The 144,179-nt window shown below is 30.9% G+C and overlaps 8 protein-coding genes across 8 annotated transcripts; 5 read left to right on the top strand and 3 right to left on the bottom strand.

Annotated features, from left to right (window-relative positions):
* The first annotated feature begins 8,896 nt into the window (after positions 1–8,896).
* Positions 8,897–13,365, top strand: LOC132943290 (uncharacterized). Its single transcript, XM_061012222.1, has 3 exons — positions 8,897–9,053; positions 10,364–10,517; positions 12,580–13,365. The coding sequence occupies exons 1-3, from the start codon at positions 8,897–8,899 to the stop codon at positions 13,220–13,222; spliced, it is 954 nt and encodes a 317-aa protein (XP_060868205.1). The 3' UTR covers positions 13,223–13,365.
* Positions 9,047–14,197, bottom strand: LOC132943289 (uncharacterized). The gene is made up of 2 exons (XM_061012221.1): positions 13,753–14,197; positions 9,047–10,329 (listed from the first exon to the last, which is right to left on the bottom strand). Exons 1-2 carry the CDS (start codon positions 14,055–14,057, stop codon positions 9,411–9,413), a joined length of 1,224 nt encoding a protein of 407 aa, XP_060868204.1. The 5' UTR covers positions 14,058–14,197; the 3' UTR covers positions 9,047–9,410.
* Positions 14,198–14,656: 459 nt separating this feature from the next.
* LOC132943292 (uncharacterized) lies at positions 14,657–19,125 on the top strand. Its single transcript, XM_061012225.1, has 3 exons — positions 14,657–14,813; positions 16,124–16,277; positions 18,340–19,125. The coding sequence occupies exons 1-3, from the start codon at positions 14,657–14,659 to the stop codon at positions 18,980–18,982; spliced, it is 954 nt and encodes a 317-aa protein (XP_060868208.1). The 3' UTR covers positions 18,983–19,125.
* Positions 19,126–20,416: 1,291 nt separating this feature from the next.
* Positions 20,417–24,885, top strand: LOC132943291 (uncharacterized). The gene is made up of 3 exons (XM_061012224.1): positions 20,417–20,573; positions 21,884–22,037; positions 24,100–24,885. The coding sequence occupies exons 1-3, from the start codon at positions 20,417–20,419 to the stop codon at positions 24,740–24,742; spliced, it is 954 nt and encodes a 317-aa protein (XP_060868207.1). The 3' UTR covers positions 24,743–24,885.
* Positions 20,567–25,843, bottom strand: LOC132943288 (uncharacterized). Its single transcript, XM_061012220.1, has 2 exons — positions 25,273–25,843; positions 20,567–21,849 (listed from the first exon to the last, which is right to left on the bottom strand). The coding sequence occupies exons 1-2, from the start codon at positions 25,575–25,577 to the stop codon at positions 20,931–20,933; spliced, it is 1,224 nt and encodes a 407-aa protein (XP_060868203.1). The 5' UTR covers positions 25,578–25,843; the 3' UTR covers positions 20,567–20,930.
* A 1,055-nt stretch (positions 25,844–26,898) lies between these two features.
* LOC132942270 (protein YIPF6) lies at positions 26,899–34,357 on the top strand. Its single transcript, XM_061010541.1, has 8 exons — positions 26,899–27,202; positions 28,475–28,537; positions 31,654–31,773; positions 31,842–31,920; positions 31,984–32,026; positions 32,082–32,210; positions 33,983–34,140; positions 34,209–34,357. The coding sequence occupies exons 1-8, from the start codon at positions 27,197–27,199 to the stop codon at positions 34,322–34,324; spliced, it is 714 nt and encodes a 237-aa protein (XP_060866524.1). The 5' UTR covers positions 26,899–27,196; the 3' UTR covers positions 34,325–34,357.
* A 2,508-nt stretch (positions 34,358–36,865) lies between these two features.
* On the bottom strand, positions 36,866–79,192 carry LOC132942269 (POU domain protein 2-like). Its single transcript, XM_061010540.1, has 8 exons — positions 78,081–79,192; positions 66,372–66,422; positions 48,193–48,249; positions 46,702–46,820; positions 40,775–40,906; positions 40,528–40,710; positions 40,136–40,448; positions 36,866–40,062 (listed from the first exon to the last, which is right to left on the bottom strand). The coding sequence occupies exons 1-8, from the start codon at positions 78,505–78,507 to the stop codon at positions 39,473–39,475; spliced, it is 1,872 nt and encodes a 623-aa protein (XP_060866523.1). The 5' UTR covers positions 78,508–79,192; the 3' UTR covers positions 36,866–39,472.
* A 16,788-nt stretch (positions 79,193–95,980) lies between these two features.
* Positions 95,981–98,114, top strand: LOC132942809 (uncharacterized). The gene is made up of 4 exons (XM_061011460.1): positions 95,981–96,100; positions 96,196–96,352; positions 96,628–97,614; positions 98,104–98,114. Exons 1-4 carry the CDS (start codon positions 96,059–96,061, stop codon positions 98,112–98,114), a joined length of 1,197 nt encoding a protein of 398 aa, XP_060867443.1. The 5' UTR covers positions 95,981–96,058.
* Positions 98,115–144,179: the final 46,065 nt, after the last annotated feature.

The raw sequence follows: 144,179 nt of genomic DNA on the forward strand, positions 1-144,179 counted from the left end.
AAAAATTAAGGAAAAACGGGAATTTCTACGCAAAATCTGTTTTCGAGAAAATCGATTTTGGTTTAACTCTAAAACAAATTACCGTAGAGACATGAAATTTGGACTGAATGTTTATATTAGCATTTTCTATACACCATACAATTTCGAAAATATTTTGGACTCTTTTTGAGCTGCCTACGGACATTGTCAGTTTTCAATTTTTCTATAAATATCAATAAAATTTTATCTGTGGAGTATAAAAGCTTGAAAATTTAATAGAAAGCGCCTAGGTTATTTTTTCAAAGGCAGATGAAAAAAATTAAAAATCCTTAGTCACATGCATATTTAAAAAATAAATGTATAAATGTTAAAGGTTGATACGATGGTTGGGTTAGTTAAATTATATAATAATATCCTAGCTCGAGTCGACGATGGATGTGACGGAAACGTTCGAATACTTCAACGCAGAGTGTATTACAATATATTATTATTAATCGATTGGTCGATATGACTATACTACGGGTAGGTATATTTTGTATGCTACACTAAATTTTTGTTTACCAAATTTGACTCACCTAAAAACTGTAATATATTATTTACCTTTTAGTCGTTAAATTCAGATAGCTTCACGTCATCAGGTGCATTACTTTGAATTATATGCCAAGCGTTGTCAATTTTATCAATAGGAAGGTAAGCCATTGCTCCACACTTCCTAACATGCATTCGAATATCTTCATTTTGTTTATATACGGATGCTAAAAGCTGGAAAAGGGTGATTGAAAGTTACTAAAAGGTGATGAACTGGAAAAAGAGTGATGTAAACTGTGATAAATCTGGGAAAAGATGATGGAAAATAGGTGATGAACTGGAAAAAAGGTTGGAACAACCACTTCATTTCCCCTTTGGAGGCAGATTTTTTTATATCACATCGAATAACATTAAAATTAAAATAAAATCATTGTATTTTAAAATTGATACCGAATTAATTTCGTAGGTACCTATCACAACCTTTTTTCCAGTTCATCACCTTTTCCAGTTTCCATCACCTTATTCCAGATTTATCCCGGTTTACATCAACCTTTTGCCAGTTCATCACCTTTTTTCCAGTTCATAACCTTTTTTCCATCACCCTTTTTTCCAGTTCATCACCTTTTTCCAGATTTATCACGGTTTCCTTCACCTTTTTTCCAGTTCATCACCTTTTCCGGTTCCAATCACCCTTTTTCCAGTTCATCACCTTTTTCCAGTTCACCTTTTTTTGTAATTTTCAATCACCTTTTTTCCAGTTCATCACCTTTTCCGGTTCCAATCACCTTTTTTCCATCACCTTTTTCCAGTTCATCACCTTTTTCCAGTTTTATCACGGTTTCCTTCACCCTTTTTCCAGTTCATCACCTTTTTTTTAATTTTCAATCACCTTTTTTCCAGTTCATCACCTTTTCCGGTTCCAATCACCCTTTTTCCAGTTCATCACCTTTTTTCCATCACCCTTTTTTCCGGTTTCCATCACCTTTTTCCAGATTTATCACGGTATCCTTTACCTTTTTTCCAGTTCATCACCTTTTTTTTGTATTTTCAATCACCTTTTTTCCAGTTTCCATCACCCTTTTTCCAGTTCATCACCTTTCCCCAGTTTTATCACCTGCTCCATCACCTTTTTTCCAGTTCATCACCTATTTTCCATCACCTTTTCCCAGATTTATCACAGTTTACATCACTCTTTTTCCAGTTCATCACCTTTTTTGTAATTTTCAATCACCTTTTTCCAGTTTTATCACTTTTTTTCCAGTTTCCATCACCTTTTTTCCAGTTAATCACCTTTTAGTAACTTTCAATCACCCTTTTTCCAGTTCATCACTTTTTTCCACTTTTTTCAGCCGTTTTTCAATCACCTTTCCCCATCTTTTTCACCCTTTTCCACTTTCCGTCACCATTTCAACCACCTTTTTAATTGCCCTATTAATGAATTCTTCACCATTAATAACTTCTCTATGAATCAAATTATAACAACAATAAATAACATGTCCTTATAAATTCATATTAAAAAATAATATTTTTTACGAAAAGTGCTCTTAAATATATAAACTTGTTAACAATTTCGTTAAGCTATAAATATCAGCTATTGCGTACATGCAAATTCAATTTTTTGGGCACAGTTGTGACTGTAAAAAATGACAACACACCTCTTTTATTTCTTTTAATTGCAAAAGATTTGCAGCTGGTAACAAAACCTTGAGAAATAAACGTTATAAAATATAAATATTTTTTTTTGTATATAACTAATTTTAACTATTACTTATTACTTGAACATTATCTTCAGTGACCAGGATTTTTCCCGAATAAATAAAGTTTACCAACAGCTGTAAAGTGGAGGAAATCGTTTTCGTATAGTCGACGAAGTCGGATTGCATACCCGCACCACTGAGGTGACTGACCTGCTAGACACCCTAAAAAGACAGTGGCTATATGATTTGCATAAAAGCCCGAAATGTTTTGAATTTTTTTTCATGTAATTTATAACTTAATTTTGCGTTTTCGGCGACAGTAATGAACGCTGTCCGCGATTCGTCGCAGTCGGATTGCATACCTGACGAAGTGACACGTGACCCGGCCGTCGCACATTGTCCGCTAGACAGTGGCTATATGATTTTAATGGACGCCCGAAATGATTTACATTTTTTTTTCACGTAATTTATTACTTAATTTGCGGTTTCTACAGCAGTAATGAACACCGAGACATATAAGTCCAACGTCGAGGTAGGTGACTGGCCGGCTAGACCCCAAATGGCCCAAATAAATCGAGGTGGCTATATGATTAGTTGGGCAGTCCGAAATATTTGAATTTCATTACTTGATTTGGCGTTTTTGACTGCAGTAAAAAACTTACAGCTGTCCGGTTAACTAATTTACCATCCTTATCACATATCCATCATTCTCATCATTAATCCAACATCCTTATCAGTAATCCACTTTTCTTATCAAAATCCAAAATCCTTTTTACTAATTTTTTTCACAGATCCCTATCACTAGACCTATCTGTATCACCCATACACCGCGTCGGCTTGAGTTGACGACCAGACCACAAGATCACTGCGGCTTCCGACATCGACAACACTCCTCACCAACCCCGGGGGGTTTGGGGTTCTCCCCCAGCGACTCTCGGACAGCTAGTCTAATACTATAAAATCGCAAGAAAATCAGCTGATCTAAAGGGAATTCATGGAGGATCTCATGGTGGAAAAAATTGAACACCGCTCCGTTTCCCCAGTCCGCCGGACCAATCCCGTCGATTCCCTATAGCGCGACCAATCGCGTACCTTCGCCGCGGCGGCGGCGGTCGGTTTTTAAACGTTTTCGAAAAACGTTACGCTTTTTACGCTGTTTTTCGACTTTTAGACATTTTCACATATAGTTCGTTTCTTTTAAAAGCCGCGTGGTTTGTACGCGATATTGGTCCATAGCCATCGCAATCGACGCCAGCGTTGGTCGTTATTATCGCTTTTCGTTTCGTCTTTTCAATTGCCGTTTGTGCTCTATTTGTTAAGTTTATTTCTTTTGAACCCCGTGAATATGCGGTTTGTACGCTTAAAAATTCGCGTTCACGAAATGTCAGTCGGTCTTCGTTCCAACGCACAAGTGCACAATTAATATATACTGTTTTTTTTGTTTTGTTTTTGATTCAATAAATATTGCATTATATGTGATTGTAGACGTATTGTTTGGTCCTTAATAACGTAGCTGGTATATTCTTTAACGTAAACACAATTAAATGTATTATTCAAGCATACATAATAACGGTCAGATAAGTGAATAAAATACAATTAAAGTTTAAACAGCGTGTAGAATTATGATACATAGAATTACATACGATTACATCGATGTATATCGAATATATTGGTTTACGTCGCTCCGTACACACAGCTTAATTGTTGAAGTTTTGACCGTGATTTGCATCACAAACTGTGGATCGATAGGTTAGGCGTAGGTTCCCCAAACATAGGTTGTTAGGTAGGTCTGGGTTCGAAACCGTCGTAGCTCTCTTCGGGCGGCTACCGATTGTACCGTATATTTGAACGCACGGCCGCACATAAATCGACCTTTTTTGCATTTTTTTTCACGTTATATTTCATAAATAATATAATAATATACATGTTAATTTTACATTATATGACTGTATATTATATATTATGTACCTATATGTTATTTAAATCATTAGGAATTTAACACATATTATTTTCTTTAAATTGTCATTGTTATTATATCATACTAATTTGTTTTATTTTTCCTAAGTTATTTCGAATGTTGTGTGATTGGGTTTTTGGAAAATACTATTTTTCTCTTCACTTATAGCAACTTGACGCGATACGCAGCGGCCACCAGTACAAAGTACAGGTACCGCAGCGACCAGTCTACACTTTTCGTTAACCACCACTACGGGCTACAGCGCGACAACGCCAACTCCCCCACCACGCCACAAAGGCACGTGGGACGGGAAGGCGAGTCGCGTAGAACGAGTACCGGCCGTCGTAAACTAGCCAGTTGAAAAAACACCCGTTTTTTGATAGCCTTCCACGCACCGTGCGCACGTACCACGACCACCGATTTATAGTATATATATTTTATATAGACCGTCCGTCCGTTGTTTCTTTTTTTTTATATTTTTTTTTTGTTATATACATATACATATACGTGTATCCCGCACGGGGAAAAAAAAAACAATAAACGCAAACCTAAATCACCTAAATTGTGTTTGTTATAAGTTATAACCAACCAACCAACGACCGGATCACCCGTTACCACCGTCGTAGCCGCGTCAAACTATACATACTAGACTTATTTTCTGCAGCACATTGTTCGCTATCCGACTAAGTCGGATAGCCTACCTAGCTGACGAACTTTAAAGTTAATAGATTTTGACTTGATATGACTGACTTTCTAGACACTCCAACACGGTTTTCGACTTTACACTTTTTACATAAGAAAAAAGTACCGGACATGCGACGGCACATACCTACCATTCAATCCACCGTAGACGGATTGCTCATTTTGGTTTCGTCTTAGACGGTGCTGACTGACTTGCTTAACACTTAAACATGCAGGTTTTTGCATTTTTTTTTTTGATATAATTATATAATATATATACATTACAGGTACATGTTTATATGTATTGTATTGGTTAATATAATATTATGTATCTATATGTTATTTTTTTTATGAATTATAATAAATAGGTACAATATATTATATTAGTTTGTATTTTTCGTAAATTATTTCGTAAGTTGTGTGATAGGGTTTTCACTTATAGCCGCCCAACGTCGGGTCTGCAATCCACCGCAGGTGGATTGCCTACTTGATATGCTGTAGCACATTGTCCGCGATCCGACGAATTCGGATTGCCTACCTAGGTGGCTAATTTGATGTTAATCGATTTTGACTTGAGATGACTGACTTGCTAGACAATCCAACTCGGGTTTTGACTTTACACTTTTTACATAAGAAAGAGCACCGGACATGCGACGGCACATACCACTCTATCCGCCACAGGTGGATTGCTTATTTTTGTTTTGTCTTAGATGGGTAATGACTGATTTGCTGGACACTCTAACATGCAGGTTTTCGAATTAACATTTTCTTACACGTACAAAAAAAGCACCGGACATACGCTGGGGGATAGTATCATCATTGAATTGCCGGTTTTCATGGGACATGGGAGATTTCTAGACACTGAATCTCGACTTTCAAACGTTCCCACCTTCGAAACGAGACCGCCAAAGAGCCAGGCCATATCAGAAATTCTTATCACCTTCTATATGTATAAGTGCTACATTTATAATTCGAATGTGTCTCCAAAATCGGTACTCACTTACAACTAACACGGTCAAGGGGTACAACTATTTTTTCGATTATTCACCTATCTACGCCACTAACGCCACCGCAGGTGGATTGCATACCTGGTGACACACGCTTCGCATATAGTCCGCGATCCGACGCAGTCGGATCGCCTACCTATGTGATTTTATGACTGATAGCTAGACAATCAAATAAACCTATCGACTCTACACTTTTTAACAATTTTAACAACCAAAATCAGCGGAGAAACGAGAGATTATCCAGGAGATCGTATATAGACTATCCATTTACAACGTTCGTGACGGATTGTTAGACGCTCGAACTTTTAAATATTCCCGCCAAAGCGCCAAGCCTCATCTCCAATCCATATCACTAATCCTTATCACAAATCCTAAACTTTCGTCCTACAGCCGTTGTGACTTTTATAATTCCAACGACATTGTCTCCAAAATTGGTACCCACTCTCAGCGAGTCCAACTCTCCCAGAGTTTCACTTAGAGCTAGTATATATATAAATTGATAGTTTGGGCGGTGGGCCGTTAATAATAGCCATCAACTGATCATACGAAAACTTATCTACATATTATTATTACTTTTATTATATTTATAGGTATTACCATAGGTTATAATTTATATACATTTTATAAATTATTATTAATAAAGATAACCTAAATATTAAAATATTTTAGGGAGGACTTGAGATGGCTCAGGGTGGGCTAAGCCCTCCTAAGCCCCCCTCTATTTACGTCCATGCCTAACTCATAAGTTGTTTGTAATTATTTATGTGCTGTGAGTTTTGATGGTATTGTTAGATATAGGTAATGTTTTCTATAATATTTAATACTGAAAAGTTTTTTATAAGCTCATAATATGTTGATTTTGATAGCGTGAATTTTTTTTTTATGTCGCCCAGTGATAATTTCTTAAAATATCCACTGTGTGAAGGAGCCCGCATAAGGAACTGTATACATTTTACTACTTTATTTCATTTCTCTCTCACCATATATATATATATATATTTATTTATTTAAGGTATATGTATCTTAAATCGTGTCGCTCACTCTATATCGTACCCCTGACTTCTCTCTCTAAGCGCTGTCCATTAGTTTATGTTTATAGGTCTACGTTACTATGCATCCAGATCACGATTAAAAATATAACGGTTGCCCGACGGGCCATGTCATAAGCGATATCACATGAAAATTGATATTACTCTCAGAATCAGTTGAGAAACTAACAGAGTGCGCTCTCTATCCGTAAAAATAATGTTATATTTTATTAAGGGGCCTGCTCGTGTGTCTTCTTAATAAGGCGCGATATTTAGGCAATATGCAATTTCGTTGCCGCCGCCCATGGCATTTGTGTTAGTCGTCAATGATGATTACTGATTAGTGTGACTATGTGAGTATGATTGTATTTATTCTGTGATCGTATGCGGGTCCAGGCTGTCTACAGCACCGCCGACCAAAAATAAAATGCGTGACTTTTTACCCAAAACGCGCTTTACAGGAAAAACTCTCACACATTGTAGTGGTGTGATTTGATTTCCTACAGCATTTTCGTTGCTTAAAATAAACATAATAAAAATAACGAAATCTTGTGTAACTTGGTCATATTCAAAATCGTATTAAATGGCTTAGAAATATAGTTTCGAAAATCCAAGTCCAATACGCCCAGTGTTGGGTAAGTTACTTTTGAAAAGTAATTAAGTTACTTTACTCGTTACTAAAATAAAATTGTAACGAAATTACTTTACTTTTCAAATAGAAAAGAAACTCATTACTTTCTCGTTTCAGAAAAAAAAAATTTAATTTCTTGGCAATTATCTTCTGCAGCCAAATTGAACATACAAATTCTTTATAAAACCGGAATAGTTTATAGGATCGTATAAAACTTAGTCTTCCACACAAGCTATTCATAAGAAACCTATTTAAAGGAATCAAATTAAATAATAAATGTAATAAACTGTTTCGTGATTTAGGTGCAATTCGACATGTCAAATGTCAAAACCATCGAAAACTGAAATGTGGCGATTTAAAATTAAATGTATATAAATATTAGATTGGTAGACATAATATTATAATACCCGCATTATAGACAACGATTTTTTTTTTGAATTCGCAATAGGCAGGTGTAGGTACTTAATAATTCGAAACTGTAACGCGTTATTCTATAGATATTACTTTTCAAAAATAATTTCCATTACACTTTCGTTACTTGGGAATAATTCTAATTTCTAATGAAATTACATAACGTGTTACTAGCAAAGTAACGCCGTTACGATAACGCGTTCCGTTACTACCCAACACTGAATACGTCCTATTTTGAGGACGACAATAATTCAATGCTCGTTAGGCAACCATAATATTTTTAATCGTGATCCAATCATGATAGATGAGAATCACAATTTAAGATATACAGGTTGAACATCGGCCTATGATATTATGCATTTTTCAAGACCGTCAAACTGAGTCTCCAAATCAGCCGTGGAACTACCGACTGACGCCATCTAGCTACATTTATGTGGAAACTCAACAATCCAAACCGTACTGTACTATGGCAACGGTCGTATACTCGTATAAAGCCGTGGTTTCCTACAACCACGCATCCGTGAAGCCGTGGTTTCCTACAACCACGCATCCGTGATTGCGTGGTGCGCGATGCGTGATGCGTGATCGCGCAAAAGTTGAAACCATGAAAAACCATATTTGTGTTTATCAATAATTCACGCACGTGAATATTCACGCGCGCGATTGTCGATTCACGCACGTCAATCGCGCAACAGTCGCTAGTAGAGCAACATTTGCGTGTCACGCAGCGGAGGACGAAAATATTTTATACCCTTCTATAATATTATAATATATTTATTATTATTTATTATATAATATAAATTGTATTTAAATATTTATTGCTTATAATAACTGCATATATTACTCAAATTATAAATTAGTAGGTAAGTATCAATTCCATACATTTCATTTAAAAACATGCTTATTCATTGACAAAGTGCAAATCATTGCCAAATTCAATAAATATTTTAGATCATTCATTAGTTTTCAAAAAAAGTATGGAGTCAAAATCATTTAACTCCATAGACGACGAAAAGCTTATTGAATGTGTCCGAAATTATCCTGTTTTGTACAAATTAAGCGACAAAAATTACAAGGATAATTCAGTCAAAGAGAACGCCTGGAAAGAAATTTCACACTTCGTAGGAAAAAATGGTATGTATTATTGGATAAAGATTATTAAAATAATTAATAGCCAATATAATTAAACTCTTTAAATATTTATTATTATGATTGTATCAAATTTAGATTCGGAATTTCATATTATTTATATTATATGGCGACTCTTGGGTTTTTAGTGAGGCGTAGTGCACAATCAAATAATGCATTTTTAAATAATATAAGGAAAATATGGAGTTTATTTTTAAATTAAATAATATTATAAGAGAATACAAGAAAAAATAAATATTTATTCTACTTTATTCTAAAATTACCAAATAAAATAAAACAAAACAAAATTGAAATTATAGAAAATACTTTTAAAAATAGCCCAATGTATACAATAATATTATTTCAATTAGTTCGTGTGACGTGTTTTTGCTGCCAGCTCACTGATCCTATCCTGCTATTAAAATAATCTTTAAAAGTTTCCCTGACTCGAAAAGCTTCATGTGTTGCATTTCCCCCTATTGCACTTAATTGTATCATGTTCGTTTGTACGTCCGTTATGGGATCTTTTTCTGTTGAATCTGTAGGACACACCATTCGTTCATCTCGTAATAGATTATGGATAATACACGATGCCATTATTAAGTTGTCTACTGTCTCAGGAAGAATATTAATTGGAGTAAAAAATACTCGAAAATTTTGACACATAATTCCAAACGTATTTTCCGTTGTTCTTCGCGCTCGACTTAAACGATAATTAAAAATGGCTTTCGTTTGATCTGTTTTCGATTGATTTCGAGGATAGGGCCTCATCATTGTTTCCGTTAATTTAAACGCTTCATCACCAACAAATACATGAGGCACGACTATATCAGTATTTGGTAAGCACTCTGGGTCTGGAAATTTAAATTTTCCGGTTGAAATCAATTTTCCCAAATTTGATTTAGGGAAAATTCCTGCATCTCCTTCTTTTCCATATGACCCTATGTCGACCACTAGAAACTTGTTATTCGCATCACATAAAGCCAATAGAACAACGGAAAAAAATGATTTAAAATTAAAATACAGTGATCCAGAGCTATCAGGGCAAACGATCCTTATGTGTTTCCCGTCAATAGCGCCGCAGCAATTCGGAAAATTCCACATTTCATAGAAATCATTGGATACTTTTTTTAAACTATGTTCGGTAGGTTCTGGCATTGTTATATTTTTCAATCGGTTACAAATAGCTACAAGTACTTCCTTTATAATGGTACTTATCCAGCTGTGCGATATTCTGAACTGAAATGAAAGAGATCTGTAACTCTCTCCGGTTGCTAAAAATCTGTAAAATGTAAATACATTTAAATTATTTTTAGTAAACGACTGCAAAACACGTTGGCGTACAGTAAGAGATTCGTACAAAAAAAATATGAAAAAACGTAAATTAGGTACTGGTTCAGCAGCTCCGACAAAATCAAAGTATAACGATGATGCATTAAGTTTCTTAAACAACATTGAAGATGAAAGAAGGTAAAAACCATTATTATTATTAAGCTACTTTATACGTATATGTATATATATTATAAATGTATTTAAATTTTTAATCAACATTTCATAAAATTCGGAGATAACATTTTATTTTGAGATTAATTGTTGTAGTATAAAAATATTTTATTTTTTTAACTAAATAGTAAATACTACAACGAGTAGTAAAGTCTATTAATTTTTACCTTTTATCCATATTTTTGTATCTTTTTTATTTTTATTAATATTTAAACAAATACATAAAATGGTATTACTTTAAAATAATTCAGAATTACCACAAGAATATTTCAATAATTTCTGAATTCGATTATTTTTTATTAAATAACACAAATTAATTTTAGAACTTACATAATATTAATGATGAAAATTATGAGTTTAAAATTTAAATATATACTAGTAAGTGTATATCGAGATTTGAAAAAAAAACACACACCATTGTAGATCCAATAACTTCTTCGTTTCACTGAGAATCTTAAACATCCACCCAAAATGCAAAAATGCTACCACCCCGACCAGTTTTAGATTCTGAGCGAAGCGATGAATGTATTGATTTTACAATGATGTGTGTTTTAGATTCTGAGCGAAGCAATGAATGTATTGATTCTACAATGATGTGTGTTTTTTTTTTTATTTTTTTATTTTTGTGTCTGTCATCACCTTTTAGGACAGTAAAAGTGCTTGGATTTTCTTCAATAGTAACTTTTCTGATAGGAAAGTGAATCTAGTTGGTACTTTGGGGGGTCAAAAGTAAAAATTTCCCAGTAGTTTTCACAAGCGACGTCAAAAACAAAAGAAAAATTAAGGAAAAACGGGAATTTTTACGCAAAATCTGTTTTCGAGAAAATCGATTTTGGTTTTTGGTGTAACTCTAAAACAAATGACCGTAGGGACATGAAATTTTGACTAAATGTTTATATTAGCATTTTCTATACACCATAAAATTTACAAAATATTTTGACTCTTTTTGAGCTGTTTACGGCCATTGTCAGTTTTCAATTTTTTTAGTTTTTTTTTCTATAAATATCAATAAAAATTTATCTGTTGAGTAAAAAAGCTTGAAAATTTAATAGAAGGCTCCTAGGTTATTGTTTCAAAGGCAGATGAAAAAAATTGAAAATCCTTAGTCACAGTTTTTATTTATAAGCATTTAAAGTTCAAATTTTGACAAAATACGGAAAAATCACGAAAAATAGCAAATTATTTTGAGTTGAGAATTCATAAAAATTTTTCTTTTTAAATATAAGATTTGAAAATGTAATATATGAACAAAAAATGTCTACAAGAAACTTAAATTAAATTTTTATGAGCGTCTGAAATTTATATTTTTACAACATTTGATATTTACTCGATTTCTCATGTAACAATTTTCTTATTTTATTGTAATTAAAAAACGAATGACTGTAGATACTTGAAAATTTCACTGAATGTTTATATTAGCATTTTCTATACACCATAAAATTTTGAAAATATTTTGACTCTTTTTGAGCTGTTTACGGACATTGTCAGTTTTCAATTTTTTTAGTTTTTTTTTCTATAAATATCAATAAATTTTTATTTGTTGGGTAAAAAAGCGTGAAAATTGAATATAAGGCTCCTGATATATCGTTCTAATAGCATTTGAAAAATATTAAAAATACATAGGCACAATTTTTTTTTATAAGCATTTAAAGTTCAAATGTTGACAACATTTATGAAATTTATAATTTATTAATTATTTTGTGGTTAAAAATTTATAAATTTTTAACTTTTATGGCTAAGGATTGAAAATTTAAAACAAGGCTCCACGTAAATAGGTTATAATTAAATTACTTTATTCACAATAATATCATCAAATATACTTGGGAAAATCATAGGCTGACTGACCGTTTTCGCTCAGAATCGTTTTTCTTATACAATGATATTATATCATTGAATTCAAATTTAACACCATCCATTACAGTGACCCACTTGTAACCTACTGTACAGCAGAGCGACATCCACTTATCCACCTTTTTTTATATTACTGCTTAAAATTCAAACATCTTATGATTTATAAAATTATTTCTAGAACTAAGTCGAACATTGCCTACAATGAAAACTTAAACTATTCAGAGGTTATGGAAAATGAAAGTTTTAATCAAACTGCGGAGTCAGAAGAAAATTGTTTTTCTAATAATTCTGGTCAAGTTTCATTAGAAACAGATAATTCGATAGTCGATCAACCACTGGAAAATGAAATACGTGATAGTTTGACAGACAGATTTCGAAAACCGTATGAAAAACCAAAAAAAATTGGAACAAAGGATAAGATAATTGAGGAAATTAAGAAAGGGCGAGAGGAGCGTTTGGCGGCGTTAAAAGAGATGAGACTAGGCGAATTATGTAATGATCCAATTCAAATTTTTTTTAAAAGCATGGCTTCGACAGTGGCAACATTTCCCCCAGAATTGGCCGTAGAAGCAAAAACTAGGGTTTTTAATATTATTTCCGAATTGGAATTACGCGCAATAAAGGAAAAGGCTTCGAATACAACTTCCGTAGAACCAATTGTACCGGTATCGCCTATTCCATCAAAACAAATAGTTCCGACAATATTTGTCGAAGAAGATTCTTCGAGTTCTGCAACTTCTGCAACAAGCAGTGTTTCATGCCCTACCACAGCTGCAAACTCCAGTTATGCTTTTTTACAATATTATAATAATGATTATTAATTTTTTTTTACATATTTTGTTAAAACTAGGTGTTATTATTTTTATATTTTGTTTTATTTTCATTTTAAAAGGGTTGTTATGTTTTTATTTTATTTTAAGAAATATTTGTATTCTTTATTTTTTTTTTGTATTTAATGTAAAACGTGTAGTTTGTTTATAACAAAATATCTACAATTTCAGATATATGGATGGCAATTTTTTGTAACATTTTAGTAAATGTTACTATACTTAAATAATTAAAATGTATGTATACATCTTGTTAAATGTTAATCTTGTTTTTAATTAAAATGAAATACCGGTGTTATAATATGATGTACCTATATTTCAACATGTTATTATATTGTTATTTAAACCATTTTTAGTATTTATGTAATATGTCTCCTGCAACAATAACTTTTTTTCAAATCATAATAATATTTAAATAAATTAAATTATGTACTTGTTTGTTAAAAACTAACATGATATATTCTATTTTTTTTTAAATCTCAATTACTGAATATTCAATAATTATAATATCATAATTAACTTACCTTAGAGTGAGAGCGAGTTTTTCCTCCGGTGATATTGGTCTTTTAACTCTGTTACTTGGACGTCTTTTTATATCATCTTTAATATAATCTAATATATAATTGAATAGTTCAAGTGATACCCTAAAATATGCACGAAATCTAATTTCGTTATCTATAAGGCGTCTTTCAACTAAAATATTATAACATCCTTCTCTACTTCGTTCAATAAACATTTCGTCCTCTTCATCCCTGAAATAATTTGCAAGTAGCAACAGTTCTTCGTCAGCTTCGTCTTCTAAAATATTATAAAGCGTCAACACGTCCATTTTGGCGAAGAACTGGACACCAACTGACAAATATTTTCATCACGCACTCATAATCACGCACTGTGTAGCAAAACATCATCACGCAACACGCATCACGCATCACGCAAGTTTGATCGCGCAATAGCGCATCGCGCACCACGCAATCACGGATGCGTGGTTGTAGGAAACCACGGCTTGATTGCGTGGTGCGCGATGCGTGATGCGTGATCGCGCAAAAGTTGAAACCATGAAAAACCATATTTGTGTTTATCAATAATTCACGCACGTGAATATTCACGCGCGCGATTGTCGATTCACGCACGTCAATCGCGCAACAGTCGCTAGTAGAGCAACATTTGCGTGTCACGCAGCGGAGGACGAAAATATTTTATACCCTTCTATAATATTATAATATATTTATTATTATTTATTATATAATATAAATTGTATTTAAATATTTATTGCTTATAATAACTGCATATATTACTCAAATTATAAATTAGTAGGTAAGTATCAATTCCATACATTTCATTTAAAAACATGCTTATTCATTGACAAAGTGCAAATCATTGCCAAATTCAATAAATATTTTAGATCATTCATTAGTTTTCAAAAAAAGTATGGAGTCAAAATCATTTAACTCCATAGACGACGAAAAGCTTATTGAATGTGTCCGAAATTATCCTGTTTTGTACAAATTAAGCGACAAAAATTACAAGGATAATTCAGTCAAAGAGAACGCCTGGAAAGAAATTTCACACTTCGTAGGAAAAAATGGTATGTATTATTGGATAAAGATTATTAAAATAATTAATAGCCAATATAATTAAACTCTTTAAATATTTATTATTATGATTGTATCAAATTTAGATTCGGAATTTCATATTATTTATATTATATGGCGACTCTTGGGTTTTTAGTGAGGCGTAGTGCACAATCAAATAATGCATTTTTAAATAATATAAGGAAAATATGGAGTTTATTTTTAAATTAAATAATATTATAAGAGAATACAAGAAAAAATAAATATTTATTCTACTTTATTCTAAAATTACCAAATAAAATAAAACAAAACAAAATTGAAATTATAGAAAATACTTTTAAAAATAGCCCAATGTATACAATAATATTATTTCAATTAGTTCGTGTGACGTGTTTTTGCTGCCAGCTCACTGATCCTATCCTGCTATTAAAATAATCTTTAAAAGTTTCCCTGACTCGAAAAGCTTCATGTGTTGCATTTCCCCCTATTGCACTTAATTGTATCATGTTCGTTTGTACGTCCGTTATGGGATCTTTTTCTGTTGAATCTGTAGGACACACCATTCGTTCATCTCGTAATAGATTATGGATAATACACGATGCCATTATTAAGTTGTCTACTGTCTCAGGAAGAATATTAATTGGAGTAAAAAATACTCGAAAATTTTGACACATAATTCCAAACGTATTTTCCGTTGTTCTTCGCGCTCGACTTAAACGATAATTAAAAATGGCTTTCGTTTGATCTGTTTTCGATTGATTTCGAGGATAGGGCCTCATCATTGTTTCCGTTAATTTAAACGCTTCATCACCAACAAATACATGAGGCACGACTATATCAGTATTTGGTAAGCACTCTGGGTCTGGAAATTTAAATTTTCCGGTTGAAATCAATTTTCCCAAATTTGATTTAGGGAAAATTCCTGCATCTCCTTCTTTTCCATATGACCCTATGTCGACCACTAGAAACTTGTTATTCGCATCACATAAAGCCAATAGAACAACGGAAAAAAATGATTTAAAATTAAAATACAGTGATCCAGAGCTATCAGGGCAAACGATCCTTATGTGTTTCCCGTCAATAGCGCCGCAGCAATTCGGAAAATTCCACATTTCATAGAAATCATTGGATACTTTTTTTAAACTATGTTCGGTAGGTTCTGGCATTGTTATATTTTTCAATCGGTTACAAATAGCTACAAGTACTTCCTTTATAATGGTACTTATCCAGCTGTGCGATATTCTGAACTGAAATGAAAGAGATCTGTAACTCTCTCCGGTTGCTAAAAATCTGTAAAATGTAAATACATTTAAATTATTTTTAGTAAACGACTGCAAAACACGTTGGCGTACAGTAAGAGATTCGTACAAAAAAAATATGAAAAAACGTAAATTAGGTACTGGTTCAGCAGCTCCGACAAAATCAAAGTATAACGATGATGCATTAAGTTTCTTAAACAACATTGAAGATGAAAGAAGGTAAAAACCATTATTATTATTAAGCTACTTTATACGTATATGTATATATATTATAAATGTATTTAAATTTTTAATCAACATTTCATAAAATTCGGAGATAACATTTTATTTTGAGATTAATTGTTGTAGTATAAAAATATTTTATTTTTTTAACTAAATAGTAAATACTACAACGAGTAGTAAAGTCTATTAATTTTTACCTTTTATCCATATTTTTGTATCTTTTTTATTTTTATTAATATTTAAACAAATACATAAAATGGTATTACTTTAAAATAATTCAGAATTACCACAAGAATATTTCAATAATTTCTGAATTCGATTATTTTTTATTAAATAACACAAATTAATTTTAGAACTTACATAATATTAATGATGAAAATTATGAGTTTAAAATTTAAATATATACTAGTAAGTGTATATCGAGATTTGAAAAAAAAACACACACCATTGTAGATCCAATAACTTCTTCGTTTCACTGAGAATCTTAAACATCCACCCAAAATGCAAAAATGCTACCACCCCGACCAGTTTTAGATTCTGAGCGAAGCGATGAATGTATTGATTTTACAATGATGTGTGTTTTAGATTCTGAGCGAAGCAATGAATGTATTGATTCTACAATGATGTGTGTTTTTTTTTTTATTTTTTTATTTTTGTGTCTGTCATCACCTTTTAGGACAGTAAAAGTGCTTGGATTTTCTTCAATAGTAACTTTTCTGATAGGAAAGTGAATCTAGTTGGTACTTTGGGGGGTCAAAAGTAAAAATTTCCCAGTAGTTTTCACAAGCGACGTCAAAAACAAAAGAAAAATTAAGGAAAAACGGGAATTTTTACGCAAAATCTGTTTTCGAGAAAATCGATTTTGGTTTTTGGTGTAACTCTAAAACAAATGACCGTAGGGACATGAAATTTTGACTAAATGTTTATATTAGCATTTTCTATACACCATAAAATTTACAAAATATTTTGACTCTTTTTGAGCTGTTTACGGCCATTGTCAGTTTTCAATTTTTTTAGTTTTTTTTTCTATAAATATCAATAAAAATTTATCTGTTGAGTAAAAAAGCTTGAAAATTTAATAGAAGGCTCCTAGGTTATTGTTTCAAAGGCAGATGAAAAAAATTGAAAATCCTTAGTCACAGTTTTTATTTATAAGCATTTAAAGTTCAAATTTTGACAAAATACGGAAAAATCACGAAAAATAGCAAATTATTTTGAGTTGAGAATTCATAAAAATTTTTCTTTTTAAATATAAGATTTGAAAATGTAATATATGAACAAAAAATGTCTACAAGAAACTTAAATTAAATTTTTATGAGCGTCTGAAATTTATATTTTTACAACATTTGATATTTACTCGATTTCTCATGTAACAATTTTCTTATTTTATTGTAATTAAAAAACGAATGACTGTAGATACTTGAAAATTTCACTGAATGTTTATATTAGCATTTTCTATACACCATAAAATTTTGAAAATATTTTGACTCTTTTTGAGCTGTTTACGGACATTGTCAGTTTTCAATTTTTTTAGTTTTTTTTTCTATAAATATCAATAAATTTTTATTTGTTGGGTAAAAAAGCGTGAAAATTGAATATAAGGCTCCTGATATATCGTTCTAATAGCATTTGAAAAATATTAAAAATACATAGGCACAATTTTTTTTTATAAGCATTTAAAGTTCAAATGTTGACAACATTTATGAAATTTATAATTTATTAATTATTTTGTGGTTAAAAATTTATAAATTTTTAACTTTTATGGCTAAGGATTGAAAATTTAAAACAAGGCTCCACGTAAATAGGTTATAATTAAATTACTTTATTCACAATAATATCATCAAATATACTTGGGAAAATCATAGGCTGACTGACCGTTTTCGCTCAGAATCGTTTTTCTTATACAATGATATTATATCATTGAATTCAAATTTAACACCATCCATTACAGTGACCCACTTGTAACCTACTGTACAGCAGAGCGACATCCACTTATCCACCTTTTTTTATATTACTGCTTAAAATTCAAACATCTTATGATTTATAAAATTATTTCTAGAACTAAGTCGAACATTGCCTACAATGAAAACTTAAACTATTCAGAGGTTATGGAAAATGAAAGTTTTAATCAAACTGCGGAGTCAGAAGAAAATTGTTTTTCTAATAATTCTGGTCAAGTTTCATTAGAAACAGATAATTCGATAGTCGATCAACCACTGGAAAATGAAATACGTGATAGTTTGACAGACAGATTTCGAAAACCGTATGAAAAACCAAAAAAAATTGGAACAAAGGATAAGATAATTGAGGAAATTAAGAAAGGGCGAGAGGAGCGTTTGGCGGCGTTAAAAGAGATGAGACTAGGCGAATTATGTAATGATCCAATTCAAATTTTTTTTAAAAGCATGGCTTCGACAGTGGCAACATTTCCCCCAGAATTGGCCGTAGAAGCAAAAACTAGGGTTTTTAATATTATTTCCGAATTGGAATTACGCGCAATAAAGGAAAAGGCTTCGAATACAACTTCCGTAGAACCAATTGTACCGGTATCGCCTATTCCATCAAAACAAATAGTTCCGACAATATTTGTCGAAGAAGATTCTTCGAGTTCTGCAACTTCTGCAACAAGCAGTGTTTCATGCCCTACCACAGCTGCAAACTCCAGTTATGCTTTTTTACAATATTATAATAATGATTATTAATTTTTTTTTACATATTTTGTTAAAACTAGGTGTTATTATTTTTATATTTTGTTTTATTTTCATTTTAAAAGGGTTGTTATGTTTTTATTTTATTTTAAGAAATATTTGTATTCTTTATTTTTTTTTTGTATTTAATGTAAAACGTGTAGTTTGTTTATAACAAAATATCTACAATTTCAGATATATGGATGGCAATTTTTTGTAACATTTTAGTAAATGTTACTATACTTAAATAATTAAAATGTATGTATACATCTTGTTAAATGTTAATCTTGTTTTTAATTAAAATGAAATACCGGTGTTATAATATGATGTACCTATATTTCAACATGTTATTATATTGTTATTTAAACCATTTTTAGTATTTATGTAATATGTCTCCTGCAACAATAACTTTTTTTCAAATCATAATAATATTTAAATAAATTAAATTATGTACTTGTTTGTTAAAAACTAACATGATATATTCTATTTTTTTTTAAATCTCAATTACTGAATATTCAATAATTATAATATCATAATTAACTTACCTTAGAGTGAGAGCGAGTTTTTCCTCCGGTGATATTGGTCTTTTAACTCTGTTACTTGGACGTCTTTTTATATCATCTTTAATATAATCTAATATATAATTGAATAGTTCAAGTGATACCCTAAAATATGCACGAAATCTAATTTCGTTATCTATAAGGCGTCTTTCAACTAAAATATTATAACATCCTTCTCTACTTCGTTCAATAAACATTTCGTCCTCTTCATCCCTGAAATAATTTGCAAGTAGCAACAGTTCTTCGTCAGCTTCGTCTTCTAAAATATTATAAAGCGTCAACACGTCCATTTTGGCGAAGAACTGGACACCAACTGACAAATATTTTCATCACGCACTCATAATCACGCACTGTGTAGCAAAACATCATCACGCAACACGCATCACGCATCACGCAAGTTTGATCGCGCAATAGCGCATCGCGCACCACGCAATCACGGATGCGTGGTTGTAGGAAACCACGGCTTGATTGCGTGGTGCGCGATGCGTGATGCGTGATCGCGCAAAAGTTGAAACCATGAAAAACCATATTTGTGTTTATCAATAATTCACGCACGTGAATATTCACGCGCGCGATTGTCGATTCACGCACGTCAATCGCGCAACAGTCGCTAGTAGAGCAACATTTGCGTGTCACGCAGCGGAGGACGAAAATATTTTATACCCTTCTATAATATTATAATATATTTATTATTATTTATTATATAATATAAATTGTATTTAAATATTTATTGCTTATAATAACTGCATATATTACTCAAATTATAAATTAGTAGGTAAGTATCAATTCCATACATTTCATTTAAAAACATGCTTATTCATTGACAAAGTGCAAATCATTGCCAAATTCAATAAATATTTTAGATCATTCATTAGTTTTCAAAAAAAGTATGGAGTCAAAATCATTTAACTCCATAGACGACGAAAAGCTTATTGAATGTGTCCGAAATTATCCTGTTTTGTACAAATTAAGCGACAAAAATTACAAGGATAATTCAGTCAAAGAGAACGCCTGGAAAGAAATTTCACACTTCGTAGGAAAAAATGGTATGTATTATTGGATAAAGATTATTAAAATAATTAATAGCCAATATAATTAAACTCTTTAAATATTTATTATTATGATTGTATCAAATTTAGATTCGGAATTTCATATTATTTATATTATATGGCGACTCTTGGGTTTTTAGTGAGGCGTAGTGCACAATCAAATAATGCATTTTTAAATAATATAAGGAAAATATGGAGTTTATTTTTAAATTAAATAATATTATAAGAGAATACAAGAAAAAATAAATATTTATTCTACTTTATTCTAAAATTACCAAATAAAATAAAACAAAACAAAATTGAAATTATAGAAAATACTTTTAAAAATAGCCCAATGTATACAATAATATTATTTCAATTAGTTCGTGTGACGTGTTTTTGCTGCCAGCTCACTGATCCTATCCTGCTATTAAAATAATCTTTAAAAGTTTCCCTGACTCGAAAAGCTTCATGTGTTGCATTTCCCCCTATTGCACTTAATTGTATCATGTTCGTTTGTACGTCCGTTATGGGATCTTTTTCTGTTGAATCTGTAGGACACACCATTCGTTCATCTCGTAATAGATTATGGATAATACACGATGCCATTATTAAGTTGTCTACTGTCTCAGGAAGAATATTAATTGGAGTAAAAAATACTCGAAAATTTTGACACATAATTCCAAACGTATTTTCCGTTGTTCTTCGCGCTCGACTTAAACGATAATTAAAAATGGCTTTCGTTTGATCTGTTTTCGATTGATTTCGAGGATAGGGCCTCATCATTGTTTCCGTTAATTTAAACGCTTCATCACCAACAAATACATGAGGCACGACTATATCAGTATTTGGTAAGCACTCTGGGTCTGGAAATTTAAATTTTCCGGTTGAAATCAATTTTCCCAAATTTGATTTAGGGAAAATTCCTGCATCTCCTTCTTTTCCATATGACCCTATGTCGACCACTAGAAACTTGTTATTCGCATCACATAAAGCCAATAGAACAACGGAAAAAAATGATTTAAAATTAAAATACAGTGATCCAGAGCTATCAGGGCAAACGATCCTTATGTGTTTCCCGTCAATAGCGCCGCAGCAATTCGGAAAATTCCACATTTCATAGAAATCATTGGATACTTTTTTTAAACTATGTTCGGTAGGTTCTGGCATTGTTATATTTTTCAATCGGTTACAAATAGCTACAAGTACTTCCTTTATAATGGTACTTATCCAGCTGTGCGATATTCTGAACTGAAATGAAAGAGATCTGTAACTCTCTCCGGTTGCTAAAAATCTGTAAAATGTAAATACATTTAAATTATTTTTAGTAAACGACTGCAAAACACGTTGGCGTACAGTAAGAGATTCGTACAAAAAAAATATGAAAAAACGTAAATTAGGTACTGGTTCAGCAGCTCCGACAAAATCAAAGTATAACGATGATGCATTAAGTTTCTTAAACAACATTGAAGATGAAAGAAGGTAAAAACCATTATTATTATTAAGCTACTTTATACGTATATGTATATATATTATAAATGTATTTAAATTTTTAATCAACATTTCATAAAATTCGGAGATAACATTTTATTTTGAGATTAATTGTTGTAGTATAAAAATATTTTATTTTTTTAACTAAATAGTAAATACTACAACGAGTAGTAAAGTCTATTAATTTTTACCTTTTATCCATATTTTTGTATCTTTTTTATTTTTATTAATATTTAAACAAATACATAAAATGGTATTACTTTAAAATAATTCAGAATTACCACAAGAATATTTCAATAATTTCTGAATTCGATTATTTTTTATTAAATAACACAAATTAATTTTAGAACTTACATAATATTAATGATGAAAATTATGAGTTTAAAATTTAAATATATACTAGTAAGTGTATATCGAGATTTGAAAAAAAAACACACACCATTGTAGATCCAATAACTTCTTCGTTTCACTGAGAATCTTAAACATCCACCCAAAATGCAAAAATGCTACCACCCCGACCAGTTTTAGATTCTGAGCGAAGCGATGAATGTATTGATTTTACAATGATGTGTGTTTTAGATTCTGAGCGAAGCAATGAATGTATTGATTCTACAATGATGTGTGTTTTTTTTTTTATTTTTTTATTTTTGTGTCTGTCATCACCTTTTAGGACAGTAAAAGTGCTTGGATTTTCTTCAATAGTAACTTTTCTGATAGGAAAGTGAATCTAGTTGGTACTTTGGGGGGTCAAAAGTAAAAATTTCCCAGTAGTTTTCACAAGCGACGTCAAAAACAAAAGAAAAATTAAGGAAAAACGGGAATTTTTACGCAAAATCTGTTTTCGAGAAAATCGATTTTGGTTTTTGGTGTAACTCTAAAACAAATGACCGTAGGGACATGAAATTTTGACTAAATGTTTATATTAGCATTTTCTATACACCATAAAATTTACAAAATATTTTGACTCTTTTTGAGCTGTTTACGGCCATTGTCAGTTTTCAATTTTTTTAGTTTTTTTTTCTATAAATATCAATAAAAATTTATCTGTTGAGTAAAAAAGCTTGAAAATTTAATAGAAGGCTCCTAGGTTATTGTTTCAAAGGCAGATGAAAAAAATTGAAAATCCTTAGTCACAGTTTTTATTTATAAGCATTTAAAGTTCAAATTTTGACAAAATACGGAAAAATCACGAAAAATAGCAAATTATTTTGAGTTGAGAATTCATAAAAATTTTTCTTTTTAAATATAAGATTTGAAAATGTAATATATGAACAAAAAATGTCTACAAGAAACTTAAATTAAATTTTTATGAGCGTCTGAAATTTATATTTTTACAACATTTGATATTTACTCGATTTCTCATGTAACAATTTTCTTATTTTATTGTAATTAAAAAACGAATGACTGTAGATACTTGAAAATTTCACTGAATGTTTATATTAGCATTTTCTATACACCATAAAATTTTGAAAATATTTTGACTCTTTTTGAGCTGTTTACGGACATTGTCAGTTTTCAATTTTTTTAGTTTTTTTTTCTATAAATATCAATAAATTTTTATTTGTTGGGTAAAAAAGCGTGAAAATTGAATATAAGGCTCCTGATATATCGTTCTAATAGCATTTGAAAAATATTAAAAATACATAGGCACAATTTTTTTTTATAAGCATTTAAAGTTCAAATGTTGACAACATTTATGAAATTTATAATTTATTAATTATTTTGTGGTTAAAAATTTATAAATTTTTAACTTTTATGGCTAAGGATTGAAAATTTAAAACAAGGCTCCACGTAAATAGGTTATAATTAAATTACTTTATTCACAATAATATCATCAAATATACTTGGGAAAATCATAGGCTGACTGACCGTTTTCGCTCAGAATCGTTTTTCTTATACAATGATATTATATCATTGAATTCAAATTTAACACCATCCATTACAGTGACCCACTTGTAACCTACTGTACAGCAGAGCGACATCCACTTATCCACCTTTTTTTATATTACTGCTTAAAATTCAAACATCTTATGATTTATAAAATTATTTCTAGAACTAAGTCGAACATTGCCTACAATGAAAACTTAAACTATTCAGAGGTTATGGAAAATGAAAGTTTTAATCAAACTGCGGAGTCAGAAGAAAATTGTTTTTCTAATAATTCTGGTCAAGTTTCATTAGAAACAGATAATTCGATAGTCGATCAACCACTGGAAAATGAAATACGTGATAGTTTGACAGACAGATTTCGAAAACCGTATGAAAAACCAAAAAAAATTGGAACAAAGGATAAGATAATTGAGGAAATTAAGAAAGGGCGAGAGGAGCGTTTGGCGGCGTTAAAAGAGATGAGACTAGGCGAATTATGTAATGATCCAATTCAAATTTTTTTTAAAAGCATGGCTTCGACAGTGGCAACATTTCCCCCAGAATTGGCCGTAGAAGCAAAAACTAGGGTTTTTAATATTATTTCCGAATTGGAATTACGCGCAATAAAGGAAAAGGCTTCGAATACAACTTCCGTAGAACCAATTGTACCGGTATCGCCTATTCCATCAAAACAAATAGTTCCGACAATATTTGTCGAAGAAGATTCTTCGAGTTCTGCAACTTCTGCAACAAGCAGTGTTTCATGCCCTACCACAGCTGCAAACTCCAGTTATGCTTTTTTACAATATTATAATAATGATTATTAATTTTTTTTTACATATTTTGTTAAAACTAGGTGTTATTATTTTTATATTTTGTTTTATTTTCATTTTAAAAGGGTTGTTATGTTTTTATTTTATTTTAAGAAATATTTGTATTCTTTATTTTTTTTTTGTATTTAATGTAAAACGTGTAGTTTGTTTATAACAAAATATCTACAATTTCAGATATATGGATGGCAATTTTTTGTAACATTTTAGTAAATGTTACTATACTTAAATAATTAAAATGTATGTATACATCTTGTTAAATGTTAATCTTGTTTTTAATTAAAATGAAATACCGGTGTTATAATATGATGTACCTATATTTCAACATGTTATTATATTGTTATTTAAACCATTTTTAGTATTTATGTAATATGTCTCCTGCAACAATAACTTTTTTTCAAATCATAATAATATTTAAATAAATTAAATTATGTACTTGTTTGTTAAAAACTAACATGATATATTCTATTTTTTTTTAAATCTCAATTACTGAATATTCAATAATTATAATATCATAATTAACTTACCTTAGAGTGAGAGCGAGTTTTTCCTCCGGTGATATTGGTCTTTTAACTCTGTTACTTGGACGTCTTTTTATATCATCTTTAATATAATCTAATATATAATTGAATAGTTCAAGTGATACCCTAAAATATGCACGAAATCTAATTTCGTTATCTATAAGGCGTCTTTCAACTAAAATATTATAACATCCTTCTCTACTTCGTTCAATAAACATTTCGTCCTCTTCATCCCTGAAATAATTTGCAAGTAGCAACAGTTCTTCGTCAGCTTCGTCTTCTAAAATATTATAAAGCGTCAACACGTCCATTTTGGCGAAGAACTGGACACCAACTGACAAATATTTTCATCACGCACTCATAATCACGCACTGTGTAGCAAAACATCATCACGCAACACGCATCACGCATCACGCAAGTTTGATCGCGCAATAGCGCATCGCGCACCACGCAATCACGGATGCGTGGTTGTAGGAAACCACGGCTTAAGTATTGTAGTGCATGTACTAAATTAGTTATTCCCTACTTAACTAATAACTACTAAGTTTAATATTTAATATATTTCATACCTAATGATTAATAATTAACTTGATATTTTAGTTATGAAAAAGTATATATTTTGTCATGATTCTGGTATTTGTGATTTTAAATGTAATAACGTATAGCGATTATAATATAATATGAATAAACGTCAAAAAGGTTATACAATACAACATTATATAATATCATTTACTCAGTTTACTAAATTATAATTTAAGAATTTTTAAGGTAGATATTTATATTTTATTCTGTAACAAGAAATGAGAAATACTTCAGGAAAAATCTTATGATTATTGACTATCGAGTATTATTATAGATGTATGTGAATTTGACCGTTTCCACAGAATCTTTAAAGCACTCATAATGTTTTTTTTATATAAAATTCCATGCCTATACCCATAGACTTACTAAAAATCTTAAGTCAAGACAAAAATAAAAATAAATATGAAATATTTTTTATTTATATAAAACTATTTAGATTAAAAATATACATACTTGAACTGCATTTCTAACTTTCATTTTAGAAAAGCTATTTAATTCAAAATGATGTTTGGTTAATCTAGGACATACTTTAGTTGTTTATTATTTTGATGTGGCGTTATTTCAGTTAAGGCTGATCGCTGATGAAACGTCAGGAAATTAATTTTCCACACTCGTGTAACTATGGGAGTAATGCCTAATGATTAGTATGCCAGTTCCACAGCTCGGCTGAACAAAACTAAAACACAGTAACTACAGTTTGTGAAATTGTTCAGGAGAGCCAATATTCTAAACATTAACAGGCTTATCATATAATAAACTCTTGTAGTTACTTGGCTGTAAATTGATAAATAATCATCCGAATCCAAAGAAAATAATATCGTTTAATTCAGCGTAACAAGATGACAATGAGGATACAAAAAAGTCGATTTTGATAAGAACGTTAGTTACTGTGTTTTAGTTTTGTTCAGCCGAGCTGCTGATATAGGGATTCAGTTATACGGTCTCCTTATCACAATTCGATGTGTACTATTATATTATGTTCGTGGTGTAACCAGTATAATATTATCTTAAATCGTGATGAGAATACGTATTCTTATCATGGCTTTAGATAGTACTATCTAAAGCCGTGATTCTTATCTATCTCGATGGTACTATGTTATCAGTTATCATGACACGTCCGGATTTTCAGTTTCCTATTATTTAATATTTTTATATTTCATTTTTAGTTTGAAATTTTGATTTTATTAATTTGTCAAATAAATAGTAATTATTTTAAGTGGCCACGTATAAAATGTTTATTAGTTCAAATTCATTTATTACAAAAAAATTCCATAGAATCGAATGAAAACTTCTACATTATTTGTACTCATTATTCTTTAGTTATTCCACACACAAATAAATAACAACAATGGATGTAAGTTTTTTATGTCTAGTTAGACTAGATGGGACATACGCTTTTTTACTTTTAATTTATTGAAATACAATTTAATTATTAATTTATGTTTTTTCTAGTAGTGTAAAGTTTTTTGATATATTTTTAAAATTTTAATAATTATATTAGTCATATATTCAGGTATATTCAATATAAAAAGAAATAATGGTTAATTTGTGGCTTTATCAGTCTAAGATTTATTCCATTTTTAGTATTATCCTGTATTTTGGCGCATTTGGTTGGTAATTGGCTTTCTGTATAATAATTTTTAGTTGAAGTAGTTTTGTAGAATCTGTTTTCTAAGTTATAAATGTGTCTGGCTAACTTTTTTTAAGTATAAATGTAAAAATCAAATGCCCAATTTCTATGAAGAGGATGTGATACCCGCATGTGTGGTCTCCGTCTTGCAAGTGCGTAACATAGCAAATTTTACTCTCAGTAGAACACGTGTAGCTCCGTAAGTTTAACAATTAAAGTAAATTAACCTCGTATAAAATCTAAAGGTAAAATTATTATCTTGGCAACATTGTGGGCTTTTTATTATATTTTAGTTTTAAAACGAGTTATAAGTATTTGAAGATCAATAAATAATTTACAGCTTTAAAATTAAAATATAATAAAAAGCTCATTATCATGATGTTACCTAGATAATAATCTTTCATTTAGATTTTAAAAGAGGTCAATTCACTCTAATTTTTAAATTAACAGATCTACACATGTTTTGCTAAGTGTGAAATTTATTATGTTACGCACTTGTAAGACGGAGACAACACATGCGTGTATCACATCTTCTTAATTTTCTTAATACATTCAACATTTCAAGTTCAATTTTTTAAATTTTTTTTTAATTTCCTATCTTATAAGATGAGTTCCAAAATTTGGCTACTAGCTAGGTACAACTTAGAAAAAAATAAAATTTAAAAAAGTCTAAATCACTATTATGATAACTTCAGAAAGTCTTAGTATTTTTTGATAGTATGGAACTCAGCATACTTCTATTCCTTTTAGGTATAGTGTAATAATATGTAATTGATAGAATTTCACATTTTTTAGATAGACATTGCTTAGCTCATTTTATTAGGTATTATGTTGATATATGATATTTCTACAATTTTAATAGGCACCTAGGTATTTTAGTATTTTAGTATTATATCTAGATTTCTAAATCTAACTTTTGTATTAAAGAACTTCAAATAATAAATAGTTATTTAAACATACCAAATTGTATAATTTATGCTTTTTTTTTATATTTAGTTTTTAAATACTAATACCGGACAAAATAACTTCAATAATCCGAATGGTGGTCATACTGCAGTTGTAAGTAAATACTTTATGAATTATTCAATTTAATATAAATTAAAAATATTCCAAGTATAGTGTAGTTTTAGAAAGCATCAGATTATGTTTAAAAATAAAATTTCCTATTTCCTAATCATAAAATTACGATTTAAATCAATATATTTTTTTTTTTTTATTAAAGAAATATATATTATAAATAATTGAAAAATGCACAATAAATACTATCTACCAACTTTAAGCTAGGCTTGTGTTGTTGGTAGAGAGTTGCTATATGACAAAACGATACAATAATAAATATAGAATATTTATACATTTATTAATATTATATACATTGAGTAAACTAAATTTAATTTTATACATTGTTGAATTGCAGTTATGATACATGAATTCCATTTACAAAACTATAAAACTAAAAAATAAAACATACAAACTATTCTAGAGAATATATTAACCAATTCAAAACAATTTAACTTAAATTATATTTTTATAAATTCCTGGAGTTAAAGAACACCATTTTCTTAATATAAACTAGGGTATAAATTGGCATAGAATTAAAAAAAGTTGACCCGAGATAGTCCATGAACTTTTGACCAAATGCCTTTCTAGTATATTTTAATTTTACATCATATGCTCTGATTTCCCTTTTATTACATCTTTTCCACCTCCACCCATGAATTAAAATTTTTATCATGAACATAATAGCTATTTTTGTATATAGACTTTTAAATGGTAATACATTTAATAGTTTAAAATTTGTAGAGGTTGAACCTACCAAGTTTTGTTTACTCAGACAAACCCTAATGACTTTGTTGTATTAGAAACGGTTAAACTGCATTTTTGGCTAGCCCTCCCCATACCAATAAACCATATTGGAAAATCGCTTGATATAAAGCCAAATAAATAGTACAAAAAGTTTTTACTGGTAAAAAGGCTCTTCATTTTTAAAAACGATAGGTTACTGTGCACAATTGTAATACAATGTTATCCACATGTAGGTTCTATCTTAAATTTTTATCTATAGTCAAATCTAAATATCGAATACTAGAAATTCTATATATATTTTTACATATTACGTCATGACAGATTATACCATTTTCACAATTATTTAGTTTTAAAAAATCGAAGTTATTTTTATTTTTGTAAATTGAGAAATTAATGAAATTAATTAGTGATATAATAAACAAATAATTGTATTTACCAACTCTAACTATAAAAGTATAAATTTACTTATATTACTATTAGGTTATACTCAGCCTCACAAAACTCTGCATAATTTCATCTATAACAGTATACTGACATAATATACACAAGGTAAATTGTACAAATATAATAAAACAATAAAAAAAGTCACCAAGTTTTCTCTATTTCTCTGTATAATGCATTTTAATTGTTTATTTAATATAACTATTGGCTATACCAACCTATAATTTAATAAAATGTTTCTAATTATATTCATAATTCTTTTGAAAAAAAAAAAAAAAAATGTGCAATTGTTTACTTGGATCCAGCAAAAGCATTTGATACTATAGATTATAAAATGTTAATACATTTGGTATCAACGGAACAGCTCAGAATTTATTAAGTTCATACTTAAAAAATAGAAAACAACACGTTTGAATAAACAATGAATTAAGCGAAAAAACTTCAATAATATGTGGTGTACCTCAAGGGACAACTCGCTACATTATTCAATATACATATACACCAAATTAATAACTTGAATACACATGGAAAATTAGATTGCTACGCAGATGATACAGTACTTTTTGTTGAAGGCCAATCCTGGGATGAAGTATTTGCTAGTGTTCAATCCGACATGAGTAAAATACAAAAATGGCTATGTGAAAATAATTTATTCCTAAACTTAGAAAAAAACCTACATATTACCACACTATATAGTTAATTCAAATCAATCAATAAAACAAATCTATGTATACACGAGGATGACTATTTAAATCAAAATATATGTACATGCCAAACCTTTGTAAATATAGTTAAAAACTGTTAATATTTAGGTATAGAAATGTGTCATAATCTTAAATGGAATGACCACATAAAAAGTTTAACAAATAAATTAAGAAAACTTATGTATGCATTTAAAAATTTAACAGATATCTTAAAACTATTAGAGACAATTAGAGTAGTGTATCAAGCATTAATAGAATCCATAATTAATCATGGTATTTCTATATGGGGAGATACGTATGATACAACTATAGATCCATTAAAAAAAATACAAAACAAAATACTAAAAATAATCCTAAAAAAAGTTTCAAGATACCAAACAAAATATTAATTATACAATGAAATGAATGTACTACCAATAAAAAAATTATTTTATAAAGCGTTGGTACTTTACATAATTAAAAATAACCTTACTTTTAAAACTGAACACTGACATAATACTAGACAAATATCTAATATCAAAGTACCAACTATGCACAAAAAATTAACACAATCCACATACTTATATGTTGGTCCAAAAATTTACAATATACTACCATTAGAAATTAAATACAGCAACTCTTTTAAGATTCTTAAAAAAAAAATTATACTTTGGCTATTACAAGAACAAAATATAGACATAGCATAACAAACATATAGGATTACTGCATTATTTATCATATTAGTTATACGACTTTAGTAATTATTGTTAATCTTAGTTTTATATTACCATATTATATTGTATTATTTAACTACTCAATTTTTTACATAATACTATATTATAATATTGTATTATATAAACAAAGAGAAGAAAATATATATTTACTTATATTATTAATATTATAGTTAGGTATGTGAGAAATGTGTATTACAAATTGTAATTATTTAATTTATAAGAACTATTTAATGTATTTATATTTCAAATTGTGAACTCATGGGCCCCCATACAAACATGTTCAGTGGGGCCCATTATCTTCTTGAACAATAAATAAAAAAAAAAAAAAATAGGTAAGGTATACTTAGCAAAATAATAATTATTAATTTAGTAATTAATATTTCAAAGTTTTTAACAATTGTTAAATATTTAATTTAATTTGCATGTGTTAGCAATTTAATAATGAAATTATTATTTTTTTTTTCTTATTTAACTAGTCTCCTTTTAATCTATTGTACTTATTTTTTTATTTTAGTATATTGATGACCGACCAATGAATGATGTAGAAGGACGAATGACCGTGGCTGGATCACTAATGCAAAATATTGGTGACCCTGGATTCAACACATTAGATGAACCTATTAAAACAACTATTGTAATTATGATATTTATTACATATAGTTAGTATTTGTGTATAATGATAAGCATTTTTACTAACTTTAGATGAGAGACTTAAAAGCTGTTGGAATGAAATTTAAGCATGTTTTATATTTGAAAGAAAAAAATACACTTCTTAAAGAATGTAAGTCTTAAATAATGGATTTTTCACTATCTCATAATTTACAGTTTAAATTATATTTTTTAGGGGACTTGTGGGGCCCATTGATGCTTTGTACATTTATGGCCATGTAAGTTTATTAGTTTTTGCTGTCATTGAATTATAATAATTATTATTTATTTAAGGGTTTTACAAGCATCGCCAGATTCTATACAAATTGGTGATGGAGGTCCTGAATTTGCTGAGGTTTTTGTTATTATTTGGATAGGGTCTGTTATTATTACCTTAAATTCAAAATTACTTGGAGGTACAATGTAAGTATTCTTCATTTTATTATTGTATGTATTCATATTTTGTGCCATCAACTTTTTTTTTATAAATTATTTTTCTAAGTCGAGTTGTAAAAATATTTATTGAATTGTATTGTTATTGTCAAGCCAGGATTAAGGCCTAGAATGGTTCCTTGAGTAGGCTCCCATCGATGGAAAAAAAAATAATCCCTGTTTGTTGAACATTTTAAGAAATATAAAGGGAATACACTCAAATGACTTTATAATTAAGAGGAAGTTGTAACCGCATGTGTTGTCTTATTCTTACTAACTCATAACATACCGAAATGTATGTACAGCAATTACAATTTTGTGTGGTTAGCTTAAATATTAAAGTGAATTGACCTATTATAAAACTCAAAGGTATGGACATTATTCGGGTTCTCTTTTTGGATCTTTGAGCTGTTGTAACTTTTATGTGAGTTATGAGTAGGCATGTAAAATATAAATGTTAAACACGTTCAACGCCGCCCGTGATTTCAGAAACTACAGAAATAACAAAAACTACAACTACCCATACCTTTAAATTTAGAGTTCATTGTCAATGGCCTATCTAAGTTTCAAAGTTTATAAAAAAAATCCAATTTAATTATAGCGTATAAAAACGTATACGTTTTTGACGCTTTAACGCGTCACCAGCCTGTTGGAATAAACTCTGTTGAAAACTAGTTAAGCGCCCACTCGAATTTTTCAATTTTTTTTCCGAAACACATGTATTACAGAAAGTTATGAACGATGTTGCAAAAATTAAATTATTAGTTTTGAAGTTATATCCTTACAAAGTTCACGGTTTTCGGTGGTTCGCGCATTTGTATACAATGCAATATTTTACCGCACGTTTAGAACTTTATTTTTACTGAACAACCTTTTTTTCAATTTTCTTTTGTTCTAACGTACCTATATAGTTAAGCATGCTGAAAACGATGGGGAAGTCTGAATTTGGAAGTCAGACTTATTTTAAAGTTATAGCTAATTGAAATTTTTGGTATTTTCATATATACCTGGTGTGGTCCCCCGCTCGCTTGGACAAATATAATCGTTAACATCCATCTACTTGTTATGTAAAACCGCAATGGGTGGGTGTCAGAATTATTTTTGCAACATAATTTTTAAAACGTTGATTTACCTAGGTTTTAAAAGAAGAAAATTGTAAATTTGTCATAACTAAGCGCGGTAAATTATAAGCGTGTGTGTAAAACACCGAAAACTGTGAACTTCATAAGGCTATACAATAAATACTAATGATTTCCGGCAATTAATTGTTGGACCATCGTTCTTAACTGGTTGCAATACATAGGTATCCGAAAAAAAAATAGAAAAATTCTCTTGGACGCTAAACTAGATTTATAACGCTAAATTTGACAAATATTCTGTTGGAAAAAAATGTCAAACCAATCCCACCCAAATTCCTGAGTACCCCTCTGCATTTAAATAATTATAATAGGTCAATTAATTTTAATATTTAACGCAAAATTGAAACTCCTTGACTTACACTTTGGTATGTTATATGTTAGTAAGGCCAAAACAACATACGGATAAGATTTCCTCTTTAACTGTAAAAATATCAGTGATTAGTTAATAATTGTACATAATATTATTACTCTCATTACATTTAAAGTTAAATACCGTAATGTTACTTTATTATTGCTTTAATATTTACATAAAATATTACTTAAGAATATCACAGAACTATCACTTTTTAGAATTATCATTATTTGATTATTTGTATAATATAATTGATTAATTTTTTTTTTCAGATCGTTTTTTCAGAGTGTATGTGTTTTAGATTACTGTTTACTACCAATTGTTATAGCCTTAATAGTATGCAGATTTATTTTAATATTTGAGCAAACAAATTTCTTATTTTTTATTCGATTTGCCATATCAATTGGTTCATTTTTGTGGTCCACATATGGTAAGTTATAAAGCAATTACCATAGACATTTTTTAAAAATTATTCTCATATTATATTTTTAATTTTAGCCTCTGTTGTATTCCTTGGAGATAGTCAACCTCAAGGGAAAAAAGCTCTAGCTGTTTATCCAATATTTTTGTTTTACTTTATCATGTCATGGCTTGTATTATCACACACAGTGTAACATTGTTAATAAAAATGATATTTTGAGATGTTACGTGAGTTATGTTTATGACTTGTAATTATTTATTCTGTTTTAAATTGTTAATTATTAACTGTACCTAATTATTAATATTTGGCGCTTGATGCCTTCAATGTAAAGCACTCTGTCATGTGTATAAAAGTATTATGTTTATTGTGTTTTTCTATTTTTTTTTTCAAGATTCAAGTATATCAATATTTTTATTTTTCTCTCATTATAATGTTATTCAATTTACTTGTATTAACTTCTCCATGGGAAATAATGTCAAAAATCAAGCCGCTGTAAAGTTTAAATGTTGACAATATGCACTCAAATTACAAAACTAAATAAGGAAAAGTAGATTGTTAAATTGTTCAATAGTTTATATTAATAATTCTTTTTAATAGATTTGATAAATTGGTCTCATTGTCAGTCAATCCGTAGATTATCTTTTTCTACGGCCATCATCAGTAATGGTCCCAAATATTCTTATTTTATGATTGAACATAAATTTGTTTATAATCTTTACATTTGAAAGCACTCTCAGTTAACACTTGTGTTATGTTAAAATTAATTTAAATGCGTAAACTATGAATACATTATAAAACAAATTTGATTAAAAAATAGTTCTCGATTTATAACAAAAGCGAAATATATGTTAATAAATAATTTCATTTATTCTGCAATTATACACTTTATGTTGATACTGTGAATTTACTAAATGTTATAACCTGTAAAATATTATTTATTTTTTATTTTTAACTTATAAGTGTTTAAAATATAAGGGCCATATCAAAAGTTAAAATATACTGGTTGGGACCTTTTTGGTGATCGCCTCCTAGCCACGCTGGGCTAGACCGACGAAGACATAAGTATTATATTATATTATATTAATATACATTATCCATATGTATCAAATTCACATTTATTTTTATAAAAATTGCATTACAATGTTCCTATTTTCTCAGCGAAGACTTACTGAGATCTTATAGCATTTCTTGCCTTAATTTCAAAACAAGTATACTAATAATGCATTTTATTTTTACATATGATTTTGTTTTATATATATTTATTGTACAGTTCAGTGAAGTGTCAATTATAAGCAGTACAACATTTTTGCACAAATTAATTTATAAATTACAGTTTTATTGTTTGTTTTATGAATTATGATATGAGAAATTATTTTATTATCTACTGCGGCTCACTTGTTATGTAATCTTAAATTTAGTTGATTTGTTCACCCGATTGAGTACACATTTGAATTAAAATAGGTTCAAAAAGTAAAGATTTCTTCCAAATAACATATTTAAGATGTATTTATAGTTTACATAAAATAATAGATTTTAAGCTAATTTGATAAATTATTGTTTAACAAATTAAGTGTAAATTATTTTTTAAGTTTATAACTAACCTACTTAGTGACTTATTAAATTAAGCTTATGACTGTTAAGGACTAATTGAAGTAACTTTTTTGTTTCTTCAGTTTATTATCTTGGTCAACTGATAATAAATAAAATAAAGTAATTTAAATGTTTCAATTCTGAAATTCGTGTATTACCTACTTAATTTTTTTTTTTTTGTGGCTGTGCAAATCTTCACATTAAAGTTGATACTTTAAGATAAAATGAAATGTAAAATTCGTTAAAATGAATGAAATATTGACTAAAATAACTGTATAGGAACTCTGAAGTATATAAAACTAAACCCGACATAAATACCGTTGGGTCGCCAACATTGGCATTACTCTGAACTTGATATGCGCCAAGTAATTTTTTTCTCCAGATCCTGGTTACCCCTAGTTTACTCTTATTTTCTGAATAATTTTCAACTTAACTAGTTTTTATTGTTGAACATCTTGTGATATACTATTAGTAGTATTCTACTCATTCTTTTTTTCATTGAACACCATATTAACATTACCACAAATATAGCATTTAAATTCCTTAATATCATTCAACATAAAACCAATACATTTAAATCAGCTAGATGTCTGAGTGCTTTGTACTTTGCACATTTTAGACCTCTTTTAGAATATGGTACGGTTGTTTAGCATCCTTCTACCACCTACTTCTTGCACAATATCAATTTCTCCTTCAAAGTTTTTTTATCATATGCTTCTTGAATTCTTAGTATCCTAGTTACCCACCACGACTATTCATTTATGTTTGAAGTCCAACAAATTTACAAATTGTAACTCTCACTTCAAGACACATTTAAGCTGACTAATAGTTTATAAATTTTCTTTTAAAAGTGTATTGATGCTCCGTATCTTCTTGGAAGTCTATTTTAAAAATCCCTTTTACTCTTCCCCCAACTAGCTTTCTTTTACTATCCTAAGTCTCACCACTCTGTAAGGCCATAACCCCTCCCCCCTCACCACATTCTCAATACCTACGATGCTTTAACAAACCCTGTTATCTAGAGTCTTGTATTTGTATTAAATTGTTTAGCATTTATATTTCAATAAATAAATAAATCAATTATATAATAATTTTCATAACATAGGTATTACTATAATATTTAATAATAATATATGTTAGAAAATCCAAATAAAAGATATGAAACTCAGTCAGTTGGAGTAACTTGTTGTATTAAAAAACTTAGTAAAACACTTTATTATTGCATTATTTCTTTAATGTACGTAATATTTATGTAGTTTTCACAAAAGAAAAATTATATTAAGGATTATTTAACAAAAATAATAATAATAATAATAATAATAATAAATTAAAGATACAGTTATGTACATACAAAAAAAAAAAAAAACAAAAACAAAAGAAATTGATCTACAACGTTTGGGGCAAAAAAAATGTAAGTTAATGCTAATAGGTTAAGTAAAACTATTGTATTTTAATACACATTGAAATTAGAAATAGGGGTGACATGACAGGTAACCAAAAATAAAAAATGAACAAGGATTTTCATTTAATCTTTGTTTTATTATCTTAATATTTTACACATACTAATAAGACTAAAATTAGTGTCTCCTTAACATTTAGTTACCTGACACTTTTGACGTATACAAAACCGATAACACGGCCCCTAGTATTTATAATATAATAATAATAAAAAACACAAATACACTTAATAACTATTTAATTTAACTTATATTTATAAAATTATATATAATGTGTTTGTGTGTATAACATATATATTCATATACACACATTTATATATTAATTAATTTACGTTAACACACCTCTCTATTCTAATGATATGAACAATGGAACGGTATACATTGAAATTTTTGATGTTAAATTTGTTACTGAAGTTGATAGTGCTTCTAACCTTTTTAGCACAATTAAAAACATAAGCATACGTAAAAATATTGTTAAAAGCAAACATGGTCAATGGCCGGTTATTTGATCCGTTCACATTTTAGGGTTAAATGTCTTGACAGTAAACTTTACACTATACATTGTCACTGTGTTCAGTGCCAGGAATCAAAACATTCAAGCCCAACTTTAAATCCACAAAAAACATTTCTATTATAACATTAATGTACTATAGAAGACTATTTTTAATTTTATGTGAGGGGTATGGGATATGTTGGAATTGGCTTTGTAGGCTAAAGAAAGAGGCTGAACACAGAATTGTAGGAACAAAGAAAAGAAATATTAGAATATAAAATTAAAATAATAATTTCTAAAGTTCTTTGTAATAATAGATAAAAAAAAAAAAACCTAAATTATCAACCAAAATTAATAATGTAGAGAGGCTGATAACACTAATGTATATATTATTCTCTACGGCCTAAAGACTTAATTTTCATTGTATGGGATTGATAATGTTACCAATAATTTGTTGGAACCAAACAAAAATTGTTTTGTTCGTTAGCATTCCTTGTATTCCTGGTGATGTTATTAATCCCGGGTTATTGTTTAGGTTATAGTAAGCTTACTGGAATCATTCAAAATAATAACTGGTAAATAATTACTAGGACTTAAAATATGATAAGAATTGATTCATGACTACACAATTGCCTTACAGGCAAGACTTTAGGAACTTTTGTGAAATTAATAAAAGGTGGATTTTAATGATATGTGAATTAAAAAAAAAAGTTTCAAATGCTGTGAATGGACCCAAAAACCGATAATTATTGATTTTGAATTTATTTATTGTATTGAACAAGTTTAAAAAAATCAAAATGTATTAAATATACAGGTTCGAGTTATAGTCACACTAACAAAACACAGCAAACAATGAACTATGAAAATTGTTATTGTCTCCTTGAATGTTTTCATTATATTTTAATTCTTAAAACAAAAAAAAAAGTTGTACTTTTTTCAAGTCTCCAGGTTATGTATTTGTATAATTTTAACATCATTGACACTGTCACTACTAGGAGTATATTTAATCCCAAAAAAACCACCACCTGCAACGGTGTAACAATGAAAAATGATAACGAATTTAACATACATAGTATTCTGCAAGACATCGATTGGTGGTTTTCTAAGACTAATAACTCCAAATATTTTAATACTATAGTTCAATACAATTTTCAGATTAATAATATAATCACTTACACGTATGAACTATCACTAAAACAGTTTTATCGAGAAACACATAAAAAAAAATAATTACATATAAATTAATTAACAAAAGAAAGAGCGCTTGTTAGCACAAAAAAAAACTTAAAAGTTTGATTTTCAGACCGACAATGACATTATTTTGATTAATCCCCAAATTTAATGTTACTATTTACAATATGAAAAGAAATTAAATATTTCACTAACATTGTTACAACAGATCGAAAAAAAAAATACTTATCTAAATTTAAGTTATTAAGTATGATTAATTATTAAAATACTAACCACTATTACTTTGTTTGTTGCAAAATAATAACTATGTACAAACTATTTATACAGATATAGGTATACATATACAATAATATAAACATTATATTGTAATAAATTAAATCATAATTGATTACTTAATTAAGTATTGCGAGGATAGATCTTTTAATTGTTTTTATTTTTATTTTGAATTATTTGTTTCAAATAGGAATCTGTTGCTAATTTTCAGTATGAAAGTCAACAAAATGTTATGTGACTAACAGAGTGATAATTTGCCATCAATAGGAGCCCTGAAATATCTACGTTGGCCGAGCTCATCAAATCCATTGTTTAGAGACGATGAGATGGACCAATGTCACTCACTGTTACTTTGATGGTGGTGATGGTGATGATGACCTCCAATGGATGGAGAAGATACAAGTGCCAGAGGATGTCCAGGAGAAGTTAGCATAGGAAACATGTCACTCTGGTTTTGTACTGACATTGAAGCGGTAAACATATCTGTGTTGGTAGATGTGGTTTGACCAGCCATAGTTGTTGTTGGCGGATTAATGCGTTTCTCTTTTTGCCTGCGGTTGCAGAACCATACACGCACCACTTCTTTTTCCATGGATAGGTTATCGGCCAGTATTGATATTTCTTCAGATGTAGGCTTGGGATTTGCTCTAAATGCTTTTTCTAAAGAATATCTTATAGACGTTTCAATGGACGTGCGTTTCTTGCGACGTCTTCCGATTGCTTCTGGCGTTGTCAGAGGATTACACAAAGCGCTAGGGTTGGTCATTGTACTATCAGCATCTACAAGCCACTTTTGCAACAGTGGTTTTAACTTGCACATGTTTTTAAAAGACAAATTCAACGCTTCAAACCTAGATATTGTTGTTTGAGAGAAATCATTGCCATACAGTTTTCCCATTGCAAGGCCAACATCACCTTGAGTAAAACCTAAATAGAGAATTTAGGAAATTAATAAAATTGATTCAATGCTATTTAAATGTGCAAAATCTAATATCCTTACCTAATTTGATTCGTCTTTGCTTAAAGAGTTTAGCAAACTGTTCTAATTCTTCGAGATCGGTGGTATCATCAGTGCTGGTTTTGGTTTCTGCCAGTCGGCTTAGAGCAGCTGCTGCAGATAAATCCAAGTCATTATTAGATGATTGGGTCTGAGCAGAGTGTTTAGAATGATGGGATGGTGTTGAAGAAGCAGCTGGACGTATCGACTGATTAGGACCATTTCCAACTGGAGAATGCTGATGGTTGTTGGTCATATTTTGAGCCTGTTGGATCTGTTGCAGTTGAAGTGATGCTTGAGTCAATGCTTGGTGAACCTAAATATTACATGTTTTTATTATTAATAACCAGTTAACAATTAAAAATGTATGTAAAATAATTTTCCATTTAATTTACTTGATTTTGGAAAAAAAATGGAGTCTGGTTCTGATGAGTTGCTGTAGACTGTCTCATTAATAAATATTGAATCTGTTGCTGGAAAAGTGCTTGAAGTTCTTGAGGTGTTAGAGAAGATTGGCCACCTGGAGGACTTCCGATCAATGGATTGCTTTGCGGCGATAACACTCCCAATCCAGGAATCTATAAAATATTAAAACATATTAGATATGGATATTGTAAATTTGATAATATATTTTAATTATACCTGTGCGAATTGCTGACTTTGTAGTGCAGCTAATGGATCACTTCCACTTGTTACATTTGCTGAACAATTTCCCGATGGTCCGGTACTGCTAACGCCTGAGCTCGAAGAGCTACCAGAATGTCTGTGCGAAACCTGAAAAAGTAAATAAAACTGTTCAAATATTGAAACATTCATTGCTTCTTAAGAAACATATTTTTTATTTTTTTATAAAAATTTATTATAAATCATTTTCTATAGAATAGATATTTCATTATTATTTAAATGAAACTAGTCACATTCGAAAAATAGGTATAAAAATAAAGAGACAATCATAATGGATTTCTGAATACCTACTTGTAAATTATAGAAGAGTTATGCAAATATTAAAGAGGCACTATAGTGCACTGCAACATTAGGTAACAAATCGTGTACTAAATATGTTTAAGTGTATGGATGTGAGTAAACGTGTAATTTAAAAACAATTCGTTTAAAAAATAAAACATTACCTAGAAATACAAAACGAAATGAAATTAAAGGATTAATATATTATTATAATATTACTCGAATGTCGAACTTACACAAACAGAAATAAAAAAAAACGAAATCCCTATATAGTAACCTAATGGTATATTAACATATACCGACCGGTATGATCACGTTTATTTTGAAAATGATAAACGCAAACTCATGGTTTTAAACAAATATAATAAGTGTGTGAAAATATTTATCGCGAGTAATGCGAACCACCGATTAACAGAAACGCAATCGGAACAAAATAAACAAAATAATAATAATTTTTTTTCTAGAAAAATGCATTTGGTGATTTCTGTGTGGAGGGGCGATGTGATTTCGGGGAAAATTTAAACCGAATAACGACTGGAAAACGTTTGCTTGCGAGTCCGCACGTCATAGTCGGCCGGTCGTCGCAGTTACGCGAGTATTGGCGCGAAAAAACAAGAGTACGTTAAAAGTTCGCGCGTGGTATATTGTCTCCCTCGAGATACACTAAAGTTTCATTGTCGTCAGTGTGCGTTGTGCCGTCGTCGTGTTATAGGTAGGTAGGTACGTAATAATATAATAATAATTACAGTTAGGTAGTAGTGTATAATATTTAATATTACGGTGACTCGTCGTATGGTTTTTCGATCGTATTGTTTACAAATTGTTCAGTCACCGTTTGTATTATAAATGTATAATATTGTATAATGAGATAATGTGCGAGCGACCGACGACGACGCGCGGAAAAACGAAACTGGAAAATAACGACAAACGTGGCGGCGGAGGATACGTGACATTACACGAGGTCAGCGACGGCTGTAAGTACACGATCTAATAATAATAATAGTATACAATTCATATGTATTAAAATACGAAATTGTAACACAATAATATATACACAATAATGTCGTATATGATAGACAATTTGGATGGATAGGCAAAAGCGCAATACGAGTGGAAAAAAAAAAACGGTATTATTATTATTGTGCGTAATAAACACACATTTTAGGTATATGCACCGAAAAAACTATGACTTGTTTTTTGTAACCGAACACCGGCTGCTAGTTTTTTATCGAGTTTTTTTCATTATTTCGTTATAGGTGAAGGTATAGTACAGTATAGGTGGTACACGCGTCGCGTCGGTGGCACGCGATCGTCGTTGTTTTTTTATCTCGAACGGTTTTACATTTTTCCCCCGTTTCTTCCTTATCTTTTTGCGTGTTATAATTGCGAAAATAGATATAGCAAATGCGTAAATCTCTTAAAAAAATAATATCCTACGATGCGAATACATCTCGATTGATCGTCGAAACGGATAGAAAAACAATGCATGCACGCAAACACACACACTAGGGTGCTCAGATTTAAAAAATAAAAATACAGTACACATTTTGATAACGTATATGCACCCATAAATTCATTCTCCAGTAAAAAATTGTATTCACGGTATTATAGTCCATGCTATAATGTTTCCTAAATAACCAAACTATTTTTCTACCAATAAAATAGGTGTAGCTGCTATTATTGATTTATTCCCGAGGTCGAGTTAATTTGTTGCCAACCGTTAGCCATAACCATTGTATTTGTCTAACCGTTGTGTCCAAATTAATAAATTATTACCATAGGTTTTTTTACCGATAATAATTGGGTTTTTATAGGTGATAAAGATTTATTCTTGAAGAAAATCAAATTAAATAGGAATTATAAAATATTTAAGTTCCCATTATTGTCATATAACTATATAAGGAATAATTATAGAACAATCATGATTATCATATTACGATTTAATTGAATACATTTTTATACTGGTTTTTTTGGTTTCAGTTAGGACACTAGGCTAAAAAAACAGTCCTGATCCTGTATAACACATAACGTCTATAATATTATGTGAGTGAGTATAGATTCAGGTATATAAGAAGTGTAGTGTTCTAGTGTGTATAATAATAATTGACACGTCCGACGTCGGCGAGAGAAAACCTTTTCGGGGAAAATAATAATTTTCCATCGCCGCCATCTTTACCGAGACCAGGAAAAGCCATTAGGAAGAACGCTGGGGCCTTATTACGACGGGCGTTGACATCGCGGCGGGGGTGGGGAGGAGTAGCGCAGAGTATAGACCATAGTCTATATAGGTACGCGTTTCGCCAAAGTTATTAATCAATTTCTATCAACCGGTAGATATATACAGTCTATGTGTGTCATTGTTTTAGTTGCCTCGTCGAACGATGTCTTTTACGCCATACGAGCGTGCATGTGCGCGAATATATGATGGCTGTCAAAATTCCTTTTATTTAATTATAACTTATTTCCCTCGTCGATGCGCGGTGTTGTTTTTGGGCTGTGCGGCCACGTGCGCTTTAGGACGTAAGGCATTCGGCGGCGAGACGGCTATACACCAAACTTTCGTTGAGATCTAATGAAAAAATAATCATTCCCCTAATATACCCTCCCTCTCGCCCCGCAGTTGCCTTGCCACCGCAAATATCGATATTCGTATAATCGTAATAGAATATTGTAGAAACGCGCAAGTATCTATATAGGTACCGTAAGTGGAACACCTCTTGTCTGTGATAAGCGTAATATAGGACGACAATAATATTATACGAGTTCACTTATATAAACATATGGAACGAGTAGAAAACAATGCATGTTTTCATTTGACCGGTCAGACGCAGTATTTTCGAACTATCGTGTCGTATTTCGTCCCGATTATTTTTAATATTATTGTTACCTACGTTCGAATATCGGCCAAAATGCTGTCGCCTTTCTACCCGCAAAATTCTAAAATAAACGGTACTACAGCATCAACGGTGACAGGACAACATTTCTATATCATATATTGTAAAAAGAAACGAAAATCGTAGGTACGTTTCAAATGGAAATTCGAGATGGTAAATTTCGAATTAGAATTTTAAATTCGAACGCGGTATAATAATATAATCTTGGATGTCGAGTAAAAAAAAAAATTGTATATAAATTGCGGATAATATAATATAATATGGGATTCGATAAGTTATATGTGTGTAACTGTTCAAGACAGTTCGTATGTGTGTTTTATTGTGGATACATATTCGATGAGTTCCCATATATTATATATACCACACACAGCATGTTTGCTGAAATCGAAAGGGGCGATTTTTTGCGCCTTTTATGAGTTTTTTATTTATTTAAATAGCATACGTCGGGCCCTTATTTTGACCGCAGTTCGCACTCTTTTTGTGCCGGACTATATTAAAGAAGGGTCGAATATTAGATAGCCTCGAGCCACACATATTATGTATAATATATATATAGGAAACATATCGATGTATAATCTTCAATAGACTGTAAATGTTTAAATATTCGGACGGAAGTAGTCTAACGCGTATCAAAGGCATGTTGACCGGACACTCGGAATACATTACAGCGATATAAGACATCGCATTATTATACAATGAAAACAGATCGGACTATATAACAATATAATATTATATATATACGGTAATATGTATAAACACCGCTAACCTATATATTAGGCGTGTGGAAAATTACCATTTGCGTACATATTATATATAATATAGGGGCATTATACCTATAAACCTATATATGGGTGCTTTGTGTGTATATTGTATATTATAAATGTTAAGTCGGAAAATGATTAATATATCACATTAGAAATAAATATAGAGTGAGCTGAATATAACTCGTCCGCATTAATACATACATTGTACGGCGACTAGAGAAAACTAGAAAACCTAACGCGCCCAGGATAATTTTTTTCCAACGACTTGAATAATTATCCGGCCTGTGGGTTAACGCCCCCAGCAGATGAGCTCCAGTATGGGTATACATTAATAATATGAGATACGATATTATATTATAATATCATATTATACATGATCTGTATATATGTGTGTGTGTGTGTGTGTGTGTGTTTATTATAATATACTACACAACACATAGAAACGTCGAATTTTGTGCGCGTCGTTATTTACAAGCGCGCCGCCGCCGAGGCCGTCGTGATTTCTCTGCACGAGCGTTGTTGTACGAGAAATTACAAACTATACGGATAGGTTAATACCTGCGCGTAATTAGTGGCGGCGAGCGTGGAATTTATTAAATCGTCGGGTAGCGCAAGCAGTTTGCAGTGCGCCTCTAATCGCGCCCGTCCCCCGGGGCTCCGGTAAAACACCTAACGACAAGGCGTAAAACAAACACCACCCGACACTATGGCTGACTATATTTTGTACACTTAATATATAATAATTTTAAACCTCGAGTACGTAGCGAGGTTTGTTTTTTTTTTTTTGTGTGACGTTTTAATATTATAATTATTATTATACATAATATTTTGTTGGCTATAGAGTCTAGGTACACGTACGCGAGGCCCCGATGGTTATATTAATATGTTGTATGTATAATATATATGGTACATACGTATCATAATATAGTATTTCCCATAGAGTATAAATGTATAATAAAATATAATAGGTATACACCGTGATATTCGCAGCGACCTGTTATGATATCGTGTGTTCAAGACTTCAAGTGTTAGGAAACATAAACGTATCGACAATCCGTCATACCTATAACTATACAGTTGGTTGTATAATGCCTACACAATGTGGGCGTAATCTATAAACGCATTTCACGAATAATCATTGTGATTTGTGATAACTGATAAACACGCGGTTAGTTTTAAATAACGAAAAGTAAAAAATCTCAAGTATTTATTAATGTCGTTTGTACGAATAATATTTCGATCGATGATATTATTATCATATTATAACAACGAACGAGTCCTTGCACAAATTGTCCAATTAAATGCAAATTTTTATTTTAACTTCGAGTATAGTTGATTAAATTGTAGGTATGGGTACACAATATAATATAGTAGACAAGAGCTCTGAGCTAGTGCTAACGTTATAAACAATGTGTGCAGTGTACAAATATTAAAACATGTTCAAATATGCAATTACCTACCTATATTTTTAAAAACATTCCACAATATTGTAATGCATAGCAGTTACTGAACTTATGAATAATTAAGTGAAATAGGTGGTTATTATCATATTATTTTGTTGAAAATATTTTTCCAAGTATACCTATAAAATCTCATTAACGGGAGCTGTGTAGCGAAGATATTTTATTTGTTATACTTATAAGTCACTTATATACTATCTAATTTAATAAAATAAATAAAATGTTAAGTTAAAGTTTATTTTAAGCTTTATTATTTTTTATTATATACCTATTTATATCGATTTATTATTTATTTTGTACATTATTCTTTTGCATATTTTGCATATTTAGAATTTAATAGAATATATTTAGGTAAAATCATATTTTTTGCAAATTTTACTTTGACTTTTAAAGAATATTAGCATCTTATTTTTGCTATGTTAAGAGAATATTTTTACGATAATACTCATAATATTTTAGTTATAAGAATATACTTCATTAAAATTTACCAAGTTTAATGCTCCAATTCTGTCTGGTGATCCATCTGAGTTGAGCAACAAATCACTTCCAGTACTGTCCTCGCTGTGATCAACGATATCTTCCACCCTTTCCTCATCACCATTATCATCTATAACACAAAAGACAATATTAATCACAGTTTTATAATGGAAAAAAAATTGGTCCATAACCGATTTCAAAGTTTTAACAAGCTTCGTACTAGACTTTAGTACATTCAATTCATACATAAATCATTTGATGTACAATACTTTTTGTGTTGCTTGGCTCGTGCACGAAAGGGGTGTCATTTGACACGAGCCTCACCCTTTTTGTAGAAAGGGTTTAAAAAAAAAATGATTGTCGAATAATTTACGCTTCTATAATACAGCACCATGATTGGGCCGATGATGAATTGTGTGTAGGGACAAAAGACGATTACAAAAAACTAACCCCGCATCTAAGTCGTGTACTTTTGCAATTGGTTAGTTATGCAAACGAGGGTTCGCATTGAACATGGCTTCCAACTACCCTTTTTTAACTCGTTGAATGCGCGTAACACACGCCCAATTTATAAAGCCAACATAGTTTTTCTAGTTTTACTGACGTTTCAATTTTTCTCGGTTGTAAGCTTTAAGTTATGGTTTCGTTAATAAACGGATTATATTATACATTGTGTTATTTTATTTTTATTTTAAATATAATTTATTATTATAGATGTAATGTTTTTTTATACCATTTTATTAGTATTAGTATTATCTACATCCTATAAAAATTAGGGCTGAATTTTGATGACCATTGTTATTGAGGGTTGCACCAGATTTTATACCCAATCAGTAATGTCAAATACTCTGTTAATTATGCTGGTGCCCGTATGTCTAGTTTTGTTGAATATAAATAAAATAAATATATATAGGTACCTAGTCTAAGTGTGCTCACTAATGTTAAAATTAGGACAAGTTTTGAACATTTTCAAAACTAGTATTATTATCTTTACAAACAAGGGAAAATCTTGCTGAATCACTTTTACCCCTATATGCGGGCTAAATTGTACTTTTTACTTTGAAAAATAAATTTCGTTCAATGTCAATCATGAGAGGAATATTTTCCCATAAACGATTAGGGGTAGATTTTAAAGCCAAAAATATAGTTTTACGGGTTCACGAGCACACAAATTGAGCCTATGCTATATGCAGTTTTTATATTATATGCAGAAATATAGGGAGTGAATCTTTTTTACCCCATTTTCACCCTCTTATATGGTTTTACATTTACTTGATTTTAACCCCTGAAGTTATGATCGAGGTTAAACCAGATGAGCTGTATGCTTGTATATTCACTATACGATATTGTTATTAATCAAATTCAATATTTTATGAGTACCTATGTAAAGTATTCACGGTAATTAAGTATAATATCGTATATAAGGTAAACACGCATACAAAATATTTGAGTTACACTTACCTAACCTAATCTAACCTAAATAAAAGTATTTCTAAACTTACCTTCTTCAGGAGTTGGTGATTGAGACTTTTCACTTTTAATACTCTGGGCATCGATACCTGTAAAAAAAAGAAATTATTATCATTACACTATTTTACTTCACGGTATAAAGAGGGGTCTGTTTCAAAGGGTTGCGGGCTCGTGCTATGTGGCTGTTGTGTTGTGTTTCTGTTCCTCGCGCGTACGCTGCCTAAAGGGAATCGGTCGAGTTTTTTGAATAGAGACGGCACGAGATATTATACAAGGACCTGATTTATACACACATTTCCTATTGTTAAGGGACGTGACCAAAGCGGTTATAAGCGAAGGGTAAGCTATTGACAAAATACAGCACGTGATATCAGTAGCTATTTTTTTTATTATTATTTTTAACAATTTCCAATTATATAATCAATTTTTTTTTTTTAATAATAATATTCTTAAGTCAAAATTCTATAATAAAATATATTATATATAAAATATATTTCCCATGAGTAATTTCAAGTTTGTTAATGATCAAAGTTAATATTATATAAGATCGTTTAATTTCTAAAACTAAACTCTGCTGTTAATTTCCCAACGGACTTGAAATACCAAACCTATATAAAATAAAATGTATAGCAAAAAAAAACTTTTACCTATACATTTTTTCATATCTTACAATAACTCGGATCACGTTTTCACAATATTAATACAAATGGAAACTCGTTGAAAATAAAACGTGAAAAATCTAACAGCAGTACGCCAGTACCTATATAGCCAAAAATGACCACAACGAACGTATGAAAATTCACGGGTTTCATAAGAAAGACTTAGGGATTCTCAAAACACATTGAACTATTATACAAGACGAGTGAAAAAAGATAAAGGCCATAAGTAGTATGTATTCCCAAGGGTGACATTTCGTGTTCGAAAGTGCGATTTAGTCAGAAGTGATGTGTCTTATTTATACGAACGTAACGCGCCAAAAAAGACAACCCAAACACCCTATGGCCATTTATTACGTTTAACCTCGGTGGACTATATTTTTTTGTGTATAGGGAACCCCTTAGTTGAGGGGAAACAAACGCGAAAGGTGATGGGAAATTTAAATTTATACACCAAAGCGCCTGTCGAACGAGTCCAATAAGTCAGTTAAATATAAATAATGGTCAGTCGTTAGTTGGTCAATTTACCTCTGAAATTCCACTTTTGAATTTTATACCAAGGCCATATGAATTAATAATTTCCTTGCGATCGGGATGTATATACGTTTCAAAAAAGGGGTGGGGCTGTCTATCATGTCTGTTTTTAAATTTGACAAATTGTATATACGCAACTTCAATCCAATAAAAAATTCAAGAGCACGTCTATTACACACTTTAATTATTGACAGTGGATACTCAACGTCAAGTTAAAAATTATTTTTATAAGAATAATTCAAAATATAAAAATAAAACCAATTTAGTTATTATTAACATGAGACATTTTTGGATTTGATGGATACCTACTGTAAAATTAAAAAATGTTTTCTTATTTGTTATTTCTAAGGCATCAACATAATATGATACAGAATCTAAAAATTATACAAAATACCAGAATAATATACCTAAGCATACTTTATAGGTCATAATAATTAAAATATTGACAAAAAAAAAAAAAAAAAAAATGTAAAATATTGTCATATTGCAATATTTAACAAACATAAATTAGGTATGTTATTGAAATTTTGATTTTTTTGGCGTTATTCATAAAACTGATGTTGTAATTAATCATCGACCACATATTATTGCAGAATACTGAAGGTGTAAAATAGCTCTGTAGGTTTTATACTGATAATAGACAAAATATTAGTTAGATACAAGTAATAATATTAGGTTGGTCGTTTGTGTCTGTCTACATGCAGCGGACAACAATTATTTTTCTAATAATATATAAAAGGACCTTTTGATTTCACTAACTGGCAGAATGACTCATTTAGATATTGATCGTTGTTTGTGTGTGACATATTCTAATACCCTCGCAAATAAGAGCGACCGTGCATGCGTAATCCATATACATATAGGCGAAAAATCCCCAAAAATGAGGGTAGTTTTTGTCTCGAAACTGGATATATGTACATGGAATACATTATAGTAATACAGCTCTGTGAATGTTTGCCGCACGTATATTCATTATATTCCCCAATACATCGCAGATGTTGGCTCGGGGGCGGGCTGTAATATAGGGGTCAGCAAATCTTGCATATACGAGTGAGCTGTAGTCTGAATCATTCACCAAGGGAGAATAATTTGAATCGGGAGTTTTTTTTTATGAAAAAACAAAAATGAATAAATAAATAGACATCAGCAGTAAACAGGCCAAAATACAAAAACATAATTTGAATTTCCATCGAAAAAGAATATAAAATTTAGTATTGGCGAATACTATTTTAATAATTTAAGCATGGTTCAAAAGGTTCACCCTAAACAAATAAGTAAAATAGCTACTATATACGTTAAAAACGAAGGGCTAAAATAATACCCCCTTCCTTCACCACACTGCTGGCCAAAAACGTCGGAATACCTATCTTATGTATTCTGGTCACTACTTCCATAACTAGGCTGTGGTATAACAGTATGTAAATTAAACAAAATATTTCAAACACACGGATTATCACGACATATTTGGTATACATATTCCACGCGCGTGTGGCTTATAATATTTAGTAGGGTATTAAAATTGGAAGGATGTATTATATTGTGTGTGTGTGTGTGCGTGTGTATATTTTTGCATTATATATTTCCAATAACACCAGGCTACCCATTCATTGTGAAAATATACATCATACAAAATACCACCAGCAGTTTTGAAAATGCCGATTCAGGGTCGATACGGACATTTAAAATGTATATTTTATTATTGTACACATTATAATCTTCGACACATGTGCACAGCGTACTATCTATACATTATATGCTAATCCTGCCATCCTGGGCTGACCACTTGGTCTGTATCACAGGTAGAAAGACCGATTTCTTTGGAAATAGCTTGAACAGACCCCGGTACCTGACAAAAGACCGTACCCAACGCTTATACACATTGACCTGCAGATATTTTTGTATTATTATGATTTCTACGGAGAAAAAAAACGTGACTATAGGTATATTCTTATATAAAAAAAAAATATAATTTTTTCGAGTATTAAGTTTACAAACTATAATAATATATTTAACTGTTATATTGTGTAAAAACAGAAACACATTCAAATAAAATTAATTATAGGTACGAACGTAGTAAAATGTTTTGGGGGAAAAAATAACTGGTAGGTGCAGTATAACTTACTAGGTTGGTATGTTTTATACTTCAGTTTTTTTTTTCAGTAAGTTGACAAAAACTATAGCTCTTCTCCCTCTTCAAAACTCCCTTTTCAATTATTTCCCATTAACTATTTCATTATGGTGTCCACTACTACACGCATATAAGTTATCAGCCCCTTCCAAACACCCCAAACGGCAAACTCTAAAGGCCGTTAATAATAAATATCTTTCCTCCCCTACCTCAGACATTAGTTGAAAGTTCTTCATTCCCTAAATTGAGAACCAACATGTGCATAATAGTTCCGTCATCTTGAAACCGAGTATATTATATTAAACGTTGATAATATTACTCTTTTTGTAACAGAATTGTAAGTACCACCTATTATATATATGAGTAAAATGATATAATTTTTGTAAATGGAAATTAGAAACTCTGAGAGCCACGGACAAGTTCATATTACGTCTTATTAAATTCAACAATCAAAAATATAAAATAAAACAACATAATATAATACGGAACAAACAATGTAGAGTTATCATAATCGTACAAGCAATAAGTATCGACTTCGTGTCTATGACTGGTCACGTAATATAGAAGAAAATAAAACGTATTAGGAAAGAATAATTTATATTCCTTAGAATAAAACTTTCTCCAAGTTAAATATTTTATTTTAAAGTAACATAGAAAGCAAACTAACTATCGTAGTTTTAAATTATAAGCGATTTAAAAATTTGAAATACACAAAGTTATCATACCTAACAAAAATATTATGCTAAACAACGTGTAATTGGATACTTGCCATTGATTGAACGGTATACACGATTGTATGAGTCAATAACGTTATTATGTTTACATTATTATTATTTGACAATAGATAGTTAAATTTTAAATTTTTGTTTGTTATTCTTATACGCAAAATACTAAAATGTAAGCATTTTATTGAATAATATTTACTATTTTGGTTATACTAGTCATAATAAAGTATAAAGACTTACTCGGATAAGAAAAATATTTAGTGATTTCAATAAATGGTTCCATCGTTTCTATTTAAATTAATATCACAGCCATAAACATTAAAACACGTGAATTACAGGAACGATATTTACGGAACGAACAATTCATCAACACTTAACGTACTACACTATTCAATTATATATATTTGAACCTAATTTCGACGTTATTTTATCCCCACCCACGTTAAAATGTTGGCTTTTTTGTATGTACACCGTTACAGATTTTTATTACCTGCCTAAAATGTAGTTTCTCTACCTTCCCAATGGGTTCAATTGTATCTCAAAATTCCTGCTGAACAATATGTAGGTTAAAAAAGTAAAGACCATCACAAAACATTTAACGTGAAACACAGTTTGGGTGTTTGACACACGTACCAAACGCCAGTGATTCATACTTCAAAAACACCTAATGTTTTATTCAAGGAGAAAGATGTATAATATTATGAATACTCGGTATTCATAATGATTTATACCTGATTGTTATTAAAATTACAGAAGCGAATACGAATACGAGAACTAGACAAATAAAAGTCAGACCATATATTATTTAACATAAAATTTAAAAACAAAATACAATTGTAGCAATAATAATTTCACAATTTGAGAAACCCTGTAAATCTGCATGCAATACTTGAATTCAATACGGCTTTACACGTTTGAAATTCTTGGCACCCTGCTGATTATTTTTGAATAAACATTTTTCAATTGAATTTATATGGGTAGCGTTTCGAGATGATTCTCCCTTTGATGTCTGTACCTACCTATTTTACTTACCAAATACCAAATAGCTTTTATGGTTATCTTCCGGTTTCTACCAAAATCGTTTTTAGCAATCATTCTTCACCACTAAAAAGTAAAATAAATCGACCCCCAACGTTACGATATTGCGACGTTACTCATTTCACGCCTTTTGAACATGATCACTCGCCCTTGGCCAAATACAGCTTATTTATGATGTCCACACGCTTGCTTATATAGTATGTACCTACTTACTTATTTAACGAAAAAACTTCTTTAAAACACTGTAATGGCGTCATAAGAATTTAGTCACTACAAATATTTAAATTATCTGTTATGGATATAATAGTATTGACGAAAAAATCGCGGATATTATCAATAAATATAAAAATAATATTTTCTGTTTTACTAATAATTATTCAGATATGCGAAAAATTGTTTTCAAACAGAATAATAATACTTGTTGAACTTGGGTTTTATCGCTCAGTCCATTTAACTACTACACATCGTTATGTCGAGGGGCTGAAAACGGTGGAGAAAATCTGAACAACTAGAGGCCTAAAACGAAAAAAATGACCGAATATAAAAAAGGGGTGAATGATACACAAGCACGAGTTTATGATGGCATGTTTTCATCGTATTACAAGATGTGCCACCCTCGCATACTCGTTTGTTTTTTTATGCGCTTTTCGCATGTCTGCACATATAAATCAGAGATTCGTAACACCTGCTGTTGAAATGCAATAGTCCCTTAATATATATAAAAAAAAAATTATACTACCGATATCCTTGCAATGTCTACATTTACAAGGCCACCTCTTGTATACCCCATGCAATCCAAGATATTTTCATTGTTTTTTTTTCTTTTTATTCTAGCTCTCGATTACTTAGACCGTTCTTTTCTATACAGCAGGTGTGTTTAAGTGTGCATAACTAATTTGTAAAATTCAACTATAGTTATAAATAATTCAGCGTTTTTATTTTTGCAATAAAATGTAATTTTATTTTTACTTGAATAATAATAATTGTTGTTAAGTTTTCAACATAATAGGTATCTACTCGGAACACAATTTATTTCGTTATTATTTATGCGCATAAATAAATTATTATTAAAAAGGATGTTGAATAACAAAATGGTAGCTCGCGAGTCGCGTTTAGCTTTTATATTTTATTATGCCCGTGTCACGTGACAAAATTTCCCTTTTTATTATTACCTGTATATTTAATAGAAGGGTTGAGTGTAAGTAACGCATGCCGACATATAGCTTGTGCCAGCAGTAAAACCCTTTTGCAGTATTTTCAATCAATGAATAGCGAAATTGTTTATACTATGGTACGTGTAACGTTACTCTCTTTTTAACATGCTGGATTTAATGCGCAGTAGTTGTTTTTCTATTCATAAGGGGTGAAAAAAGCACCCTATTGGCTCGAGCTATTTATTCAGCTCTTTTATTCATTTTCATATACCTGCGTTAAAAAGGGTAAAAAAACGGTTGGTTTTACCACCTGCGTCACGTGCTTGTGTCGAAATGCACACCCTTTTTTTGTCATCGAAAAATGTATTTATAAAAAAAAATTATGTATTATAAACTTAAGATCCCGGGGTGTTAGAATGCTAAGGAGGAAGTGAAAATTAAAGGGAGGTTCATTAATTCAACAACATATTTCTCGTAACGGATTTTTTAAAAGTACACAATGCCACAATGGTATCCCTTTGCGAAACCAGCCTATAAAAACCGTTATGCAAAAAGGGGTGATTTTAAGGGTTGAATATATATGGTAATTCGTTACCTGATTGGTTTATGTAGTTCAATGAAAAAAAAACAAAATGGTGATTCAAAAAATAAAGTCGTTGATAAGTTTATTCAAATCATTTCTGTTACCTCTACGTTTTATTAGGTAAAAGTTGGAAAGTATAGTATTATATGAACGAAATTAAGTTCCCAGATGGAGTCAACAAATTCGTGTTAAGTGAACTTTTCAACGTTAAGACGAAAATAATTCAATCTTTCGCTTAAAAAACGTAATTTAAATGCCATTGACCAACCCTAAAATGCGTTCTATACACAGACTTATAGGTTTTTTTTATATTGTCCACCGTAATCGAATTTTGGCCGGACCCTTTCGCACGTTTCTTTAGAGTTTTACTTTAAGTGCCTTTCAATTTCGCACCCATTTACCCAAGTAGGAGTTTATTTTCTAGCTAAAAAAAAGGATAAAAAACAACCACTTGGCCTTAACAGCTGTTGGCGAGTACAGGGTAAATAAATAATAGGAAGTGAATTTATTTCTTTTGTTTTGTTCGATTTCGAAATGATAAAAAAAATCACTCAGAATTCCGTACACAGCCTTTGACGTTTTTTCAAAGGGCTGAGGTCAACTATATATATATATATATATATATATATATATATGTGTTTAAGAAAACCAGTCACATAATTTGAACTAAATCCGATTGAAATGTAAATAGAAATAATTCGGCGACCAAACGTCAGGCAGAGAGCGAAAACGATGAATTCGTGCTTGTGTGTTCAGTGTTCCCTCAATAATCTAAAGCAGCCGAGGGAGTAAAGATGGAAAATAGGAATTTCAAAAGGTCAGTGAGGAACAATAATACGAGATAAGAAGAGACATGGCAAAGGGCAGATAGCGTGGATACAAAGGCCAGTGAATTGGAAAAAGGGGTATGTTAAAAAACCCGTCCGATGATTGAATATATATATATATATATTCTTCGTGTCCTCCCCCAATTTACTTACGAGTACATATTGTGAGAATCTAGGAGTAAAAGAGGGGGGGATGTCATATGTTTTTTTTCTCTTTGACCGTAGCTTTTCTGAGTTTAATTCTATTAAAATACCAGTCTAACGCTTCACATAATGTTTGAAGTTTTAAATAAAACCAAATTGAAAATACATTAAGAATACATAATGATTGAATATAAATATATAATACTTAGTTATTATGTAATCATAATTTACACGATACCTTTTAATAAAAATAATAATAACTGTTAAATAATATTATTATTTATTATGTACCTACCAACAATAATGCAAAGGAAATATTTGAGATTAGCAAGAGAAGTATAGCTAGGTATATATATATATATATATATATAGAGTCACAAACTAGGCATATACCAGCTACTTATTGGTTTGGTACTGTTAAGGTATTTTGAAATTAGAAAAAAAACACTATAAAATTGAAAGTTTAAGTAATTTTTGTGTTCTTAATATGTTTTTATATTCATAGTTCCTAACCATGGGACAAAGAGTACGAGTTTTTGCAATAAGTACCGATTGTTCGTGTGACGACGGCACGACGCTTTCTTAATTGCTTCGCTGATCAACTTATATGCATGGGCTTCATTATGAATAATATTAACATTATAAGTACTATTATTATGATTATTCGAATAGTTAGGCCACTATTTTTCCTGGGCGTTGTTTTGACAACACGGGTTTTATTGCGTAATCCTTGTGCACAACACAAGATGTAGGTATCACACATATCACATTCATATAATTCCTCGCTAATACATATTGATCGAAAATTGCAAACACATTATTTTCGTTTTACTTAAATTTACTAATAAGTTAATGAGTGTAAAATAATGAACACGTAATAGGAACATAGATAGAAATAATAATTAGACTGGCAAAACAGTATGACGTATTTCATAAGATATATTATACGCGCACGCGTATGATAAATAAAAAACAACCTTAATATATTTTTTTTATCTAATTAAATGATTGAAAATTATTTCAGTAATAATACTATTACATAGAGGTACCTAGGTATAGGTACCTATTTATTATTGAAACTATAAAACGTAACAATATTTTAAATAAATGACGCATATTACCATATCGCGTAAATACCATTTAGTAAAAATTATTGTTAATTATTTTTTTTTCACATCACGTACCTACACTGGATTGTAAGAATTATATACCTACCTAATAATTTATTGTCACGATTACGCATTTTGTTTTGATTTTTTTCTTACAATGTACATCATGATAGTTCATAAGCATGCACCCGTGCTATCTTGCTATTATAATCGTGAAAAACGCTGTCTTGATTTACACGCAGGATTTTTTTTTTATATTCAAGTTCTACACGGATATAATATGCGTTTTTTGGATGGACCCATTGTGCCGAGCTATACCTACTGGTCTTTTTTATATGCACGCAATATCGAATGTATTCTTTCTAAACCAACACAGCTGCATTATTTTTTTCCGCATAATATTTTTTTTTGTGCATGGTAAAAATCATACTACCCCCCACATAACACGCACACACACACGCACGCACTAACAGTGTACGCAGAGCAATCACAATCGGCATGACATGTGTGTCTGACATTAAAGATACATTGGCGCAGATATATATTATACAATGTGTAAACGGTAGAATGAAACCTAAGAAATGTTACGTGAGCATAACCTGGTTTACCGCGAAAGATAAGTAGGTTTAAGAAAAGGGGGTAAAAAACGTTATTAAAAAAAAAATCGATTGTTGAATGTTTAACGGAAAATAAATTATACACATCGAATACATCGAATACATTTTATACTAAAACGGTTAACCCGATTGGTCTTGCATGTTTTTTATACACAGGGTCTCTATATCGTATACAAAAAAATAGGGATCGAATAAAATGGCTGTTTTAGACGGGAAGGGTTACACATTATGTTAATAGGGTACCGTCTATCATTGGTAATTTTTTGTATTAACAGAATCGAACAAATGGCGTTGGGGTATATACAATTTCCGTTAGCGTTTGTATAAAAGTTATTTTTTATTTTTGAAACAATTTTTATTATAAATTTATTATAGGTACCTATATATAGTATAACATATAACATACCTACATATTAATATCCGTTAACCGTTTTTTTTAGCTTAATTCTTATTAGTAAACTAACGATAAAATTAATCACACCACAACACTGTAATAGGTATACATTATAATGTATGGTAGTTTTCCATTGAATGTCTATCAATGGATAAATGATTATAATTTATAATAGTATACGGATATATAGACAGATACAAGAAAAACGAAAAAATCTATGTAAGGATAAAAAAAATAGTCTCACGCATTAATAATGACAAACAGCTGATCTTGAATGTATTTAATGATATTTTATATTTTCCTGTTTTGCGAAATACCACCGCGAACAGTCCTTCCTATTTTTTGGATTTTATAAAAAAAAAATTAGGGGACTTGACAAAAAAAAAATCCGGAACCACTTATCTTTTTAACCCTAAAACCAAGTTATTTTCGTACCTACCTATACAGTATGCGGCAGGGGGTCAATCTCCCTTAGAAACAGAAAAAAAGGTGGCGTGTTTTTAAAGTATAAAAAATATCCAGTATTACGCAAAAAAACAGTAATTCCCACGAAAAAATGTCCCTACTTAAATAGTGTACAGATTTTTTTTTAAAGGGGGAATCGTTTAATTCAGGTTAGAAATATTTTTTTATTATTATTATTAATTCAACGGTACCTATATACGCGTATATATTATATTTTTTTTACTCAACTAAGGAATATATTTTGGGGTTGTTTTTTTAGTAAAAAAACGAGTTCTCACGGTTTTATTTTTATACCACGCAAAGGTAGTGTTAATTTTTTCTACGGTTATTGTTTGCAATAGATTTTTTTTCATAAAAAATCCCGTATGGATGATCAGTTTCCAAAAGAGAAATTGCCGGTTTTATCCATGGGTATGTGTTTGGTTATGTATATATGACGACAAAATACTCGTGGGTATTGGATTCGCGAACACCTGACAATTTTGACGAAAAAAGAATGAATAACTCAAACATGTATTCGTATTTATATATAATCCAGGAAAAAAAAATACAACCCAGATAACATCGTCTTATTTCTTTTCTACTATTTCTTTTTTTCATCATAGTATTGAATTAACAACATTTGAAACTGTCAAACAAAGGACAAACGTATATTTTTTATAACAATAATAACACACTGATCCTAATTCTTAGTAATAAAACCAAACGCGCATTTATAGAGTTTTAATAGGTTCAATAGTAGGTATATAAAATATTTACACAATTAATATATTGTACATATTTTACCTTTAGATACACAGAATGGTCGCTTACTTTATATGCAATTTAATAAAATTTTAGGTAAACCTATTGTTTGTCCTAGAACTAGCACCTATTCGTATTACTTACAATCATCATCGACGTGGGTAATTCTAATTGAAATTGTAATTCCTGATTTTTATGCCATTGCGGATGGGTTAAAATGACGCAAGTGAAAATGTATTATATTGTATAGTTACACTTTTCGGCTCGACCGCGCGCATTCGATTCGTTTGTGATATCATCATTAGTTGGAAAGACGGATTATTATTTCCCATGTGAGGTAATTCAATACATTGTCACAGGCAACGGTTCGTTTAATCGGCCGCGTCTTGGTCGATTACGCGACGACGGCAGATTCGTCACCGGACACGGGGGTGTGCTCTTCCGACACGAAAGCGCGCGTAGGTGTTTTTTAACGCAAGCTTTACGGTTCGAGAAATTCCAAGTGAAAAATACGGATAGAGCGATAGAGAAAACCCGTGTAATCGCAGTGACCTGTAAAAAACTCGGTACGTGTTTTTTTTTTCCTCGACAATTTTTTCCGCGTTTTTCACCGTCGAATAAGCACATACAGCGGCAAAGGCATTGACGATATTGGTGTTTACACAAAGGCAAAGGCCTCGGGCGGGGGTGGTAGTAAAAACAAACAGAATTCCCAGAACTCCTCCCGAATACAATTTCTGCACCGTGTTTGACTTATTTTTATTATTAAATTTTCTGTTCCGGAGTCGCTCCGGGGCGTTTCTATTCCGACCCGCCGGCTGTATGCACTACAAATCCTGACTGTTTTCTAATAAAATGATACACACACGGGCGCCGTGTAGTTTTTAGCTCTTGCGTATACGTTATTCGATTTTCAGAGGTCGCCCAGTTCATTCTTACTGCGGCGTTTTTCTTTCTTCCGAGACCGAATATTATTCGTACGTATATATAATAATAATAATAATAATAATAATAATAATAATGATAATAATGTATACACACATAGACCGGCAAGGACATTGAAATGTGCAGCAACATCAATCAAACGAGATCGTTAGCTTGTACCTCGGCGCACATTCGGCAATTAGTCGGTGGCCGACGCAGGAGTCTCACGTTCCTCTTTTCAACCATATACATATAAGTTTGTTTCTTACCATCACATTATGCGCTTAATATTTACACTATTTATTTGGGTATTTTTTTTTAAATCATTATTCAAAACGTTTAGCATAGTGTGTGCAGGTATGCTACTCACGTAAGATTACACTTCCCAAGCAAGCACATCATATAACCGAGACAAACATTAATTAGTATCGTTAAATTTAGGTATTTTTGCTGGAGGGAAGGCATAAAAACTTAACTGCGCATCATTACACCCTGTATAAATTCGCTAGATTAGAATGAACATTATACCTTCCAGTATAATCCTCCCACCATAGGTACTACTGCATTGCAAGGCATAGAAATAAAAAAATAGACACGTTGCAAACGCTGTCATATAAATGAAACCCTACCTGTCAGTAGGTGGATAATACAATACGCGTCAGTATTATGATTGGCAAATGAATATGTCAGACGGGGTATTTTTTTTAAGGGTTTTCATAAGCTCATTTATATCCGGTACGGGGGTGAAGGATTTATAATAAAAATTCAATTAAAAAAAAATTAATAGGATTAGGTTAAAGGGTATCGAAATTATATTAAAGGTATACCTACTAGCCGCCATCAAAAGGAATTCGATATTTTCAACTACGCTGCAGGAAATGATAATAAAGAGAAAAAGTTTTTGGGTGTCATGAAATTATGAGTACCTACCTACATGTTTAAAACGAATGCAATGTTGAGTTATTAAAGAAAGAAAAATAGATTATTATTTTATTCGTGATGTCATTATTATAGTTAATATTATAGTTTAATACTTTTATCTAACTAGTCTGAAGTAAAAAAAAATAAAGAAATATAGATTCAAACAGAAGCTACTATTTTTAAATTTACTTTATTTCAAACCGTTAATTTATATTATAATAAAATAAAAATATGTTTTAAGAGTTACGGCACAATAACACGTCATTATTTAATTCTGTTCCTCTTAAACGCATTTAAAATCTTACAAAATGTATTTTTCCTATAAAAAGTGTGCCATGACTCATGCGTGAATTGCATATGGAATTATACATTATTTTTATTTGACATTAAACGGAAGTTTGCAATTATTTATTAAGGTCGTGTATAAGTTAGTTTTAGAGTAAAAAAGAGTAAAATACTGGGTGCATCTTTATTAAACAAAGAAATTGTTTTAATTTGTAATAAAAATTAACGTTTAATATGGGTAATATATTATTATAATTATATAATACATTTTGTAATTAGTGTAATTTCAATGCCAATAGGCAAATTATTATGTCTATGTGTAATGTGCATACTGCATATATTATGTAAAATATTTTAATACCATAGTTATTGTATGCAATAACGTAATTTACCAACAAATTGAAACATTCCGCATTAACAATAAACTGGTTAGCTAGTGAATAGATAAAATAATAAACGGTAAAGATGTACCGAAGTTAATTTGAAACAATGTTTTAATCGATGGACGCGACGTCGTATATAAAATGAGAAAAATATACCTGAAAATAAAAAAAACAAACAACTCGAAATACCTTTAATATAATCGAGCGATTTTCTCGGCACGAATAATAAAAATATGGCAGCTCGTGTCCCGTTACAGACGTATAAAGTATCTGCGGTACTATACTTTCCTATAGCTAACCGAAAGCGTTTTATAAACGTCCATTGGGTCTGGGGCGAGCGTTTTAATAATAAATATAAAACAGACCCGAAAAAAAAGAGAAATACGAAACCTATACGCGGGGCGGCAACAATCTAATAGATTTAAGGTGAAAAAACCGACTTTGATATATTTAGGAGCCAAATACGCACACACGCACTGACATAATAATACACACACACACACACAAACACGTATAATATATAAATATATATAGATTGTAAAGGAGGAAAAACGAAAAGGAAATTGAAGCGATATATTTTCGCATGAGGGGTTAGCCGCGGGTCGTTTCGTTAATATGGAAATGGACGAGGAGCTATTATTGGGTTCGCCGCCGATGCGCCGCCGCCCTTGTTGGATTTTTGAACGCGCGTGCGTTATGATTGATGCGGCGCGAATTATATTCATTACAGTCGGCGCGCGCGCAATCGTCGCAGACGATATTATCCAGGTGAAAGCGCATACGTGTGGAAACGCTGCCGAAGACGACGCCGACGACAATCCGCCGCGTCGACAATCCACCAACTTGTATTTTTTAAGTCCCGTGCAACAAACCGATGCAACGACATAGGTATTATATTTTGATAACATTTTTTTCATCGAAACTATTTCATTATGTAGTATTATAAAATAATATGTTAGGGAACGTATTATTGTGGCGGAACAAATTTTGTTCGGGACCGATTCCAATATATCATAATATATTATATTATTAGACACGATTAAAATGTTGTTTCAGATAGAGCAGAAACATTTTTCTCAACATAGGTAAGTACTTGGTTAAACTTGTTTGTTGGTATGGAAACGAATAAAAAAAATGTATTTAAAAAACCTTTATAAAAAAACCCCCACACCAAAATTTGATAGCGCTGCGCTCGCGACCGATAACTAATGTAGTAGATATGTAATTATAATTAAGTGTATACGCGATATGTGCCTGACAAACGTTTTAGAAGTACCTACCTACATTTTGTTTGCAAAAGAAATATTATAATAATTAGTAATTAATGATCGATAGAAATTATTACAATTCGTGTACTTATTTGTTTGCCTATTTGATATTAAATTTAATGTTTGGATTCACATATAAAATGAACGAATACATGTATTACGTGTCAAAAACAATGAAAAGGTTCCTGAAAAGATATTGTACATTGTCATAACTACAGAAAGACATTTTTGACATACCATTTGCAGGTTACCCGTTTATCATAAAATATTCATATCGTATATATAATATATGTATTATTAAATATACATCAGTTATACTAATATAAATAGGGTATATTGGAGTAATTATAGGTAGCAATAAGTTATTACTAATGTAGGTAATTACATAAAGAATAGTTATCATGTGAATAAACGGAAAACATAAAAAACCACGTGTATCGTATAACAGTATTAATGTAAATCAGTTGTTTGTGTAGCAGTTAGGAATTGAATAATTTAAAATACTTAAGTTATTTATCTTCCGCGAGCCGGTAGTATTTTATCAAGTAAATCGTTAAAAAAAATATTATTGTGTTTGCTTAATTATTACTACGATAAAGTAATAACTAATATAATATAATACCTACATTTATTATAATTTTTAATTACTTACATAATCTTAAATATTATTACAATTGTGTGCCTACTGTTTATCTAACGCCCATCGAAATATGTATTCCAAATTCTTAGCCAGTATTAGTACTATAGCTGTCTTTTAACGATTTACTCGATAAAAAATTCTACCGGGACTCGTGCAAGATAAATACCTCAAGTATTTTAAATTATACAATTCTTAACAACGCAAACAACTGATTTACATTAGTATTGTAACAATATACGCGTTTTTGATTATTTATTTTTTTATGTTTTCCGTTTATTTACATAACTATTTTTTATTTAATTACACGTTGTTCAGATCATGAACTATAAAATATACACATGTACTATCGCGTTTTTCAACCGATATGTGCAACTCGACATCAACGAAATTGTCTGTTTTACAATAGCAGTTGCAGCACGTGCAATAGTTCTTTGAATCGGTGTGCTCGGATTGAAGATGAGTGTATAAAACTACAAAATAAGGTAGGGAAAATAAAATACCCGTCTAGGACCAGTCTGGGGGGCACAGGCTTTAATGCAGTTGTGTAAAAAAACGTGACCAGACTGCAAGAACGTGTAGGAAATTGTCAACAAAATGCGCATACATGAATGGGAATTATATTGTTGCAGGGAGGAAAAAAAAGAAAGAATTGCCCGTTTACAAGAATTTATTGAAGAATTTCCTAGTCCGGTTGAGAAACTGTTTTTGTTCGATGTGGTCCAGTAACGATTTTTTTTTACATAATATAGTACCTGTTAATTATTATATTTCCCGTACACCTGCGTATTATTATAATAATTTATCATCGCTTCCTTTCCATATTTTTTTATTTCCGACCCAAAGAAAGACATTAAAAACGAAATAAGTTTTTTATTCACGAATACAACTCTAACTACTCCCACCAGCTTCATAACATTAATTATGCTTTCGCTGTTACACGCAATATACTATAAATTTGCATAACTGATAATCAAGAGCAACATTCATGTAGGTGCCTAGTATAGGTACTTACTCGTTTCCGATGGTATTGAATTTCTGCGTGAAAAAAAAACTACACTATCTGAATCGTAATCTTATTCGGAATAAAAAACAACGTGTGCATTTACGCGTTTTTATGTACATTATACTACATACACATTTATTACTAGGAATAAAATCGCATAGAACTTTATATCCATATAAAAAGAAGTAATTTAAAATTAAATTAGATTTACGCTTGTCTGTATAAGACATGATTAATGAGAACGAGTCAGTTGTTCAGGTTTCAGTTATTTCAACAGTAGTGCAAGTCATTTTACATTTTTATCTTATTGGATTTATATTGATACATAACAAAAACACTAATTTTCTAATTTTTTGATTTACATACCTATGTATAGAGGTAGTCCGATCATATTCGTTTCATTGTGATATTTCGTAATATGCATTTTGGGTGATTTAAATTAACCGAGTACAATAAAATCACTAGTATTCACGTTTCGGTTCATTACATTAATACGGGGAAGCCGGAAAGAAAGCAAACGAACTACCACCTCCCGAGAAGTTCGTGACATACCGAAACCATTAACTCGTGCTCAATGCTGGACGGTTTCGGTTTAATAACGCAATTTGTCTTATACAGAAGATCACGATAATCTAATTAGATCAACATAAATATAGGTATGTTTTAGAGGTTTGGGGGACTAGAAATGACCGATTGTTAAAATTTCGAAAGACAACAAAAATATCGACCACGGATTCTTAACGAGAGTAGAAAATATATCGTTTTTATTGAACCAAATTATTGAAACAGAGAGTGAAAGTAACATATTATAACATTATAATACAAAACCGTTTATTGCTAATAATGAGCGTAAAATTCGAAGCCTAAAAATGTTTCAATTTTTGGTTTTGTTTTATATTTTTAATTCCGTATTACAATGCCAAATTCCATTGTCAAATATCATTCGGTCGTCTATCACGATTCGTCGTCTGCGGTCCAGTCGAAAACAATACACGATGCTACTACTTCATTATTTCATTATTTTTTTTTTTTTTTTTGTTCCATAGACCTCTAATAGACTCTCATTAATCTGTGCCGTGTTTCCCACGGAGTTAATCCTTTTACTTGTACCGATTCTCCGGTAAAAAAAAAAAAGAAAAAAAATCGGCACCAAACACTCATATAATAATATTCTTCCACAATGCATACACCAACGTATATTATACCATATAGTATGTACATATAATAAAATACAATATTATATTATATCTAGACACAATACACTAACCTGGGCCAACGTTTTACAGGTAGTCGCCCGCAGGGTGGAGGTGACCGGTGTGGTGGAAGTGGTGGTGGTGGTGCGTTGGCGCCAGTTTTCTGCACCCGAGACCTATCATTTTTACTTCGAGCAAACACGTTTTAGAAGCAGTATATTCTAAGATGAGGCCTAATAGCCGTAAAAATATCGTCGATATTTTTCGACCGCAACGGTAATAAAAATGCCAAGGTCACCGCCGACACAAGAACACAAACATAATTATGTTTGGCGAAATGAAAAAATAAAAAGGAGGGAACTAAGCAACACTGCACGGTATACATTCTACGTCATGTATTGTTATGTGATGTTATGTAGGTATGACATATATATGTTCGTGTATGAAAAATGATAAAATAGAATTTCAAAACTCACCATCTCGACAGTAGAATTTGTGTTCGAGGTGCATCAATCGGTCTGAAGTGTCTAAAAAAAGAAAAAAAAGAAATGAAACATAAAATTATAATATTAAAGAAATAAAAAAATATATAAGATTATGCACTATATTATTGAGTGTTATAATATACACGCAGACCAGATTTCACACACTATTTTAAAGAGAAACTATGCAGACGAGAAAACAAGGTGAACGACAGTTTCGCAGAATAAAATATTATAATATTCCTACAACTTATACCGTATATATTATGATGGACCGATTAAATGATTTGGTTCTGTCTCGTACATAATATTTCGGTTACTATTTGAGTCATTCGTATACAGGTAACAGTCATCCGGTATTCACGAGATGAATCAAATTTGTTGACGTCATCATATAGTATGTTTCACCCATTAAATCATGTACCTACGTACCTACGCGTTATCATATTCAACACAAACACAAAATAATTATTTAATAGGTATTAATACCAATGGAATTTTGTTAAATTAAAATATCTTCAACTGTTTAGTTTGAACTTTTTTATATCTATTAGATACCTATTGAATATTTATTTTCATAAACAGTTATCGGAATCATATTTTTGAAGTTATATACCTAGGTAATAGTATATATTATTATTATAGAGGCAAAAAATAAAACCGCAACAAATGACCATTACAGCATTATAGACTTTTACTTATATAGTTTATAAGAGTGGGGAAGATTAATAATCATGCACAGAGTCGTGTGTGTGTCATTAGCGGGGTTCCAAAGTTTGAGGGGAGGTGGGGAGAGAATCGAAAGGCACACACTCGTTCGGTCTAATGATATTTTAATGAGAAACAGAATGGGTTTGAAGCATATATATGTAAAGAATATTTCGTCGTTAAGCAATACGATATTATTTCTTTACCTCTCTTTCTTTCGGGTTCGGGTTCGGGTTCTTTTTTTTTTTTTAATAACGCATGATTCAGCCCCGCGTGTCAGCCATGAATAACTAATGGCCTTCTCTCTAAACACTTTTTCATTCTTCCGGGGCTACCGCGGTTGTTATTATTATTATCAACTATTATTATTAAAATACAATTTTCGTCTATTCTAATTACGCGCCGGTTTCCATATATTATATCCACAGACGCTTTTATACACAATTAAGACCAAGGATTTCTTTCGGACCCTTTCTATCTCGCCGCTAATGAATTCCTAACGCTCGGTATAATGTGTGTGTGTTTTTTTTGTCCATCTTAATGCTTTTTTTTACATATCAGACCGCCGCCGTCGCCAACGTACATGTATAAATATATTATATTATACAATAATATATTATATACACGCATGAGCTACCGGGTGGCAACGAAATTCGCAGCAATAAATTCCACTATAGAGACCTTGACTTAATTTCGAGACTCCCTAGACATATCCATACAATAATCGCTTTTGTCTCTATGCCGGGCCCGGTAATACTTCTCTCGGTAGGATCTCGTTTATTGTTGTGGTTTTCGTTACTATGTGTGTCAAGCATTCGAACTCGAATTCACTTTTCGAACGCTAAAAGCGTCCCGCTGGCCCTATAAATCCTATAGTCACGTTCAAGGGAATACACACATATTATTATGTGTGAATATAATAAGGTAAGGTACGCACTATCTTTATGTTGAATAAGTTATAGGTATGCAGATACAATGGAAAAATAGAGGTTGCACAATATTAATATCATAAATATTTGATAAAATAATGATATCATCGGTCCGCGCGCGCGTAGTATACTTACACGCGTTAATATTATGTATATTATAGTTGAATGTTAAGGAAAAAAACCACTGTGATAACGAATTTCGCACGTATATAAATCGCGTATAGTATAATATGATGGTGATATAGTTGGTTTTACAGGCGTATCGGGCCACGGGTCATGATATACGAGTATGTAGGTAATAATATATAGATAGTGTTATATTCGCGACAAAGATAATATTATAATATAATATAGTGAGCCGTCTATGTATATAATTCCTACGACTAATTATTTTACTCGCAGCCAGCATATTATATAGTATGAAGGAAAATAATAACACCGATGGTCAACTGCAGTGGCGGCGGGAAAGTAATAGCGTTTGATGTTGGTGCATATAACTAAACATTATATACCTACATATATAATATGACCACCGACACTTAATTTCGTTTTCAGCCGCGCGTATATTACCTATACATACACACAAAACCGTTTAGCAGTCGGCCGTAGGTATACCGGCTATTATTGTACAAAATAGGCGTATATCGTGTACAGATTTTGAAATTTGTAAAAGTGAAGAACTCTCGACGCGCGCGCGGAGAAGAGGCGTTTATGATATATATTTTTCCTCTTTCGTTTTGATTGAGCGCACCTGTCTCCGCGCGTACGTACGATATATGTATTATACACACACATAATAATATAATACACCTATGTAAAATATTAATAATATTAATAGTAGTATTATAGGCACTATGTACAGCGCTTATTATTACATATTATATCGAGTGCGCGCGCGTTCAGTAATGAAGACGTCGTCGTCGTCGGACCGATTTACATGCAACGCGGCGGCATCATCGGTCGCCGTCGTAACATATTATATCATAGGTATACTGAAAATATAAAAAAAAAACATTCCTAGGTGCCGGTCGCCGGCCTCGGGGGCCCAGCCAATCCTCCCGCCGCCGCCACCGCTAGATCGTGTGGTTATTATTTTAATATATTATATATGTTGGTAGATACCTACGCGCATGCATATGTGCGTACCATATTATATGTATATTTATTTTTTCCTTTCCACTCTTTATGCGCGTTTGACAAACGACCACCGCGCTCGTATATCTATGACGATGATGCTTTACACTCTGCGGCGGCGGTGATTAATCCCTTGCGCGATAATTGGACAAATTGAAACGGTGCGCCGCCGCGGGTAACTTGTTCACACCGTGTCGTCTCGCTGTACATGCGTGTTGCCGCCCGAGGAAGTATACTTTTTTATTATTATTATTATGCGCGGTAGTTGGGCGCGCACACATATATATAGGTACACGTTATTATTATAATATATTACTTACCTATATCCTACCGTACTATAATACACGTCGTATGTATGTATCTAAGTGTGTGAGTTGTGAGTGTTTGTGTGTGTGTGTGTGTGTGTGTGTGTGTGTGTTTAGCGGCGGGACGGACGAGCACGTTGGCAATTATTATTATTAACCGGAGACGACCGGTGCGCGGTGGGGCAGGTGCGGAAACGACGGGGGCGACGGGTCCGCGCGAGACCACTGTCGTCATATAGGTATAATAATATTATTATATAACATTATATATGGATAGTTACTACTACTGTAGTCGATAGTAGACGCGTGAACATATACATACAGAGTGGTGGCGACGGCGGCGGTCACCCGCCGATACGCCGCGATTGTAGGTAGAGGTACGCACCCGCATCTCGTACAAGAGAGTCGAAACGTTTTTATTCTTTTATATGCTTAATTTTTTTTCCACTCAACTCGGATCGTCTTTCGACCCCAGCGTGTTCAAATACCATATAATACCGAAACCCCCGCGCGTTGTTTGCAGTGTTTCAGAACTGCCGCACGAAACCAGCTAGTCTAGAGAAAAACACCGAGCCACTATACCAAAAACTATAGTACAATCTATACCTACGTTTTATTATTATTGTTTGACATTGATTACGCTAATTACAAGGACTTTCTAAATAAAGTTTTATTCACGAATAATTATAATTATTTCGCAACAATACAAATTGAAACAACAACGAGATTCTTTTCAATAGCTTATGGATGCTATTTTATTAATAATTTATGACTAAATATCAACACTTTTTTTTATACTCATAGCATCATGGAAAAAAGTATTAAATATTAGATTACAAGACATTTAAATGGTAAACATTAATTTGCAGTCAAGAATATCAACGAGAACATTTGTAAGTTATAAATTATGATCAACCAATCTTAAAAGATTTAAATACCAAATTTGATTTTTTTCTCTGTATACAGATTTCTCTCTTTAGTTTTCTTTTGTGTCACGACATCAATCTGAATACATACATTATAATATAATAATAATGGAATTGAGAAAAAACCGCATGTGGAATGATATTATTGTCCATGTCGGCCATTGGTCGAGACACCAATAAAGAACGCATTTTACTAACAAAAGAATAATTACCCGAAACGGATTACATATATCGCCGGCATTCTTGCACGAGTCACACAATCGATGACAAATAATATTCTTAATGCATTTTTATTTTTTCTGTCTTGCTCTTTCTAAGACGTTCGTCTTCTTATATACTGTATTCATTATTGATAACTACGAAGGCCTTACACACGTGTAATATGATGTGTGTGTGTGTATGTATGAAAGGAGAAGCTAATTCCGAACTAACAAATTGTGCCGAGTCATTACCGGAGTAGAAATAATACGTTTTAGCTTCTGGGCTTTTAACCGGGCACTTCTTTTTTCTTATATATAATAATAACGTATTCATAAGGCGGACGCCAGCCGTCTCTCTCTCTCTTTCTCAGTATACATTTAATTTATTTCTTTTTATTTCCCATTATTTTACTAGGTTTTTCCCATTCTTATACACATACCACCCTTCTGTCTCATGTACGGCCGAGTGCGAGTCCAATTTAGATTTTTCGGAAAAGTGACTTTAACGCCCCAGGCTTTGTCGTGAGAACGAAACAATACCGACACAGTCATTCGGCGAAACCGTATATGTATATTTATATAGTGATATTTATCTCTGAATATACGATTGTGTAAGGTTGTATTAAAATACACATAATATATTTTAACATTTTCAAACTAAAATCTGATAGCGAACCTGTTAAATTGACGTATCAACAGGTGGTATACAAATATTATGTGAATGCATTTAAACGTCGTAGCCCCGGGTGAAATCTACAGGGATCTTGGGAGAAGAGGCGCCACTGATTTTTGGTTATTATTATTGGCACTTGTCCGGGTTCAGTGAGAGCGTGAGATAATGCACTTATAATTATTGTACTCGAAGGAGAAGTCAATTAAAAACCGATTTGATGCATTTAGACATTAACATAAAATGTTGGATGTAGGAATATGATATTATATGGTAATTTTACTAGTCCTTGTTCTAATGTGTTACGATGGAAACCAAGCTACATTGCCTATACAGATAATCATTTCTTTGAGTTTTGATGGATATACGTCATTACACTGTAAATGCGATTGTTCACGTGTTCGGATAACAAAATATTTTACAATCAAGGACGAAACCTTATTTTATTCCTCCTTAACACTTTTTATCTTTTGTTTTTACATAATTAACTACACGGCTGTTCAATGAAAATATATCGTCCATCGGTTGAGATAGACAAGCATATTATTTTATTTATGCCTACAAAATGTGTGAACTCATTGTTTCTGTAGATGATTACTTTAGACATTATTCAATTTTTCATTTTTATAACCATGATATCTCATTATGTCTTATGCAAGTCTTAAAACGGAAATTCCTTGAGATCGCCGGTGCGATAAGACGGGTTATCACCGAAATTAACGGCACTAGGTCATAATATACTAACGTGTTATTTGCATAAAATTAGAAGATTACTGTGTAACAGAAGTTGTACGTTATTGTTCCCTTTTGTTTCGAGTAATTTTCCTTTAACTACGCGGTGGTGCCTATATCCAATTATGGAATTAATGGCGTGGCAATAAAAAAAAACATGGAATTTAAATTTTAAATTGAGTAATAAACGCGGTTTTAATAATGATATTATTTAAATGCATAATATAGAGGTTCAGAAAAATGAGCTACCTAGATATTATGGTCCTGTATAAAACAAATTATAACATCAATACCTACCACGGTCGCCGATGTATACCTAGTACACAATTAGTCACTACAGTGATAACGACACTAATTACTAATTAGTACTTATCAATGTATCTTCTAATTTTATAGGTATATTATTTGAAATAGGTTTTTTCCAGTGAAAATAATAATAATAATAATAATGGCTTATAAATGACAATTATCTTTCAAATAATAAAACGCTTTGAATAGCACGCCGAGACGTTTTCTCGATACGGTTACTTTATATACGATATACCTACCTATATAATACAACAACGTCAAAGGGAAAATATAAATAACGTAATATTAAATGAGTAAGTTATTATACGCGAGATAAAGGTAATTTACGGGAAAATCATGCAATCAGATTCACTTGGACAGAAAATAGAGATAATCGTAATAGGCGTTGTGTATACAAACGACGGTTGATATCCAATAATAATATCCTGAAGAGACACCGTACACGTGTAGGTATGACATAATATACTTATTTTGCAGTTACACGCGATTTCCAAATCCACAAAGTTCAACTTGTCGGTGATATAACCGATAACACTGTGTAATATGGAATGTCATCGCTGTGAGCCGATAATATTATAATACACAGTCGGAAAAAAAACTAAACGAAAACCGAATAACTGAAAAACCTAATGTAATACATTTTTTTCGTTTATACCCTCGAATTTAAAAAAAACAAACAGTTTTTATGAAATTCAACGCCCACGTACCATTGAGGACCGCTGCTAGATGGATCAAACCTGTGTGTGTGTGTGTGTGTGTGTGCGGATATTTTATTTTCATATTACACCCGACGGGACGCTCTGTTTCCTCGTCCTAGTCTCTAGAAAATGCAGCCGACACGCGCTCTGTTTTATTTTTAAATAGTTATTGTTTTTCGGTAGGATTTTGTATTATATGATCATTGTTATTATTATGGTTTTGGCTCGAGCGGGGGAATTTACGAGTCTCGCTCGCGCCGAGGTAGACACACGACGACGGTGTGTGCATTATATAGGTACCATTATTATAAACATCTGTCCGGGGGACGAGGCGGCGGCGGCGGCGCACGGGCACGACCGCCGGCCCGAGAGTCGCCGTGTAAATATTACAACGGCGCGCGCGAGCGATATAAAGTAACAATAATAATGGGTACTACACCGGAGGGCGGGCGGGCGGGGGACGCGGAAGTGTGCCCTCCCGAACAAAGTAGCCCTCGTGCCCAACCCGTTACCACCGTACAATCCGCACACGGGATTCGGACCCGCAGACCTAAATGACGGCGCACGGGGATGCCGGCGACGGCGACGATGAAGGGGGTGTGGACGCCGGATGGGGTTACGCGGACGCGAGCCGTCGGAAAACAAAACGGGGAAAAAAAAAACAGGAGGCGCGACCCTTCCGGATAACTATATACTTGTGTTACCTATACATCTTTTACCTCTTTTTTTTGTCCGCTATCCGTCCGCGGTACATCATATTGTACATAGGTATTATACCGAAAAGGGGTATATGCCTACACGGAAGGGACGACGCGTGCGATGTATCACATCGATACGAGCCCGTGGCCAGAGACGCACTTATATAGTAAAATAAATACAGTGTAGGTACCTAATAGGATTATAAAGTAGTGGCTCTCCTTCGCGACTTCCGCGGATTATTATTATAGCACTGCGTAGGTATATCCTGTGATAATTTTGTAATGAAAACATAAACTGCGGTAGGCAGTCCACAGGCGAAGATCGGGAGGAGGGGATTACGGCATGGCCCCCCCCAAATAATTAATTTGACGCCGAAGCCCCCCTCGCCCCCCACAATATTAATACCTATTTTACATATTATGTCATAATATGTTAACAGAAGTTAAATGTACGTTAAATTATTATTTTAGATCCAGAGTGAAAAGGGGATCTATTGGTTTTACAAAATGTATTTCTTCTTATTTTTTCATTCTCTATGTAAGTACGCATTGTATTCGGGTAGATAAAATGGTTCATAAAATTCATCTATACATCACTTTAGACTAAAAATCACCTTAAATTTAATAATTTTTCGAAATTCTCAATAGTTTTTCAGTAATTTAAGAAAACTTATATTATTATTATTAAGAGTAACACTCTTGAGCATAAAAACTCATTATAAGACACTATTGTCTTAAACAATTAAGCTCGATTGTTAAAAATTATACTAAACACAGGAATTTTGTCGAATCATGAAATGTATTTTAATTATTATTGAGTCGTAACTCCAATTATAATGGTTTTGAAAATTGACATTTTAATACGTATTATCCACAAGTCCATGAATTTTATTGAAAATACAAACATTAAACGCATATAAATAATAATTGTTTGGGCCAATATTAATGAAACTTTAAGCACATATAATTATGTGATGGAGGTTAATAACATTTTTGGATTTTATTGGATTCAAATTACAATTTTTAGTACACCATGTTTTAAGATAAGACGGTAGTTTAAAAAATGTAATTTTCGAGTTCCGTAAAATATTTTATTTATTTGGTTCAGTTTGGTCAGTTTTAATATCATAACGAAAATTCCTAAAAATTGGGGAAATATTGAAACGGTAAGACAGATGTACAGGGTGTAGAGGAGGCAAGGCCCCCATGGATCTATTTTGTACAAAAATACTTTATTTTATAGGATCTCCATAATGGTCGGGCTTGACAAACCATATTTTATTCCCAACAGACATATATATTTACTTAATTTTTTGTACTACAAAAACCAAATATTTGTCTTAAGAATTTATAAGCTAATCTAATTTAGACCTAATCTATAACCTAACCTACATAAATTTCGTTTCTTTGGTATAGCACCACTTGGAATAAGTGGTCTTGGAATAATATGTCACTGAAGCCTAATTTTCATTACGAGGCAAATCCAGGAAAAACTATATTTGAAATTTTTCAGAACAACGAGCTTCGATAATCCGGTTAAGCAATTCGATACGATGTTAACGATCAACAACGGTTAACCTGTGAAAATTTCGATTGCCAATTAGTATTAATTCCTCTCGGGTGGCGTTTTTTTTTAAAAAACGCTGCACACCCGCTTTGTAGCAATTCGATATTTTATTATACGCGTATAAATTACAATAATTATGTCGTAGACGGAATTCACAGCCAGGGTAATATAGCCGAGTTCTCATAAACATAATATAGCGATAACCACGTAAAATGTAAACCGGGCCCACAAGTATAATATAAGTATACAATTTATTAGTTTTATAATTGTAGAAGACGCTGCCCGATGAAACGAAAATAAAAAAAAACGGAGCGAAACCGAAGCAACACGATATTGCACACGCGTGCGTTGTTCGTTTCGCAATTATATTATATTTTCTAGTTTTTACTGAGAATCGCGTTAAAGAACATGAGCAAAAAATAAACATACCTATATTTTTGTTTTTATTGTTTTGTAGTAGGTACAACAACTAGGTATATTGTTCGTTTCTATTATAATAAGTATACATTTTATGGATTTAAATACGATATGTGCAAGATTATTATATTATGATGGATGTTTGTAATTCACACAATCTGCGCACGAGATAAAAATGCATATAATTACCTATTTTCCTGTGTGTGTATCTACATAAGAATTTATAATGATAAAATGAAAACAGGTGAACCGTAAAGTAATAACTCATATATGAAATGCAAATAAATATCATAGTATAACATAAAGGAACATTGTAATTAATGAGATTTTTAACTGCCTTGGTTAAAATTTGAATAATAATTAATATAAAGAAATGTTTTATCATAAACAAAACTGTTTTAAGTGAAATAGTACTGTATTGTTGTATAGATTATGAATTATAATGATCACACTAATTAAATAAAATACGAATGGAAACAAGACAGATTCCTATTTTATTTTTTATAGAAGATATTAAAAATATACAACATCTAAATAATATACCTAACATGTATAATTTATCTTTACGGCTATACATTATTATCATTATGCTTCATAAAATATGTTTGAATTCATTAAAAATTAAGTTTTTATACTCAGATTTAACTCATTTCAAGAAATAAAATACACATTCAAAAGGTAACAATACAATATAGTTATTATATGGACAAAATAGTTATTATAAAGGTAACAAACTATCAACAACTGTTATAAGTACGCACTTTTATAAATTAATAATGATCGGACTATATTACAAACAATTCACATTAGGATGTTTTTCTCAATCAGTTTATTTGATTATGATTATTTCGTAAGTTACGAATTTATTTTTAATTATTTACGTTATTTAAATATGTAAAAAACTAAATTCGATAAAAAAATATACATTGTATAACATTACACTCGAAAAATATTATTTAGAAATTGCACTGTTATTCATTCATTGTTGTATGAGAATAAATTGAACACTGTTCAATTAATTGGATCTCAATGTTTCTATTCCTTATGATAAGTTTTAATAATAATATTATTAGTTTTAATTTAAGGCCACGAAGAAATTAGTTTTCCAACGTCATATCAAATCTAATCGTAATTTCACGGTTTACGTCGTACACGTGCCGTCTCAAATAATCTATCAATCTCGTTTAGGTATATTATTCTAATTTTGTATCTTGAATTTGGGAAATGTAGACGGGCTTACAATAGCTACATTCAAACCCGTATCCCGTAAAAATAGAATTTCTGTGAAATGCTATTTTTTTTTTAATCTTAAGTACCTATTTAATTTTATTTTCATCAGGATCAAACTGCAGTTTATGCATTCTTTATCGTCTTATTCGATAGAATGTAATGGTACAATTTAATATTATGTATGCCCCCCAAATTCCCGTTGAATTAAATTCCAAAATTAAGTCGTTGACGAACTATATACATACAATATTATTAATCATTGCATAATATTGCCGAGTTGGAGATAATTAATAGGTTGTGGGAATAATATTATAGGTACAGATAATACCGGCATAAATGGCAATCAATCCTATAGGCATAAATGCATAATATTCCAAAACGATTTCCAATAATAATTATTAAATTACACGTTCTTGCAGGCGCGTTTAGAAGGCTACTAATACTATATATGTAATAATAATTGTTTAAGGAGACAATAATTATTAACAGCCAATTGTTTCGTCGCATCTTATTTAATCGTACAGGTTAGGGTACCACGGTGTATAATTATTATGATTATAATATTAAGCCCACTCTGACGTATATGCGATTGACGGATTCGGGAAAACATGATGATATTATTCATTGACCGGAAATAACTCTCAAGAGTCTTGTGAGCATCGGATTTTCGATATTAATATAACCATTAGAACCATGACTAATTGACATGTCGTTACTAAACACGATCGCTAATTATAATAATATCCAAGTGCCCTTGTTCTAAATATCGTATACAAGACGTGCGACGACCATTCCGAAAAATATGACGTAAAACCGATCGTCGATGAAACGTGGACGATTCGCAATTACTATACTGCCTATGTGAAATAATTATTAACAGGTGTCGCGGGATGGGTGGCGACATGCCAATAGGGTCAAAAAAGTGGAAGAAGCATATAGGTATATCATAATAAAATTAATGTAATATATTATGAGAAATCATCGAGGCGTGACGAGAACGGAGTGTAAAAAAAAATGCGCATAACTGAATATTTAAATGTCATAATATTGGAAGGGGTACATAAGCAAAAGTATTTTCCAAAAAGAAGAGCTTCGTAACCCCTAAATTCAAGCACTGGCCGAATACCAACGACTATAAAAAAGATGTTACAATCGAGCAGGTCGATATGTCGGGGCTTACCGTTTTCGTTGGGCGTGGGCGGCGGCAGCGGCGACGACTGATCGCCACGACTCCTCCTGCCTCCGATGCTGCCGCGTTCGTCGTCTTCGTCGTCTTCGTTGTCATCGTCGTCGTCATCGTCTTCGGACGACGAACCGACGGCTGCGTGGACGGCGCGCATCAGGGCCATCGGCGGCGGCGGTGGCGAGGGCCCCGCCGACTTGGCGGACGACGGCTGGTGGCCGGCCACCCGGTTGTGGTGGTTGTTGTGGTGGTGGTGCGCAAAGTATGGATGCGCCCGGCCACCGTTGTTGTACTTTGGCACGGACAGCGAACTGAGGTCGAGCGGCTGTTGGTCGGTGGCCGCGGCTGTGGCGGCGGTGACGTCGCACGACGGCCGCCGTCCGGCCAGCAGACCGCCGATTCGGTGGTGCTGTTGCAAGATCATAGCCGCGGTCGCGGCCGCTGCGGCAGCCGCCTTGTCCGAGGGCGGCGAATCGTTGTTGTTATTGTTCTTACTGCTATGGTTGTTGTTGTTGTTCAGGTTGTGGAACTTGTGCAGGTTCCGGTAGAATTCGAACCCGGCCGGGTGGAACTTGTGCGCAAGCTTTGACTCGTCGTCGACGCGGCGGTACTGGGCTCCGGTGGCCGTGGCCAGCCTCAGCCCCTCTCCGCCGGCCACCGCGGGTAAGCCCTCCAGCTTAACGGACGGACGGAAACTCGGACGAACGCGAGCGCGCGCGACGAATGCTCGCACGGAAAACGTGTCTCGGCAACGGCACAATCGCGCGTACACGATTATTATAAAAATTAACAATAATATTATCACCGCGCGTTTATATTATATTGTAATTATATAAATATAGGTGTATATAATATTAATATATAGGTAACAACGACGATCCTAATAATAACGCGATATTATTAATAATATCGTATAAGACTCGACACGGGCACTGTCTCACGACGACGAATTTTTTTGGGTTTCCACTATAGGGTGCGAACAAGGATTTATTTATTTTTTTTTAAAAAATACGGAAAATAAAAAACGGAAAAAAACCCAAAAAAAAAACGGACGATAACCGCACGCGGGACGACCGTGTACGTTTGACCGGTGCGTATGACTATATGAAGGCGGCGCGCGGTGTCGTCTCATTCAGTCGTCGCCGTCGCCGTCGTCGGCCACCGCCGCCGCCGCGCCACCACCACCGACGCAGCATCGTCGTTTCGACGGGTGGGGGGGAGATGCTAACGCACACAGGTACTGGTGGGGCCGTCCGAGGGGGCATGACGGGCGGCGGGACCAATCGGAACACGCCCCGCGTGCGTGTGCGCGCCGGTGATCCGCGGCGCGAGCGCCGAGCGCTGTTCGCGGGCATTTCCGTCGGAGGCGACGACGATTTTCCACTCCGTCCCCGTCGGACGTGTGCGCGTATACGGATTTGCAAAACTTTCGGGCCCCCCCAACCCCTCCCACGACCACCCCTCTCGTGTCGTCCGCCCGGCGGCCCTTGTAACTTTTCGCGTGGGTACGGATTTTTGCTTGCATCTCCTGTCTCCCCGAAAGGACACGCCTAGTTCTTTAAATCGGACTTCCGTTTGGCCGCGCGGCTTTTTAAGGTTTTCTTCTACGCTTTTTTTCGTTTTTTTTTTTTTTATTTATACGCTCGGCATTTTCTTTTTTTTAACATAATATAATAATATAATACAATATATTTATTATACGTGCGCGTCGCTGCAGAAGGTATTTGGCGCCGTACAAATATTATTCCGTTTCGTTATTGTATTTTTTTTCCCCAACTATACCTACCTGTACTTATACGTATGCGTTCTCCGAGCACCGACAGACGCGTTGAACATTCGTTTAAACTTATAAGTTATATACCGCCTATTTTAAATTCTACCCTGATAAACGACGCCCTTCGTCCGTGCGATATATTATTATAGTAAAGACTATTTTACCACGTTGTTAAAAGTGTAGCTTCGACTTTACTGTATACCTTACTTTACTGTACCTCTATATAAAATCGCACAATTTATCATTTGCAGGAATAACTTGATATAGTTAGATATGTATACACAATTATTATTGTTATACACCGGCATATATAGTAACAATATAGTATATACTACCTACACGTCCATAACACTCTATAGTCTATAGCATAAAAACCAAAATTTGTTTCCAACGCTCGAAATAATTTTCAATTATTACACGTAAATGTTAAATAATTCATTAATCATAAAAATATTTACTTTTTATAATAATTTTCTCAATACATATATAATTCGTTCTTACAACGAATCGGACATGTAGTTTTTACCTATATATTTACAGTTTTCAATAATTGGATAATATACGCATTCATTAGGTATATCGTCTAATTTATTATGTAAAGGTATACCGCTGAATTATAGCTTATATCGGTACATAAACCGCCTATTTTGTATTTATTATAAATCATTTAAAAAATAAAAATATGTAATGCTAATTAATAATAGGAAAAATCATAATTAAATTATAATCTTCATACCTACATTTTAGTAGCCAGTAGGTAGATATTTCTATTTTCTTCAATGGTGCATAATATAATGGCATGTAATAGTCATAATAAACTCATCACTTTTTAATAGTCTGAGACACTAAGACATATTATTGTTATGGACTTATAAGTTATAGTCTATAATATTATATGCATATACATAATTATATATATTCATAGCCAAATAAAATATTTTTATTATTACATTTTATATTTATTGTTTTTATTGCTGAACTGTATTAGATATACATACAAGTATAAGAAAAACATTGAATTATAAAAAAAATCTACAAATATTTGCAATTTTGTATAATTTAAATGTATATAGCTATAGTCCTAATAACCCTATACCTACTTATATGGCTGTATACCTATATAATTGTAGAGCGATAAAAACTATCGAAAATAAAGCCAACGGATTCGGAAACGTGTCGCTTTAGAAACTATTATACTATTATATAAAAACAACGATAAAATCCCTTTTGCTAAGTCCCCGCGGTAGTGCAAAAGCAGCCCTACTGCACATCGCGCTAATAATATATAGGCGGTCGAGTTCACGCATGCTACACTATGTATATATATATATACTGGTATAATAGTATATAGGTATAGTGTTAAGTATAGTATAGTACATACACCTTATATGACACTTTTATAGTCGGATAGATATATCTATATCGGTGTTGCAATGACGCGGGGCAAGCGCTTGTATACTAGTAAATCAGGCACGAGTTCATAGGTAAACATATAGGATGAAGACAATCGGTTGTATTTAGTCGTGGTACCTAACCCAACCGTTATGCGGATTGCGGGTACTACCGAAATCAAAAAGTTTTTGGCTAATCCGTACGACCGTCTGCAATATTATATAGTATTAAAATATCTTAATAATATTATGATTATTATTATATAACTCGCGGACGATGATATTATAAATAACTATTAATTACATGTATTATTATATTTATAGATACCGCGCGTCCTACAGCAGGACTGCATGAGACTACAAGACACTACAGTGAGACGACAAGTCGGCCGAACTCCGTTCTTTTTTTTCGGGGGATGGAGGGTATACAGGTTGACGTGTATATATTGACACAGGCGAACACACGACAATATAATATATTACAACTCTAAATCATTGCTATTATTTTGAATTGTTATTTCTTTCGCCATGCGGATATGTGATTTCTACTCCGCGCGACCGTCGCTTTAACGACATTCGACGTTCGAATTTTCCCGTCCGAGGACCTCGGCCGTGTCCGTTTACATAATATCTTACATAATATGTACTGCGCAATGCGCATATAATATCATATACAGATGAGCACCTATATACCGTATATACCTATGTTCATTTTCAAAGACTGTCTAGCTCACTCCCTCCGACGTCGAGACGTTTCATCCTTATGACCTAACCACGCGGTTTATACTCCCGCACGCGTGTGGGAAATTTGTTTCGCCCACACCTTATACATGGTGCATATTATAACACATAATAATAATAATATCGCGAGCCCTTCATCAGTGCCTTTTGTGTTACGGCCGGGGGTCGTCGAACACTGCGCATAATATGTATAATGCAGCATATACGACCCGTCGTATTCTAATTGCACTCGTAGCGTATATACATATATTATATAATATATACTTTTATACATAATAATACACGGCCCATATAATATATATATATTATATGCACTGGGGTATTATTCGACACAACAATACAACGGTCATTTCGCCGCGACGGACTATATAATATGTATAATAATAATATAATATATATTATACGCGCTCACACCTCTGTATAGTATACTACCTATACATACTACAACGACGACGACGACGACGATAATAATAATAGACGCGCGACGAGAGTCGTTATGTGCGCGTATAATAATAATATACGAAATGTTATTTATTTTCCCCATTTTATTGCTATTCGCGCCTCCACCCCCGCGTATATAGGTACCTCCGGATGTACGGGACACGCCGCTATATATATATGCGCGTATATGGACGACGACTTGGACGACTATACGACAACTGGGTCATTTCAACAGATGTTGACGTTATACACGCACATAATATATATAATATACGCGCATATAATATATAGAGGTACCTTTAATAATAATAATAATATAATGCGTATACCATATCGTGCATTATGTGTGCGTGTATATATATATATATATAAGTATAGCAGCCTCCGAATGGTCATCTCGTCCACACGGCCCAAAGGTGCGGCGCGGGGGCGGTATTGATTTTTCGCATTCACACACACGGGCGCCGCACCCGCACGCACACACGCATACTTACGCACAATGGGGCCCGCGGTGTTGACCGGTGCACGTCGCGCAGAGGGGACGTATTATTATTATTTTAACCAGACGGACGCCACGCACGCGTTACACTATATAATAATATTATATTATGTATATTGTATAATATATATATATATTATATATCGTTATAATAACGGATTTCTAGCGCGCAGAGTATTTTCGTGATAGCATACATATATATCTAATATATAATATGTAGGCGATGCTACATATAGGTACTTATATTATACGCCGGGTTGTGTTTGACCGACTTCGCTCGCAGCCGTCGACGGACGGCGCGTACTTATGTTTCATCGCACGGTATAATAATACATATTATACTATAATAATATTATGCACTTTAATATGTAATAACTAAGTGATAGAGACCGGAATTATAATATATACACTGTGCACTAAAATGGTGCTAAATAATTATACGGTATAAATACATGCTAAGTAAAAATTACAAATTATGCACCAGATAATGCGCTGGAAAACGTTCAAAACATGCACTATCTATGCATATAACATTAAAAACCCTTAACCTTCAACTATATGCATCCATGTGCAAAATAATATTTGGTCTATGAAATCAGTTGGATCCGAAACTGCCACATTTCGAATCCTCATGATGACCGTGCACACACTCAGTATGAACATGCAAATGCATCTAATTCTATCAGTGACGTATATACGATTTAATTTAGGGGGGAGGGGGTGAAGGTCACTGAAATCATTCCATGGTCATTAGTAATAATAATAATAATAATAATAATCATACATAAAGGAATCAAATTTTGCCTCGTTTTTTTTTTTTGGCGACGAAGTATCAACAGTTTTTATAGAGCATGTTAAGTGTTATCTTTATTTGATCCTCACGCGGACTTGTCTCAAAATTCAAAAACAATTCTACGCGATACCATATTATTGCTTCTCACAGACGCCTTGTCCTGGTTATAAAATTACACTTAGTTACACTCTACAGATATTAACATCTCTGTTCTAATGTTATTTTAACTATAATTATAATATAATGATTGATAGTCATAATACTTTTACAAATATATTATATTAATTACTTACGTTTGAATAACCTATACATAAATATGTGTTTTATCCAATCAACATTCCTCGGGCACTGAGCGGAAATCAACGGGTAAATGTATATTACGGATTGACTATACCTTTTTTGAAAAACAATATAAATAGGTTATTAATACAATATGTGTAGATAACTATACCATAGTATGAGTCATATTTCAGATTAGAATATACATAATAAGTAAGATATATAACTTAATGATAAATTAAATAAAGTTTAATGTTATTAGTGAAAATAGGGGGGTTAGGAGCTAAGCCCCCCCCCTTAAATCAATCTCAAGCGTTATTTCCTCTTATATAATTTGAGTATATACTAATATATATATACCTACGTCCTACTTATATAATATTATTCCGCGTGGTTGGAAGTACCGCGCTTTTTACTTTTACTTTACAGTGCAGAGCACAGCCTTTTTTTGAAGTGATTCATGAAATGGTACTTGGTAGCGCACCGGTTTATTTCGGTGCAGCAACAGCTAGTACACTGTTTAGCACGCACTTGCTCTATCAACGGCTAAAAAGACACTACTATATTATTTTTCCATTGTAAACAGCACCCATTTCGCCCTATACTCTGAACGCTACTTCAACACGACAAGTTAGAGTTAAAAGTTTAACAATCGAATGTTTATATTATAATTTTCTATTATTTACAGCAAAACTAAGTTACCACCTAACTAACAAAATAATTATTTCTTATTCTAAACTAAAACATATAAGATTCGTTAAAAACTAAAAAAAAGTTTAGTTACATATGATGTACTAAATTGATGAATTTAATCAATGATTTGATGATGTCAGCAGACTATAAAAAATACTGAAATGACATCACTGGGCATACCTACTGCAGCGCACGAGTAGTATTAAAAAAAAAAAATTAAATCACATTTTTGTAAACACCGATGGGTTTAACAGTTTTGACTTTTGATTGAGATTTCCCTCTAAAACCTACAGGGGACACATGGGTATTATTTTCTCAAATAAAAAATAGTAAAGCTTGCGTATTACGAAGCGCATTTGCTTAGATTTACATACAAGTAACGATTTTTGTACAGCCAACTGTTTATTTTGTTATGAAGTAGCGGTATAGCGTGATTCTTAGCACATTTCATCAAATGTATTTATAGTGACTATTCCAACCGACAGCCACTGATAATATGCACCAGTGCCAAATTTCGTACCAAGCATATATGATATATATGATGATAGGCACAACATAATATGTTACAGCACAGTTATACTGTTACGCAACTGTTCGACGTGATGAAGAAGCTATTAAATATTGAATCAGTGCGCGTATCGCCTTAATACCTATACAGTACATCGATACCGAAACGAACATGCCCTCTCCCCTCAGCAAAATTCTTGAAAATATTTATTCAAATATCTCGTATCATGTAATTTGTAAATGAAAATGTATGTTCGACATTATAGTAGATACATATTCAAGTATAATATGAAAAAAAACACGAAAGAGGCCAGGGACATATGTTCCGGCTCCCTGTAATGTGATAAATAAGTACCTATTCATATATTTTCTATTGCTAGATTTAAGTACACGTACGTGACGTCGAGGATTACGGAAACTCAATATCGTCACTTAAGCGGCGACACCACGTATCTCTCTGTTTTTGCAACTGTATATAGAAGAGATAAAAAAAAAATCAATGCCTGCGTGGTGCAGGAGTTAATGTACCTCCTATAGTGTCTGGTCTTATTATTAATGTATGGTGTTGCCATTTAAGTGGCGATATATTATTTGGGGTATCTTTAGATATATATATATATATATAGATTTGTTGATTTGTACTTAAATATTATAAATCCAACAGGTATAAATTTCGTTCTTACAAATATTGTGATCAGAGCCTATAACGAAGAAACAATAACAAAAAATAATATGTGAGGATAATCCTGCAGCAGGACGAGTGACAGTTAAACTGTAAACAAGTGGCAACAGTAGGTATAATAGAGCATTATGCGTACGTCATGACATTTTAAAGGTCACATCATCACTGCCACTATTAACCTTCCTCGTATCACATACGGTATAGTACACAACCATAATACGTCTATATTTTATAATATGTTAATTATTATTATTATTGTATTTATTTGTATTGCAAAAAGGTACTATAAAAATTCAATAAATTTTAGATTCTGAGTAGAGCAATGAATGTTTTTTATAATTTTTTTATCTCGACATTTCCCTCCCTAGCTATTGTAGGAACTCCGGGAGTCTACGGGTGTATAATATTGTTTGAAACCACCCAACGGCGATAACAACCGGGACAAAATGACATAATATATATTATATTATATATTTACATAATAATAAATGTGCGATGTTAATCAACGTCAATATCGCTTTCATCAATCACCTGAATTCTTCTCACACTTAATTTAGTGTCAAAATTTGATAGCAAATATATCATGACTTGGCTGCAGTTGGTAACAATATTATATTACTTACGCTTAAATTATGCTCAATTCAGCCATAATTTTATCATAATAGGTATAATATAATCAAAAAATATGTAGATACCTATACAAAGTTTTTAATCAAATTTACTATAAAGAATTTACTGTACATTTTTACGTGATATTTACAATTTGCTATAATAATGATAATATTATATTTTTCGATATAAAAAATTGTTGTTTAAAAACAGTTATCTGACATAACTAGATAAAACTATTATTAAATAAATATAAATCGTAATTGAAAACCATAAGCATATAATATTATACTATATAAACCTATGTATAATATAATATATTCTTAACGCCTGTATAGTATAGTTTGTAGATAATAATAATATGTTTCCCGGCATAGATATTATTTGTATTATATTTTCAATCCTTTATTCTATAGCTATTTTATCGTTCGATTTAAGTATAATAATATATTAGGTATATTATATTATTTATAACCTTAAAATATAATTTAATGTTTGATTTTAAGTTTAAATTAAACGTTTCCAAACCAATATTTTTGGGGGCAAGTATTGTGCAAACGGTTCACCCCCATGTTCATACCACTAGGAAAAAAAAAAATTATTACAATCGATGTACTTATATTACATTTTGAAAACTATTCTGTAAGAGCTATAAAATTATCACCGGTATATGTAGAGGTTTTTCTGAAATAAACAAAAATAAACAAATAAATCATTTGGACTTTACAGATTCCACTTTCCTCGCTGATATATATATAATGTTACGTATTTATTTGTCTATACTATTACTTACACATACTTCCAAATCAATGGCACAGTACACCAATAATGCCTGATTTGGTCTTTATATTAATTGTCATGGCCAAACAAACTTTTACAGGAAATTGAACCCTTCGAATTTTTATTCGAAAATCGTTAAGATATAAATTCGTTTATATATAGGCGTATCTAATTAAGGTGATAATTTAAAAGGGTCTTAATAACCAATTAGTAGGTACATAGTATTAGAACCTTTATGTATGCATATTATACTAGTATCGATTTTTAAAAATTGAGGTTACGTTTTCGGTATTTGTTGTTTAACATTTCAAGACTTAAAACTGCATGGCAAAAAAGAATCTAACATTGAATTATTGGTTAGCATATAATCAAATAAAAATTGTCTTTGTTTATGAATACGCGTAGTTCATAGGCAGGGTACCTACATTAATTTTGCACTTAAATAAGACCGAACTCATTTAAATTGCAGTAATTTTAATTCAACGTGTGAAACAACTAAAGTATATAAATATGTTAAAAAGTGCGTTTAAGACATATTATTATATTCAAATTCGTACGAAAATATAAATATAATAATATATATTAATTCATAATAAATTATTTAAATATAGTTGGTTATGTTACATGATAACACAGATTAACACTAATAATTAAAATTAAGAATATACATTTGATAATATGCTAATCAGTGGTAATCTGTTAATTATTTTGTTAAATACGATGCACAAGATTTTTTTTTATTCACATTAGTTAAAATTTTAAAAACCTCTTAAGTATTTAGCGGTTATTTTTCAGCTTATAAATTAACATAATGTGCTAGTAAAATATATTATAATTGATTTCATATTACCTATGTACCTACTTATTATTTATTTTTCGTATAATATTAAAATCTTCAATTTCAGAAATAACTAAGTAAACGATCTGAGGTTGAATATTATGAAAAAATAACATATTGAGGATCGGTATTATAGCCTATAGGTATACTTATATTATTCATGCTGTATAATACATAAAAATATACTTATATATATGGTTGCCGATTAATGTCAACGCGTGGACGGATAATACAACCCCGCTGTGAGGAAAATATTCAGGAAGGGTCCAGCCCACGGGAAAGGGAAATGAAATAATCGTATTTTAAAAGTATATAATATTATTATATACCGCGCAGACGTGCAGCATTTTTAATACAATATGGAATAGCCTAATTACATTAAATGATACACAGAAAAGGTATAAATTTCCATTACCATTTTATATGTGGGTACCGCATGTTGTTCGATCCCTCTCAACTTATTAGCTATTTTTAATAGCGCATTAATCTTCGCCCATTTTTCATTAGTTGTATGTATATTTTTTGGGGTGAAATAGATCGAAAATGATACATAATATCAACCCTGATGCAAACTGAAATAATATATTAATTCAATACGTTAAGTCATTCTATAGTGTATACGGAGATTATTTTATTTACACGCAATTATGTGTTTTTACAATAATACGTCATTTCTGTTGTCTGTAGTAGTTGGTACCACTCAAATAATATATTGTGCCGCAGTTATTGTGCTGCAGTTAAGGTAAAAATAAATATTTTATAGTGCCCACGGACGGATCGTGTTGCTTAATCGCAATAATTTGCGTCTTGAACAAAACACTTCACGCATCACCTGCACTCTGCACTCATGCTACAACATGGTATATATAGTTAGGTAGGTACCTACATAAAAATGATAGGCAAAATTCGTTTCCTTTCGATTCTCTCCCCCATTTGTTGCCGTTAAATCATTCAATTTGTCGATCATCGCGGGATAAGCACAAAAATACAACCTTATAACAAACCTAACCTGAGGTTTTATCTTTTCTTTACTATACATTGTTAAAATATAATTACATTCCGGTTCCCTGCGTGGGAGTTTCGTATACATACATCAATAATATTATATATACCTGTTCTCTTGCCATCCATATATTTTGCATGGATGATGTAAAAAAAAAACTACACACCCGAAGACTATGAAAAGAGTTTCAACCGGGTTTTGATTAAAGGAAAAAAAATCGCTCCCCAATCGTATAGTTGACCTAGATTCCCTATACATAATCTTGTAATTATTCTCGCAGTTTCCGTCGAAATTCGCACCCATCTGTTAAAAAAACACCCCAGTAACGGAATAAAAAGAGGTTTTGGAATATTTTTTCCCATGAATATCCACCTTTATGTAAGTTTTTTTCAACAAAAAACGATGGGGATTCGTATAATATATATATATATAATTTTTTTTAGTGTGAGACCAAGATTTTTAGGTCAACGGCTGCTGGGGATTTTTACTGTTTTTTAGAAACGATACATAATACGTTGTAGTGACAACCCTCTTTGGTTTGTCTAACGTCTCCGGGGAGTATTGTGTCGATTTTTTTTACGTTTCACGGAAAAAAAAAACATACAAAACGACTATAATATGCGTATTCAAAGTAAATGCCTATAAATTGGAAAGGGTTTGCCGAAAACCAGGAAATATCAAAATGCCCATGCACATAGGTACAAACGTACAATGACTCGGTTAAATCCATTGTTTGAAGGGTTGCCGTAAACAAATTTTTTCAAACCCTTTTTTTGGGATGAATCTTTGTCACACAAATTTAATTTCATAAAATGTCACACCTAACTATATCTATATATTATGTTTCTTTTTTGAGTACCTCCAGAATATATATACCTAACCAAAATCTGAAACTGACGTTGACAAACATGAATTTACAGTTGGGACCGTTAAGAGAAGAATGTATATTATAATGACTAGGTATAATGTATATGTATTCTTATATATATATATATATATATAATTGGTATGAATAGGTATGTGTTAATGCAAAAATGTGACTATAATAATAATTAATGTGTGTACTTATTCAATGTAGAAGTGTTGAACCTAGGTACTGAACATAGCAATAACGGTCATTTAAATTTTACAATAAATATAAATTTTAATTAAAACGGAATTCGTTTTTATATGATTAATTAACACAAGCAAGTAACAATGATTTGTATAATAATGATAAAATTTCTATACAATAATATGCGTAATTAAGGATTATGCAAATATTAATAATATCTAGAATTCTTTCCCACTCATGTATGGGTTATTTTCATTAATACATAAATATAAACATTAAACAAGTATCCAACATTTTTGTCTTCTGACCATATTTTTATTCATTACCTATGGTAGTAATAACTAATAATTATGTACTATGTAGTATGGGCAATATAAATATTGAATTCGATGACATAAAATCTGTGCCGTTTGACAATTACCTAGTGAAATATTTTACAACAAATTTTTTGATATTTACCGGTTTGATTTTAATACAATATATGTCAATAAGCATATTACCAATATATTATCATAATTTCGTTTTACAGCCTTAACGTAAATTATCTCGATTGAACTATTGAATTTTGGATTAGTTATTGTATCATATCTTGGCTTATTGTAGTGATGGTTGTATAATAATTATGGCTACACATGTAAGTATGTAACATATTAGGTCATATATTAATATATTATCAAAGTTAATTTTGGAATAAATAGCCTACCTATTTAATATTATACATTGGTCAACTGTATAATATAATATAATAATATAATGTACGATAAATGTCAAAATTTTTATTTCAAACACTTTTTAAAAATAATTGAGCCAAATGCATATGCCTGAGGGGTGGGAACAGATGTGTATTGTGCACATCCATATAAAAAACGCTATATCACGACATCATTTTTACTGGCGTCTGGCAGGCTTATGTTTCGCTCAACAACAGTGATTTGAATACGCATAATATATATATATATTTATTATTTCGTTTCACGCATCACAATAGGAGGCGTACGGCGTTTCACGGGTAAAAAGATATTGAACGACGGACCATTAATAACGCGAAACCGAGACCGCTGTGCAGCGGGGTATACGTATATTATACATGTAAGGTTAAGAAAAAGACGTAGAGAAAAAACAGTGTTTTTTTTCGATCCCTGCTCAGCACCGTATAGTATTTACCCCCTAGCGAATTTACATAATATAAAACGACTGCGTGCGTCAAAAGAATTTCGCATACCTACGCATAGTCTCTTGTTAGCTCCAGTCAATCGTAACACCCTATATAAACTGAAGGTATAATACTATATAATATATTATATTATGCGTGTGCAATGTGCATATAATATGCATAATATACCTATACGCCGTATACGTACACGGCGGGGAAAACGGCACTTTGCATCTATATATATTAAAAAATGTGGTAGGGGTGGGTTATACTACAAGGGTAGATGTATCCCTGAAAGTTTGTCGGTCCGTCAACAGGTGAAGGAGGTATTATGTATGTATACCGTAATGTATGCGCGACCGCGTACGCAAATCAGAAAAAAGGGGTGTGCCGTTTTTTAACCCACGCTAAAAAATGATCCTTCAAAATACGCGCATGTACATTACGCATTATATAGTGGTATATAATAATATTATAACGACCAAATTATGTAATACCAAAATGGTGATAGTCGATTTGTCGAAAGAGCGCAGTAATATATAGGTTAGAATATAGACATAAATAATATTCATGTTTAGTTGTTATTCTTATATTGTTTTATTAGCATAATACGAAAACACTTTCGCAGTTCACTCTATAATATAGTCTATGCTTTTATTCATAATAATATATTGATATGTGTGATAATTAAAGGGCGCCCGAGAGTTGGGCCATAATTAACCTTTTTTCAAAATGTTATACCATAATATTGGGCCACTACAGATCTACATTTATAACAGGTACTATAGGTAGGCTCGGCGATTGGGCTACTATTACATTTTCAATTTTAATAAAACAATATTTAATATCGTATGTAATTACAATACCTAACACTGCTGTGCACACGAAACTTTACTTGAACTTCGAAGCGACTGCGTGCCTTATCAAAAGGTAGTAAATTATCCAATATTAAATAATATAGAATTAGCAGGGGCTGCCATTAAATTAAATGATTAAAAATAGCCAAAAGCGTAATTTACAAAGAATATAAAACATTGCTACAAATGCCGTCTAGTGTCTCAAAAATTACATCTAATTTGTTTTTTGAAATTCAATCATAATATACGAACACAAATTATCATATCATGATAAAAACCCTTAGCTATTCCTTACAATAATTGATAGATGCTCTTCGTTTTCGAGCTACCGCTAAGTTTTCACGGGCTGACTTGCAGCGTCTACACCTCTGGATAACGGTCGTCCAATAATATGTCGTCTCCGCCAGATTAACATTAACGTATTATAGATCCCCCCTCCCAAATAAATTGGTGGTGCAACGCACCAAAAATTGTATACTCAAGCCGCCTCTTATATATTATATAAGAGGTACATATTGGGTATATGACTAATATGGAGGGTAGGATAACATTTTGTTACGTCAGTAATTATATTATTATTATGAGGTCTAGTGCTGTTACATTTAATTTTTGTAAAAGCTAATTTCCAGTAATAATTATTATTGTCTATTGCCATTTTTATCGAGAACGGAAATAAAATATGTTATCATGTGTACGTAATTACATTGTTATACTGGAGTGGTAGAATCTATAGAGGATTTACTGAAGTAAATAATATTTAATATTCGTGATAAAATGGTCTAGACATAACATACCTACTATTAACAATCGTTGTAATTGACACAGAAGTACCTATTCGTAATCCATGATAAAACACAGCTATATAGGTAGTTACTAATGAGTATACATTTAGAATTTGGTTTTATTTCGTATTATTTTAGATACTCTTACTAGTCGCATTAAAATCAAGTAATGTAAGTATAATACAAATTTATAAAAATTAAACCAATTTAATAAAATAATTTTTTTTTTTAAACGTTTACATTATTGATTTTAGTTGAACTGAAAAATATGTTAGCGTTTTGATTATGTAAGTTTATGTCTTATGCTTCGAAATTAATACAATATCAACTTTAAGTAAGTACAAATTACAATTTGTTGATGGAACTAAAATATAATTGTGATACAGACGATACAGACGATACAGTATAATTTGTAATTAAATATTAATTTAGGTATAATGTTTTATTGATTTTATTGTAGATAATATTATAGACTTGATGGTAGAAAACCCGCACAAATATTCACATGTTCTTATTATTATAAGCATAAATTTTAAATTATTATTCTATTTTCGTTCAATCGTCTACGAAATAAAAATATTTGAAAATATTAAAAACAATGCAAATACAAAACTAAAACTTACTATTTCAGCTAGTGAGTATAGCTATACCGAAATAACTACATTACCAATTTAGCTCATGAAAATACAAGTGGTTTGTCAACCTCCCAGTTTATTTAAATATAATTTATTGATCTCTGACCTATTGTTTAATAGAAGTTTTTACGGTATATATATTACTATATTACGGGGTCCAGGCGTACAGATATACAATATCGTGCAGAGTGTTAAGTTGAGTCTGACATAGGTGATAATTAGACACCTGAGTCGGTCACGATAGGTATTATCTATTGTATATTTTTACTAGGGCTGTATTACATGCGATTTCTATCTCTGTTTCATTCTGTCTCTGTCTCTCCCCCTCTTATAGTCTCTATCAGTCTTTCTCTTATTCTTTTTGACATTATCGTCGTCCGCTGATATTTTTTATGGGCAAATAATACTTAAAATACAATTAAAAAAAAAAAAACATTGAAATGATAGATATATACGTATGTAACGGAGTTTTCTTCAAATGAGCACGGATTATAAATTATTAAATATCATAATAATATGATTAAAATAGAATATGGCGTCAGCAACTGTCAAGTTCTGTGTCAATACCAAATGCAGCTGTAGGAATAGGAACATACGAATAATTTATCATATCAAAATCACGTTTCGTACATAATAAAACTATACGAGTTCCGGATAAATTTTAAGCGCGTATGTATAATATCAACTCATTATGAAATTTAATAAATTAATTAATATCTACAGCACGTTGAAATCCTCTGTTATAACATAGTATTGAGTACCTATATCGTATAATATGTCATCGACACTTATTGTAAATTAAAAGTTATCTTAAATTCCATTTGCTATTTAGGCATTCAAATTCAATTCAATTGACAAATAAATAGAAACGTGATTTTTATATTTTATTTCATGATCTTGGAGTCAATAAATGTATAAGATATCTCTAACTATTTAAACATAGTAAGTATCTTATGATCGACTGTTAAGAAGATAAATCATAATAGTTTTTTCTTAAAGTGAGTTCAAGCTTACTTCCTTTAACCTTAACACCAATCAGTTATTTAACCTATTGTTTTTGGTAATGTTTTACCATTTATTAGTAATTTGTTGCTGGTAACAGTTTAAAAATTCCCTTATTGTGCAAATTACTATAATAAGGATTAAGGATATATATTTATAGTCATATTGTATATCATATTAATAATTAATATTTTATAATATTTATTGATGGACATTGAACAGTAATTTTGATAATTAGTAAAGTGTTCATGCATTAAAATTGACAAAATATTGAAATAATAACAATTATTAATTACTCATAAGTCATAACCTTAATTTATATAAGGTACGTCATATTAACGGGGAAACACTGTTCATGGGCCGGCAGCACATCCTGTTTGCACGCTCATATATAATAGCATATATATTTTGAGAAACTTTTAATTTTGATATTTTCTTCTATCAATCGTTAAAAATTCAAATTAATAATAATAAGTTCAACACACATTCATATCAGTATAATATCTCCTGTGGTCATAGCAGGATAATATTAAGTATGACAATGTAGTATTGTAGATACCTAGCTATTGCCTATTATAATAGTCGCGATAACAATTCAATTGGCTATTATACTATCATAACAACTGTGTATGTATGTATGTTGTGAGTTAACGAATAAAACATTCAATTGAACTAGAATTCAACAAGTTAAATTAATACATTGAAATATTTTGTCAATTTGAAATGAATTGGTATCGTCTATAATATTGTTCCTACACTAAGTCACTAATTCATTATAGGTATATTATTATTTATCAATTAGATACCAATTTTAAATAAATTCTCCTCAAGTTGATTATCTTCAATTTATTATTAAGCATTATTCTCATCTTATCATTATTATCGTTATCTTCAAACATAACTTATTATACTACCTATAAGGTCTATCGTATATAATATTATACATTGCACATTTATGTGGCATTGAGCCGAATGAGTGGTATAATACTGCGTGTTCTCACTTTTCTAGTTTTGTTTTTAGCCTATCTACACACACTAAATTTACGAGGTAAACGGACAGTTTGTACTATCTATTGTTTAAGTTGCATATCGCGGACACTTTGTACGGTGAAAATAATTTGGTAAAAATCGATCGCGGACACTTTGTACGGTGATAATAAATTGGTAAAATTCGATCGCGGACGTTTTGTACGGTATAAATAAACCGGGAAATATATCTTAAAAGATGAGATAAAATTAAATTGCTCAAAACTTTAGATTGCGAATCATGATCGCGATTAGTATGAGACATGTGTTTGGTGTCACAGGCCACAGCATTAAAAGTATTAAAATATTAACTTATTCACTTTATAAAATGAACAAAAATCAAACTAGCAAACTCAAGCCAAAAATTTTTAAAAATGGGTATGAATATACTATTTTAAGAAAAAACCAATCTAATATCCGTTGGAAGTGTAATAAAATGACGTGTACGGGGAAAGTAACAACAAACCTTAATGAACCGGTGAGTTATAAGTTAAACATCATATTATTTTCATAATACCTAAATCATATTATTATTATATTTAAAAAAAATACTTTTGTATGTTTCGGCCATAGTATGAATTATTTACAAAATGGACTGATCATAACCACGAATCGAGTGATGAAACATTGAAGCTGAAAAACCTTGCATTAACTAATATGAAAAGCCGATCTGTTAATAGTAGAGAATCAACAAATCAAATTCTTCTATCTGTAATTCATGAAAATAATGGTTAGTATGATTTTAATCTAAAAAACAATTATACATACTGCGTATTTTATTATATTTAATACTTCGCACTTTTATACAATACTTATTCTTCTTATTTCGTCTTGGCATTTATGTCAATCATTGGAAAATTATAAGATAAATATTTTTTCGAGATAATTTTTATATCTACTATCTACAATCAAATCAATATATAGATAATACTTGTATTGATAATTTGATTTATGATTAATGATTATATAATATGATTTTTAAAATGATTTTTGCTTGTATTGCAGAAGACGTACGTAATAAAATAGGAAATACTGATTCAATACGTAGAACTATCCGTCGAGCACGTCGTAAAAATGTTCCTGAAGAACCTAGGAGTATGCAATTTGTATTGCCCGAGAAATGGAAAACAACTATGGGTGGTGAGTCAAAAGAATTTTTAATTTACGACAGCGAAAGTGAAAATAGAATGTTGATATTTGCAACTTCTCGAGCCTTAACTATATTGTCATCAGCCTCACTATGGTTTATGGATGGAACTTTTAAATGTTCGAGTGTTTTCGCTCAATTATACGTTATAAGAGCTGAATTTGAAGATAACGTATTTACATGTGTTTATGCATTCCTCCCAAATAAATTACAAACAACATACGAAGAAATGCTTACCAATGTTATTTTAGCTTCTATTCGGAACAGGTCTCCAGTTAAACCAGAAACTATAATCATTGATTTTGAGATAGGAGTTATAAATGCCATAAGCTTAGTTTTTAATCAAGTAAAAATTCAGGGCTGTTTTTTCCATCTGTGTCAAAGTGTATGGAGACAAATACAAAACTTAGGATTATCCAAAATGTATAAAGATAACGAACAAATTGCAAAACAATGTAAAATAATAACATCTTTAGCGTTTTTACCAGTTGAAGAAATACCTAATGAAATAGTTAATATGTATTTAACTTTTACTCCAGAACTATTTCCATTAATATTTTATTTTGAATCAACATATATTAACGGAAAGAATGGTGCACCAAGATTCCCTCTTGAAATTTGGAATGTGAGACACCAAACAATTAAGAACTCACACAGGACGAATAATTTTAGTGAAGGATGGAACAGTTCGTTCAATAAATTGGTTGGATCGGCTAATCCAAGTTTCTGGAGTGTTTTGAGGTCTTTGCAATTAGACGAATGCTCTAGTCATTTGAACAAAAACAGAAGACAAAAAAACCAAAATACACAAAATAAAATTCATGATGCCTGTGTACAGCACGAAAGTAAAATAATAACTAATTTACAATTGCTCGAAATAATTTGCCATACGTTTAATTTTTAAATATATACATATATTATGATTTATGTGACAGTGAATGTTTTAAAAATACATACCACGAATAATTATTGACGAATTTACTACCATAAATATTATTATTATTATTTTTTTTTTTTTTTATATGTTAACTACCTGTGTTTTGTAATAACAAATAATACATTTTTTTTTAAATAGTACAAACTGTCCGCCATGTACATTTTATTACTTTTTTAAATAGTACAAACTGTCCGCCATGTACATTTTATTACTTTTTGAAATAGTACAAACTGTCCGCGGTTTTCATTTTTTGTGGGTGACCGTACAAAGTGTCCTACAACCAATTTACGATGATACACAGGTATAATAGTGGTAGGTATATGGACGTAAACCTATATTAGAATTTCCAGTGATGTAACATAATATTCTATAACTATTTGAATTTTTATATTCTCAGATATAACTTAGTACATAGATATTAGGTATGATTATCATTTTGAGAACCAATGACCAAACCAAGATTGAGAATAAATAACCTCAATAACTGCTAACTATTAATTTTTACCCATTTGAAACATAACTATCATATTGTGCTTGTTATCTTAAAATAATAATAATATCTGGACATTTAATAGAAGGTAAGTACATTTTTAGTATCAAATTTTTGAAATTGGTTTTGTAAATTCATGAGTAATGTATAAACATTAAACTGTATGATTTTTTTTTAACATTCGAAATTTGTTCTAAGAACATTCGTTTAAGAAATGTCCGAATACGACCTTTATAAAGTATAAACTATACTTTTAAAATAAAATTTGCATAATAAATAGTAATCTTATTACAGATAAAATATCTGTTATTGGGCGAGGTGATAATTTTTTTTTTTTTTACTTAATGATATAGTGATATGTATAATGATAAGTTGTATAACATAGTCACCTTACTACGTGAAATACCCACACATTTTTTTAGCAATACATCACTGTCCACTGATAATATAATGTATTACCTATATGTACCTATCTTATTAGTATTATTAGTATTTTAAACTTTGAACGTATCTACTTTAAAGCGATCATGTTTCGGGTTAATCAGTTAGTTTCCTAATTCAAAATTAAAGAAATAATTATTATTCCGTGCATGTCCGTTTTATGTTTTAAAAACATAGATTATAGTATAATACTATAATTCAAAAATTGTTTTTTAGTTTTTTTTTTTTAATTGATCATGAAGCCCGGCAACTATGGTCATTAGCTATTTGTTTTTGTTTGTAGGGGAGGGAACTGTAAGGTGTAACACGTGTGTGTAGTTTTGGCAGATTTAGTGGGCTCCCGTGGGTATCTGCCATGCCCGGGTGGGGGATGGCGGCACTTCTCTCCGGACACCGTGACTTGCCCGAAGAAAAATGCCGCCCGTGAACCGAGGTTTGAACCAGCACTGGTTTGCGTCACAACCGACGCTTTAGTCCACTCAGCCACTCCGTCCCTCTATTTAAATTTATGGAAGATGAAACAACACCTATTTTCAGTCATAGAATTATTTAAAATTATATTTTGTAGCCATTTAATAATATCTCATAATAATATATTTCATCATCATATAACAAAGAAAGCAATACATGCGTACAAATTAATTTTACATAGGTATGATAAGAACCTCTCCATAAAGCGAAGCTTGTGCTTGGAGAAGGTAATAATGGAAAGCTAAATTAGTGCTATACAATATGCCAATATTAATTACTTATTAGTTATTACTATTAGTTAAAATATAATATTTATGATATATTATATATTATATTAGGTATTTATTTATTAATTAATTAACGCCAGTCGGCATTTACATAGTTGGTAATATATATATACAGGTAATGAAAAATGACAATATAAATGTAAAAATTATTGGTAATATAGATAATGATATTAAATTTAATATACTAATAATTTAATAATAATCATAAAAGAGAAATTATAAACTAAAAAAATAACAGCATCCTAATTCTGAGTGTGGCAATAAAACTAAGATAAAAAGAAACATTATTTAGTATAAACATGAAAAGTAGTTTTAGGTACAAACATACAGAATAATACTTATTATACGATAATAGACAATAGTGTTACAACTTATATAATGAGATCGGATTTATATAAAATCATTGGCTTTTTAAAATTATTTTTATTAATGTGTACATTGTAACATCTAATACATTATTTACAATATATAAATTACCTAATTTTATAGGTGAAATTGAATAATATCCGTGTTCTTCCGTTTCCAACATATTTTGCTGACCTCTGCATTCTCTTGTATTTCAAATGGTTAAAAATAAGCAATATAAAATATTTTTTAATAAAATAAAAGTCTTTAGTATAGTAAAGTACTTTTAGCTGGTATTCGTTGAAAATAATACGACCTACGTTCGTGTAGGTTTTAAAGGATACAACTAAGTTTATTTAATACATTTTCAAATTTCAAATAAAAGTTTACCTTATAAATTATTGAAAAAAAAGGAATAGATAGATCTATTTCAGTATAGAAGTTCTCAAATACACTATGTTCATTTTTCTTTTAATTGATTTATTAATAGTAGGTACATATAGTTTGAAAAACTTTTTAAACTCTTTTACTTTTATTAAAATATTAATTTGCCGATATTTAAGTATAAATATTTAAAAACCACTTTCGCGGAAGGACACAAATAATTGTTATTTATATTTAGTCAACTTCTTCGTATTTTTACTAAAATTTTTTCTGGTGGCAACATATTATATTAAAAATAATATTTAATGTGAGAATGATCTTTTATTAATAAAACAAAAAACTATATAATGTTAACAATAACTCAAAATGTACATTATACTGAGCGTTTAGAAAAGAATGCACCGATTTCGAATGACTGAAACTCTTTATTGAAATATGGTATAGAAAAGTAAATAATATATTTCGGGGATATTCCTACATGATAATATTATGTTCAATGTGGACAGCTCACCGCCGTAACACTAACAATATCGAGGCGATATTCGAACTCCTCCACATTGGCACAGTCACGAAGTTCGCAGCTCCCTATAGGAAGCCGCTATCGACAACGCTGGAACGCTAGGACGTGCATCAGGAGCAGCATCTCAATTGCTGGTGCCCAAGATCACGCCATGTGGCATGTGACTTCTTTCTGTGGGGATTTATTAGAGATCAAGTTATTGTTCAGCTACGCTGGTAATCAGTGCATTATTTTTGAGACTCTTTATACATCGAAAAGTATTCTGTTATTACTGACTACATGAAATTTAAAGTTGTCATTCATTTTTTTTTTTTAACACTGGTAATCGCAATGAACTAAATTTTATTGTGAAAAAAATGTTGAGCTGTAAATACTCCAAACTAATCAATAGTCATCATAATCTTATATATTTGAAAAATATCAAAATGTATTCGGACAGTTAGTCTACTCTGCGGTCCAACGGATCGCCCCGTACCTATTATAACAATGATAATATGATATGGGATATTTTGTGTATAGCATAAAATATACATACGCGATGAGTCGATTTGAGACACCGCGCACCGTAAGTATCACGTTTATATGATAATATGATATTGTGATATCACTGATATATTATAATAATATTATAGTTTCCAATATAATACACATGATAATAATAAATAATAACAATAATAGGTATATGTAAAAAACGACGATATTCGTACATTATGGACTATATAGTTGTGATAAACTGTGCGCAAAAAAAAAAAACAAAAACAAAAATGAAAACACATAATATACAGCGTATCACGTGACAGTCTTAATAGTACGCACACACACACACACACACACAAACGTTACCTACATACAGTGTAGACTAGTATACTATACGTTATCGTGGCACACCATAATAATATTATAGACGTGTGTATAAAATATAATACTCAGTCTATGTGTGTGCGTGTGTGTGCGCGCACAATGGCTTTGTACGGCGATTTCAGCAGCAGCATAACAGCAGTCCCCCAGCGAGTATTGTTTGGCGCGCGCGGAGAATATTATATTATTATATACGCGAGTAGGTATAATATATTATTATCATAATGCCTATACATATATGTATTATGTATATAATATGTACATAAATAGGTGTCGGCGGCAGAGTTTAAAAATCTGTCTTCATATTTATTGCCGCGCCACTCGCGCATATAGGTAGGTATCTACACGTACGCATAATATAATAATATACAATAATAATAATATAATATAATATACCTGTATAGGTACGCGTTACAATAATATAATATCGCGTACCTATATCTCGGCGATACGACGACGACGACGACGACCGCGACCGCGGTTATTACGGTCACGCTGGAGCAGTGTTGTACGGCTACCGCCTATATACGATCATAATGTATGCAAATACGTTTCACGCTTAGGTACCTGCATGATAATAATAATATGTCGTTATACTATGCCTATAATATATTCTCGCCCGTCCCGCGGTACATCGCGGTTATATGCGGTTACCTGCTTATATCTATAATACCTACCTACCTACCGACGGTCGATTTTTTCGAGATCAGAATCGCCGTGCGCGTCCTGCATCAGCTATAATACAAGAAGGATATTATCTCGGTTAGGCTCACAAGTCGTTATTCAATAACGTTTTTTTTTCTCTCTCTTTTCCATCGCGATTTTCATACAATAATAATAATAATAATAATAAATAATAATATTATTATTATTATTACTATTCTGATCGCTTCGGGAGGGATATTTCACGGATATCGCGAAAACGTGCATAGGAAACAATAAAATCGACCAGTCACTCTTGTTTTAGACCCTTTTTATTATTATTTTTTTGTTCCTCGTTTGACGTCTGCCATTCCGCGTCATTATGTTCACTTGGGCGGATTTTTGAACAATCATTTATAGAGGGTTTTGTGTTAGAAATTGAGGCGAAATGTTCGTAATTAACCGGAATCGCCTCCCCCCTTCCCCGTGGAACACCCGGCGCGCACACATTTATATAGTGACGAGTGGTTACCAAAAATATTTAACTATTCATGTTGAATTTCGCATATAATAACCATTTATATTTTTTTCCTAAATCGTTTGTTTTTCAGCTTACATTTATGTTTGTCATTTAATGTAAAAAAACCTTAAATTACAATAAAGTATGTTGAAATGCTCATGTTAGTTTAGTCCTTTGTTTATGATGTGAAAAGTGAAAGAGGTACCAATTTATTTGAAATAATTGTCCATAAAAACAGTTTTATTACTTTACTGTTTAGTGTCTATGGGTAGTAGGTGTAATAGCAACGGGCAAATACAAAATACTCTCTACGTTCCTATATATACTTAAAACACTTCTAACATTTAATTTATTTCTAAAATACAATATATAGGTACGTCCACACCAAATATTTTTGTTTAAATTGTTGATATTCCGATTACAACCAATTTATTAATTTGTATTATATATTTCTATGAGATCTATAATATAAAAATATTGAGCAAAATATAATGTATTTATAGAGTTTCAATTTATTCATTAATATATTACCTATATTTGCCGTTAGGTATTCCGATTTTGATATACTTTCACATGTATTCATATAGGATTTAAATTAAGTAGAATATAATATTATTCATGAGCGACCAAATATTATCAATTTTCGATTATTATTAACAATTAATTTAATATGTGTACCATATATACCAATAAAAACAATTATGTTACAGTTGTCAGTAATATTAGTAAAGTAAGTTAATTACAAATTCATTCAAAATATTTGTTTTACATCGATGTGGGTAACTTTCATTACATATTATATATTATATGGCCACTAAAATTAAATAATTTTGTTGCACTATATTTTATAATTGAGTTTGTATAAAAAAAAAAAGGGCGTATGACATACTCGTATTCTATTACGCCCTTCGAATACCGAACTTCTCGTTTATTATATATTGGACATAGTTTTTCTTATTAACGACATCTAATCGAATTAATTTTTTTTATTGACGTTAATACAAATTAAGCCACTTCAAAATAAATAATAATGATACTAATAAAACTATACATTTGCCGATTACATTACATTTTCAGCACACGAATTATTATTCCGTTGTGTGTTTTTTTTTTTAACGATTGGGGGGTATTTAGTTTCTTTTTTTTATTCGTTTCTCGGAGAAAAAAACCACAAAACGTGAGGTTTCACCGGTCGATTTTATTGTCTTATTTTTCGCAAATATATATTTTATTATTGTAATATTGCGGGTTTCGGCGCGTTCACTGCCGTGTATACACACGGACAATAATAATAATGATGATAATATTATATTATTATTGTGCGGACATAATTATGGGGGTGTGTGAGCGCACGCGTGTATATGTTCACTACCTGCGCATTGCTCGGGACTTGTGTATTACCTGTGGCAACTGTCAATATTTAAAATGGATATTTCGTACCAAAAGTCTGGCGCCTCTTGTTTGGCATTCTGCGGCAACAGTTGGCCGCCGACAAAAAAAAAGAAAGGAATAATAATAATAATAATAATAATAATAAAAAAAAAGAATAAATATAATGCGGAGAGACAAGAAACCGCACAGACACCGAAACGGCGCCGGTGGATTTTTAATTTGGACCCTGCCCGGCCTGCCCCCGCCGTCCTTTTTACCCTATTCCTGTTATTTAATTTTTTCCAATTTTTGCACAGCACACACACAAGCCGCCGAACGACGATGCCATTGCATTTATAATGGCATGAACACAATACATATTATTATTATTTTGATTTATACATCCATTGGTTCTTAAAGTGCTGATCTTGAAAATTCGAGATCAGATATCTGTATATGGTTTAGTTTGAATTATTTTATGTAAATACTGTTTAAAGTAAAAATAATGCCAGACTATTATAAAGTCATAATAATCTAGTCGATTAAAATTATACTACCTTGTCGCATCATGAAAAAATCTATGAAGTGTTCAAAGTGCGTCTAATTAATATTAAGTTATTATAATATTATTACTTATTAGTTATTAGTATAATCCTATAACCTGCACTATTTATTAGGGATAGGTACATTAGATTAAGAAATTCTTTTTATTCTATTTATATACCATTGATTATTAATAGTAATAATAGACAATTATTATATTACAATAGTATTTATAATAAATATTCATTGTTTACGCTTAAAATGAAGCAAAAAAAAAAATTAACCAACAAATAAATAATTGAATTCTACTTAATATTATTAAATATTTTTCGTTATTCAATATAATACCGTAAAAAACTGTAGAAGTCAACGGAAATAAGACGCATGAACTCAAGCATTAATTCTTTACGAATATCGTTAATTCGTGTTGAATTTTACTAATTTAGACAATTCTCCGAATTATAATTAGATAAATTACGTAATAATTTAGTTATGGAAACATTTTGGTTGTTATGTTAATCCGAAATTTTGGATTAACGTGATTTGAAAAAGTCTGTATAATTACCTATTACTACGAATTACTAATTAGCATAAACATTATGTAACATACGTACGTATATAATATGGTCTAAAAATGATTTTATATTTTATCACGAGTATTAAAATTCGCATAGAATAAAGTGTGATAATAATAATATTATGTACTTATAATATTATGTTATTATGATCGGTAACGAACAACCACGGAAACGTTAATTACCTTGTCAATTTAAATTTGATTGGTTATATTTTTTAGCTTTGGAAAAATGTGATAAGCTTATCTATTTATCTCTACACTTCGTGAATGTCTGACGCCCGTATTGGATATGACTGCAGGTATTACTATACTATAGTCTATAGTTATGGTCCACTGACTGCATTTACCTATCTACAAAACGACTAGCGTAAACTAGTCGGATAGTCTTCGCGGATCATTAATCAATAGTAAATTAAAATTTATTAGCTATATTATACCCTCGTTTTTAAGTATGATATTACAATACAGGAACAATAAATAATATTATGCATTTTTAAGTTGCCCCATTATTTCATAATTTCGTACAAAAATTACCAACTCTTGTCTGTTACAAGATTAAAATAATATACCAATCGTATCGTACCTATTTTTTTTTCTATAGAGAAATATTAAAATATATTATTATACTTTTCGACCAATATCATATTATATTTATGACTTCGTAAGTGCGGCTAGTGTATTATAGTATGGTTCAAAACGAAAAAAAAAAAAAAGTATGATAGATATGTTTATCCCATGACGTCGTCACTATATGTATACGAGCTTACTAATACGATTTTAGAAAACCGATTATAATATTGTAACTTCTTATACGTTATATTTAAATAATTAAACGCGTCGTTCCCAAAACACGCCGAATCACTCGGGAATTAATATGATGATGTTTTAGTGACGTGTCAATGCGTATATTATTGCAATATTACTATTATTGCACATGGAAAGGTTTCAAATAATAATTATTACAAGCGAAAAGAAAGTCTTACCCGCACGCACACACGCGTGGAATGTCCAATGAAGTAAAAAAGCGTTTATGTAAAAGCGTTATTATTCATACGCAGACATAATTATAACATTATGTATTACTTATTATATTATATAGTGTGTGCGTTTTAATAGTTTCATCTGAAACGTATTGAAATAGGTATAGTCATCGTCATACCAATATATTATGATCCAGTAATTTTCTCATCAACCGCAACCGGTTATCGCATTGCCGTGTAGTGGCGATTGTTACATAATGTTTTATATTTTCCTCTGCATATTGTGTACTCTTGTTCATATTACAATTATTTAAAGCGGAACCTCGAAGCTTCTGTACACCGAATTTTATTATTTCAGTCCCGTTTATGAATAACTAAATCTAAATTACATCGGTAACTACGGAAGTTTCGGTATGTGGAATTTTTTTTTTTTAGCCCTTGAGATAGGTACCGCGATGTTTTTGGATCGTAGTAAATCGTAATCAAATTCGGCATAATACAGCATATTATTTTAATTCGAATTAATGTAGTAGGTAGTATAGGTTCTTTAGTGCGCCCATCACGACGAATTTTCTGACTGTCCAAATTTTAACAATATATACACTTGAATAATTTTATACTGCCAATGATTAAACGAAACGAAAATAAATCGCAATAAACGTACCGTCATCGTGCTGAATTCGTCGAGTGCACGCCAACCACAAACCAGTTGCGGAGTGCGATTTTATCGTAGCGTATAGGTATAATAATGTATAATATACCATAATATACCTACCCGGTACATCAAATAATATTAATATTATAATAATGTGTGTTGGCGGGCGACCGTTGAACATTGTGTGCGCAAAGTATAATGTAATATTTTTGTACACCTCGGGCATTGCAGTTCCGCCAAACCATTATATACACAAGAGTTTTAAATAATAACGACGACGGTCTTATTATAAACGGGGCGTGTTTCATTTGCAGCGGATAGTCGGCCCGTCGTCGGTGGGACATTTAACGAAAAATTTAAGACGACGGCGTCGACACTCGACAATAGTGTCCTGCAGGAACCCACCCGCCGCGCGAAGAGTGTTTGTGTTTCTTTATTTTTTTTGGGTGGCCGATTACCTATGTATCGGGGCATCATCACAAACAGCCTGACGCCGGCAAGTCGGAGACTTCAACAAGAGAGACCGAACGGTTTTATTATGTTTCAAAAAAATAATAATATATTAACAATGATAATAATAAATAAATACTTTGAATTTTACATTAGAATGCATTTCAATAAAGATTGTAAACGTTTATAAATAATGCCGATCCCTAACTACGATAAGAAAATATACTCTCAAGTCAGGTACTTATAATACCTATACCGGCTATACGGCCAAACCAAGTAAAAATCGTAACTATCTTGTCCTTTATATTCGCTTGTCCGTAATATTATTCACTCGACGGAGAGTGCCAAAGCAGTAACTACAATATAATATACAGTAATAACAAATGGCTATTAATGTACAATGTACAAGTTATTTCTTTATCAGCCTGTACATAATATGCATGCATAAAATATAATATGGTTGGACGGTTAGTAGGTACTGATGATCACATCACCGTAGTTCGTTGATATATTTTAATTTTGTTTTTTTATTGAAAATTCAATTAAAATAGGGTTGTTGAACTCGTACAATAATTATGAAAACAATACGTGGTGACGCTCACAAACGGACAATATATATTTTAGATTTCGTTAATATAATATTATTATTGTTCAATCATGGTACATAATAAATTAAGTAGGTACTTATACTTATATTACAGTCATCTGTGTGCAATTTAAAAATGAACGCAAGAAAACGAGAAATAAATAATATATTAATATAATAGCGCACCAGCACCGCCGTATAATATTAATTATATTAAAACAAATGTGTATTGTAATATTGTGACATGTGGCCTATAAACTATAATGGGATAACAAGTCTCGTGTAATACTTTTCCGCGTAACTGATGACTGGATTGAATGTTTATTAGTTAGGTGAATCGTTTGTTGGCTAGCCGACGGAACACGTGCCAGTGCCTTGGGGTTTCGTGATGTGCCAGTTTCACTTATCGCGCGTTGAAGACATGCAAATTCGAAGCGGTGTTTATAACAATCATACTATGCGGATATGCCCAGTCGATGGGATACCGGATTTTTTCTAGTATATATTTTGGACTATAATATTATTACGAAGTAGGTTCTAAAATATTGCACAATATTATATATTAAAATGTTTTCGTATCGATCTTCTAAATACAGGTGTACGTCGTGGATCTATATTATATGGTACATAATAATAACTGTAAAATTTCAATTATTTAAGACTGGCTCGCACCGAAGGTTTCGCCGTTGTGTGTATTGTCCTTGTGTTCATAAAACACATATTATCATTTACGTTTTACGGTACATTGAATCCATACCTACCTAATATCAATTGAATACTCAAATGCTAATAATATGCACAATATTATTACCTATCCGAGACTTCTCGTATAAATTATATTTCAATATTATGTCCGCAGCAAAACAAATTTATATCTAAAAATATATACCTATAGTCTATACTATATGATTGAATTCATTATGATTATACCTATATTTGGTAAAATAAATATTGAATCTATAGGTATATACTACGATTTCATGTATACATCAGCGGCACCAGAGTTCGGTAGGTATATTATCGTCGTTGAAAAATAATAATATCGTCGCGTTCCGGCGACACGCATCTCATGCGTCTGAATACATATAATATGTGTATAATATATATATATAAATATAATAAAATATGTATAGAAGGACTTACAATTAAAACACCCACGCGGCTGACCCCGCCGCACTACCGGTCTTAATCGGGTTTTTCACATATTATATGTACGTATATATGCATAACCAACATCTATAAAGCCATTGTATACGAATAATAATAATAATAATAATAATAATTGTACATCGGTTGTAGAACAAGTATCGCCCAACTGTATCACTACTACTACTACTACTACTACTACTATTATTATATTATCATTATATGACCGTACGACGGTCGTGCGTAATTATTTCATTACCTACACGCGTATAATACAATATACCTATATACCTATAGTCGAGTAATATAGCCGGTAGTCGTGACGTGTCAATTCGGTCGGTGCCGGCCGGATGGGCGTTTCGCGCGTAAACGTATGCAAGGGAAAAACGTTTATTTACTTTTTTTTCCCGTAAAAAACCGACACGAATCGCAAAAAAAGAAATACCCGCGACGAGGACTCTATACGCTCGCTGCACGGAGACGGACGGGCCGGACTGCGGGGAGGGAGCAAGAGAGAGAGGGTGAGAGAGCTGGAGACATGCAGGAGAGAGACAGAGAGAGAGTGAGATGGAGACGGAGCCATAAAAAGCCGAACAAAAGTCGTTCATCGTGACCTCGTTATCGGCCCCCCCGATCACCTGCTGCACTATCTGTCCGGGATCTCATCTACATTTTTATTATTCCGCCGGAGCGGTATATTTACGCGGGTGGAAAAACGCGTCGTATATACCCATACCATATTATAACAATATATATATTATTATAATACTATTGTACTTAGATTATAAACACTGCAGCACGCGGTGCGATCGGTTAGGTTATATAGGTGGTATAGGTAAAACGATAATACCTATAAAAATATATATATATTGTATTCCGTGCCGTCGCAATCGTCTTCTTTTGCTTCTCGTTTAAGTACGATCGTCCGGCGCAGTCGCCGGCTCCATGTATGATAATATTATTATATTTAACGAACGTCGTCGTCGTCGTCGTCCGCGTAACTATTAAAAAATATTTAGATTTAGATATTAGATATAGATTGCTAACTAGGGCATGTTGATCAGCTCCGATCTATATAGTGAGAGTTTAATGACCATCGTTTTTGTTTGCGATAAAAATGTATGCGCGTTAAAGATATCGCATGGCCATTATGGCGATTTTCGAGCATTCCCGATGATGCAGCCCATATATAAAGACCCGATCGATCTGCGCGCAAGCTGTTGCAGTAGATTATTATAATATTATATGGTCAATATTCATTAAAACATACTCCGACAAATCAACGCGTCCATCACGGGTGATAAGAAATTACAAAAAATAAAAAATACCATTAAACCTGTAGTACAGCCATGCGCACCGAACCCGATGAATAAAAAACCGTTCTCGGATCGCGGTCGTACAGTCGTTCTCGACCTCGGGCCACATAATATTATTATAATGTATACACGAATGATCTGCCTTCCGGAATTGTACAATAATTTGTAGATGTAATTTGAATGTCGCGGTTGTTCGCAGCAGGGGTCTGAAACGTATATATATATATTATACCAATATAATATTTTCCGTTTTCAGAGTCTATACGACAAATTTCCCCAAGAGTTTTATAGGGTTGGACAACACCCCACACGACGGTTTACATACACCTACAACAACGAGCATTTGTAAAAAGTCGTTCGCTGTTCCTTACAGCCGTGTCTCCTGTAGCGCCCCGCACGTTCTGTGCGCACCCTCCTATCGCTCAAATTTGTTATCGTCGTCGTCGTCGTCGTCGTCACTGCAGTTATTAATAATCGTAAAAACTTCGGGTTACCATCATGTACCGTACACAATATACGCAGACTCCGCCACGCGCCGTCGTTTTTGGCGAAAATACTAATGGTTTGTTGTTTATTATACTTTTGTATAGTATAATATTGTAATATTATAAACGGCCGCGACGACATCGTGCAATAAAAAAATTATTATATTATATTATTTCACCCGAAACTCAACAACTGTGTAATAATAATAATAATAATAATAATTCTAATATACGCGCACGAACGTCATAATAATAATGAACGTATTTTTTTTACGATTTCAATTTCCAGTGCTGCACCTGTGTCCAAAAGCGTATCAAATGTTGCGATAACAATGACTATATTTCTACGCGAAAAAAGGGTAAACTGCCATAAAAGTCGTCTACACGGCCGTATTTGGTATACCATTATGTTCATAAGTACAATAACTGAATAACGTACCTATATACTATGTGTTGTAGCTTGCAGATCCGAATTCTATAATGCGAACCACGTATTGCACTGCTATAATAAATAGTATTAAAAATTATGCAAATATTTTGTCGGTATTGGAATATCGGCCAAAAACTAATACCGTGTTTGATTATTTCACATCTGTCAATAATTGACGGATCTAAATGTTATCATATAACAACCAATAAGTCATAAATAACTGTTTGATTGTATTACTGTTCTTAAAGTGCGCGGCACAATATTCTGTATTGTAGATGGGCTTTTCAAGTGATGGTTTAATATTTTATACGAATTTCGTAAATGTTTTAAGGATACTGTACAATTACTAGAGATAGAGTTTGTAATTTTTATACACATGTATTTTTAATATTTTTGAACGTCATATTTTATTATATACTTTTATTCGACTTCTTAAATGTGCTTGTAAGGAATAGGAAGAGGAAAGGATAATGATATATTTACGAAAATATCTCAAGTAGTTTACTCATCCAAGAAAAATATTTTAAAAATAAATAGTTATATAGGAAGGTAAGTATAATTATTTTAATGACAACACGCATGTAGGAGTTTTACTGGAAAATCCATTAAACAGTTTCAGTTTTCTACAGGACTGAAAAAAAGATCAATTTATATTTAATGGTTTTTACTTTGGCTTTAAAAATATGTTAAGTTAATTTTTTTTGTAACAGGACAAAACTTCTTAACTAATAATTGTTCGATTTTATTTACATTTTAAATTTAAGAAGGACCAAGGTATATATAGTATATATTATTGATGCTTATAAATTATTACGAAAATCAACAATAATATTGTTTGAATAACTACCAAATACTTTACTACTACCTATGTTCATTTAATTTCATTATAATTTTTTAACTAATTTCTAGACTGTTCATTTATTTTATATTTTAATTTTAAATAGTATCCTGTATTATAATTAAGTAAGTAAGAATATTGTTGTGTAGATTTGAGTGGTTATGGTAAAAACAATACTACCTACCACTCTAATACAAATTTTTTTTAAATTACACATTTCCTCACGTTAAATATTAAAACTATTATTATTATAGCATATAAAACAAAAAGCATATAATATGCATTCATAAATCATGTTTTCGAAGACTTGTGCGTATCGTGCGTCATCTTTGTAGTCTTGCTTTTTAATGACCCGCGGGATTCGCACTGGACCATGACGTCAAATGAAGAATATCTGATCGGTCAGCTATTTAAGTATACCTGTAGATGGACACACGTCCGTTTAGTAACAACATATTATAATATATCTGGGTTCTAAGTAGGTTTCCCACAAATATTTTTCGAATTTAAACGAATTATTATCGCAAGATATATCGACGTGTAACCGATTACCACGCCTTATATAGGTGTATATGGTATTGTGTTTATTGTCCATTACGCACTTAAGTACCTACACTGATTTTTGTCAATCAATAGATGTTTGGGGATAGATTTAAAATATCTTAATACCTAGGTAGGTAATAATATTGTTAAGTTTACGATATTGTTATTGCCTATTATTAATACGATACATTTTCAATTTTTTTCAGTTTTCTACATCTATGGAGTAGAACACGAAAATAGTACTATGTAGTATGTACTATGTACTATTTTCGTAGACATTAATGTTGGCATATTCCTATAACAGTGAAAGGTATCTAGATACCACGCATTCATACCATATACAGTATAGTAATTATTATTATTATTCATATACAGTAATTATTATTAGTAAAATATTACTCTATGATTAATCTTCTGATATCAGTGATGTACTGTATATTTTTTTTTATACCATAATATTTATTTTTATTTTTTATTTTTCCTCTATAATTTGAGTAGACACATTTAATTCGTATTTGGTGAGTTACTATATTGTAATATGCAGAATACAGACTGTCTATGGTTTTAGCAGATCTCGCTATTTTCCTTTTAAACATATAAATTCCTATCAAAAATATATTCATAATATTTGTATAAGGTATACGTTTATTTGTATTATCATTATGGAATCTGACTGTTACGATCATATTTTCATTCCACTTAAAACACTTCTGTCAAGGCTGTTATATAATATTTATTATTAGACGAACTTATAACTGTTTTATCTGATTTTATATTTTCACAGCTGTACGATTATTATATTTTTATACGGTTTTCTGAAAAGTCAGCCTACTCTAAAATCATTATCATAATATTATATAACCGCAGAAATGTGCACAATAATCATTTAAGCCTAATACTTTACAGCATTACATCGCTGCAAACCGTACCGTAAACGTGCGCGTTGAATATTATGATAATATGGTATATTATTATGCCTAGGTAATTGGTATATATACTATAATGGCGGTAGTACCCATCGAATTGTTTTTAAATCATGTAATTGATCGAGTATGGATGATCAATCGGATTAAATAGATTTCCACGGAAACGTTTCATCCAAATCGGCGTGTCTCGCGGTTAAGATTACAGACGATTATTTCCGATCCGCCTGAATCGGGTTCATATTAGGTATAGTTCCGCGATCGCGCGCGCGTTTCATTGTCAATTCGTCAACCGCTTTCATCGCAGATTCCTGTAAAAAAAAAAAGAGGAAAAAAAACCGCGACGCGCGATTCGCTCATCCGGAGCAAAAGGATTATTATTGTGCTCCGTGCCGATGAGTTGACAGTCCCCCGACAGCTGTTTAGTAGTAAAAAAAAAAAAAAAACCTCCCCCCTCAGTCCCGAGAAAAGAGAGACGTAGGAGTTTGTCGCGCGCGCGCCCGAATGCGCGAATAATGCATTTTTTTCCTTCCATAAAGAGGCGCATATTATTATTATGTAATAATATTTTCATCGGAGCCCCGGACAGATGGTCGGTGCGGTGCTTTAAAAAGGCGTTAAACGACACCGATCAACGGCGACGGGCCCACGACAGACGCACGCGAGTCTATTTGCGCTCTCTCTCTCTCACCCACCTCCCAGCTCACTCACCCAATGTACAGGTATGCATATATATATATATTATATTCGTAGGTAGGTCGGTCGGTACACATGCCTATTATATTATAATACTATACGAGAGTGTATGTATATGACGTGTACCTACATGTAAAGGTACGCATAGCACGCGGGTGGTGTATGCTATACCAAAGACGATTCAGCCGCCACTGCCGCAGTGCCGACCGTTCAATCGCCACTTTACGTCTTCTCATATTATATAGTAGGTACCTATACAGACGTCATTTACCGTTTTTGACGTTGGAAAAATGACCGTCTTGAATTCCATAATGTCCTTTATCCACTGTGCCAATAATAAAGACCAAAGGATCATAAAAAAAAGTACCTAATAAAATTCAATAAAAAAATGTATCAAAATTCAAGGTACAGGACAAAAATGTGGCCTGTATCGTATATTTTAGGCACCTGTACTTGGGTATATTTTCAATTGTACTTTATGTACCCGTTCTTAAGAATTTTCAGAATTTTCAGAATTATTGCAGTCTTTAGAATACCTAACTACCTACGGGATTATAGCATTATAAAATTCTATATGCAAACATTGTTAAACACGATTTTCTTTTTAGACCTTTACGAGTTGTTAAAACAGTTAACAATGAATAATAAGGATCAGTTTTATTCCTGGCAAATCAAAAAAAAAAAATTTCTCAGTAATTTATTATTTCTTTTCTGACGATTTTTTTTTTGTTCTGTTGCTAAACAATGAATTCGGTTTATTTGGTTTCTTTATAAAATTATAATACTGTTATGGCATGTACCAAATAAAAATCTATTATTAGATAGACATTTATTTGTATTTTACAAAAAACAATGATTTATTTAATCATATAGGCATTTAATATAATATATTAAAATATAAAGAGTTATTGTAGGATATATTGTTTATCGATGTTTTTATTTTATATACCATAATATATATAGGTACATATATAATAAACAAACTATGAGCAATAGTGAACAATTTAATAAATTGTAATATTTATAATTTATACGATGCAATATAAACACATTTGAAGAGCAATGTTGCAGGTATTAAGACTTATTTATCATTGATCAATGCGAAATGGTTATTAAATATTTGATCTACCGGAAGCCAGAAAATAGAGATAAAAAATCGCTATGTGTATAATATGAGTATCTTTATGACTTATATTGTCATATTGAATTTGTGTAGTGTAATGAAATACCAAAACCATATTTTATTCAACCTCTTGTACCTAACTTATACTTTACTTTACTTTAATTTTTGTAAAATACGACCATAAATCGTTTATTGCATTCTATGTTTGACGTGGAAAATTAATTAAATGACCCATAAAATATTTCGTTCTATATCATTGCAATTTATGATTATGACTAAACCACACCATACCTATTATAGCTAATATTTTAGTGGAGTTAGATCAACGATTTTATTTTATTTTATTTTTTATCAGACATCGAATCCTTATAAAATATACACTTATACAATTATATTCACTATAATATACAAAGTCGTGATACGTTTTATTTTAACTTATTCATATTTAAAAATATTCCGATTAACACAGGTTATACTTAAAATTTGATGTAGGTAAGCGTACAATTAAATATAAACGCGTGTTTAATATATACATATATTATATTGCTATTGACTTATCATCGTAATCCTCCTCCCGGCTGTATCTTTCGAAGTCATCATCATGCATATGGGTGTATAATGGGTCTCACAAATTACTTGTAAGGCGGCCGCACACGATTTAATTTGCACCGGGCAACATAAAAACCAATATTAATCACGGGAAGGTATAATGAGACTCTGTCGGCATATTCAAAGTGCACGCAAAACCTGTAGACCGTCTGCCATACAAAAACGTGTTAACTCGTGTTTTACAATGTTAAAGGTCGGTTATATAAGGCTGAATGTTTTTTTTTTTTTTACATAATTTTTTAATTGCTTGCACGAAGGACAAATGAACCGCCGAGGTTCAAAGAGTGCCCTATGGGTATTATATTATTATGTGATATTGGTCGGATTTAAACGGTAATAATAAAATTCCCCTATACATGTGATGTTTGATTGTTCAAGACATTAAAAAAAAAACAACAACGGTTTATCTTAACTATTTTAAATTTGGTGGTGTAAACGAAATGTCTTCACAATATAATATAATATTATAAATTATAATACTATGTAATTATTGCTCTATTAGAAAAATGATTTAATTCGTAGAATATTTCACGGGTTAGGGAAATAAGATTTACACTTGTAGTTTTGCACCTAGATAAGTCTTGTAATCAATGGATGGCCTTTTCAACAAATTAAGTCACTGAACATGTCGCATCATTGAACTTAATTACACTTATCGTTCAATTAATACAGATTGTGTGCGATATGACAACAAATGTTAAAAAAATTATGGTACGCTGCTCCTTAAGCTTAACAATCAAATAAGTACTTTTCTCTGTGCATAATACAAAAACCTCAGATTGTTAAAGTAGTTAGATATAATCAAGGTTAAATATAATATAATATAATAATATACCTACACATACAAAGCAAAGGGCGAAATAGTGTTATATTGTATGTATTATATGTAATATTATTTTTATTACATGCGTGTAGGCCATATGGGCCTTCGCCATACCTATACATGACAAATTTATTATTTTCGTTAAATAATACATTTTATTTTGGTTATTTTACACCATGCGGCTTAACATCAATAAGTAAATCGGAAACGTGTACAAGGACTTCGACACAAAAATCTAAACTTTCCGTACCTATAGATGCGTATGTTGCAGTTTAGGTACTTGCAACTTGCACTGCAGCATATGACACAGAATAATATTCCTATATTGAGTTATGAATATTATGATGGTTATTGATAATAGGCAATAGCCACGAGTTTGGTATGAGTAAATTCAACGACCTATGCTACAGAAAATATTATTTTCGCCTCTGTGCGTTTCAAACGCCCTGATGAAAACATTTCGGAAAAATGATTTTAAATTATTTAAATCTACGACCTGCAATTAGCTATATATTGTATTGTAACCACTATTCGTTATACACGTAGAATGCGCATTTTGATCGCACGTACCCACACACACACAAATATTATATATTATATTATTATTATTATATGTACGATACGATATAGCCAATATAGTATAGCCACAGGAGCGCCATTTCCTGCCAAAGAACAACGGTACCCCGGGCCGTACGTGTACGTATGCGTAATGTTTATAAGAGACACATTTATCCCGACGTGCATAATTTGCGATTATACATGCATATATATACCTACATAGTATATTATATATATATATATATATATGTATAAAGTATGGTTTTATAATAATGTGTTCTGCGGTATATATTATTATTATATTGTCTGCGTATATATAACTATATATATATATATAAGCGTTTGGGAGTTTAGACACCGTCTCATCATCGTACCTCTGTATATAATATATAATATATGTTTTTCGCCATATAATGCGCTGCCACTGTATGGTAATTTTTTTTTTTTAAATATCATTATTATTGTCACCGTAGCCTTACCTACATTTTATGCTTCGGACTGCGAATGCATAATTAAACAATATAAATAACACAACGTGTGCCGAAATCGAATGACCGCATTATTGTTTATTTTTTTTGTATATATTATACACAATATACATGTACGTATAACAGACCATATACCGCTTAATATATTACTACATAGGTTATAGGTAGCTATTATAATACAATACTGTGCTCAGAAATACATGACTGGTATATAATCGGTATTGCAGTTGTATGTATACTGAAATTATAATTAACAATATATAGGTGTATAAATTGCATGTAGGCAGGTATACCGTATATACCGTATACCGATATATAGGTAACTAACTAGTTATTTAGTGTTAGAAAAGTCTCAGTTATATTTATTATTTATTTTTGAATAAAATTACCAATTAGCTATAATTGATCAATAAATACAGTGAAACTTCCATAACTACTACGAAGGCTCATGGGCAACAAATATAATTCGTATAATAAAAATGTTCGTTAAATAGAATTAAATAAATTTGGTTCTAATTTGGTTTGGTTCATAAAAACATATCGTCAAACAGAAAATGTTGTTAAATGGAAGTTCCACTATAGCTAATATATTTTATTTATTTATATGTATAAATAAATATGTTTATTAGTAGATATCAGTAGTAGTAGTCTATGTATTTTATTTCAATGTATTTTATAGGTATATATAACTGTTTTTTATCGGCTGTTTTACAAATAACCGAGTCCCATATAATATATTGTTGTACCTATTATCATTGATTACATAGTAAATATTATGACATTTTTCATTATTATTGTCATAAACATATTTTATATCATTAACTGAAGGTGTAAAAATACATTTTAGTTTAATACGAACTTTTATTCCCTAAATTTCTTTTCTTTTTGCACCTACTCACAATTGTAGAGTATTGGTCATGGTTGGCTTGAAGAAGAAGCTATTCATTAATAGCACTTCATAACAGGATGGTAGGTGTTTGAAGTTAAATTTTTTTTTCTAATTTATATAGTAAGTTGAATTAATTTTCACTAAAAATATCACCCATGTACATAATTATATTATAATATTATAATATTATTAACTCATAAATCAATACCGACGTACCACGGTATAATGGTGTGAAAAGGTTCATGGTACCTATAGTAATAGGTACTTAAATGTTCAAAGTTAAAGTTACCGAGTAAACACATTCGGCGAATATGCTACATAAGTGTAATGTATTTATTGTATACTTGGGTAGTAATAATACAAAAAGTAAATAAATAAAAAGAAAACCTTATCTAGTGTGAGAGTAATATTTTCTACTGTGTATTTACTAATTATATTTTACAATAATTAACTGTTATTGATTCCATTTATGCAGATTTTTTTAGATATTTTCTAGGTTTGTTTACGATAGTATCCGAAATCAATACACTTATTTTTTAAATAAGTCACATACGTCTCCAGAAGTGTTATAGAATAATATGATATAATTATTAATTACTGTATAGTGTATGGTATACCTAACTATATTATTGATTTAACCATACTTATACAAAGTTGAAACTACTAAAAGTCACAATCTTTTTATAATTTAGTCAAAATTAATTAATATACGAAAGTTTAGATTGTAAGTTCAATAAACGCTTTGGCTATAAAAACAAAAAACTGTATTATGACATAATAAGATACCTATTATTATATTAAAAATTCATTACATTTTGATCTTAAATCTATAATATACTTACCGATGCATGGCTTTAATATTCATACTATGATCTAAATATGTAATTGTTATTTTATTTTAAGTAAGAAGTTGATTGATAATTGATATGTGTTGAGAGGAGCCAAGTTTCAAGCATACACACTAAATAATTTAAATAAACTATGTCGAGTCCTCTGCAGGAACTTTACGGACGACAAGTTCGATAAACTCGCGTGTAACATCGTCATTAAACATCGTCGGGGTAATTAAGACGAGGATTGTTGAGTTCAAAGGTTGTAAAAAAAAAGATTGTAAAACTCGCAGGGTAAGGAAAAAAAATCACTAGCGTGATAATACACGGCGATTTTTGCCATTAGACCGTGAGAGAGTACAACGTTGTTACAGTTTATAACGGCCATAAAGTCCACGATGTGCATAAATTAAATTGGTAAAGCGAAATCCGAAGACTGGGACTATAGGCTATAGAGGAACGCAAAACTAAATTAGTTGGAAACCCGCAAGAACGGACTTATTTTATATGCATAAATTACCTTACTATTATTATTATTATTGTTCATATGGGAGTAAACTGGTTTGGTCACGACTTCTGGACATTAAAATAAAATAAAATATGTTTTACAAGTTATAAAATAATACTCGTATATATCCTCTGCGATGTATATATAAGTACCTACACGCATAATAATATGCGCACACGTAGGTAACATACTCTACTAAGTAAAATATCTCTTATTATAAGTCTTTTAAACCTATACATATATAGGTACACGTGTAGTACACATAATATAATATGTAATAAAATGCGTCCCGTACCTATACCTACTTGTCGACGTTACATGCTAATATATACCGTCGTGTGTTAATAATGAGTATTATTGAGATGTAAAACGAGACGGTCACTTGTCCGATTAAAATCGGCAACAATTACCCACAACTGTCGTGGTCGGGATTATAAGCCTCGGCGGCTGGACACGACATATATATTGCATATGCTTTAGTGTAATGTTATAGACGTACTACTACGCATAATATGCCTACATGTACCGAGACAATATTATATATTATAATATATTATATTATAACAAATTAGCCAAGGTCGCGTGAAAGTCATAAGTCAAAGTCATTGTCGTCTGAAAAGATTCACCGATAGTGTTTATACTATGTTTATACTATGTGTGATCGAATTGAGTATAATAATATATTATTGTATATTATTACATCGTCGTTACAACCGGTTATAATAGAGATTCAATAAAGCTCCAAAAATGTCCAACTCTGCAAAGTTTTGTATTCTTTAATTTTTCAATTAATCCTTGTATGTAATATGATGCTAGTATGTCTGGACGTCTGCAGGTGTTTACAGTCATTAGTAAGTATCTAATGTGCATTAGGATTTGGGAATAGGTACTGCATAGTCGCATAGACACGCGTAGAGTGTCGGTAGGGTATAGACATTAGACATCTTCCGCATATAATTATACCTAATATTTCTTTCAATTTTACACGTATATTTTGAGATTTTTGTGTTGAGCACTCGTGTCACCTCGTCTATATCGTTAAAAGACAGTGGCTCATTAATATTTTTATTTTTATTTAGCTTTTATTTTCCCGAAAATTGTTACCGAAAAACAAATTGATTCGAAAAAGCTCCAAAATTGTTCAATTCTGCGAAGCTTTTTTTTCTTTTAATTTTTAAATTAAACCTTGGGTGATGTGATGTTAGTATGTCTGATGTCTCTAGTTATTAGTTAGTACCTATCTACCTATTAACTACGTCATGAAAATGAGGAAAAATTATTTAAAGAATTGAATCTGTCACGACAGTGCTCTGCCGACTATGATATATAAAATTTGAAAATATATTTTCCGTGTTAATAAAAGTAAAAATTTCCAAGTAGTTTTCAAAAGCGCCAGGAAAAACAAAAGAAAAATTTAGGAAAAACGGAAATATTTACGTAAAATCGGTTTTTGATAAAATCGATTTCAGTTTTTGGTGGAACTCTAAAATAAATTACCGTACATACAATTTTGACTGAATGTTTATGTTAGCATTTTCTATACACCATAACATTTTCTAAATATGATAAATATATTTGAGCTGTTTAAAAATATTTTCAATTTCCAATTTTTTTAGTTTTTTTTTTCTATAAGTGTCCATTAAGTTTTATTTGTTTGGTCAAAAAGCTTGAAGTTCGAATACAAGGCTCTCAATATATTGTTACATTATACAGTATTTGAAAAATATTAAAAATACATAACCACAATTTTTTTTATGAGCATTTAAAGTTCAAATTTTGAAAAAATACGTAAAATTCAGGAAAATTTGGAAATTATTTTGGGTTAGAAATTCATAACATTTTTTTTTTAAACCTAAGATTTTGAAATGTAATACAAGATTCCTGATAAGTTTGTCTACCTTTATCAAAAAAAAAGTGATAGAGCGTGGCCGAGCGGACTAAGTCGTCGGTTACAACGCACACCGTCGCCGGTTCGAACCCGGCCACGGGTGACATTTTTCTTCGGGCAGTCACGGTGTCCGGAGTTAGAGGCGTCATCCCCCACCCGGGCATGGCAGATACCTACCGGTACCCACTTAAAAATTCCGCTAAAACAAACACACAAGTGTTTAAAACATACAGTACCCTCCCTCGCAGTTCCACAGGCTAAATTACCTCAGCAGTCAAAGCCTGGAGGTGATCCATCTTATTATAATTCTTTATGTATATAATATATCTAAATTGTAAATTGTAATTGATGGAATAAATATATATTACTATTATTATTATTTTTATGTTTAATGTGTTGATATATTATATTTTGTATTTAAAGTAAGATATGTTGAAATTACATATTACCTATTTTGTATAACTAAATGTTATCCGTAATATGTAAATAAAATATAAATTTATGTAATGGGTGTTCGTCTACACTTTGCAGTACGATAATGAATGGTCGCTACCGTCAGTTTCAATTTTAATCCAATGTTCTTTCATCAAGAATGATTAAAGTTATATTATAAAAACAATAGAATGGTACGATGCCACTCCACCTTTATTCCAGAAACGCCATAATGCCATAATATAATATAGAATAGTAACCTACTCAACAATTTTCAAATGTTGAACCCTTACGTCCGCTTTTCATTAATACTGTGAAGTACCTAAATTATTGTATTTTTTCCGATATATTAGCAAACGATGATGAATTATAATACCTTATATTTATCGTTAAAGATAGGAAAATAGAAAATAACAATTGAATTGTAATGAATAAGTTGTAGTGGTAAAATATATGGAAAATTTGACCTAATCAAACAATATATATATATATACGTAGGTATCTAAAATTTGTGTCTGTAATTAAAATGTTGTGAATTTTTTCAATACCGTTGACAAATCAATCATATTAAAAATAGATTAATGTTATAGCAGTATATAGCTGCCTAAGACAAATTAGCGAAATATGGAAACAATTAATCTCATTGACTCATTATAGCTAGTATTATAGGCGGTTTACATCTATTAATAATTAGTATAATACATTATAGACAGTGTACTTACGACCTACCTATACGGCCACACTGCCTGTACAAAATATTATAGTAAATATTTCGATTTTCGATCAAACGGAAATTGTGAATAAAAACATAAATAAATTACTATTCATATCTGTGAAAATATTATTCGAAAAATACGTCCGGTGTGCATGCATGTTGAGCACGTAATGAGCAGTGACCTGTATAGTCTATGCCAACCAAATAGTTCTGCGTACTCAATTAATTATACCTAGTCAAAATACCTCCGATCCTTTCTAATCTGATCGGACAGTGCGTTTAAATGTACACTGTCCGACGGTCACGCGCGCTACCGCCCGAAGACCAAAAACCGTATACAATGATATATATTATTATTATTATATTGTGATGAATATTCATCGCCCTCACATGGTGACACAAGTATTTTGCATGCACTACCGAAATATAATATTAAATTAAGCAATATTATATCGTCGAGCTCTGGCTCGCTCACGAATAACGGCTCCTATTATTATAATATTATGGTAGGTATAGTGTTGTACCATCCGTCCGCCACTGTGAGCAGCTTACACGCGTACAATACAATATATATTATTATTAATATTTAATATTTGTGTGTTTTTACCGCGCAGGAACCATATTATTGTTATTGTAATATGGATCGAGCGAAATACGGCGGAATAAAAAATTATAAATTGTTCTACATTGACGCCTCGAAGACAGCGTGGCGTATAATAAATAGGTATTATAATAATATAATATTTATATTTATTATTATCCACGAAAAAAATGTGCGAGACGCAGTCGCGCGCGAAAGGTCAGTGGCGACGTGGTGCCGGTGTGCCGCAATACGAGGACAAATTACTGAAACGATATATAACCTAAATTTGCGAAAAAAATCATTGACATAGGTTATAAGTTATAACCCATTATGCCCCGCGAGGAAAAACTATAGAACGCAACTCGTACCGATATTATATCAACGGTCCAATAGCAGCTGAAGGCTTGAAACGACGTGACTTTGAGGGTACACCCGTCTTAGGGTAGATATATTATTGTCGAGTGATGAAGCGAATTAAAATATATTTATTTTTTTACATTAAAAACTACAGTCGTCGCAGCGGCGGTAAATCACTCGGTGGGAGACGCATACGACGGCGCGGCGGCGTTGAAATACGAATATGAAAACTGTTTATTTCAAGAGCGTACATAATATTTGTATGCAAACGTCGACTTATCCTTGCCGCATACTGCCGCAGGTCGAAAACGGTTTTAACTCGCGGAGTACAATCGGCGGACGTGAAGAATACAGGGTGGTCCAGGAAATTATGTGACCGGTTGTGTTAATAGTTATTATATACTATAGATAGTTATTACTCGTGATGAATGTACGTCATTAGAGATCGAAACCCAATTGAAATCAAACCATAAGCTTTTAAAATATTATCAATATTAATATTTGGGGGACGGAGTGGCCGAGCGGACTAAGGCGTCGGTTGTGACGCACACCGGCGCTGGTTTAAATCTCGGTTCGCGGTCGGCATTTTTCTTCGGGCTGCAAGTCTTTATAGCGTAGCTTATTAAATAGGTATAATGTACTGCAACAGGATTTCATAATTCTTATTAGCCAGTACCTATTTTTTTGCTGATACGAATACCATACGAGTCATATAATAATGGGCCATGATGTACGAATGCATTTTTGTTTCGTCGAGTTTTATTAAACCACAGTTTGCAAATTACAGTATATCGGATATAAAAGGGTCGGCTCTTTCACTATAGGTACATTGTGTGCTGTGGGATAAATAATAATATGTATTGCAGTGTATAATAATATGTAACATTTATATATATATATATAGGGTGGATGTATTATCTAGGTATATCGTGTGCGCGGACGAGGCACGAGCGACAGATGTTCGACAAAAATGTGTTCGTCTACACAACCCTTTTTCTCCCCTGTTTTTCTTTTTGGCACACGTCGTAAACAGGTCTCTCCGTCGGCGGTCGTTGTCATATCGGTGGTATATACGACCGAATATTATACACAGCCGAACGAACCTCCTCCGCGCACACGTCAACCGTATATATGGCACATAGGTATAGCTGTTATACGCGTAAGGTATATTATATTCTATACCTACCAGCTATACCTATATAGTCGTTATCCCACGTCGCGGTCACCGGTAGATACCTATCTATATTATACCGTATGGTTCTTATATTGTGTGTGAGTGTTCTTCTTGGAAACTGTAATATAGTAATGATAATATCGTACCTACCCTTTTGAGTACAGCTCTATCGACGACGACTCTATAAAACATCTATACACGGTGGTGGTAGGGGTGGGGGAGCATGGAGCATTTTGCCCACACCGGCTATATAATATAGTCATTATATTATTATACTAAAACGGAGACAACAAAAACAATGTATTTCGGGTGAAAAGTATATAAGTACTTCGAGTGGTGGCCGGTTAGTGGTTACTCTTACGTTTAAAAACGGGGGAGAGAAATATCGGTCTGTTTGATTTTGGGGGAATGTCCTGGGAAATTATGAATATCTGAACAGGGGAGAAACGTCCATACACATGAAGCACTAGCGGTCTTTACAGACTGCTGCAAATTATAGTTTGTATAATTGTTTCTACTATCTCTCTATATTTTTTCAGTGTCCACATACTTCATACTGGTTCTTAATCTGTACAAATTAATTTGTAATATTTCAATTAAATTACTTATCACAATACTTTACTATACCTATTGTCTAGGCGTATAGCAATAGTTTTTAATAATCATAAAATATCCATCATATCAATTATGACTCATTAATCATTATATACACTCCAATTACATTTTATAACAACTATCAATTGCAATTTGTAACAGTACCTTATCTGCCAATTATTAATCAGAGAAATATTAACATTTTTAGATTATTACTTTTATCTTATTTTTATGAAAATCCATGACGAAAATAAAATGAAAATATTATTATTATTATTTATGAGTAGTGGACTTGTGCAATATTTAGACAAATAAAAATATTCAAACGGTGTATTATCTTGGAATTTTACAAATTAAAATCATTGTCAAAATTATTACAGGCTGTTAAATTGCAATTATTATCTTAGTACCTTATTAGTATAATAATACTTCAGTGACCGCTTCGGTGCAGTGCAGCAAATGTGTATAGAAAGCAATAATTATTGGCGTTGGTAGTATTTCGTTAAGCCATTTGTTTTGCTTGCATTGTCAGTACATGGCCAGTAAGTTGTGGGTGTGTAATGTGTTATAAATTAAATTTGAAAACGTTTCGTCAATGAATTCTTAAATTGATTTTGTACAGAGATGTTTTTGCAGTTTATTTTATTTTTCAATTTTCTCAAAGCCTATTGGGAATTTCGCAATTCCGACATACCCGAAGAACAATCTATACACAATTTCAATAGAAAGTATATAATATATCTTATATTTGTAACGTCAGTAGCATTTATACAATATACCTACCTACCTATATCTGATCTAAAAAGTGCTCCAAAAAAAAAAAAAACACGACTTTATAAAACCAATAGTTTTCCAGTGATGTCCAAAATGCGAAACGTAACTAATTTTTTTTATGAGCATTAAAAGTTCAATATTTCAATGACAAATCACATAGAAGCTAAAGCTTGAAAAATTAAAACAAGATTTCTCATAAGTATGGCTCATATTGTAACCAAAAAATATAAGCTCTGTTTTTTCATAGATATTTTAAGTTAAATTTGACAAAGTTAGATATTTTGTTGTAGGTAATTTAAAAAATATTATTCCTGGGTACTTGTTACTTTTAAAGTATATAACTATATAAGTATAACATTATATTTTATACACTCAATGAAATATTTAAATGCAATGTTTTTGGCAAAAATTAAATCAACTTACTTTAAAACTTGTTATAAAATAAATAACATTAATATTAAATGTAGTAAATATCTCAGGGTAATTATGCTTTTAGAAATACGTCTAGACGTGAAGCTTAATATAAGTATATATAAAAGTATAATGCAATTCAAAATATTTGTTTTCAAATAAATTAAGCTAATGTCCTGGGTATTTCAGACACTTAAAAGTCTAGACTTACAATAATTATTCATCTAAATTGCTTTCATAACATTGTTACAAGCATAATAACTGCAAATGGACGTTTTAATATAAAAATGTATAGAAAATTAATCTGAACACCTAATGAAAATCCTAACGAAACATTAAATAATAATATAATATTTTACTATATACCGGATTGGATAATGAATGTAATATACTAATATAATATGTATGGAAATGGAACGTATAATTATAATAGTATCATATTAAAAAGTATTAAAAATGCATTAGTTATATTTAAAAAGTAAAACATCTAATTATTATATTGTAGAAAAAATAAACCAACAAATATTGAGTAGTTAAAATGTATCAATTTTAAAACTTTTTGGTGTGGTATTTGGTGTGGCGTAGTATTTTGTTTAAACAAGTGTAACAGAATCTTGGTAAACAATTGAAATATTTTTTTAACCTCTGTCTAGTTATATATTATAATATTTTAATTTTTTATTAAGATACTTACTATTTATTACAGATACAGATTGCATTATTAAAATCAAAAATATGTGCTTAATGTCCAAATCTGAATGTATATATCATATAGATTAAAAAAAAAAAAATAAGTCAACCTGATATATTTTTTTTGTGGAATATAAACATCAAGTACAATATTTAAAATGTTTATATATTTTTTATAATCAAATACTGTAAAAATATTAAAGTCAACAATATCATAATAATACCATACTGTTTGAGCTAATAATCGTTAGATAATATCTTGTGGAATATTACATGTAGAACACTACAGTAATGATATAAAATAAAAATACACAATATTATCGAGTATCATTTATACTGCACAGTGTGCATTAGAGGTAAAACGAATTTATAATAACGTCGATTATCGTCTAAACTCTAAAGCATGTAAAGCATAAAATTATTTTAGATACCAAGGGGGCCCACGAATGACGACTATGTTCAATGGTTTTAGTCTGTACCTATATACATATTATATAATATTACTACTATTATTATTATAAACGGAACAACAGAAATATATAGTACCACGTAAGAAAACGCATTAGTGTAGTGTATAATCATTGTAGGATTACTCACATTACTCATTAAATAGAGTAAAAATTCATTTTTGTTAAGATTTTTTTAACCGTATATTATGTTGTACTTACATAATATCACTATACTGTTATATATTTTATAATAACAATTATAAACACATTAAAATAATAATTCTTAACCAAAATATTTACTCACGGGCAATGCAAAATAAATGATGATACAGGAAAATTTTGTTTTTAATATTCGTTGTATTGTAGAATATCTGGTTTATATAGTATTAAAAACAATCGCGTATCGTCTTTCATCTTGAAATTTTGTTTTATATTTTGTTCTCTGAACAGTTTTATATTTTGTTTTATAATTATGTGAAGGTCGGATGCACTCGAGTCTCCTGACTGGATTGAATCCGTTAGTGCAGTGTTTCGTAAATTATGATTCTGTGAGGTCTTTGGATAAACAAATATTACAATACAAATATAATGGGATGATCAGAAATTACTATAATTTTTACTATGAATTATGGTAAATCATTGTCAGCAAAAGTGATATATTCATTACATACCTATGCTTATTCTATCTTTCAACTTTTATTCTATCTTTCTTTAAATTAATGAGCCTTCTAATATTCAGATACACGTTTTTTGGAGTATTATTGAAAACATATGACCTAATTATTATTGTTTATTGTAATGTGACGTCTATATCGAATAGTATACTGTTTTTCAAGAAAATTTAATGGTAACTATTTTGTTTTAGTATATTTTTTTAGGTAAACTTGAGTCAAATAAAATATAGTACCTATCATACTCATGATTAAATAATAGGTAGTAAAACAGAGATAAAATAATGTTTAAAAATGTAATCAATCTATTGGTGGTGATTTCAAAATAATACTTAGTGTGTAGAAAAGTGTATTTTCATGCAGTCCAACTGCGCTTAATAGTACACCGAAAAATGCATTTTCCACTACTGTGCAGCTAACCTAACACTGTATGGCCGTCATAAAAAACGGTAAATTTAAAATTAGTAGGTATATAGATAATTTTAAAAAGAACTATGATAATAATGTAATGTTATACTCTTGAATAAACTAATGTTTTAAAGTCGAACATAACGTGATAAATGTCTGGCCTGACTTCAATGGATCGTAAAACGTATACCTACATTGCAACAACCTCTAAGAGACATATTGTATGTACACACAAGTCATAAAAACAAAACACATTCATTGTGGCTCATAATGAACGTTTAGAAGTTTTTTTGTTATTATATAAATTATTACACGAGTCATTCGTTTATTGTTAATTTATCTTATAGGCGTTATGCAGGTAGACATTAGAGGTTTTTTATGTTCATCGTAATCGTTTTGATCGCGTTAGAATTTAGCAATATATAGGTACATGTATAATACCTTGTGGACATTAGTTGATTCGTAGAATCACAAATATTATTATTATATTATGTTTATAATTTATCACCGTTAAACTATTGAAGTATAAGAAATATAAAATATTTAATATTATGAAAGTTTTTTTTTATTTATTGGATAAAAGAAAGAACAGTCTATAATTTATACACACAATGTACCTTCAATAAGTTATTACGATATCAAAATACATTCGTACCGTGAATCGGTTGATATGAGATGTTACCCATTGGTAATACTAATATAATAGTTAATATTATCATGAATAGTTAGATGAACAAACAAAATTCCTAAAATATAAAAATATTACGTTTAAGTATACAATTTGACCTTCAACATTTTATGGAATTATGAAATATATTAGGTTTGATTAAATAAAAATGTACACTTTATGGTTAAAAACCTATTTTAATGTATGGATTATGAATATTATTCAAATCATACGTACATTATGCGAAGTTGGCGAGTCCATTAATAGTAGGTAAGATAATAAATTTCATAATTACGAGTAAATATTAAGAGTTACTAATATATTATTATTATTATTAAAAACTTAAACGAAATAAATTTTAAATTAACTCGTTAGTTATCAATTTTCTTTTTATACACGATTGCGCCAATACTTATAGTCAATAAATAAATAATAAAAGTTACTCGTTAAATAAAACAATAAAAATGTATTTGAATTGTAGACTTACGTATCCACATATAGGTACAACAAGTCATATAATATTACATATTATTGTTTGGCTGTTATAACTGTAGGTACCTATATACAGTTGCGACAAGACCAGTCGCTATAATAATAATAATAATAATAATAATATATAGTATAATATTATACTAAATGTATAGCGTCACTGTAGTAATTATTATCTTGTACCTATATCTGTATTGAATGTTGTTCATTTTTAGCATTACACAATATAAATTTATGTGTGTGCTATATATTTATTATGTACGTGGATAAAAATCGCAGCGGCGGCGGCGGCGGCGCGGACCAGAGAGGTCGTTCATCAATCACGGTAGCTGCCAAAACTACACCCTGTAATTTATCCCTCGGCGATAAGGCTCATCCCTGGGCCCGGGCGGCTTCTTTAAGCCGTTGCAAACAAATTACGTTTTACATTAGGGACCCGAAAAAAGATGAAAAAAAAAACCAGAGACCGGTTATATAGTTTATGGAAATATATATAAGAAAGAGGGTGGTGGAAATAAAATATTATGAAGAAAGAAAGAGACCAACGTATATTATAATATGATATTTCGGAAGATTAATGAAACTCAGGTCATTTTTGAAGTGGCCGCCTTGACGCCACTGCAGTAATTATAGAAACGATTTCTGTTGATGACGTAGACGTATACACCTAAATCGTATTTTTTTCCCCTCCGAGATTCTTATATACACCTACAGCCAAGTTGGTCGCCAGTATAGTTTTATTATTTTATTATATTATTATATAATATAATGTAGGTGGATATTATTATTTTATTATTATTATTATTATTATTATATTTATTGTTGTTGAGAAATATAATTTTGATTTTCACGTAGGTGTCTGTCTTATGTGCATGTGTTCGTGTTATAAACAGCAACAATACAGATACGGAAACTATTGAAAATGGCATTTATGAATTTATTTCCGACGGGATATGAACATAATACGTAATACCTATAATAATGTTGACAAACTTGTGGTTAATAAATATTTTTATTCTCGATTTCGTTTCGGCTTCCGCCCCTATTTTTCAGTGAACAAAAAGTGTGTAGTCTGAAATCGAAACTGTGTACTACAGATTTGAGAAGTGCGTACTAATAAATAAGACTATACTGACTATATTATAGGTAGTATACAGTATGCTGTACCTATATACACTTTACACAACAATTAAAAATGTTGGAATTTTTATAAAAGAAAATCTTTAATGATATCAAAAATAAGTTGTTTTCAGTTACCTACATTTTACCAAATAAATCGATCTTTACTTCTCTACTTTGAATTGTGAATAGTGAACACGCCGGAAAGATACCTATACTAAGGATAATTTTCGTAAAATTTTTTTTTCAAAATATTATCGATGTATAATAATAACAATAATACTATTTATTACATTACCAAGGTATATAATATATATACAAAATAGTATAGGTAATACTATTAGCTGATTACCGCGATTAAATAAGTAAAAAGTAAAAGTTATAAAATTACTGAAGATAAGAATTAAATGATAAGATAGGTCACGATAGGACACACAATAAGATAGGTATGTCCAGAATTTAAACGATCACATTTCGTTACATCATAAAAAAGAGTGCTGTATCCCACAATTGAAAGATAAAAGTTCTAAAAACGTTGTTGAATTATTGGATAGATTGGATATTTTTAATTATTTCTGTGGTATGATTTTTTTTTTTTATTATTATTGATATTAACTGCCTCGGCAACTTGGGCCATTGGCTGCGAGAAATTTAACATAATTATTACATTAAGGATTAAATTGTTACACTAAGTTGAAACTTACAACTATAGAGATATATCTATATAGATGAAAAAAATTACATATAGAATTAATAATGAATCAATAATGATACATTATATCTATCTACATTATACTTATATTTTCATAGTAGATATTATATGGATACATTTCTAAATTGAATTATGAAGCTCTGAGGAATTTGAGAACATTAATGATACCGATGTTTAGATTTTCAGCTAGATGGTCAGTTAAAATTGTACTTCAGACGATGTAGTTTGTACCTCCTGCATTCAGTTAAGATGTGTTTGACCGTCAGAGGGTAGTTGCGGGTTGGGAATATATAGGTGGATCTTCTGTCTTCATCAAGTATAAACACGTGTTAATCTGGCGTATGGCCTGTTCTGAGCCTGTTTATGGATTTCAATTCCCTTAAATTTATAAAAAGTTATGCCCAATAATTATTACCGTATAATATATAAATTTTAATTAAATTTTTTTTTGTGTAATTTTTATGCATGTATCTTTGCTGCTCAGCCGCATTATTCAGTGATAGATAATACTTTTAAAACTAGCGGAAGGTCGTCGTTATTACCAGAAACTATTAAAAAATTCATTTTATATTAAATTAAATAATATGTATAATCTTTCAAATTTTGATCATCATCCAGTCGTTATAAAATGGCTTTCCGTCAATAAAAGGCATTATTAAGTTCATTCACTTGCCTTGCAACAATAGTTCGGTATGAAGGTGTTTTCCAGTAAGCAAGACAGTTTATGAGTTTTGAGGAATCTTGGGGATTAAGCCCTCAATTCGTCACTGTATCGTTTCATTGTAAAGAAAACGTGTAGTACGAATATTTTTGAAAAATGGTGATCGTTTGTTTGTTTTTATCATAAAGTTACTTGCCGTACACAATATGACGTAAATATGTGTTGAGCTCTCTATATTTTTCAATAATTAGTAATGCGCAAAGATAGGCGTTTGTCTGATTTGAATTAATAAAATTCACGGGCTGTTTTAATTATCTTACGCGATATCGTCGACGACGACGACGATAAAAAAAAATACCTCTTCGCTGTACGACATCCAATATCATTTACGCTGCAGCGGTCCACTAATGGTCCAGGTCGAAAATCGGCCGGTGCTGTGTACAATCGAATTACGAAATCAGTTCAATATCGGTTCGCCTCGGCGCTGTCCCGTAATATGTACATAATATTATATAATACCGGTGCTATCGACTATATATCTACTACAATCGTATCATACAATATTATGTATATACATGACAATGGTTTTCTTTCCTGCGCGCGCACACACACGCGCACACACACACACTCACACTCATATACAAACGTTTATTTTTTATTGTTGCCATTCGCGTCGAACCCGTCTCGGTCATTGTTTTGCGCCTCTCGGAGCAGGGAAAAAACACATACACACACACACACACACACAGACAACAGCGCAACCGCAATTTAAACAGGTGTGAGCGCGCACCTGTCAATTAAACCGGACCCCAGATATGATCTGCACGCGATATTTTACAGCTTCGCACAGTGTACATATACACGGTATTTATACACATTGTCGCCTCGTAACAGGCGCAGATATCGCGCGGCGGGTCCTTATCGATTAGCTTATTAAAATGAGCTTACAACACGCGCGGTCGTCGGGTCCCAACGGATTATTATTATTATTATTATTATTGTTATTAGTACACGTACTATCGTATAGGTGGGTAGTATATTATTATATATTATTGGCATGCGCAACGAGTCCCGTACATATATATAGATAGGCGATGCGCGGTCGTCGGGTCCCAACGGTTATATTATTATTATATACCGTGTGTCCGCGAAAACTGGGTGGGTGCACTCCGTAACAGAGTTATGCCCACATCGCTATCAGTAAGTATACCCCATATAAATATTTTAGAAAATTTTTGACACGGACGATCTAATACAGTCTAGTTTCGTGTCCCGCAAACGGAATTCAGAAATATGTATATAGGGTATTACCCACTCAACTATAATGCATGGGTGATTTAATCGTACAGTGTACCCTGTTTTCGCGGACACCCTGTATACCTAGACACCTATTATATATAGCTGCAAATTATGAGTATACATATTATATTATCTGCGCGTGTTATTTGAATACGTGTGTTCACGGTTTGCCTATATTATATTATAATATCGTATAGCATGCCTATTGAAGAAAAAAAAAATAATAAATACTATATCGCAATTAGCTCTGATAGACATAATTTTTTCAAACTGTGTTTAACTTGGTGTGAATGCGTAAGATTAATATTATAAAAGATAATAATATTATGTAATTGTTTACGCGCAAACGTTTGATTTAATCAATTTTTCAATATGCAAATGGGTGTATATTATATAATATACATCATAATGTATTCGGAGCACCTTAGTTGCGTCTAGAGACTGTCGAATTATTTTTATACTGCCCGAATCGCATCCCGTATAATGTGGAAATCAACATTTAGCAACACTTGTATTTTAATCAGGTGTTTTTAAATAATAATTATTCACGTGTATCGTGTACGGCAAAGATATAATAATAATTATGACTTGTGAATTATGCATTTGTAATATTATAATTATATAATTATACAGTGAATCAAAAAATTAAAAAAGCGTAGCTATAATATAATATGATAAGTCTAATCATAACTCATTAGGTATTTATATAATTTTTATTACCATCGATAATTTGTAAATAATTTCGATTTTTGCTTAGAAAGCTCTAATATTTTTCACTTACATTAAAAAAAAAAAAATTAATCAACCACGTGCAAAAGTCAATACGACCGGATTAAGAACGAATACTGAATATTTAATTAAATACCTAACACTATTAGCAGTCGGTAATAATGCTTATAGTTAGATACCTGTTACAGGATTATTATTATTTATTAGGGCACGGATTTAAATTCAATTTGTATTTGTTCTGAGTGTTCACATTGCTTTCCATAAACAAAAAATTCGTCTCGTACATCAAACAATTAAAGAATTAAACTTTTATATTGCATTTTTTGGCATTATTAAGACATTTTTATAGTGTAAAGGCATTTTTCATATATTTTATAAGATTAAATAAAATATAATAAAAACTGAGGTTAAGTTACTTAGCTTAAATATTCCTTGAAAAAAATTTAATATCATTTATTTTATTAATATTTCTATTTTTGTTACGTATTAGGTTCGCTTTAGTGGACGTGATAGGAAATTTGTCAAGATACAAAGCAATACTTACCATCGAAGTTTTTTATTTGAAAATATTAAATAACATCTGATTGTTTAGTGGTATAATGAAACACAAAATATAACAAAAGTACTTATCTATTATTTTTATTATATTCATACATTTTGTTAGATATTAGTTTTTAATTTTTCTGTGCATTCTTTTAGGGATTTTAATAAGCTTTTTAATATTATTAGTGTATCAAATCGTATATAGAATTAATTAATCCCCACTCAACTTATTACACTTTGTGGCATATTGCATCAATCAAGTTTATAACTGTTTGGAAACCAAAAATGCGATAGTATATTAATTTGTCTATAGAATAGCCAATTCCTTAAGACGTTATATTAATTAAAATTTGTCTTGAATACAAAAAAAATTACTGTCTGATGTGATAACAATTCACACTTATACACTCACAATTCATCTATAGGTTAGGTTAGGTTATATTGTTGTCTTTTTTTTTTCATATCCACGGTCGGTATGCCGCCCTAATCAATTTTTCGTTTAGCACTATTTCATAGTGTCGACATATTTTTAAATATCATATTATTACACTGGACATTGTGTTATCGATATAATATATAATATGATAAACGCAAGTTGCATACGCTTGTATTATATGTATGTACCAAACTGATATGTATATCATATTATCATGTATGCGATCAAACTGATTGTCAATTAATGGTCACATGTAAACACGTTTTCCGCACGTATAGGTAAATCGAAAAATCAGTAAATAATTTCACGACGTATCGGGGTTAAGGAACTGCTGAAGTGATGAGAAAAATATATATAATATGAAAGGGCAAATAGATTAAATGCAATTCTTTCATTGTAATTATTTTTTTTTTCAGTATAATTCGCGACGTGTATTTATATATGTATACGCCGGTAGCTGCTGCAGTTACCTATCAGTATTAATTACGATATCTAATAAATTAAAAAAAAAGTATATGCATATATATATATATATATAAAAAAAGTGAATTGCAGAATATAATTCCGTTGTGCGCGTACGAAGGTACATAATATACGCATGCACATTATGCATTCGCGCCATTCCTCCTGGACATTCTTGGATATATATACAATAATTATAAACGTTTCCCCACATCGTATGTATACCGTCTATACTAGTTAACGCAAATGTCATCTGGCCCATAAAAAATAAGTAAACGAGGACATGTTTGAGAGGATAAAAAAAAATTAAACCCGGTTTACTTCGACGTTCCACGAATCCGACATGATTGCTAATTAGTGTTTAATTAGCTATACTGTGCATTCATTCCATATATACATATAGGCAAGAGAATTACAGCGAATGTGTTTAATATAATATATAATAATAATAATAATATAATATGTTTATACATATTATCTTTGCAAAGAGGGGAATATCGAGTATTGACGTATGACGATAGACCATTTTGTGACCGTGAACTCTTTTTTCTCAAATACATATTTTCTGTCCACATTATTATGTACCTACCGTCCTACCTGCCTTCCCATATCATTTACGACTCGAATATCGTAAAACAATTATTTGTGTAATCAGAATATAGCAATATTCGTTACAATCCCTCACACACAGATTTTGTCCTATGAATAATATTATAAAATATTCACAGGTTGATTATATTATATGCAATATGCATATATAAATTATATATTATATCCAAAGTCGGGGAAACTCTCGGCAGGAAATGTAATTTAGTTGCTGGTCGTTACTCGTTAGTCTATACCAGAAAATTGTTTTGTATAGCCGTACGAGAACCTATGCGAATGCATCAAGAAAATGTAATTTGTCATTAAGTCCATTCAATTTTAGTTCTAATTTCTCATGCCTATTCAAGATAATTCTATCATTGATTGTTATGAGTAGGTACCTATCAAATATATCAAATACTGGTTACTGTAATTAGCGTTTTTCATCAATATAATTACGCTTATGACTATACTAATTAATAATGTAACAGTAACATACAGTTGTAGACAGTGTATACTGTGTACATACTATTTAATGATTTCAAGTTTCAACAGATGTTAATAACTAGGTAGGTATGTTTTATTTAATTTATATTTTTATTGGCATAAAACGTATTTAGTATAAACCATTAGATGCTCTTTAATACTAGGTCATTAAACAGTAATGAATGATGAATAATGAGTTATGATACTTAAATGTAAGAAGGTATTCTAACTGCGAAGTTGAAAGTATGTAATATGAAATATGTTTTTTTAATAAAGATAATAATATAACCATTTCATCATAAATATTATTCTCAAGTCCTGAATAAAATAAATACTTTACGTATTGTTTATATAATAATATTTACAGATTGGATATACTTATATTTTCTAATAAATGTTAGTAAAAAAAAAAGTCAGGGATCGGCATGTAAACTTTTTAGATTTTTAATTTTTAGAAATGTACTAACTGATATCACACCAAAGTGGTATAACAATTTGAATCCAGAAAAATGTCGGTGTAAACAGCCCCATAAAAAATCATTTTCATTTTGTGAGATAGATCTCCGAAACCGTAGAACGGATTTCGTTGTTTGGGGTCTTGTTAGATTCACATTGGTTAGGAGAAGTGCAGTGAAGATTTTCAGCACTTTATCTTTAATAGTTAATTCACTAAAGAACATTAAAAAAAATTAAAACAAATTTTATTGGGCATTTTTGATGTTTTTCAGCTTTACAGCTTTGTAGTGATTTAACGACTGGAGATAAAGTTCTGAAAATCTTCACTGTATTTCTCCTAGCCAATGTGAATCTAACAAGACCCCAAACAACAAAATCCGTTTTCCAGTTTCGGAAATCTACTTCGCTGAATAAAAATCTAGCGAAAAATAACTTTTTTTTATCTGTGAAAAATTAAATATTTTTTTAAAAAAATTTTAATTTCACATTTAGTATCTACTTGATAATCCTTTTTAATGAGTTATCAACCAACTTTCTAGCTATCATAGTTTAGGATAAAAGTTAAAAAATAGACATTTTGGGACTGTTCACGTCGACGTTTTTATGATTCAAGTGGTTATACCACTTGGGTGTGATATCAAATCTCTCTCATTAATATTTTATATTAAAGCTAGCTAAATTACCCACCTACTCATTATTACTGAGTTAAATTTTTATTATTTTCCTATCTAACATACATTCTAGAAGTTTTCAAAATTCAGACTTTTTTCATTTCGATTAAAAATCAAGAAAGTGATATATGTGTATACTCATATTCATAAATATATATTTTAAACATTTTCGGTAATTTAAAATACGGATTAGGTGTACCTATATTGCAAAAATGTAATCTTTAAACTTTAAAATGAATCGTAAATTCATTGTAGATCCAGCATATAGCATAATATACACAGTCATGCTGTATGTTTGATATTCACGGTATATTATTATTATGAATTATTATTCCAATTATTTTTAGAGTCCTAAAAGTCCCACACTTATTAATAAAATATTGTGTTGCAATAATGTATTTATAACAATCACAAAATGAAAATAATTAATATATTATTTTAATGCAACAACTATACAACTATTAACTACCTACACTTTATAATCATATTCAAATACACTTCGAATCGCTCCGTGTGTAACCAGCTTTATTATTCCATTCATAATCTAAAATAATATTATATTTATTGTGGGTACATAAGTACATTCAACACATTCAGTAAATTTCAAACAATTATATTGTGTTTCGATTTTTGAACTCTTAGATTTTTTCTTTAAATTTAGTTTGTCGATCGTTATAAATTAACATTTAAAAGTATCATAAGTATATATCACTGATGATTAACATTAAAGTTTACATTACATTTAAAAGGTAGGTAGTTAAATGTCGGAAAATGAGAATTAGGCTTAAATATAATTAAAATAATTATAAGTCATTACTCGTTAAACTGTTACTCATGCATTATCATGTGAACATAATATTTTTCTTAATTTAATTTTAATATCCCAAAAGTAATAAATTATTCATTTTATTATGAGAATATATTTTATATAATCGGGGTACAAAGCTAGTTGTAATTATTCCATTCAATAAACATCTGAGAAATGTAATATGAATTTTCTTTAACTTAATAAGAATATAGTTTTAAGTACACACATTAATTACGCCATAATATATAACAAAAATAATTATTTTAGAACTAGCATCCTAAATATTTTTTAAAACTATAACTCATCTTTATGGACTAAACTATTATTTTATAAAATTCGTATGTAACTTTGAATGATATAAATATTTAATACTATATTTTTATAGTATAATTTACATTTTTAGAATTTCAGAAAATCAACAAAATATGTTTTATAATATGTTATATTATAAAGATCTACCATTTATTATTAAAATTTAAGTACAAAAAAAAAGAAAAATGGTTCTGATTTAATTCAGAATGACTTTATATATTACCTATATAAGTACATTATACATTTAATGAAAATAATTCATCTGTTACTGAAACAAAACAAATCGATATAAAATTTTCAAATTTTTCAAATATCATACTATCTGAAGTTTGAGAGTAGGTACACTTATGAAGATCACAAAAAAGTTTTGAAACAATACTGCGCTATTAAAGTTAACAGAAAAAAAATACCGAAAATGATTTTTCTTCAAGTGCATCCCAAAAATGTAGTAATGCTTGGAATTCTATTCGTTAGGGTGAGTCCAATTGTCCTTTATCTTTACGGTTTGGTTATTTTATAAATAATTATAGTATGTCGGAGATTAAAAAAATTAGAATATAACTTGGTAAATTGTTATTAAAAAATATACGTTTTCATTAAATACACTTCAATTTTGTACCACACTTGTAAAATGATTATGATTAACAAACTAAAAGTATATACTTTGCGCTGTAAACGTCCGATGTTCCAAAAGATAAGTAATTTAACAAAACACAAGAGACGTTTTAATAATAATATGATAATATTATACTATGTATAATAGGCATATTGCACGTCTGTCGGTTATTGTATCTCATTGGTTATGGTTATATTATTTTTGTATAACCTGTTTTCAGTTCAGCAAACCAAAACTCATAACTGAATATTTTTTGTTGGTGGCCCCTAACAATAATGCTCACAACTATATATTTAGAAATAGCAGTGATGAGAGCTGTATTATATGTTTGAATATTTTTATATTTCACATAGTTTAAAATATTACGAATATAAAATATACAATAGTAGATATTTATAATTATGTTTTATTTATTGAACTACATAATTTTACGTCGAAAATTAATGTCATATAAATAAACAATTTAATTGAATTTGTAATAAGGTCATTTGACTTTATAGGTGAATGATTTATAATTATTATATCGGGGCTAGATTTTACTGTGATTTAATTTTTCTGGTGTATTAAAACATATTAGACCTATACCAAAGTGTAATACGTATATGTTTCAAGTTATATTTTTATGAAAAATGTATTTTCTTAAAAATATTTTAACCTTTACAAAATAATATTCAATGTTAGGTATTTTATTGGTAGTAGTATTCGTCACCAAAATTGAATAATATTATAGTAGGTCTTGTACTTTTATCATATACATACCATGATTTAGATATAATGTAAACACTAAGTATTAATACGCAATCCCTATAAAAGTACAACCATCAAGTTCAAACCTACTGTGCTTACTAAATAATGTTATTTTTATGTTTATGAATGAAATAAAAAAGTTTTTATGAGCCAATTTTCGCGGTTTAATTATAAGAGACTTGGGCACATATATATCGGGTGAACACACTTATTTGGTAACTGAGGTAAAACAGCAATTATAAAGTAATAGAACCTCACGGGAAAAAATTTTGAATGAAACTTGGCTTACTATAATATCTATATGTATTCATTGAAAGCGTAAATGTTGAAGGTTCATTATTAGAAATATAATTTGAAAAACAATTTTGGAAATTTTAATATAGCTATAATATATAATTATATAAAGCCATGTGTATGAATTTTACAAAATCACGTTCGAGATTTCAGATTTTTGAAATTTATATTGCATATTATTTATTACTAATTAAAAATCAAGAAAAGTATTTCAACATTTGCAAAGTTTGAAAACATATTTAAGTATAATAATTAATTGTAAACTACATAATTTTGTCCATATTAAGTTGGATATTAAAATAAATAATTGATTTAAAAATTGTATTATTTTCACATTTAATTGTTGTCTGTTAATGATATTTTAAAAATCACCAAGATATGTATTATGTACTATTGATATTTGATATTATAGGTTAACCTAACTATAACTGTATACATATATATTATACATTATTATACTTGTATTCAAAACTCAATATTTATAAGTAAAGTGTAAAGATGATTGATTTTAAAAATACTGAATTATTTTTTAAAAGTTTAAATTTTAAAATTGTGCATACATTTTTTATAGTAAAACTAGGTATATTTGATATCAAATAATATGGTATAAACAATAAAGGCTTCTAATCTAGCTATGGGTAAACTAATCACCTATATTATGTTGGTAGGTATTATGCATTATTTTTTTATGCTATTCTGTCCACCTATTGCGAGCTTTGTATTTAATAATATAATGGCTATATTGGTTATTAATCATTTTATTAGAATATAAAGTTAATTTTTATTTGATTTCTATTTTAGACTTGGGTTTTACTATTAAAAAAAATATTTAGTGTTTAATCTCATGCTGCAATAAAAATATATTAATTTATTACTATTTTATATTTAGTTTATATAACCTGTAACCAGTATAAGTATTATATATGTATATAGTATAAATAAATCACAGAATTTCATGTATATAAAATTATAAAGATAATTTAAATATAGGTATGAACCTATTTTTATCATTGAGAATGAGTAGGTATAAAACACTATAATATAAGATTATGAGAACGTACCTACTCATTATAAAACAATTTTACAGTCACATTTTATGCATTAGGTATTTAGGTATACTTATTATATATTCTTATTTTTAAAAAGTAAAGTATTAAAGTGCATCATAATTGATAAGTATATTAGTATAATATGCAGTTTGGATTAAATATTTACTAAATTATTTGATTAATAAATATTATTACTACTTATTATTAAGTACCTTACTATAACAAATATAATATATTGTGTACATTTTGTCATTTTAATAGAAACTTGAAGAATATTAATCAAGTTATAGTTTTTTTAAATCTTCAAAAATTTCGTACTTATAAAGATTTTAATCTTTTTATAAAAAATTATTATAATGTATTTTCGTTGCGATTAATACACCATTTTGATGGTAATGGTTTTACATATTATAAATTCCTGTTCAGTTTTTTGTCCATTTGTCTACACTCATCTAGTTCAAATTTCGTTTGTGTTAAATAATCACCTGTACCTACATATATATATGTATAATTTTTTTCGTAGTTTTATCTTAACTGTATATTTCTTAAAACATATTTTTTAATTCATTTTTCTACTTTTTGTTGATTAATCAATATAGATATATAAATGAAAGTGTTATTCTTCTTCATTACCCATGTGAAGTTCTAGAACCAGATCAGAAAACCTCTATAATATACTCAACTCCATTATTCAAATCCATTCACCGCGAAATTATAGGTCTTTTAATATTTAAACCAAAAATAAATTAGGTACATTTACCAATTTCATTATTTTCTTTATTTTATATCGTATTTAAATTATGTGTTTATATTTTCAGTTAATCATCAATGACGAATTAATATGTTCGTGGACAATTTTCATACACATTAATTTTGTTGTTTTTACGATTGTTCGAAGACAACAGTCAGTGGAAAGAGATATCATAATAAGTTGAGAAATAACGTCGATAAACAATAAGTACATCCGTACACGTTTCGCTTTTAAGTATTTCACTTCAAAGTGTTAACGGTGGGTAGGTATCCATACTATATAGTTTAGTTGAAAATTATAGTTGTATAGAAAAATGAGTGTTCAAATAAGAACATCAAAAAATATTTATTTTATTTATCTCTTATACACCCTTTCCTCTGAATTTAGATTTAGTAGGTATTATCTAGGAATTACTTTTATTTATGAATTAATAATTAATTACCTATTTTATAGTTACTAATATTGAATTCGGGTATATTGTGAATAAGAAATTAAAGAAACTACCTATAGGTAAATATATTTTTATTCTTTTAATAGTACCTATACCTATACCTACAATTCAACTGTTGTCGATTAACTTTTTACTGAAGTTACAGTTTTGGTATAATTTTAAAACGTATGATTATTTTTCGGTTTAATTACCATATAAAGTATTTATTTTATTATGTGTATCTATACGAATTGTTATACCCATAATATTATATACAATGGCATCATAATATGGAAGAATTATAAATATTAAATAGTACACACACGCTGCAGGTTTCTTAAGCCATTTGCACGCTGTATGTATAGGTACCTACCTTCGTATATATATAGAACAGAGGATACATTATATACACTACAGTCTGCAGCTGAATATATATAATACGATGAAGGGTCGGAGTGGATGGAAGGGTAGACAGGGGTGGGTGGGTTAAATGTGCGGCATAAAAATACCGAGACGCCTATCAAAGGTTCAAAGAGTGTGCCGTTTAAAATTTATGGCGATATTCATTTGGCGAACGCAAGAGGCATATTATATACGTTTATATATATAATATGTAAGTATTATATTTTCACTTGAAATAAAACAAAACAAAAAAAAAAACCGCAATTTTTTCCCTCCGC

The sequence above is a fragment of the Metopolophium dirhodum genome, chromosome 4 (assembly GCF_019925205.1).
Source record: "Metopolophium dirhodum isolate CAU chromosome 4, ASM1992520v1, whole genome shotgun sequence".
NCBI lineage: Eukaryota > Metazoa > Arthropoda > Insecta > Hemiptera > Aphididae > Metopolophium > Metopolophium dirhodum.

Excerpts from the sequence above, each read along its gene's own strand:
- LOC132943290 (XM_061012222.1), top strand. The coding sequence starts at position 8,897 with ATGGAGTCAAAATCATTTAACTCCATAGACGACGAAAAGCTTATTGAA. Across the intron at positions 9,054-10,363 it reads ACACTTCGTAGGAAAAAATG|TAAACGACTGCAAAACACGT; the intron begins GTATGTATTATT and ends AATTATTTTTAG. Across the intron at positions 10,518-12,579 it reads AACATTGAAGATGAAAGAAG|AACTAAGTCGAACATTGCCT; the intron begins GTAAAAACCATT and ends AATTATTTCTAG.
- LOC132943289 (XM_061012221.1), bottom strand. The coding sequence starts at position 14,057 with ATGGACGTGTTGACGCTTTATAATATTTTAGAAGACGAAGCTGACGAA. Across the intron at positions 10,330-13,752 it reads AAACTCGCTCTCACTCTAAG|ATTTTTAGCAACCGGAGAGA; the intron begins GTAAGTTAATTA and ends TACATTTTACAG.
- LOC132943288 (XM_061012220.1), bottom strand. The coding sequence starts at position 25,577 with ATGGACGTGTTGACGCTTTATAATATTTTAGAAGACGAAGCTGACGAA. Across the intron at positions 21,850-25,272 it reads AAACTCGCTCTCACTCTAAG|ATTTTTAGCAACCGGAGAGA; the intron begins GTAAGTTAATTA and ends TACATTTTACAG.
- LOC132942809 (XM_061011460.1), top strand. The coding sequence starts at position 96,059 with ATGACGTGTACGGGGAAAGTAACAACAAACCTTAATGAACCG. Across the intron at positions 96,101-96,195 it reads CAACAAACCTTAATGAACCG|TATGAATTATTTACAAAATG; the intron begins GTGAGTTATAAG and ends TTTCGGCCATAG. Across the intron at positions 96,353-96,627 it reads TGTAATTCATGAAAATAATG|AAGACGTACGTAATAAAATA; the intron begins GTTAGTATGATT and ends CTTGTATTGCAG.
- LOC132942270 (XM_061010541.1), top strand. Across the intron at positions 28,538-31,653 it reads ATGGTGGTCATACTGCAGTT|TATATTGATGACCGACCAAT; the intron begins GTAAGTAAATAC and ends TTTTTATTTTAG. Across the intron at positions 32,027-32,081 it reads CTTTGTACATTTATGGCCAT|GGTTTTACAAGCATCGCCAG; the intron begins GTAAGTTTATTA and ends TATTTATTTAAG.
- LOC132942269 (XM_061010540.1), bottom strand. The coding sequence starts at position 78,507 with ATGATCTTGCAACAGCACCACCGAATCGGCGGTCTGCTGGCCGGACGG. Across the intron at positions 48,250-66,371 it reads CAAATTCTACTGTCGAGATG|GTATCGATGCCCAGAGTATT; the intron begins GTGAGTTTTGAA and ends TTTTTTTTACAG. Across the intron at positions 46,821-48,192 it reads ATCACCAACTCCTGAAGAAG|ATGATAATGGTGATGAGGAA; the intron begins GTAAGTTTAGAA and ends TTTGTGTTATAG.
- LOC132943292 (XM_061012225.1), top strand. The coding sequence starts at position 14,657 with ATGGAGTCAAAATCATTTAACTCCATAGACGACGAAAAGCTTATTGAA. Across the intron at positions 14,814-16,123 it reads ACACTTCGTAGGAAAAAATG|TAAACGACTGCAAAACACGT; the intron begins GTATGTATTATT and ends AATTATTTTTAG. Across the intron at positions 16,278-18,339 it reads AACATTGAAGATGAAAGAAG|AACTAAGTCGAACATTGCCT; the intron begins GTAAAAACCATT and ends AATTATTTCTAG.
- LOC132943291 (XM_061012224.1), top strand. The coding sequence starts at position 20,417 with ATGGAGTCAAAATCATTTAACTCCATAGACGACGAAAAGCTTATTGAA. Across the intron at positions 20,574-21,883 it reads ACACTTCGTAGGAAAAAATG|TAAACGACTGCAAAACACGT; the intron begins GTATGTATTATT and ends AATTATTTTTAG. Across the intron at positions 22,038-24,099 it reads AACATTGAAGATGAAAGAAG|AACTAAGTCGAACATTGCCT; the intron begins GTAAAAACCATT and ends AATTATTTCTAG.